Here is a 144,179-nt window from a genome sequence, read left to right as displayed (position 1 = left end):
AGGAGAGGTGTGGTCACTGCTTCCTGACCTGTGTGGACTACAATTAACTCTCTTCTACTCTGGAATTGTATCTTGAAGCCTTGTTCTTATGAGTATTCCTCATTGCCCTGGACTACAACCCAGAATCATGTATGGGCAATGCAATAAAATTGTGATGTCAGTGCCAGCAAAAAAATCCCTTTTAATCTCTTTGTGATCAGTTGTCTGACTCCTTTACCATCTGTGGGTTGAGAACTCCAGAAACTATGTTACCAATGCAGTCATTCCCAAGGCTTATTGCAAGCTTCCTAGGGCAGAGCTTGCACTGGACTGCACTCCATCCTCATCCCAGTGAGACAGCTCTTTTCTGCCAAACTTCTAAGTGGTCTTGGGCTGGAAAATTGCCTCACTCCATCCTTTTATTGGTTCTGCCACTTCAGAATTCATTTTGAAGTATTATTTTAACATTTTTTAGAGGGGAATTTGGAGGGGAATAGCTCAGGCTAGCCCCTGCTTTCACTCTGCCATCTTGGTTCTATCTACCTTAGAGTGGAGAATCCTAACTTCAAAATTCAAAGTGATCTTGAGAAATTTACCAAAAGTGAAATAAAGATTGAGATGAATTGTATTTGGGGGAGCATTACAATCTTTTGAAGAAGCTTATTGAATCCAATTCAACAAACATTCAATAAGCACTTGCTAGGAACAAGACCCCAGATTAGGCACAGGAGCATGAAATTAGAAAAATGAAATCAAGTAAAACAGTCCCAGTCCTCAAGGAGCTTATGTTTAACTGGAAGAATTCAGTAGGTAAATAAACAGATGAAAACAAAATAAATATAAATCTAGGGACCACTAGATGGTGAAATTGTTAAAGCATCAAGCCTATAGTCAGGAAAATTTGAGTTCAAATCCAGCCTCAGACACTTGTCAGTCACCCCTTATTTGCCTCAGTTTCTTCATCTACAAAACGAGCTGAAAAAGGAAATGGCAGACTCCTCTAATATCTTCGCTAAATGGGGTCCCTGAAAGTTGGACAGGATTGAAATGACTGAACAACAGAAAATATAGATTCAACACAAAATTTCAAGAGGGAAAGAATTCTGATAATTGTAGGGATCAAAAAGGCATTTGGAATTCAAAAATTGAAGAGAAAATATATTTCTGACATGAAGGATGAACTGCATAGGTTCAGGAGGCAATTTATCACATCTACAATTTAAGAAAGTTTAGCACAGGATGTTCCATCCCCTTAGATATTGGTAATTTTTTGTTTCATTCAGTAATACAGTGTTTCTTGTAAATGAAGGGAATCTATTAGTTATTCCTAGCAGCAAGATTTAGCAGAGAAGAATGGAAAGGTATGAACTAATAAGATCCCACACCTGAAATTTATTTAGATTGGATTATATCTCAAGGACAGCATCTCAATTCATTTTCCCTTTGGCTCCAGAGTTGGCTTTGGGAAATCTCAGAATATAGCTCAAATCTGCTTTATATTTATGTCTTGGCAAATCCAAATTTTAAAAGTCTTCTGATCCTTCAAAGTAACATTGGCTATCGAGAGGAAAATATCCTTCATTCTGCCTCATAGAAAATGATTTGTAGCATCACCCTGTGACTTGGACATTGCTTGAAAAGGAAATTAACCTAGAATTGTACATTTCAACATTTCAGTGAGTTCTGACTTTCATTCAGGGATTCATGGGTCCATTCTTGTGGTACTATCCTGAGGGCTTGTGGTTACCTTAGAAGGAAAATGCATTTGATTTTGTTAGGAAAAAAAATTAAAGACAAATCTCATTCTCCTCCCCTCCAACATACCTGTGAGTCCTACTTTTATCCTGAGGACATATACAGGCTTGCAACCTCATAGTATTACCTTGCGAATTTCGATTCCTACATGGAAGAAAAATAATTAAGGTTGCTAGAAAGAACTTTTCTCATTGTATCTGCACTATCCAATAAGTCATGAGAGTATAAAAGGGCAAAGACTGGGTTTTTTGTTGTTGTTGTTGACTTTACTCCCGTGTTTTAGGAGTCAGAAGTATGCTCCTCTTCTCCCCAAGAGTCAGTTTCTCCCTTCTCTCCTTAAATCGTCAGGTCCCAGAATTCTCAAACTTGGATTTCTGTAAAAGGTGGGGTTCATAAACTACCTCCACTTAGACCCATGGTTACCTTCTCCTAGAGCCACAGGGCTGAGAACATCTGCCACTTCCAGATGCTACTCTGCTTGGATTGAGGCTAGGCATATAAAGTCCAGAAATTCAGGATAGAGGAACTCTCTTCTCTCAGGCCCTATAGACAAGTGCAATGAGTCTATGTCAACCCCAAAGTAGCAATTAGTAGATTCCTGGCCTCTCCATCTAATTCATAGCCCCCATTTTTTTTTTTTTTGACTAGGTAAAATAGGTCATTTTTTGTCTTACTTATTTCTTACCTAGCCTGAATCAAGCTGAGACTTGTTAAAGACTTTAGCTTAAAAAAAGCCAAAGTCTCCCATTGTCTAGGACTATCTCCAGTTATCCTTATCTTTATCTGATCACCGGACCCAATGGCTCTGAAGGGGAAAGTGAAGCTAATGACTTTGGCCAGCCTCCCTCACTTCAATCCAATTCACTTGCATGTCATGGCTTCCCTCCCTGATGTCATGTCCTTTTCAATAACAAAGAATAACAACAACCCACATACTCTCAGCTCTGTGGTTCTCTGATCTGTCCTTCAAAAGGGGGGAAATGCAAAAAAAAAAAGGGGGGGGGTCGGGGGGCCGGAAATGGCAAAACTTTGCAAATCTGCTTCAGACACTCACTAATTGTCATGACTCTGGGCAAGTCATTTAACTTTATTTGTCTTAATCCACTGGAAAAGGAAATGGTAAACCATTATAGTATCTTTGCTAAGAAAACCCCATATGGGGTTACAAAAAGTCCAGCAAACCTGAATAACTAAATAATTTCCTGACTCCAGGCTAGTTACCTAACTGTTTCTTAACAGCTGAAGACAAAGGTCCTAAATTATATGCCATATGTAAAGGCTGAACTATCTCCTAGGAACCTCTACTGCCATCTTTTCCTGAGTCCCTTCTGCTTAAGTCACTTAGATACCTTCAAAAATTCTAGGAGATCAGACAAAACTCATTAGGGAACAAAAAACAATTGTGATTGAACCTTACCGACAGAACTGACTAGATGGCCTGGGATTCCCTCCAGCTTTAGATCTAGGATCTTATGATACTCTCTTCCCATGGCATTTATTCAACTTAGCTCAAGTGAACTGACAAATATATTAGCTTAACAGCATGGCAAATTTCAACCTCCCATTTGGATTCAAAAGTGAAGATTTATCACCCAAATTCTCAGCTTCCTAGGAAGGACTGACTGCTTCAGAGACTAAAATAATAATAATAATAAATAATGTGTTTATTAATGCATTAATATGTTTTAAGGGACTCTAGCTTATTTGTATTATCCTGATAATGGTATCCTAGAATTAACGATAACAGGTCATCTCTAACCAGGACTCTTTATAGATCTAATAGGTGCCAGACATGGAGTTTTGTAAGTATCACCTCCTTTGATCCTCACAACAACTCTAGGAGGTAAGTGCTATTATTATGCTCATTTTTACAGATGAGAAAACTGAGGCAGACATCAATTAAGTGACTTACCCACATCACAGAGCTAGTAAATGTCTGAGGTTGGATTTTAGTTCAGCTCTTTCTGACTCCAGGTCTAGAGCTGTGCTCATTGCAGTACCCAGCTGCCTGCTTTGGGCATCCAACATTATACAGGTCTAAATCCTTCAGTTATTTGCCCAAGTTGAAGTATTAAATCCTCTCCCAGGGGCCTTCTTCTTCTTCAGTGATGGATTTGATGACCTAATGGATCTCTTCCCTGTCTCACTCCTCTCTGCCTGTGACAGCATAATCAATATCTTAATGCTCAGAAACATGCTGAGAAAATTATGGGAAGAGGACTCAATCCTTTTGAAGAAAACTATTAGTTTGTTCCAAATATATGCTTGTAGTATCCTTAAAAAATAGATTCAAGACTAAAATGAAGCCTACTTTGCAGTAATGTGACTAAAATGCATGAATGAATTAGTCATAAATGGTCACTATAAAATCATAACATCTTGTGGTTAGACAGGGTTTTAGTAATTATGGAGAGCCACTCCTTCATCATAAAGATGAGGAAATTGTGGCCTTGGGGAAATATAAAAAATTATCCATTGGTGACCATCTATTTAATGGCAAAGCTGGGATTTGAATGCAGGTCTATCTATTTTCTAAGCTGCATAGCTTCTAGAGATGTATTTCAATATTGAAAAAGAATTAAAAATAAAAGAGTACCCCACATACTCAATTTGAAATGGAAAAGCATATTTTCTTTTAACAGGCATCAGTCAGGCATTTGGCAAGTCTTTATTAAGCACTTACTATTTGCCAAGCACTTTACTAAGCACCAGAGGCATTTTTAGAATATAGCCTGCTACAGTGGTTAGGTTAGTCAAAACCTCATTTTTATTGAAATAATAATGATAGTTTATAAGAGGCAGGATGGCTCTTTGAATAGAGAACCAGCCTTGAAAGCAGAAGGACCTAGTATCAAGTTTCTGATCAACATACTGGCTGTATGACCCTGGACTAGTCGGTCTCTATCTGCCTTAGTTTATCTGTAAAAGAGGAATGATAATAATAGCACTCACTTCTTGGGGTTGTTGTGAGAATAAAATGAAATAATATTTCTGTTGTACACGTAAAGAAAGAGTGTGAAGAAAAGTAAAGAAAGGCAGGAGTCTATCACATAATCAGCTCCCCTGGAGTAATTTTGTAGTCACTGGCTTCTGTTTGTACAAGCATGTAGGCGTTTCCTCCTTTTCCTTATCCCTGCTTATCAGTAGTCATACCTTATAAATATTTGTCATGCCTTGAAACCAGCAGGCCACAGAAAACTGGAGATATTTTCTTCCTGCTCCGTTCTTTTCTCCTTCTTTTGTCAAATAATCTGTAAATTTGATATTTCACATTTAGAATTGGAAAAGACCTCTTCCATCCCACCTTCCAGCCAAGTCAGGATACAGATTCCATAGAGATGTTCAAATTATGCTGCAATTGACCTTTCTAAAAAGCACAGGAAACAACACCCAGAAAGTGCATTCTGAAGATCAATGATATTTTACATTTAAAGGAACTAAAATACATTGGCTTGTGTTTATTCCCTCCCTTCTCCACCATCCCCCCCCAAAAAAAAAAAAAATCCATGTTCTAATTAATAAACTCTATTTGAGAGTCTTATATTTCCTTTCTCTAAATGGGAATTAGATCTATTTAATTGTCCAGGCCTGGCCCTCTCCTTCCACTTTCAAAGAATTCAATTTTGGGCAATCTTTCCCTTGCAAAGCCTTTTCTGAGTGCTTGCCAGTTTTGGATTAGTGTCTCCTTTGCAGAACCAGGGAAACTTCTAGACATTGCTTTGTATCCTTGATATTGTTAGTGAAAATACATCACAGGACTCTATGTTCTGTAAACTTTGCAATCCTTAATGTTAAGCAATAGCCAAAGCTTATTGACCATATGGGTGGCATGAAAGTAAGTGGGCAGACAGATCTTGCATTGGATTGAACATGTGACTTGAGAGAGGGACTCTTGTCTCAGTCTTGAACAGATGAGGGATGTCCTTTGACCTGACTACTACTCTCTGGTAGGGCCAGACTATACCAAAGGCCATTTGCTTAGTTGGCTAGTGGGATAAACCACTCTTATCTTAATGAAGGCGGGGCAGAGGCAAGAACTGAAAAACTTTCTTTCTTTCTTTCTTTTTAGATAGCTTTTTTCATGTCACTAAAATTTCCCCAGGTATATTTTCCCCAGTTCCTCTCCACAAAAATCATCTTATATAATAGAAAATAGTTAAAAAAAAATATTAGCAGAACTGATTAATGCATTGAAAAAAATCTGAAAATCTCTACAATGTACCACACCCATGGACCTCACCCCTAGGCAAAGAGCTTGGATGAGAGTTCCTTCTATATCTCTTAGTTGGAGCCATTTTTTTGGCTCCATTTGGAGCTATATTTTAGTGTCTTTGAGTGGGACATCTCAGTGTGCCTAAGCAATTATATACAGACTTTGGAAATTCATTTTATAAAACCCCAAAACTACCTTTAAAGTGTGTTTTCAAAGCCAATGGTAAAAATGTCTTTTTCTTCCTTTCTTTTTTCCACTTAGTCATCAGCAGCTATAATACAGCAAAGGGTGTCTGTGTAAGAAAGAACACTGCAGGAAGTATTTCTAAGTACATTTAATTTCTTTAGAAACAAAAACACTTTCTGAAATGCTTGTGCAGATGTGCTCTAAGACAAACCCAATCTGCTGCCATAATATTATTATTGGGTCAGATCCCTTCTTGTAAGTCTAGCAGTCCCAGTTTTCTAGCCAACAGTGTGCAGAGGGAATATGTCTTGGTGAGTCAGTCGTTCCCCAGCTATGTAATCCACAGTCTCTTTGTACCAACCCATGTGGTTAGCATTTAAATTCAAGTGTGCATCCTGTGTGAAAAGTTAATCGCACAGGATGATAGTTATTCAAGGTTAATATGTTTTGCTGTCTTAGTGTATTCCCCTGGACCTGCCATTTCATTAATATTCTACAGAGCATATGTCAATAAAGGTGTTTTTTTTTTTTTTAAACTCTTAATCATGCTAAACATAGCATTTAAAGTTACAGTTGTCATAGACTATCAATATAAAGAGTTACGGGCTATTCTCAAAATCAATCAACAAAAAACTACATTTTCCCCTAGCAATTCAAGAAGCATATATTAAGCCCCCCTGATGTGTTAAGCATTGTGCTGGTTGTTAGAGATACAAAGACAAAAACAAAGTCAGCCATTCCCCTTCATGAGCTGAGACTTTACTGAAAAGAGTCTTATTCTACTCTGAAAACATACATAAAGCAATTTTCTCTTATAAGTTGGGTTGGTTTTTTTTGGGATGCGGGGAATGGGATTGGGGTTAGTATTTTTAAAACTTTGTCAGAAGTTATTTAGTGCTAATAGCTTTTTATAGCTTTACTTATTTAAAAACAAGACTTTCAACTAGGGGAAAAATAAAATCCTGACAACCTCTCCTAGTCATTCTCTTGCACTCTATCACAAACACAGGAAATGGGGAGGTCTGATGAATTCCACAAAGCATGTATCAAAAATTCCTATGATTCTAGGTCATTAGGCCCAGCATCCCAGCATGACTGGTCATTTTTATTCCCACCCCTTTACTAATGAAATATTGATTATCCCACAGGCCAACTTGGCAAATGTCATTTGGGGTAAACTAATCCTATTAATGAGGAAAAACTAGGCCTTCTGTGTTGATTCAGAATTCATCAAGCAAAAGAGTTAGCATCTTTATATGAAAAATCAAAGATCTAGTAAATGGTGACCAGTGCTGGAAAGGGATCTAGGGGAGTTAGAAGGAGGGAGGGTAGGGAAAGTTCTCAGGGTCGAGAAAGCCTCTGTTAATATATTTGTAAAGCTGCTTCTGTTTCTATTAAATAGATTGAATTTTCTTTTGTTGCTCTCTCCCTTCTCTCACCTTGTTGTGGTGGAGGGGTTTGCATATCTTAAAACAGTTATGAGTTCTTCTGTGCAGGGGATTGGACAAATTATACCATCTGGTTGTTGTCCTTTTTTTTTTTTTTTTTTGAAGAGAACTAAAATGACATCACTGTTAATAGTCAAGTTATAGTGTGTCCTATTGAGGCTGATCAGACCGATGTTAACTCAGAATGCTCTACCACAGATGGGATGCAAATAGTCCATGTGAACATTTGGTATGGATTCTCTCAATTTGCACATCTTTGAACTACTTCAATTCTGCTTTACTCATAGAGCACAGCCTCTTCTCTGCTGGGTGATCCTGTGCCAGAGTCTCCCATGTCACATAATCAATTCCAAAGTTCTTTGGAAAGACTCCAAGAGAATCTGTATCCCTTCTTTTGACCATCATGTGAGTGCTTGCCCTGTGTGAGTTCTCTATAAAATAGTCTTTTTGGCAAGTGACGATTGGCATTCAAATAATGTGGCCAGCCCAGTGCAGTTGTGCTCTCTGCAGTAGAGTTGGAATGCTTGGCAGTTTAGTTTGAGAAGGGACCTCATTGTCTGGTACCTTACCTACCAGGTGATCTTCAGCATCTTCCTAAGACAAACAAATGTCCAAAGACACATGGACATTACTAGATAGACAATATTGTAACCAGGCTTATTATATACTTTACAGCCAAAGGTGGAGAAGGTCTATATTATCAGTTAAACAAGACCTGGAATTGAATGTAGTTCAGTTTATGAGCTTCTTATTGCAAAATTAAAACTTAAGTTGAAGAAATTTGAGAAAACCATTAGACCATATATAGTCTAAATAACATCCATCATGAATACGAAATAGAAGTGATGAGTAGATTAAAGGGATTAGATGTACAAGAGGCAACAAAAAACATTCCAAAGAAAAAAGAAGAGCAAGAAAGGAAAATGGCTGTCTGCTGAGGTTTACAAATAGCCGAGAAAAGGAAAGCAAAAGGGAAAGGAGAAAGATACGCTCAACTGAATGTGGAATTCCAGACACAAGTAAGGAGAGATAAAAAGGTTTTCTTAAGTGAATAATGACAAAAAGTACAAGAAAAAAATAGAATGAGAAAGACAAGAGATCTCTTCAAGAAAATTAGAGATATCAGTGGAATGTTTCAGAAAAAAAATGGGCATGATTAAAAGGAAAAAATGGTAGGGATTTAACAGAAGTAGAAGAGGCTAAGAAGAAGTAGCAAGAAAATACAGAAGAACTATATACAAGAAAAATCTTAACATCACTGACAACTAGTGTGGTTTCTGATCTAGAGCTAAAAATCCTGATGAAGTCAAGTGAGCCTTAGATAACAATTATATTATTATTAGATTATATAATTCTATTAAATTAGATAACAATAAGACCAGTGATGTGACAGAATTCCAGCTTAGCTATTTAAAATCCTAAAAGATGATAGTGTAAAAGTGATGCATTTAGTATGCCGGTATACCTTTCTCTGTCTCTCCCTCTTACTTCTTTTTTCTTTCTTCATTTCTTTATTTCTCTCTTCTTTCTTCATTTCCTTCCTTCCTCCTTTTCTCTCTTTTTTCTTCTTTCCTCCTTTTATTTCTCTTTTTTCCCTTTATTTCTCTCTGCCTTCCTTCTTCTGCTCTCTCTCTCTCTTTTTTCTTTAATTGGACTTAAGACCTGCATAATTTAGAATGTTAGAGTTCAGAGAAGACCTTAGAAATCTCTTTGTCTAACCTTTCATACCATATAGAACTACCTCTTCAACGCATTTCACAGGTGGTAGGTCATCTAGACTTTAGTTTTTTTCTTCTTCAAATTATCTTGTATTCTAGTTAACTCTGTATGTGTTATATCTTCTCAAAAGAATAGAAGCTCCTTTAGGGCAGGGAGCATTTTGATTTCGTCTTCCAAAAATTGTAAGATATTTACAATTTATAATTTCTAAATATAAGATACCATGCTCCATCCCAAACAGTTGTCCTAGATATCCTCTAGAATCTTTTCCAACTCAGAAATTTGATGACTATGATGTGGCTAATAGCTAATTGTCCACCTTCACCAAAAGCAAAAACAATGTTGAAAAATGAAGGTGTTATGTAAGATCCAATCATTAATTGAATGCTTATTTTTAGACTCTGAGATAAGAATTTTAAAAATACAACTAACTCTCATCTTTCTCTAGAAATTTTGATGTAAATATATATGAAGAAAGGAGAATTGATTAGATAACTTTCCAAGGTTTCTTCCTGTTATCTGATTCTATATATCTCTGTAATTTTAAATCAGCTCTCGGGACATTTTACTCGTGTCTAAAGATGTCTAAAGAACTTTTCCCCCTAGAGCAGCAACATTTTCTTTCTTTAATAACTCAAGTCTATAGTCACTAATGATTTCCTTCTTTAGCATAGAAAATGATTGAGTATTTTTGGTTTTCGTGTGTTTACATATTCTATGCAATCTGTTCTCAAGAAAATTTCACATTCAGCTTTGATTATTGTTGTCCATAAGCTTTAATTTCATTATATTTATATTCTTTCCTTTCTTAATCACCCAACTCAATGCATGAGTAATAGGTATTGAAAATACAAAAACAATTTGCATAGTTCCTGCCTTCCATACTCTTACTTTCCACCTGGGAGAGAATGACAAGATGTTAATATATAAATAAATGGAAGATAAGTGAAAGAAGGAGAGACTACTAATAGTTATGAGGCTCAAAGGAAACTAAGAAATCTAAAGAATCAAGGTGAGGATGGTGTAAGTCCTCATAGGAGCGAGCTTGTTATCTGTTATTTAGGAATCTGTTACCTACCCAGACAACCTATTCCATGTTTGAACAAGGAAATAGTCTCACCGATTTTACTGAGAGCAAGAGAAGCAACTTGCTCAGTGTCACACCAATAGTGAGAGAAGTAGGAATTGAACTGGGTCCTCAGAGAGCATCAGGCACTCTGAGTCTAAATCTATTGCTCTTTCCACTGTACTAAGCTGCAACTTTTGAACACAGTTCTCATGTTCCCTCCTGGATCTCCTCTTCTCTAGGCTAAATAACCCCAAGACCTTCCTGTGATCTTCATATGTCATAGATTCAAGGTCTTTTACCATCTTATTTGTCTGTCTCTGGATACTCTCCAGCTTATCAATGTTCTTCCTCAAATTGGTCTCCAGAACTGAATACAATCTTTTAAGATTTACTATTAACTTTCACAGTCCCCAAGGAGACAAATACAGCTGCATAGACTGACAATGCAAACATTTTTCTAAAAGCTTTTTATTTTCAAAACATATGCATATGAAATGTTATTTTCAACATTCACCCTTGCAAAACCTTGTGTTCCAATTTTTCTTCTCCTTCCTTTCCTCCATTCCTTCCCTTAGTTGGCACATAATCCAATATATGTTAAACATATGTAATTTTTCTACACATATTTCCACATTTATGAAGAAATCTCAGATTTTATCAAGAAAAATCAGAAAAAAGAGGAAGGATGAGAAAGAAAACAAAAAAGCAAACAAACAGCAACAAAAAAGTGAAAATACTATGTTGTGATCCACACTCAGTTCCCAGAGTCCTCTCTCTGGGTACAGATGGCACTCTCCATCATCAATCCATTAGATCTGACCTGAATCATCTCAATGCAAACATTTTTGTTCAAGACTTTAAAATGAAAGTGTCTTTTCTAGTCAGTTCTCTGGGCCTGGATTTCTTCATCTACAACATAAGGGATAAAGCTATATCCCTAATGTCCCCTTGCACTAATGTTCCATATTTAATACATTACCAAACTGTAACCTTTCCCTGCTTTGCTAAATAGCATTTCAGAGATTTGTACTGCTCCTTTCCTGATGACAAGCATATGCAGAGGCTGTCTCTTTGCATAACCAAACCTAACTGGAAGGTATGACCCCAATGTTCCACCTCAAATGTCAACTTGTGGGAGAAGGGCTGTGCTTCTGTGGGAGGATGACAAAAGGAGCCTCAGATGGGAATTGTACAGGAAAGTGAAGTCCTAAATTAGAAAAATGGCCTTAAGGGCACTGATAGCTATAAACAATGAGATTGAGCATTCTTTAAGATTTTTTTCTTTGTGTATGGAATAGAATTTGTTGATTTTTTTAAAAATTAAAATGGATTTTATTCTGTTTTTATATCATTTAGATATACCCTGTCCCAAAATGATTTCTTAAAATGACAATTTCAAAAGATTTATCAAAACTAATAAATGCATTAAAAATCTGATGTTATTTGCAATGTTCCATGCTCACGGATCCTGACCCCACCTCCCCTCAGTCTCTGCAAAGAAAAAAAGAATTGTCTTCTCATATTTCTTCTTTGGGAATGACTTAATTTTTATAATTTTACAATATTTATCTTCAGTTGCTTTTTCTGGCTCTGCTTACTTAACTTTGCATCAGTTTGTATAAGTCTTTCCATGCTTCTCTTTGTTCTTTACATTCATCATTTTTCACTGAATGTTACATTAAATTTCATTACAAAGTAATGTTACATTAAATTACATGGTCTACAATTTGTTTAGCCATTCCTCAATCATTTGACATTTACTTTGTTTTCAATTCTTTGTCATCACAAAAAGTACATCTATAAATGCTTTAGTATTTGGACCCTTCTTTTTGAGAATTACTACCTTGGACTTTATGGCTTCTTCTGGATCAAAGAAAATAAGCATTTTAATAAAATTATTTGCATAATTCTAAATTGCTTTCCACAATGTATGCCTGTCATTCCATAATCCCTCCAATAATGACTATTGCCATCTTTTTTCATTTTTGCAAATTTTCCAGGTGTGAGATGAAAAGTTAAGGTAATTTTGAGGTTGTTACATCTCCAAGATCATAGATTTTGTTATAGTTGGGATTTGAATCCAAGTTCTCAGACTTTGGATCAAATAGTCTTTTTTATCATTATTTCTCAATTTAATTATTGAGATCCAGTAAAGTACCGATTAGAGATTTTATATAGAAAGTCATCTTTCTTGGCTTTTTCCCTCTTTGAAATCTATGTTCAAATGAATGTTTCAAGCACAGCAAATCCTTCCTCTTATTTTCATTAACTATGTAGGAATCTTTAATAATGACTATGCATAAAGATTAAAAAAAGCTAATTTTGATTGCAAATACTACTTTTCAAAGATATCAAACATTCTGAAAATAATGGGAATAATGCTGGACTTGGAGTCAGGAACCTCTATGTTAAAATTCATTGATATTTACCAATTATGTCATCCATTTAACATTGCTGAGGCTCAAGGAACCTTTTTAGACTTCTCTACTAAATTATAAATGACTGGGAATAGCAGATCTCCTTGACATAATTAACTGTAGCAGGAACAAGTTTGTATGCAAACAATTCTCTATGTTCCTAATAAGGGGATCAAACTTTCTATGATATTTTTCAAATTACTTTCTTCCCTGCACTTCAAAAATTAAACCACACACACACACACACACACACACACACTTCATATATATATATATATACAGAGACAGAGGGAGAGGCAGAGAGAAAAAGATACAGAGAAACATATATATATATATATATAATATATATATATATATATATATATATGTACACACAGAGAGAGAGAGAGAGAGAGAGAGAGAGGAGACAGAGAAAGAGACAGAAAAGAAAGAGACAAGGAGATAGAGGCAGAGATAGAGACTGAGAGACATAGAGAAAGACAGAGAGACAGACCAACACACAGACACAGAGAGAGAATATAATGGAAAAAGTGATCGATTTGGAGTTGGAGAATGTGTGGGTTTGACTCCTGACACTGTCACAATCTCTGACTGAATGAATCATGTAGCCTCTTCAATCCTCAGTTCCCTCATTTGTAAGGCAGAAGGTTTAGAGTAAATGACTGAGGATTCCTTCTAGCTCCAAATCTCTGCCCATAAGTCCAAGCTTTAAAGGTGTTTGTGCTGAGGTTTGTTTGGCTGAGGAGACCACCTTCCTCCCCTCCACCAATCTCTCTCCTTTCCCCCACCTCTCCACTTTATGACTTTACATTTGACGTCCCACCAGGCTAATTAGGTCTAGACTGGGACTATCTCAGGGTTTGGTGCCCTCCAGGGTGGGCTGCTAGGGAAGAACTCAAATGGTACCATCTGTCTGCTTTGCCTTTCCTGCTGTCATTTAGGGCAGAGCTATAGTCTCCATGAAGCAGGGCTGCAAAAGAAAAATGTTTGGTGTGTAATTATTGCCTAAGATAGCATTGTGTGTTTTGGATGATGATTCCACTTTCACCAGGAATCACTGCCTGATTGCTGCATTGGACAATTAGGCCCGGAGGAATTACTTGGTACTGTATTCAGTTCACTCCCAGTTATATAACAAGTCACTACCTGGTTGACTGTGACAGGCAGGGAGGAATATAAAACGAAGGAAAGAGAATGTGTTTCCCAAAAGCTCTAGCCTAAAAAAAAAAAAAAAAAAATCCTAATTCTCCTTTGAATAGAATAGGTACAGCAGGGGTCTATCTTGCCTTTTAAAACTCTGGCAAGCTCCCTTTGATTTTTCTTTTCTGAGAACCAGACAAGATTTTCTTCTCAACTAGCCTATATCCTTTTTAAAAAGACGAAGATTTCATTCTCTTTTCAGTCATTGGAAATAATTTGAGTTCCATTTCAACTTGAATAGGACATTTTTCTCTTTGGTGCAGTTTCTTATTTACTCTGCTGTGTGCTCTCTCTATGATACCAAGGCTGTCACAGGAGGTATTTTGATTCCACAGTGTCTGCTTTCTGGCAGATGGTACCGAAATGGAAATACCCTACTGAATGAAGCTAGGAGGCCGGGTGTGGGGCTTCCTTGTTAGAATCCTTTGCTGATAACTACTGATGGAGCTTTAGAATTTCTCTCCTTTTAGCCTATATTTATTGAGCATCTTCTTTGTGCTTAATATGTGACAGGTATTATAGAGGATACAGAAGTTTATACACAATCTTGTTTTTTAATTTAGTTAGGGAGACAATATTGACCTGTGTGAAACAAGTTGAAAAGAATTAATTGAAGTCTCTTTGTTGTGGTTTCTCTCTGAACTCCGGAAGTGTCTCTCCAGTCCACTGATAACTTAAGTCCCAATTCAAACCCTGGATTCCAAAGAAGCAGCTAAAATTTTTGTTGAGCACCTATTCTGTGCCTACCTCTGTGTTAGGAGCTGAGGAGGATAGACATTTACATGCATCCTCATTTAAAATTTTCGCAGGGGATGTACATTGAATTAACATACATGAAAACTGACATACATGAAACAATATGAAAAACATTAGTTCAACCATTCAGTTAGATAGGAAGCAAATCTTTAGTTGATCCACAGCAGTGGAATAGGATTCTTATTTTTCTTATCTAGCATCAACTAGAGGAAAGTGGCTAATATACTACTTAGTATCATCATCTAGAATAAGAGATCTTAACTTAGGGTCTGTAAACGTTTTTAAAATTTTTTTTTGATAACTATATTTCAATGTCTTCAATTTCTTCTTAATTTTATGTATTTAAAAATTTCACTGTGAACATGAGTCCATAGGTTTTATCAGAATGGCCAGAAGGTATCCTGAGATTTAAAAAAAAAAAGATTAAAAATCCCTACTCTCAAATATAGGTTTCTTGAAGTATACAGTCACTATGTGTGCCACATACATCTTCTGAGTGAACATCTTCTTAAAGTCTGCAGTAACCACACTTTTGTTTCCAGGAAGTATGCACTGACTTTCTTCATTGTCCTTTTCTCCCCAACTTGTATTTTTTTTTTTTTCTTTTTTTGGTCTCACTGCTTCTTGTAAATTAAAAAAAAAAAAAAAAAAAAACCATCCTGGAAACAAAGTTAAAAATAATCAGATGAAAATGAAACTATTAAAAGAGTTAAAAAAAATTAAGTCATCAATCTATTTTTTTTTTTTTTGCAAAAACTTTATATGCTAAACCTTGAGATATTATTCACTATGTGAAATCTGCTATAGAGTTTAGAAATGAGCAGCTTGGACAAATTAATGATGCTAATGTTGCTTTTTTTGGTATTACCTGAGCTGTTCATAAAAATTAACATTGGTTTGTTGGCCAAGAGTCTAAAGAAGTCATGCTGTGGTTAGGAAAGAATGTTAATAAAAAGGGAAAATGCAGCCCACAGCCTTATTACTCTCATTCCATAGGTTGCTGGTGTTTATTGCCAACAGATGTATTATTATTATTATTATTATTATTATCAAGCTAACTGAAGCTAACTTTAGACATTATGAAGTCTGAAGTGAAGATTGATTAGAAGGTTACTGAGAGTGGAATATCTCTGTCTTCCAAAGCCCCAACTTCTGACTGTGATGGTATTGAGGGAAATTATACTTGATTCAAGGAAAGAGATAAAAGAAAGATATAGAGAAAGAAAGGTTTGTTATGAATTGAGCAAAGAAGGAAGTTTCAATGTTAAGGCAAAAGAAGGACCATTCATCTCCCCTCAATTTCAAACATGCAAGCTCATCAATGAGAATGATTCAGCTCACCAACACAGATGACACCCCCTTTCCTCTTTCCCCCTTCACCTTAATGAGTACTTTCCTTGAATTATGGCCCAAATAAATGTTTGGTCTTTTCTTTGATAATGAGCTTCTATGAATTAGGATCATTCTCGTTAAGAGTCTGAGGCTGGATCCTTAGCAAACATTGAAATTATTTGTAAAGTACTTAGGACAATGCCTGGCACACAGCAGATGCTTAATAAATGCTTGTTTCCTTCCTTCCAATTTAGTAAATGCTTACAGAGAGCTTGATGGGTGGAACCTGCTAGAGTTTTTGCTCCACTGGCTTATACTTCAAGAACTCAGAGTTCCCTTCATGACATGGTTTAGCATCCAAGGAAGACTTTAGAAAAAGTCCTCATTATTCCTTCCATTCCATGTTGGAAGAAAGGACTGGTGACTACCTAATAGCATAACTTCAGATGCTATTCTTACTCCCTTTGTTATATTTCCTTTCCCTGAAGTGAAATAACTTGCACTGAAAGCATGACACGAGAATTGTTCCTTTCAGTCAATGTGGGTGGGGTTAGCCCGGGATGAGCTGGCAACCAGTTTCCTAGGGCCTCAGCAAAGATCAGTCTGCTTCATTCTGCAATAAGGCGGACCCTATCGAGGAAGTGAAAACTTAGGAGACTTATTTAAATTTGTAGAGGTCTTAGACCTTTGCCATTAGAGGTCTGATTTCAAAGTCTGCCAGTTGCCTCACAAGCTGTTATTTTCAGCCATGCTTGTATGTGTTTAACAAAGGAGCTGATCAGCTGGGAGACAAACAGATTTTAAAGTTAAGCACCCAGGTTAATTAACATCCAATCCTGTGTCATTGAGGAAAAGTACTATCCCTCCTAATCAACTCCAGCTACAAGTTCTTAGGTTCTTTGTACTTCTAACATGTTCTCTTCTCATGGAAATCAGTTACAGAACACAATGTTGGAAGAGTCTTTAAATTTTTAATTTGAACATTTAAATGAAAAAGGATCTTCTCTATAGCAGGCCAGGCAAGAACTCATCCAGGTTTTGCTTGACTATGTCAAGTGAGATGGAACTTGAAACAGTCAGTTCCATTTTTTGGATTGCTCTAATTGGTAGGAAGTCTTTTCTTTCATCAATCCTAAATCTGCCCTTTAGCAGCTTCTACCCAATGTTCCCAAGTCTTTTCTCTGGAGTCAAAGCAAATAAACCCATTCCTCCCCTCATGAAACAGCCTTTCAAACACACAAATCACAAATCTAGTGCTATAAGGGACCTCAGAGGTCTTTTGGTCTGATCTCTTCATTTTATAGATGAGATCCTTGGGTCCAACAGGGGCTGAGTGTCTTTAAAGACAGCCATTAGTCTTTCCTTTGTTCCTTTTTTCTAAATTTCTTCAGTTCTTCAAATTATCTTCATGCGACATGGACTGAAGCCCCTTTACCATACTGGTTATTTTTCGATTGCTAGTGTCTTTCTAAAATGTGGTATCCATTTGGTATTGGCTTAGAAATAGATTAGTTGATCAGTGGAAAAGGTTAGGTTCACAAGACAGAATAGTCAACTATAGCAATCTAGTGTTTGACAAACCCAAAGATTCTAAATTTTGGGATAACATTTCATTATTTGATAAAAACTGCTGGGATAATTGGAAATTAGTATGGCAGAAATTAGGCAAGGACCCACACTTAACACCACATACCAAGATAAGATCAAAATGGGTCCATGACCTAGGCATAAAGAACAAGATTATAAATAAATTAGAGGAACATAGGATAGTTTATCTCTCAGACTTGTGGAGGAGAAAGAAATTTGTGACCAAAGATGAACTAGAGACCATTACCAATCACAAAACAGAAAATTTTGATTATATCAAATTAAAAAGCCTTTGTACAAACAGAACAAATGCAAACAAGATTAGTAGGGAAGCAACAAACTGGGAAAACATCTTTACAATTAAAGGTTCTGATAAAGGCCTCATTTCCAAAATATATAGAGAACTGACTCAAATTTATAAAAAATCAAGCCATTCTCCAATTGATAAATGGTCAAAGGATATGAACAGACAATTTTCAGATAAAGAAATTGAAACTATTACCACTCACATGAAAGAGTGTTCCAAATCACTATTGATCAGAGAAATGCAAATTAAGACAACTCTGAGATATCACTACACACCTGTCAGATTGGCTAAGATGACAGGAAAAAATAATGATGAATGTTGAGGGGATGCGGGAAAACTGGGACACTGATGCATTGTTGGTGGAGTTGTGAACGAATCCAGCCATTCTGGAGAGCAATCTGGAATTATGCCCAAAAAATTATCAAACTGTGCATACCCTTTGATCCAGCAGTGTTTCTATTGGGCTTATACCCCAAAGAGATACTAAAAAAGGGAAAGGGACCTGTATGTGCCAAAATGTTAGTAGCAGCCCTGTTTGTAGTGGCTAGAAACTGGAAAATGAATGGATGCCCATCAATTGGAGAATGGCTGGGTAAATTGTGGTATATGAATGTTATGGAATATTATTGCTCTGTAAGGAATGACCAGCAGGATGAATACAGAGAGGTCTGGCGAGACTTACATGAACTGATGCTAAGTGAGATGAGCAGAACCAGGAGATCATTATACACTTCGACAACGATATTGTATGAGGATGTATTCTGATGGAAGTGGCTTTCTCTGACAAAGAGACTTAACTGAGTTTCATTGGATAAATGATGGACAGAAACAGCTACACCCAAAGAAGGAATACTGGGAAATGAATGTGAACTATTTGATTTTTGATTTTCTTCCCGAGTTATTTTTACCTTCTGAATCCAATTCTCCCTGTGCAGCGGGAGAACTGTTCGGTTCTGCAAATATGTATTGTATCTAGGATATGCTGCAACATATTTAACATATATAGGACTGCTTGCCATCCTGGGGGGAGGGAGGGAGGGGAAAAAACGAAACATAAGTGATTGCAAGGGATAATGCTGTGTAAAAATTATCCTGGCATGGATTCTGTCAATACAAAGTTATTATTAAATAAAATTAAATTAAAAAAAAAATAAAATGTGGTATCCAGAACCAAACACAATAATCCAGGTGTATTCTGACCAAGGTAGCATATAGTAGGATTGCTGGATGCTATGTTGTTCTTAATTCAACCTAAGTTTGCATTAGCTTTCTGGGTTTCTGCATTACGCTGTTCACTTATGGTGAAATTTCCTTCAGCCATCTAGAATCCCAGATGTTCTGCTGTTGAGCCAGGCTTCTCTTTTCCTATAGTTGTGAAACTGAGCTTTTGAATCTATAGGTGACTGTATACTTTATTAAATTTCTCCTATTAGATTCAGCAAATGATTTTTCCATCCAATAATAGCTAGCATTTATATCACACTTTTAGATTTACAAAGTGCTTTACAAACATTAACTTATTTGATCCTCACAACAACACTCTGAGCCAGGTACTATTATTATATTCATTTTACAGATGAGGAAACCAAGGCAGAGGTGAAGTGATTTGCTCAGAGACATATAGGTAATGTTAAAATTGAGCTCTTTTTGAATCAAGAACAGTTTTCTATCCACTGCACCACCTACCTAGCTGCCTCCCCTTAAAGATCTTTGTGAATCTTAAATCTATCAACTGATGTGCTAGCTATGTCTCTCAAACTCCGTGTCATCAGAAAACCTGATAAGTCTGCCAAGTCACTGACAAAAACCAACCCTGGGGAGCTCTACAGGACATCTCCTTCCAAGGCACTATGGAACCACTGATTAGTCAGGTGTGAACAAACCTGACTGCACTATTGTCTGCTCTATATCTCTTCTTTCTCACAGTAGGGACGTGAGAAAATTTGTTAAATCATCTGCCAAAATGTAGCTTGCTGCTCTCTCCTGCATTCCCCTCACCTACCAATTGAGTTATCCTGTCAAAAGAAAAGAAAAAAGCAGATAAGGCTAGGCTGGAATGCATCCACTCCATATGGGGAGTCAATAGAGTATTCCCTTTGGGGTTAATGGAATAGACATTTGTCTTGAAATCAGTGAGTCACAAGCATCGATTAAGCACTTACTATGTGCCAAGCTCTGTGATAAGCACTGGGGGTACAAAGAAAGAGAAAAATAAAGTTTTAGTTCTCACATTATAATGGGAGTGACAACACATAAACATGCAAAATATAAACAGGGTAAATGGAAGGTAATCTCAAGAGTAGGGGAAGGAGAAATCCAGATAGACTGGAAAGGGTCTCATGGAGAAAGTGGATTTGAAGAAAATTGTGAAGGAAGCCTCTCAGGGGAGGCTGAGATGAGGGTGAGGAAGGAAGAGCATTTCAGCCATGGGAGCCACTACAGTGCAAAGATATGAAGTGGGGAGTGTCCTAGGGATCATGCTGGCACCTGGATGGTACCAAAACACTTTCCTTTCCCCCTCTTTGCCAGAAAAACAAACAAAAAGCCTCAAACACATGCTGTTTGCATAAATAGCTGTTTCCAGCTGATGCAAGCCCTAGTAGCTTGTCTTAAAGATTTACCATATTCTATGTAGTATCATGATCATTTGTGAAGACATCTACTCTCCTCCTTCAGGGTAAGCTCTTTGAAGGCAGGCACTTCGCCTCTCTGGAGTTTTGCACATAGAAGACATTTAGAAAAGTTTGTTGAATTGGGATATATATCTATATATCCAATATATATTGACTGATCTAGAGTTGGAGATATCTGTGTGCCAGTTACCTGAATAACTGAATAAACTCCATGAGGAGTTAAACCCCAAATAAACAAAAATTCTTCATTTCGACCCATTACAAATTTCTCTCTGACTCTGTCTTTGTCTCTATGCCTTCCTCCCTTCCTCCCTCTCCCTCCTCCTCCTCCTCCTCCTCCTCCTTCTTATTCTTCTCTCTCTCTCTCTTTCTCTCTCTCTCTCTCTCTCTCTCTCTCTCTCTCTCTCTCTCTCTCTCTCTCTCTCTCTCTCTGTCTCTGTCTCTATCTCAACTAAAGCTATCATTTTGATCATGAGGTGTAGTAAGGCATTTATTCCATCATTTCCACTGGGAGCCTGAGGCTTTAACTTCAGAGAACATTTATTAGGCACTTTTTTGTATGCAGAGCATTGTCCTGTGCTGGGTTGGTGGAAAGGCCCACTATGATTAAATAAGGCCCAGCCCCAGTTGTCATGGAGCTCCCAGTCTACAACTGGAGTACAAGATGAGAGCTATCTTTTAGCATTTGAAGGACTTCTTAGTGGAAGAAAAGCCCTTTTGCTTTGGTTGGCCCCAGGGACAGAGATTGGAGCAATTTGATGGGGGGAGGGGGAGAGATTGAGAGGGGAGGTAATTGCTGAAAGGCAGACTTTAGTTAATAAAAGAAATAATATCTTAACATTTACAGTTGCAGAAAAATGGAAAAGACTGCTTTGGGAGGTAATGAGTTTCTGATTCCTGGATGTATATAAGCAAAGGTTGGGTGTGAATTTTGTCAAGTAAATTGGAGAGGGGTTTCCTATTTAGAAATTCCTATTCTTTATTCAGGTGGGATGAGACAGCTGACCTCAGGTTCCTTTGAAATCTGAAATGCTATGACAGATGGCAAGTGCATAAAGAGGTGCAAACCGGATGCTTTGTGAGGTCTATCTGATTGATGGAGGACCAAGAAAGACTTCCAGGAAGATATTGCATTTGAGTCTGGCCTTAAAGGACCTGTAGGGTTACAACAGGTGGAGAATGTGCAAAATCATAAGGCACAGCATGACAAAAGGCATGAAAGAAGGAAATCATAGGCTAAGGTAAAGCTGAAAAGATAAAGTGGTTCCAATTTGTCAGGGGCCTCGATTGCCAGGTTGAGTTTAAACCATATGGTTTAAACCAGGAGCCAATAGTAAGCCAACGAGACATCAGATCTATGTTAGTAAAAGGGAGATTAATTTGACAGTAATTAAAAACCAGAGTAGTAGATGAGGAACATATGAAAAGGGGAAGAGAAGCAGCATTTAAATCGATTGCCAGGCACTGTGCTAAGAGCTTAGACAAGAAGTCAGGAAGATCAGGTAAGAGGCAGTGGCAGAGTTTTAGGTGGGTGGTACTGAGGGTGGCCTGTGGGAATGAAATGGAGGGGACAAGTGGGAGAGAGATTATAGACGTAAAAATGATAGAAGTTCTCACTGGTTAGGGTGAGTTTGTGGAAATCAGAGGTAACATAGATGACTGGTATATGCCACCATGTTTATAACCAAAAGATTTTGAGCAGGAAGAAAAATGGTGGGAAGTAAGGAGGGAGGTAGAAGGGGAGTGAGGAAGGAAAGATGGGAATGAAGGGAGGGAGATACAGAAAGAGGAAGAGAGAAAAGGGGGAAGAGAGGGAGGAAGAAAGGGAGTAAGAAAGGGAGGGAGGGAAGGAAAATAGGAGGGGAGAGAGGAGTAGAGAAAGAAAGGAGGAAAAGAGAGGGAGAAAGGAGGGAAGGAAAGAGGAAAGAAGAAAAAAAGAAGGGAGGGAGTGAAGGAGGAGAAAAGGGAGGGAGAGGGAAAAAGGAAGGAAGGGAGGGAAGGAAAGGAGGGAGGAAAAAAGGAAGGGAGAGGGAGTAAACAAGGAAAGAAGGGAGGGAGGGTTAGGAGGCATTTATGAACCATCAAGCTCAAAATCAATTAATTAATCAAGCTATTAAGCTCAAAATCAATCAATTGATTAATTACATAAGCTTGAAATAAATGATGGAGATTTTACTATGGGCCAGGGGGTAGCTGAGATGGCTGGCTGGATAAAGCATCGGGCCTGGAGTCAGGAAGCCCTGAGTTCAAATGCGACCTTAGACATTTACTAGCTGTTTGACCCTGGGCAAGTCATTTCACCTTGCTTGCCTCAGTTTCCCCATCTGTCAAATGAGCTGGAGAAGGAAACGGCAAACCAGCGCAGTATCTCTGCCAGGAGCACCCCCTCGTGGGGTCTGGGGAGTTGGACATTCCCGAACTACGGCAGGGTAAAAGGCTGGGCACGCACCGCCCGGCTGGACGGGGTCCTGCTGCCGTCTCCCTAGGTACGGTGGCGAGCCCCGTGCGCTCCAAGCCGCCCCAGGCTGGACGTTGTGCGAAGCATTCGCAGAGCAAAGGAGCCCAAGCCTGGGCACGCCCCCTCCTCGGTGCGCGCACGTTGCCTGCAGTGACTCCTCCCGTCCAGGCGAGGGCGCAGGCGGACACTTGGCCTGCGGCCGCCCCGGGGCGGGCCTCCTCTTGGCCGTTCCCCTTCCTTGTCTTTTCCCCTCAGGAGAAGTCGGGAAGGTGGTGGCGGCGGCGGCGGCTGTGGTGCCTGTGGTGGCGGCGGCGGTGGCGGCGGCTGTTGCGGGGACAGAGGCAGAACAGAGGCAGAGGCAGAGGCGAAGGCGGCGGCGGCGGCGCTCGGCGCTCGTTACGGATCGGCCGGTCTGGGTCGCCTAGCGAGGCCGCGCTCGGAGGCTGCAGCGGGGCGGCCCTAGGGCTGGGGCCGGGCCGAGCCGGGGTGCCTGAGCGCGGCGGCTGACGGGCGGCCGAGCGAGCGAGCGAGCGGGCGGGTGGTGCGCGGTGCGGGGTCCGGGCGCTGCGCCGCCCGGCTCCCTCCCCTCTTTCCCTCTCTCCGCGGCCATGGCGGCCAGTGCGAAGCGGAAGCAGGAGGAGAAGCACCTGAAGATGCTGCGGGAAATGACCGGCCTCGCGCACAACCGCAAGTGCTTCGACTGCGACCAGCGGGGCCCCACCTACGTTAACATGACCGTGGGCTCCTTCGTGTGCACGTCCTGCTCTGGCAGCCTGTGAGTGCCGGCGGGCTGGGGGGCGCGGGCCGGGGCGGGGGGAGGGGGAGAGGCACCTGCCGCCGCGGGGGGCCGGCACGGCGTGGGTGCACTTGACCCTCATCTTCCGCCTCAGACACCCTAGGGCGAAAGTTTTTGCGGCGAGCTTTGTGAGCTCGCGGGGAGTCTGGCCGGGCGTTGAGCTCCCATGGTCGCGTTTGGTGAAACTCGTGAAAAAGACCGGGCGGCGGCAACGGTCGGGCGACCCGTTTTCAGTTAGGAGATTGGCAGAAATTTTTAGGGCTATCGAAGCCGGGATCCGTATCGAAAACGAGACTCCTTAGGCACATCAGTTACTTTGGAGCCACAGAGTTGGCGAATGATTGCCAGAGACATGATCTCTTAAAAACCCTGGATTTGGCAAGATAAATATGGAGGCAAAAGATGCAATTCGTGCATGAAATGACCGATTTAGGGAAGGCTTGGTTAGAAACGCGGGGTCTCCCGCACCCCCACTCCATCCCACTCGCACTCCTTGGTCTTGAATCAGCCAAACAACTTAGATGGAAAAAAAAAAGCCTCTAGTTTTACCTTTTGGGAGGTTTGAGGAGGATTCATGATACTTTTGGTCCTATACGATAGAATTACAGCAGGATCGTGGGCTTGGATCTTGAATGATCAATGATCATTGAAATGGACCTCATTATCTGCTTCTTCCCCCTCTTTTGTGACCTACATGCAAGTCCGAAAGAGGTTAGGACTTGCCCCGAGGTTATATAGCACTAATTTTAAAGTCCTCGTGTCCCAGCTTTTAAATTTATTTGGCCACGTACAAAATCTTCGAAGTAAATATATCAAACTCTTAGAATGTATTTAAAGCGACTAAATTTGCCATTTTTTTTTGTTTATATAATAAACTTTTAAAAACAGCTATAGCAGAAAAAAACACATGTTTGGATCTTGTTACAATGATTAGAAATAATAGGATATAGAATAGAAATAATAGAAACCTTAATTATTCTCAAACTTCCCAGATTCCAGTTATTTCAAGAAAATACTCAAATAAGGAGATTGCAGTACAGTGAAAGAATTTAGTTATTACCTCCTCATGTTTGACTCTTAAATGGACTCGGGACTTCAATTTAAGGCTGTCATTCTTAGGTACTTGTATGAAATAATTGCAAAAAGGTAGTCCTCGAGGATAGTTTTATTATTGAAAAGAAAATGGAAATTTCAATATAATTTGAAATATTTAATATAGTTTTAATGAATGCTGTAATAAATTATGCAATTGAGAATAATGGCTTTCTGGAGTCGATTTCTGATCCTTAGGATAACCATAACTAATTCTTGCAGAATTGAAGAAAAAGTTTTTTTTTTTAAACTGTACAGTATAGCATTAACATTTAAAGTAAACTGAGCAAATTAGTTCATTATTGAGTTTGCTTAGAACCGGCTCCTTTTTGTAAAATGATCAGAGATAAATTTTTGCCCTTCCTGTTGACTTTTACTTTTTTTTTTTTTTTTTTTTTGCAAATGCTTATATATGGAAAACTGAATTCACAAGTAGCATAGATTTTTAACTGGAAAGGACCTTAGAGTCTGTCTTTGTCCACTTAACTCATTTTACAAGTAAAGAAATAGAACCTGAGAGCTGTTAAGTGACTTGACACATCTAATACGTGTCTCAGGAAGGAATTACACACACAGGTCTTGATTTCAAATCCATTTTTCTCCTATCTACCCTTGCCAAAGGATTTACCTCTGTTTGCCTCAGTTTCTTCACATCTGTAAAATGAAGATAATAATGCACCCATCTCCCAGGTTGTTCTGAGGATAAAATGTGATAATTATAAAGCACTTTGCAAACCATAAGTCATTAAGCATTACAAATGCTTCTTATTAGACATCTAAAATAGGTTTAAGGGACATGCTAGCCAACCAAAGACGGAGGTTTATATTTAGATATGTCTTTTTGCCTGAAGTTCAGATGGAGCTGCTTGTTGAATAAATGTAAGAATTTTAAGCATCTAGTTTTGACTGTGCAGCTGGAGCTAGAGAGGCATTCTCTTGTTGAGGCATTTCAGTGGTGACCAACTCTTCAAAGTCTTTGCGGTATTCTTGGAAGAGATTTTTTTTTTTTTTTTTTTGGCTGAAGAATTGGGGGTAAGTGACTTGCGCAGGGTCACACTGCTAGGAAGTGTTAAGTGTCTGAGGTAAGATTTGAACTCAGGTCCTCCTGACTTCAGGGCTGGTGCTCTATCCACTGTGCCACCTAGCTGCCCCAAGCATCTAATTTTAATGTTTATCTCACCATGTTTTTTTTTTCTTTTTTTTTTTAATTTTTATTTAATAATTACTTTATATTGACATCACCATGTTTATAAAACCTTAAAACATGCAGCAGAAATTATTTTTTCTACTTAGAGATATGTGCTACAAAGTGTAGTTCACAAATTTTAACTTTAATATCTCTTGCAAATTAAAAAAAAAATCAGCAATATGGCACAGTTTCTGCTAATATAAGAACACATGAACTAGTGTGAGCTAGAAATTTCCAGAGGAAATAAGCTAATGTAACTTTACAAATATAGGTTTTTTTTTTCTCTGTAGGTCAACTTCCAAAACCCATTATTTTTTTTTGCTACTTAAAATGTAATAGTGTTTAGTGTGAGAATTTTCAATTGAAACTGTTTTAAATACTGGTATTACTCCCATCTTCTTCCTTTGTACTTCTCATCTACTGAGCAGAGCTAGAGGAAGTAATGAAACTTTGCTGACTGGGTCTACTACAGATTTTTGTTAACTAAGCTCAACTGGTTTCTCACTGATATAGAGCTGTCCTTTATTCTCAGATCAGTTCAGGATCCCATTGACTAAGGTAGCTTGTAAAACTTTTCTCTTCCAGATCTCCCATATTGCCTCACCCCACTTTTCCCATTGATAACCTAGCTTTATACTATACTTTACACATATGAAAATAAAAAGTCCATTCTCAGTGAACGAACACTTCTTGCTAGTCTCAACATACATCTCCATTTGCTACCACCTTCTTTAGAAAACTGTCTTTTTTGTCATTCCCAGTGTCTCTATTTATAGATTAACAATAGTGAATAATTTTCTCTATTTATTTTAACACATTACTTTATGAATCATGTTGGGAGTGAAAAAGCAAAGCAAAAGGGAAAAAAACATGGGAGAGAGGAAAAAAAAACCAAAAGAGGAGTGAATATAGCATGTGCTGATTTACATTCAGTAAATCTTCAGTCTCCTTAGTTCTTTTTTTGGATGCAGTTGGCATTTTCTGTCAACTGTATTGGGATTGCTTTGGATCACTGAACCACTGAGAAGAATCAAGTCTTTTATAATTGATCATCGCACATTCTTGCTGTTAATGTATTCCTGGTTTTACTTGTTTCCCTCAACATCAGTTCTTGTAAATCTTACCAAACCTTTCAAAAATCAGCTTGTTCATTTTTTTCCTTAGAATAATAACATTCTGTTACCTTCATATACCACAACTTAGTTCAGCCATTCCCCAGCTGATGTGTATTTACTTATTTTCCAATTCTTTGCTACCGCAGAAAGAGCCATTATAAACATTTTTGCACATGTGGGTCTTTTTCTCACCCTTATGATTTCCTTGGAATACAGACCCAGTAATGGCACTGTTGGGTCAGAGGGTATGCACAGTGTGATAACCCTTTGGACATAGTTCTAGATTGTTCTTCAAAATGTTTGAATCACTTCACACCATTAGTGTCCCAGTTTTCTCACATCTCCAACATGTATCATTCTTTTCCTGTCATTTTAACCAATTTGAGAAATGTGAGGTGTTATCTCGGAGTTGTTTTAATTTGCATTTCTCAAATCTATAGTGATATAGAATATTTTTTCAATATTGAATAATTTTGAATCTTTTTTACTGGTTTCTTTTGTTGCTTATGAACATGCCCATGCTTCCTCCATTCTTCTTCTTTTTTTTTTTTTTTTGGCAAGGTACTCAGTTAAGTGCCAGGGTCACACAGCTAGTTAAGTGCCAAGTATCTGAGATTCTGAGATTGGATTTGAATTCAGGTCCTCCTGACTATCTGCTGAGCCACCTAACTGCCCTAACCTCATTTATTAAAAAAACTCACTAGATCTTCTCATCTTTTCTGATTATTATCTTATGTATCTTCTCTTCTCCAGCTAAGTTCCTTGATAAAGCTATGTATGCTGAATGCCTCCCTTTTTCCTCTTGTTCTCTAAACCTTCTTCAAGCTGGCTTCAGACATTATCATTGTTCTGAAGCTACTTTCTTCAACATTATTGATTGCCAGATCTAATTGTCTTTTCTCAATTCCAGTTCTTAACTTCTGCAGCATTTGATACTCTTGATCACTTCCTTCTAGTTCTGTCTTGATTGTCCAATTGCATCCCTGACTTCTACTTTTGAGCCTCTTCCTTGTATCTGACATAAATTCCCTTTCTCTGACTTGTCGTCTTCCTTTTTCCCTTTATACTATCTCATCATCTTCTGTTTATGCTAATGATTCCTAGATGTATATATTCAGCTTTAGTCTCTCTTCATTTTCAATTCAACTGCATTATCAGTTGCGGTTATGTTTTAATTTGAATGTCACTTTTGTACCTCAAACTCAACATGTCAAAAACGAGGATTCTTTTGTCATTATTAATGGTGTCACCATCCTTCCAGTTACTCAGGTTCACAACCTTTGCTTTAACTCTTACTCCTTATTCCATCTCGCAGGCATTTCTGTCTTTATATCTCCCACATCTTTTCTCCTCTTCTGTTCATACAACTACCACATTCCTCTTTTGCCCAAAAAAACCCTCCTGATTGGTCTTCCAGTTGCACTCAGTTTATCTTTTACAGTTACAAAAGTAGTTTTTTTAAAATCACCAATGTTACCCCCTTACTCAATAAAAGACTAGTGATGGTCCCTAGGATTGAATAGCATGCTTTGTCATACAAAGCTTGTTATAACCTAGCCCCTTCCTACCTTTCCAGTTTTCCCATTGCTTGTTCTTCACATTTTATCACAATCCAATTAGACTGGCCTATTTCCTATTCCTTGCACATGACATGTCCTCTGCATTCTCCAAACCTTTGACTTGCTATCTCTCATGCTTGGAATACATTCTTGTTGGGTCTCACTCTTGGAATCCCTGGTTCTTTTCAGGATTCAGCTCACACTGCCTTATATAGGAAACCTCCTGATCCTTGCCTTTCCCTCCACCTCCTTTTGCCTTCTCTGGGATTCATTCCATCTACTAAGGATTTTGGAGAGGTATTCATTTATATATATATGTAGTTTCCTCATTAGAATTAAGCTTCTTAGGGCAGAGACTGTTTTTTCTTTGTGTCACCAGCAATTTACATAGTATCTAGCGGGTAGTTATTAAATGCTTGATAAATGGTTGCCATTTGAAGAATTTACTGAGAAAAGCTAAATTGTTTGGGGGACTCTTAGGAAAAAAATCAATTTATGTTTTGCAGTAATAGAAAGAAATAGAAAGACCCCTTGGCACATTTTAGTAGAAAATGATTTGGGTTTAGGACTGGTAGTTGGGGAATTACCTGTGAACACATGGGCAATTCACTCAATCTCTTAATGCTCCAGTTAGATGAGATAAAAAGTAACATATACCCACTTACTCGCTGCCCCCCTCCCCCCATGTAAATGGTTACAAATTGAATAAAAAATGAATCAAGAAAAAATTGTTGTGTCAAGCATTAGGGATACAAATTTTAAGACAAAAAAATTATGTTTTTAGGGAGACCAAGGCCTGGGACGGAGGGGGAGATACTTATCATTGAGGTTTGTTTTAAGAGAGAGGGATTAAAATTTTATTTTTAGATACGATTCATTGATAGTAACAGTGTGACCTTGTTAGGTAAGTCAGTCAACTTCAATGAATAGAGTGTTCGGGCCTGGAATCAGGAAGACCCCGAGTTCAAATTTGACCTAAAATACTCAGTAGCTTTATGAACCTAGACAAGTCACTTTATTTCTACCTCAATTTTCTCTTTTGCAAAACAGGGATAACACCCCTATCTCTCAGGCATATTATATTATTGCTTATTCTTTTCCCTTCTGAATGTTCTAGGCCAGGACCTCATGGATTGTTCCTACTCATGACCCCTTTTTGCTTGAGAAATGGTCTGGAGTCTAAGCCCAAGTGTTGCTGGTAGTTTGTGCATATGCAGTGCAACGTGTGTTGGCTACCCATGCTACAGCGAAGTTACACAATGCAACATGGGCAAGCGCTTCTGAGAAGGCCTTGGATTCATTACCCATTTGATTTTGAATTAATTTTTGATCATTGGACTCAGAAAGCTTTTCTGTGGCATTTTTTGTAACCCCCACATTCAGTTATATGACCCCCATAAGATTGTGACTTACATTTTAAAAAGCTTTATTTTAGGCAATCTCTATAAGTTGCATACAGGGTGCTGTGCCTGCATTGATAGAAAGTGTTGGTTTCATCATTCAAATTGACTGAAAGAGAGAGACTATAAGTTCTCCCTGGGTGTATTGCTTATTTAAATAAGAAAAAAAAAAACTTATTTGATATAGCAAAATGTCACTCTGTCAGTCTGCTTTTTCCCATCTGCTTCCTTATAAATGTTAAGATCATTCCAGATTCCTTGAAAGTTAAAAAAGTAGAAATAGCCTTATTCTACAACCCTCTGATGACAAAGGGGAAGCCGATTGTTTGCCGAAGGTGTTTTGCTACAGTGATGCAGAATTTAAGGTGAGGGATTTTCTATGGATAGTGAGGTCCTCCAGATGTTTTATATGCTGATATTGCTGATTATATCAAGCAGATCATCTTGGAAAATATCTGTAACATCATATCGATAATTTCTTATGGACAATATTATTCCATTACATTTATGTATTACAGTTCTTTAGCCTATTCCCCAGTTTGCCCATCTTTTCTATGCCAATATTCTACCAGTGTGTGTGTGGCTGTAAGGTAATCAAAAATACTTATCATATCATAATTTATTAAAAATATCCCTTGCAAAGCAATGGAGAGGTGAGAAAACAGGCATTAGCATATTTTAACAAAAATAAAGAGCTTAAAGAAGAAAAAAAGAATAGAATGGCCTCCAGGAGTGTTTGATGGAAAAAGATGTTCTCACTTGGCCAAGACCCTAAGGTAACTAGAAAGTGAGGAAAGACTCTTTGCACATTAGTTGGACCCCTTGGTACATTTTGGTAGAAAATGATTTGGGTTTAGGACTGATAGTTGGGGAATTATCTGTGAACACATGGGCAATTCACTCAATCTCCTAATGCTCCAGTTAGATTAGATAAAAAGTAATATATACCCATTTACTCATGCCCCTCTCCCCCACCATGTAAATGGTTACAAATTGGATAAAAAAATGAATCAAGAAAAAAAAAGATTTGTTGTGTCAAGCACGGGGGATACAAATTTTAAGACAAAAAAAAAATTATGTTTTCAGGGAGACCAAGGCCTGGGTGGGGAGACATTTGAAAGCAGGTTATCTACATAAAAAATAATATAGGATAATACAGAATGAACAGGAGATAATCAATTGAAGGAATGCCTGGTCATTAGGAAGAAGAGGAAAGGTTTCTTTTTCTGAAAAACTATTTTTAATACATTCCTTTTGAATCATGTTGGGAGAGAAAAATCAGAACAAAAAGGAAAAATCATGGGAGAGGAGAAAAAAAAAGAAAAAAGAAGTGAACATAGCATGTATTGATATACATTCAATCTTAGTTCTTTTTCTGGATGCAGATGGCATTTTCTATCCAAAGTATTGGGATTGCTTTGGATCACTGAACCACTGAGAAGAAAGAAGCCTTTCATCACACATTCTTGCTATTACTATATACAAAGTATTCCTGGTTCTGCTTGTTTTGTTCAGCATCAGTTCATGTAAATCTTTCCAGGCCTTTCTAAAATCACCTTGTTCATTTTTACAGAACACTAATATTCCATTACCTACATAAACTACATCTTGTTCAGCCATTCCCCAGTTGATGTGCACCTACTTTGGGTATCCAATTCTTTGCTACCACAAAAAGAGCTGCTACAAACATTTTTACACATGGGGATTCTTTTCCCTCCTTGATTTTCTTGGGAATTTTTGCAGAATTTGATAGCACTTTGAATAGAAGGATAACAGGATGGAACTTTTCCTTAAGGAAGATCACTTTGGCAGCTCAGTGGATGTTAGAATGTAGTGGAGAGGACCTTAAAAAGCAGACAGACCTACCAGCAGGCTATTATAATACAATATATTATAATAATAAAGGCAATAAAATAATAAAAAATAATATAATAAAAATTATAATAATAAAAAATATTATAATAATAAAAATAAATAAATGTGATAAGGGCTTGTACTATACTGGTGGCAATGTCAGGGAAAAAGGAGGTGTTCAGAAGATGTTAGGAAGGGAAACTGATAGGGCTTGGCAACAAATCATATGTTGAATGGGACAGAAAGTGAAGACAACTCAGTTGCTACCATGGGAACTGGGAGAATGGGTATTGGGGATGCAAAGTCAAGCCGTCTTTACCCACAAGGAGCTCATGTTATTAGGTGTGATCCTGAAAAATCTTAGGTGGAAAATGATGCAGGAACTAGGGATTTAGAGGTAGAAGTGAGCTGAGAGGAATGGAGAACAGCCATATGATAGAAACATGATCTTATCTGTGAGGAGCAGCAAGTAAACCAGTATGGCTATATGCATAGAAAAAGAGGAAGGATTTCTATTTTTTAATTCCTGGAGGTAAGAAGATCATGAGAGTTTTTTGAATAGGGGGCTTTGATGGCTTTATGGAGTATGAATTGGAATGGGGAGAGACTTGAGGCATCCAGACCATTTAAAATGGCTGTTAACGATAGTCATAGAAAGAGGGTGATTCTGATTAGTGCCTGAGTTACACTGCTGGATATGAGTGGAAGAGGGGACCTATTCCAAAAGGTGTAGAGAGAGATAGAAGTTGAGATGAATGAAACTGAAGAACTGAGGATTACACTAACGTTAGAGAAGCTTGGGTGATTTGGAGCCTTGAATAGTAATAGGGAAATTTGGAAGAGGAGTGTGTTTCAGGGAAAAGAATTTGAAATATCCATGGAATGTCCCGTGTGAACTATCCAGGAGGCTTTTGGTGAAGAAACTGCTAGGATAGATTAGGGTTGATAAATAGATTTTGGTCATTCACAAGGATGGTATTTGAACTCATGGGATCCAATGAGGTTACCAAGAGAGGGAACAGAGAGAAAAGAGTAGAAGTCTTTGGACAAAACACTTTTGGCTTAGAACACTACCACTGTTAGTTGGCAAGACAGTAAACCAGCAGGTGATACTAAGGAGCAGTCATGTCCATAGAAAGAGAACTAGGAGGGAGCAATGCCGGGAAAATCCAGAAAGGAAAGAATATCTAGGAAAAGAAAGTGGTCAGCATCAAAGGCAGAGATTAAAAGATAGGAGGATGGAAATTTGCTTAGTAATTTTGGAGAGATTTACTGGGTTTTAAAGAAAAAATAATTTAACAATTAGTTAAATATTTTTAAAACATTGTTTTCAAGTTTTGAACAATTTTTTTCTCTCTCACCTCCCTTCAAAGAAAAACAACTCATAACAAGTATACATATAAACAAATTTTTGAAAAGTTGTATGTGAAGCACAAGATTAGAGGCTACAGAGGATACAAAAATGACTAAAAATTTACTGAAATAGTGAAGAGGTTTTCTCATCATGAGTCTGAAGTCAGCATTACAGGAGTGTTGTGCAAAATTCATGGGTGAGGAAATCAAAGAGTTGAAGAAACTCTTAGAAGGAGGCTTGAGATCCAACTTGCCTCATGGTGAGTGAGCATGTAAAGAAGTGAGCAGTGATTGAAGAGTTAAATATGCTTCTTTTTGAAAACAATCACCTACTAGATTGAAGGTATCTTGTAATCAGTAAAACCTTGGCTCCTACCTATTGTATATCGATTTAGTGATAATAGGCAAGTCACTGAAACTTTCAACCTCCCAGGAACCTTTCTAAACTATACATACAGATTACAGATAGATTGTGTTTATTAGACGGCATTCTTCTCCTCCCTTCCCCAAATCATAGGTCCAAACCAAAAGTAGATTGTTATTTCAAGGTAAATGCAATAAACAAAGAAATGTGAGCAATAATTTGCTATTAGATTGCGAACAGGTAGAATTGCCATACACTGTTACTTTACCCATCTTTAATAAGTTCAATGTCACTTCGAAAAGAGGTGTCTGGTGTCCCCCCAAAGTTTAAAAATAAGAATAGCTTCACGCAGTTTAACTTTTTAAAATCAGTAACTTCGATAAAAACATAATTAGTATATCTATCAGAATTTTAATGAACCCCCAAAGCTGGGAAAAATAGCAGAGACAAGCGTCAGAAATGGTTTGACAGTGGGATAAGCCGAAGGGCATCCAGTGAGTCAAACAGGGTAATGAAATTCCTAAATATCATACCTTCTAGGAGTGATTGAAGGAACCAAGCATTTTTCTCTTGGACAAAAGAAACATGGAGACATGAGAAGCAGTCTTTTGTTTCCCAAAGGTTGGCCTATGAAAGAGGGATTTACCTTGTTTTGGTTGTCCCCAGAACTTGGAGCTTTAGGTAGAATTTACATAAGAACAGATTTAGGCTTTCCATAAGGAAAACTTAATAATTAGAACTCTCCCAGAGTGTTTAATTAAGGAATATCTCCAACATGTTTATGGGAGACCGCTTGTGAAGAATTTTTGAGAAGATGTGGGCAATAGTTGAACAGAATGAAAATATTTGAATGGGTTCAGTTCATTTTAAATTCAACACACATTGTTTATCGAGATCTTTGGTTGGGAGTTATCCTCCTTGTTGAGATGACAAATATCTTGAATTGATAATGTCTTAATGCTCCTCATTTCTCCCCACAAAAAAAAAAGCCTGCCCTCTCCATGTGATTGAATGGCTCTTCTAGAACCTCCTTTAAGATGTCCAGGATATCTGTCTCATTTATCTCCATTGCTCAGGACTTCCTCTAGGGTGCTACTCCATTGATAACCTTGTTCTCCTCGTTACCACCCCTTCCCCCCCCAGTTTTCTTGTATATGTTGTTTTTCTACATTCAATTATAAATTCTTTTAGGGTAGGAACTGTTTTCCTCCTTATATTTGTATTCCTATTTTCTTTGCAAAGTGTTTGGCACATACTGAGTGCTTGGTGATTGAGTATTCAGCCTACTATATGAAATGCATTATATCAGGCCATTGAATAAGATATTTTAGAATAGGGATTCTTAGTCTTTTGGCAGTTGGTTATACCTTGTAAATGCGTTCCTTCTCAGAACAATGTTTTTTAAATGAAAGGAATGCTAAATTTCAATTAGAAATTGAAAATAAAATGTAATTTTTTTCCATCTAAATTCATACACAGATGCTAGGTAAAGAATGCCTTCAAGTAAAGGTCCCTGTCTTAGAAGGAATTTCAGGTCCCTTTCAGCATCCATATTTTGAATACTGAATTAATAAAAATATACATTGTTGGGAAGGGTAAACCATTATTTGAGTTTTTTTGGAAACAAAATAAAACTTTAATAGAAGTTTTATGTTAGATAAAGTGAATTTATGGGTAAACACTAGAAAATCTTAAAGCTCCATATATATATGTTAATATGCTTTTAATTTGAAAATGAGGTTGTTTATTACATAATTGCAGAAAAGGCAGCTCAGGGGATGGTAGTTAGAGAGCTCTCCTTGGAGCCAGTGTCAAGTTCAAGAAGTGCCTTCAGGATACATAACTGTTAAAAGAAAATTACGAGAATGCTTATAGTTTTCTTAGAATGTTTATACAACACAGTAAGTTATATTAACCTTTCTGGGTTTAATATCTTTTGCTATTTGTAAGAATTGTAATTATGTCTGTTTTGAAAAGTGACTATGCTTTTTAGTTCTGTTTTATCTGCCACTTTTAAGTCTCAATTTTAATTTCCTAAATACATGCAGTATCTTAGTATTTTTCCTTATACTTTAAAAGACTACTATTTTCAAATTTCATTTAAAGGAATATCCCATCTACTCTAGATTTCAGGTGTGTAATTTTTATAGATGCAATATTTATTATATTTAACATTGGTGTTGAATTCTCCATTGAAGGTCCTCCCTTGATGTTCATTTTAGTATGGAGATAATCCAGGCTTCTTGAATGTTATTCCAGAATAGAGCAAATACTCTGGCAGGCTATACTTTTGAGTACAGATTAAACCCTTTGAGTCCAATCTGAAATTATAGAATATGTCTTTTATCATAAGACCCACTGAGCATCTTTTTTTTTTTTTTTTTTTTTTTTGGATGAGGCAATTGAGGTTAAATGACTTACCCAGGGTCACACAGCTAGGACGTGTTAAGTGTTTGAGGCCATATTTGAACTCAAAGTCCTCCTGACTTCAAGGCTGGTGCTCTATCCACTGCACCACCTAGCTACCTCTCTTAGCATCATTTTTTGAAAGACTAACCGCCAGTTTGACTAGTGGATGTACATATACTAAGTCATAAGGGGGGGAGTATAGCAATCTGTGTTGAGCAGGGATTCCTCACATTGACAACGTAGATAGATATCTATATCTGTATATAGTATCTAGATTTAGTTTAAGCTGTAATATTGAATTGACTTCATTGTTTGTCCAGGTAGATATTATATCAGTCTTAAGAAAATAATAACCACACAGTTTAACTGCTGTTTAGTAAAGTTGTTTTTTGTTTGGGTTTTGACCAGTCTATTCCTTCATAGGACATAAGTAATAAATAAAACAAAACTGGAATAGGCCTTCTGTTCTACTTAGCATAGATTGTTATTTTGTTAGAGGGAAAAGGCTACTTATAAGATTGCTTTAGAAATACTTTAAAGTGAGGGGCAGCTAGATGGCATAGTGGATAGAGCTCTAGCCCTGTACTCGGGAAGACCTGAGTTCAAATTTGGTCTTAGTCCTAGCTGTGACCCTGGGCTAAGCCACTTGACCTCCAGTTGCTTTAGCACAAAATAAATAAACTATAAATAAATAAAGAGTAGACTACTACCATACAGAATGAATCACATTTGTTCTGTAATTGTACTTGAATAGTAGTTACTTAAACTGAAACTCTTAGGAATTTTTATGTGTCTTATGGCTCGGTATTAATTTTTTTTCATTCTATTAGTAGAAAACTTAAAGTTTTTTTTTAAATGAATTAATCAGCAGATAGTTTTAAAAATGTTTGCAAAAACGTAACTACTGATGTAACTGAGTAAAAGTAATTGCCTACTTTTTTTGTTCAGTATTTGTAACATATACATTGGGATCTAGAATTTAGGGTCTTGCTTAAACATTTGTAACTAAAAAAAAAAATAGTTTTCTTGCCCATCAGTTTTCACCTGATTATTGTGATTGATGTAATCCCAGTAAAAATGCTTTATATATAAGCACTTACTTTACATGATGGCAGATTGGACGTAGCAAAAAAGGGGGAAATGCTATGTACTTCCAGGAATACATATTCTTGATTGTTTATTGTAATTACCAAGGAGGAGTTTCTGATCTAATAATAAATATTAGTTAAGAAGAATAGTAGCTGAGTGATTTCTTTGGGTTGTTATTATTAAATGTGGACATAGATGTTAACACAGATGGAAAGATTGTTTTAAGGAACTGGAAATATTTACTTTGGAGAAGACAATAAGGGTGTGCATGAGACACACATATACATATACCCTCTTCCTCCACTCCCCACACCCTATGATGACTGCCTTCACACATTTAAAGGATTGTATTTAGAAGAGGAATTAGATGTCCTCTTGGTCCAAGAGGACAAGATTAGAAATGATGGGTAGAAGTTGCAAAATAAAAATTTTGGGTAACAGATTTAAGATTTAGAAACAGATTTAAGATTGATTTAAGAAAAAAACTTAACAGTGAAATGACCTGTTGGGGAGATAGCAAGTTCCCCTTTACTGGGCATATTCCCTGGATAAAATAATGTCTCCCAAGATACTTTGCTGAATAATATTAATACTTTGTGTTTATTATCTTTAAAAAAATTTAATAGTATTTTATTCAAAAACATGCAAAGATAATTTTCAGCATTTACTTTTGCAAAACCTTGTTTTCCAAATTTTTCTCCCTCTCCCCCTCATTCCTTCCTAAGATAACAGTCAGATATAGGTTAAACATGTGCAGTTCTTCTAAACATATTTCTATATTCAACATGCTGTACAAGAAAAAATCAGATCAAAAGGGGAAAAAAAATGAGAAAAAAACAAAAAAGGTGAAAATACCATGTTTTGATCATATACAGCCTTCATAATTCTCTCTCTGGAAGCAGATGGCTATTTCCATCCCAAGTCTATTGGAATTGCTCACCTGCCTCATTGTTAAAAGAGCCAAATCCATCACAGTTGATCATCACGTAATCTTATATAATGTTCTCTTAGTTCTGCTCACTTCATTTAGTGTCAATTTATATAAATCTATAAGTCTTTCCAGGCTTTTCTGAAATCAGTCTGCTCATCATTTTTTGTTAATCCATTGCATTCATACACCAAAACTTACTTAGCTGTTCCCTAGCTAATGGGCATCCACTCAATTTCCATTTCCTTACCACAATAAAAAGGGCTCTTAGAAACATTCTCCCCCCCCCCACACACACATTTAAGTCCTTTTAACTCTTTTTTGATCTTTTTGGGATACAGACCTGACAGAGACATTACTGGATCAAAGGGTGTGCACAGTTTGATAGCTCTTTGGGCATAGTTCCAAATTGCTCTTCCAAATAGTTGGATCAGTTCACAACTCTGCCTACAATGCATTTCAGTTTTCTCACATCCCCTCCAACATTTATCTACTTTTCCTGTCATTTTAGCCATTCTGAGAAGTGAGTAGATATCTTCTATTTATACAATGCTTTTAAACTTTGTCAGAGGTAAAGATAAATGGACTACATGTCATTTTATGTTCATAAAGACTCTGATTATCTTGTTCCTAATGAAGAGTTCTTTTACTCTGTTGTCTCTTATATGGTTTCCTGAATTATATAGATAATTCACAGAATTTTTATTCTTTGGAGACCATTATATCCTATGGGTCACTTGTCTACAGGAACACCTTGAGAATGTTGGCATTAAAAATTGTACTTCATTGAAGTTTTCTAATTGGTGATCCAACCACTTTCCTTTTTTGATTTCTGTGTATGATTTGTATAAATGGATTTCATTACTTTAAAAAAAAAAAGACTATGAGGATAAGTAGGACAGGTGCTGAAAATCAGAATCATAGGATTGTGATTTAAGGGAATATTCTCCAATACTCAAAGGATATATGATCTCATGATTTTATAAGCTCTCTCCAGTGATTCAGGGGTCCATTTAAAGTATCAGGGAATTTTCTCAATTTCTGCTGACATCTTGAGAGGATACTAGTGGAAAATCATACTTGTGTGTCATCCTTTCCTCTGAAACATCCATCTCTTCTTGTCGTACATTTTCATGATGACACCTTTCCTTTGAAATTCCTTATTACTTATGTGTTAAAGCCTGCTTATACCTACCATAAGCCTTTCCATCACTCTTTCTGTGATAATTCACAGAATTTTTATTCTTTGGAGACCATTATATCTTATGACTCACTTGTCCTACAGCATCACCCTGAGAATTAAAAATTGTACTTCATTGAAGTTTTCCTACTGGTAATCCAACCACTTTCCTTTTTCCTGTTTAATTCAAACATTTATGTCTATATTATCTATCCGTGTGTGTGTGTGTGTGTGTGTGTGTGTGTGTGTGTACCCATTGATGGATAAGTAGTAAATATTCTTCATCCAGTTGCTATTTTCTGTGAAGATAAGCCAAACTCTTTTGACTAATTTTTGAGATACTGAAGTGCTTTTGATAAAACCAGCACTTTTTGATAAATCCATTCATAGGCAGGAGCATTTGGATGATCAAACCAACTATACAGAATTATCCTTCAGTGTAGACTAGTTGATCTTCATCACAGTGAAGAACAAACATCTTTGGTTAGAATCTGTCATTGTTTTATGACTTGTCTGATGCGCTAATTCAAGAGTTATTGAGTATTTTATTTTTGTTATTGTCTTTCAGGGAATTTTGAATGATTTTGATGTATGGATGAAAGGAAACTTTTCTCAGGAAAGTTGGAGGGAGTTGTGAGAAAATCTTTTTTTCCATGCTGTGTTCCTTACTCCCTTTGTGATTGAGGCCTATTACCTCATCTATGAAATAAGAGGATTGATTGAATGGTTTCTTAAGGTAGTTTAAAAAAAATAATCTGAAAAATCCCAAGATTCTTGATTGAAATGAGAACCTGGTATTAGTATTAGTTGGAAAATTAAATATGAAAAATTGTTTCCCTCCATTTTTATAATTAAATTCAAAAAGTTTTGGTCCTGGTGTGAAGAGATTTCCTTCTGTTTGCAAAGAAAAAATCCTTTTTCAGGTTTTATTTAGGCCCAAATTTTAGCCAGCAAGACTGCAGACTCATCTAGCTATGTTCCAAAGGCTGGTCATAAGATGATTTTATTTTTTTCAGTTAAAAGAGTGGAAGGAAATGCTTTATTAAAGTGTGGAGATTTGATGTGCATTGGTGGAAGGAGGAATAATTTATGTTGATGAAATTATAGATACTCGAAATATTGAAGGAAAGAATTATTTATGAACCTTTCTCTCCTACATTTTAAGAATAGTTTGTAAGGGCAACTTCTGACTTAAAAAACCTCCTCACACATGGTTTATAAGAATTGGCTACACTTATTCCCAACCCTGTTCTAGAGAGAGGAGAAAGAATGACTATTTGCTATGGGAACCATTGTGTGGGGGAAAATCATTTTAAGAGAATGAATTATAATCTGAAGAATTAAAGAAGCAGGATGAATTTGTAGGTCCTGACCTTGGGGAAATCAGGTAAGGCTAGCTTTTGTTTTTTCAGTGGCACACTTGGTCTCTCTTTTTTTTCCCTCCCTTTTATTTCTGAATTTTTTCCATTCTTATTTCCCTGTGAGAAGTTTTACCAAGAAGAAGTTTATTTGGAACGATGGGAAATCTTTTTTAGGAAAGGCTTGTTGAGAAATTGGTACTTTGGTGTGAATTAGTTCAATTGGATTATTTCCCCCTTATGTTTACTTACTGCAAAGGATAAGAATTTTGAATGGGGGAGAAGTGGCAGATTATTTTGGAGGATAGAATACTTTGGGTTATTGGGCAGGCCTAGGTTGAGTAATAATGTTGAGAACAGTTTTTCAATAGAGAGCTCAGAAGGAGGGGAGTTAGATAGAAGATAGATAAATATGCCCATTCTGCACTTTGGAAAGTAAAAGACATTTCTCTTATTTCATATTCTTTTACTTTCCATTCTCCTATTCTCAAGATTCAGGTTAATATGATTATTATTACTGTAGATTTATTATGGTTGTCCTGTATGAGTACTTTTTTTTTTTGGAAAATATTGTATTCCCATAATATTTTCATTACCAGAATAAGCTCTATATGCAGTGGTTTGCTAGATTTTTAACAATCAGTTCTCTGCAAAAATATGTAGGAAACAATTTTAAGTTTAAATTGCACGTTGAGCATTTTCTCCAGCAATTTAAATCTAAACAGTAAATAACAGTGAATCAAGCTTTGATTTGTAGCACTTACTGAGTTCTCATGTGTAAATATGATCACTGAAAAATTTAACAGTTAGCTCATTTCAAGCATGTTCTTAGGACAGACACCCTTCCTTGTGTAATATTTTTGTAATTTTTACTTTTGTAAAAGATTTTTTGAAAACTTATGGATTTTGGGCACTTGCAAAATGTGAACAACCAATGATGAATCTTCTCTTTCTGAATTATATAAGAGATGGGTGTGGAGCAAGAGTTTAATTCTGTTATTAATGTCACATCCTAATAATTGATGTCTATTGATCTTTCCCTCTATTTTGTACTAATACGAGTATGTAAGAAAAAGAGGATAGAAGTATGGGAGGATTAGAGTTCTGACCACTTTCATGGTGGTAGGTGTTTACTGCTTTTTTTTCCTTTGGGAGTAGTGGGGGGATGGTCTAATTTTTTATTTCTTAAGCTGATGATGCTAAGAGGCTAAAGCTGCTAGGCTCTTTGGGAGTAAGAAGGCTTGCTTTGGTCTTCATGTTTATGCAAACTATAAATTTCATCAAATTGGTCTACTTCCAACTTTGATTTTAAAATGATCAAAGGTTGTTACCTTAGCTGAATTTTAAATCTTTTTTTTTTTTTTTTCCTGAGGCAATTAGAGCTAAGTGACTTGCCCAGGGTCACAGAGCTAGGAAGTGTTAAGTGTCTGAGACCAAATTTGAACTCAGGTCCTCCTTACTTCAGGGCTGGTATTCTATCCACTGTGCCTAGCTGTCCCGATCTTTCTAAAATCTTAATCATTAAGCTTTTAAATCATTCTAACATTCACAAGAATTGCCTGAGTCACTACTAAAATATTTTTTAGAACATATTTTTCTTTTTTTTAATTCTTTTAGTTAGTATAATTAAACTTGTCTGTATTATAGTCCTGTTTAATAGATTTAGGTGTTTGATAATGGGCATGTTCTACCTTATATAAATAATTTTTTTGAGCTAGAAAATATCCTTAGAAATTATTTTAATCTCATTTTTTTTACTCAAACAGTCTTTTAGAGTTGGAAATGCCTCTGAAATCTTATTACTAAATGAGTCAGTTTTTTGAGTTGGGAGGTGAGATAGTTGCACTACCAAGCTCAAGTTGATAGCTTTTTAATTTAAGATTGTTCAGAAAATTTTGGATTATGTAAATTAACTCTGTGACTACATAAAGTGATTTTAACTTAATTGGAGCTTGTTTTTATCCTTTACCAATGCATACAGCTATTGGGGGAGGAAGGGGAAGAGGGCACTAATGACAGACTAAATGTGCTTTGGAACCTGAATTGTAATGGGGCTGTCTCTAAACCTGACCTTCTCGTTAGAATAAGGAGGTTAAATTAGATTAAATGAGAAGGGACAGAGGTAAACAATTTATTACTTTATTAATTAAAATAATCTGTCTGCCTTCAGGCATTTGGGGGGAAAGGAATCATTTGTAAGCAGGACTCCAGACTATCCTCTCTCTCAGTCTGGTCTATTCTTTTCAAATGATTACTGTTTTCTCTGAGCTCTTCTTAGGAATCCTTCTAGACTCTTTCTGAGGACCTCATTTCTTTTCCCAGGTGTTAGGTGTAATACCTCCCATGCTGATGGGTTTGTGCATAATATTAAGACTCTTCAGCCCAGAAACCCATCCTTTACCCCACAGGTTGCTAGCCAGTCACATTAAAAGAGTGCTTGGACAAGGAACTGGGAACATGGTACCAGCAGACTTTGAATCAGAGGGACAAGCAGAATTGTGGGTCTGCCATGTATTGCATGACACAGTTACTTCATCTTAATTTTCTTGTACTAGGTAGTCTGTATGGCCTTTCTTCTCCGTAGAAGCCTTTCTTTTCCCATTAAAAAAGAGAGAAGGGTAGGTTTAGAGATAGATCAGGCTATAAGTGATGCTTTGGATTAGGTTGGGAGTTTGAGTAGCTTTCCAAATAATTTAGTTAATTGGCTTCCCAGTTGTGAATCTCTGGGGGTTTTATATGCTCTCAGGAGAGACTTGGCCATTTTCTTTTGTGCAGACCTGCTTTGTGTCACTTTCACTATTTTGGAAAAATTAGTGTACCACCACCACCTTCATTGGCATGGATGAATTGAACTGATTATTAATATATGCTCACCGGATTGGGAAAAATCAATTCCAGAACCTGAAATTGATAGATGTAATTTTGGAGTTATTTCAGAGGAGAATTTTGTATAGATTATTTCAGTATTCTTTTTAGCAGCTTTAATTTGTTTTGGATGAGATTTTCATAAATTTTGATATTGATAGCTTTAATTTTTTATGTGTAATACGCTTAATCCTGATTTGAAGGACTTTTGAAGACCATCTTGTAAAATAAATATTTAAGATATCTTGGGTATTTGGACATTTTAGAAGATCTTGATTTTTTTGTTAATTGTTCTTGAATGTTGATGTTAGCACAAATGATTTTAATTTTAAGTTCTAAATTTCTGAATCTTTAAAAATTTACATAAAAATAGTCATTTGTTAAAATACTCATAACAGTAAAATAACTGATGCTTTTTGTTGCTTCTGTAAACCATAAGCTTTATATTATTTTTTACTTTAAAAGATAAGCTTTGTCGTTTTAAAAAGCAGTGAAATGTAGCATTACTAAAGTAGTATAATGAGCTGGGCTTGGAGATTGGAACATCTGACTTTGAATATAGACTCAGATACTTATTAGCTGTGTTATCCTGGGCAAATCACTTTTCTGTTTACGTCAATTCCCTCATTTGTAAAATGAAGATATTACTAATACTTATCTCCCAGGGTTGTAAGGAGCAAATGAGGTAATGATTGTAAAGCATTGGCCTTGGTGTAGGGTGTATATAAATGTTAGCTGTTATCATCATCATCATTTATCATTAAAACAATTAGTACTAGCATTTTAGTTAAAGTTTCTAAATTACAGATTTCTGAAAGTCATTAAAAGATTGATGATATTCATTCCTCAACTTGCCTTGTATAGAGATTGTGAGAATTAATTTAAAGGAATTCTGATAAAATAATTATGTTAATTTAAGCATGAATGCTAAGATATTTAAAACCTATATAGTGTTTAAATTTATGAATATTTAGAAGTACATGGTATTTTGCCATGGTATGCCAAATTTATAACTGTAATATGTTGCACATAGTAGGCAATGTATGTATTTTAAAAATAAAACATTTAAACATATTTTATCTTTTAGGCGAGGTTTAAATCCACCACATAGGGTGAAGTCCATCTCTATGACAACATTCACACAACAGGAAATTGAATTTCTCCAAAAACATGGAAATGAGGTAAGTACTTTAAAAATTGGTTATTGTTATTTGGTTTAAATAAAATAAAAGTCACTTTATATAGAAAGTTCTTTTTTATTTAAAAATGATTTTAAAATTTGTTAGAAAGTACATTTGAGATCTTAGTTATGAACATTATACCTAAAACATTACAGGTGTTACATATGATATTTTAAATTTTATTTCCTAAAAAGACTTTTAAAGAGATTTTTCTTTTAGGGTACTTGTCTTCTTAGTTTTAAAAGCTAAAAACAGGAAGAGAAGAAACTTTATTTAGGCTTATACACTTTTTAAAACTATGGGTATAATTAAACTCTTAAAAGTTTTTTCTTAACTGCACGTTGGATGTTTTCTTTAAACCTATATTGAATTTGGTTTTATTGTTAATGGGCCTTACTAGAAACAACTGTGGTGAAGTGAGAGTAAGATTGATGATTATGAACTAAGAGTTTAGAATATGGGGAAAGTGTTGGTGGATCATTCTATTCTTTTTCACTCACCTTTAGATAGCTTTCTTAAAGCTCTTATATTCCTTTGCTTGTGGCATTGTGAGAGTGTTTGCATAGTCAGTAGTCATGTTGATGGTGAAACCATCTGAAGGGAAGCCTAACTTTGCTTTTGTTGGTGATCATTGGTTCTGAATATCCAAACTAGAACCAACTCCTGTCTCTCAGTAAGTTTTACTTACCTGGTTCAATATGTGAAATTTTTATTTTAGTGTAATTCTTAAAGCAGGGAAAGTAGCCATATAGATTAATGGGTCAGCTTTGGAATTGGGATGACCTCTGTTAAATCCCACTTATGTTAGAGGATAATGGCAGGCCTTTAAAAACTTTTGATAGTAGTCTTTCTCCAGTGCTTCCAAGATTTGCAAAATGCTATATATACATTCTTATTTGATGCTAGCTTTATGATCATGGGTATATGTCATTTAAAACCCTGAATACCCTTGGTTACTCCATCTTATAGGAGTTCTCTATCCTGAATAATCAATCATAGATGAGTACAAAATCAAAAAACTTCAATTTTTCACTGGTGTAACCCTTTACAAAATGAGTAGTTATTCACTAAGGGAGATGATCATAATCAGTGTATATGATAATGGCTTTAAGAATCAAAAAGGGGCCAGCTAGATGGCACAGTGGATAGAGCACCAGTAAGTTAGTGAGTTCAGATCTGGCTTCAGACACTTTAACATTTCCTAGCTGTGTGACCCTGGGCAAGTCACTTAACCCCAATTGCCTCAGCCAAAAAAAAAAAATCAAAATACTTTGTTTTTTATACTTTGTATAATTCAAGACTGCCTGTGATTTTTCAGCTCGTATTAGTAGAGCCTAGCATGATTTGCCATTTTTCCTCTTTGTCAACTTTGTCTCTAATAGATCCACACTATTTTGTTTTTTACTTTTTATTAACACAGTTATGCCACGTCAATTAGCTTCAGTGTATTTTTAAGTGCTTCTGATTTTGGTTGCTATGTTTCCATTTATTATATTGTCACTTCTTGTTATCATTCTCCACACATGTTAAATTCAGAGTAGCTATATCACACTAATCATTGCTTTAATGATGGTAGATTGTTTCATGATTTTGGGGAGATTGGCTTTTTATTTAGTGTTGCATTTTCATAGTTGAATGTCAAATCAATAGCTACATGGTATTGGATATATTACTGAACTTGGAATTAGGAAAATCAGATATTGTTTCAGATATGGACAGCTGTGTGGCCCTCCATAAATCACATAACTTCTTTCAGTCTCAGTTTCCTCATCTGTAAAATAGGGAAAATAACTTAATTTTCTTTTTCAACATAAACTCTAAAGTTGGGATTTCATTTCCATACTGTCCTATATTCATTCTTGAATCCCTTTCCCCCTTGGTCTGATGCTACTCTTCTCTGGCTAGTCTTTTTTTGGTTCCTCACTCATGACAGTGTCTTCTGTTACTATGCCTAGAGTGAACTTTTATCCTTACCTCTTCTTTATAAATACCCCCTGTTGCTTTAAGATGTAGCTTCTGCATGAAGCTCTTCTTGATTCTTTTGATTATTCAATTGCTAGAGCTTTTGCCTCCCAAATTTCTGTCTTGTAGTTTAAAAATTTGTATATGGATATCTGGGGAATGATAGGGGGGTTTGGAGGTGCTTCTATACATCCTCATATCTGCATTCATATTTATATATACTTTTGTGTGTATATTAGCTTTATTTTTTTTCATATGTACTTCTCTATCCCATTAAGACTTATGCTTTTTTTTTTAAATAGAAAAAATATGTAGGATGTTGGATTGCAACTCATTTTGAGAATTTGTTATCCTATTCTTGTGTGTGAAAATGACATTACTGATTTAGTATCAGTAGGAAGGGCATTTACTTGGAATTATTTTTAGAGCAATGTTCATAGGTTTGTACTAATTTAAATATACTCTTTAATTGTGATAAGAAATTTTTTTTTGTACTGATGTGATGGTAATTTTCAGAATCTGTTTTGTTTTTTTTTCTGAGATGTTTGATGAATTTTGAGATTCACATTTACAATTAGAGAAATTATATATTTGAGGATGAAGAGGTAAAGTTCTCCTTGACATAATTTCAGTATCCTTCCCATTGTTAATGGAAGAGCTAAAAAAAAGTTGTCTTTGACACTAAAAAAAGTAGAATTAGTGACCTTGGAAAAACAGATTTTTGGAGTTAAATGTTTAATTTGATAGACATTGAATGAAATATAGTGATATGTAGACAGATGTGGTATATATGTAATTGAGAAATAAAATTTATAGTTAGATTACCTAAATTTGTAACTCATTGCCTATATAAGACATTTATAAGGATATGTATAAGGTTTATAAGATTCAAGATATTCAAGTTATACTTGTTGGCTTTATTAATAAAAGAACTTTGAGACAAAGGTCTTTATATATTTAGGAAATAGAAAACTCATAAAAGTATATATATGTGTGTGTGTGTGTGTGTTTCTTTTTATCCTTTCTTTAGAACTGGCGAGGTATTTTAGAAATTCTCTAGTTCATAAACCTATATATGAGAAAAAAAGACATTTTAAAGGCAGAATTAGGACTTAACTTCATTGCAGCCTTTTTCTATGTGGTACATCCTGGCCTCCCATATGTATATTTATGAATATAAATATGCATGCCTCTTTAAGCAAACACTAACAACTTATTGTGTCATATACACAGTATTGTCATATGGAATCCATAGGGTCCTATCCAACAATGGGCTTACCATTTCATTGGAGAAATGAGATTTAAAACTTAATATAGAAAGTTCAATAACAGTATGAGATAGTGTGTGTTAAGTTGAAAATACTTGATCTAAATTATATTTCTTTTCCATGATTTTGTGATGACTATTTTCCCATGCTTGAAATACACTTCTTCCTCTTCTGTTTCTTAGAATCCTTATCTACTTTCAAGATTGAATATGTGTCACTTCTAGTGGACTCTTCCCTATCTCACTAATTATAACATCTCCTATTTCAAATTACATTCAATTTCTGTAACTATATAATGTTGTAGTTCCCCTTTCTTCATTAGAATGTAAGTTACTTGAGGATAGGGATTTTTTTTTCAACTTTGTATTTCAAACCTCCATCATAATAACTTAATAACTTGCTCATAGTTGATGCTTAGACTGGTTTTTGAAAATTGGTTGAGATTTGAATAGAAAAGAAGACATTGTAAGGGAATTGAGCATTTGACATCTTTCAGTGATGATTAAAAGCTGTCATTTTGCCTGGAGAAACTGGTTCGTGTAGGGCTCAATGGGATGGATAGCATATTGGAATAAAGTGATGGGCAGTTAAGTGATAGTTATATTTTAGCAAGATGTGTCTGTCTTGTCTGTCTGTCTGTCTGTCTCTTTTTTTCCTGCTGAGGCATTTGGGATTAAGTGACTTGCCCTAGCTATTAACACAGCTAGGAAGTGTTAAGTATTTAAGGCCAGATTTGAATTCAGGTTTTCCTGACTTAAGGGCTTGTGCTCTATCCACTACACCTCCTAGCTGCTCCAAGATAAATCTCTTAATAGTATTTTTTTTTGGGATAAATTGAAAAGACCTAGAGATTTGAGAGAGCTTGGGGACCAAGAAAGGTTATTATAATTAGGCATGAACTAAAAAATACTTTGATTAGGTTAGTGATTTGGGAAATGGGAAAGAATGGATGATGCTAAAGTATTACAAAGGAAGAATGATGGAACTGATTAAGAATGGGAAAAAGAAAAAATAAGGTAAAAGGGGAGAAATCATGAGCATTGAGTTTTGGGTGTTACCTTAATTTCTTTTTCTTTTTTTTTTTTTGTTAGACACAATAGAAATATACGTTAAATGCAAAATATGTTTACATATTTATACAATTATCCATGCCACACAAGAAAAAAAGAAAAGTAAAATAAAATGCAAGCAAACAACAACAAAAAGAGTGAAAATGCTATCCTGTGAACCACACTCAGTTCCCATAGTCCTCTCTCTGGGTGTAGATGGCTCTCTTCTTCAGAAGATCATTGGAACTAGCCTGAATCATCCCATTGTTGAAGAGAGCCATGTCCATCATTAATTGATCATCATATAATTTTCTTGTTGCCATGTATAATGATATTCTGGTTCTGCTCATTTTACTTAGCATCAGTACATGTAAGTCTCTCTAGGTCTCTCTGAAATCATCCTGTTGGTCATTTCTTTTTCTTTTTTTTCTTTTTAAAATTATTATAGTTTTTAATTGACAAAACATACATAGATAATTTTTTAACATTGATCCTTGCAAACAACTTTTCCCCTCCTCCCTTCCATCCCCTCCCCTAGATGGCGGGCAGTCCCATACATGTTAAACGTGTTAAAGTATATGTTAAATACAATATATGTGTACATATTTATACAGTTCTCTCCTTACGCAAGAAAAATTGGAATTAGAAAGTAAAAATAACATGGGAAGAAAAACAAAAATGTAAGCAAACAACAACAGGAAGAGTGGAAATGCTGTGTTGTGGTCCACACTCATTTCCCAGTATTCTTTTGCTGGTTATAATTGGTTCTGTTCATCACTGCTCAATTGGAACTGAATTGAATCCTCTCATTGCCAAAGATAGCCACTTACATCAGAATTGATCCTCACGTAGTATTGTTGTTGAGTGTATAATGATCTTCTGATTCTACTCATTTTATTTAGCATCAGTTCATGTAAGTCTCTCCAGGCCTCTCTGAAATCATCTTGTTGGTCATTTCTTACAGAACAATAATATTCTATAACATTAATAGACCATAATTTATTCAGCCATTCTCTAACTGATGGGCACCCACACAATTTCCAGTTTCTTGCCACTATCAAAAGGGCTACCATAAACATTTTTGCATATGTGAATCCCTTTCCCTCCTTTAAGATCTCTTTGGGATATAAGCCCAGTAGAAACATTGCTGGATCAAAGGATAAGCACAGTTTGATAACTTTCTGAATATAGTTCCAGATTGCTCTCCAAAATAGTTGGATCTATTCACAGTTCCACCAATAATGTATTAGTGTCCCACTTTTTCCCACATCCCCTGCAACATTCGTCATTATTTTTTCCTGTCATCTTGAGCCAATTTGAGAGGTGTTGTAGTGTTACCTTAATTTCTTAAGATATTCTTCCTCTTACATTGGGAGATATTTCCTTGGGATAAAGAAAAAAAATTGAATGGGCATGGGAAGAAAAGTGTAGCTTTTCACCAAAATAAAAGGAATCCGTATTATCAGCCTTTCACTTATATACAAAATATTCCACATCGACTACTACTATAGAGGGAGAGAGGTATATTTTCTTAATAATACTAAGTATCTGATGTGTGCAAGACACTATTAACAACTTGGAATACAAATATGAAAAAGACTGTCCCTAATCGAATGGGGGAAGATAAACATACAAAAGAAAGCTGAAAAGATGTAGTGGGAATGGAGTGAAGAAAGTACTGGACAGTGAAGAAGTTCAAAGAATTTCTCAAAGAAATGAAAGCTGGATATGGGAAATGGCTGGCTTGGGCATCTTCTTTAAATGGAGGCTTTGGAACTCCTCAGTCATCTCAAACTAGAGGGGAAGACAGGGTATTGATTCTGGTTAACACCAAATCTGATTTCATCTTATAGGATAATGAGGTGTTTCCTTTTGGTGATAAAACTTTGGTCCTCATTATTTATTATATTATTTGAGAAAGAAAACCTGATTCTTCTTAGAATATTTTACATTATATAAATCTTACCCTTTTTAGAAGTCTTTAAAACTTATTCATTTATTATGTCTTATAGTGCAGTAATAATCCTTTATATCCATATAGCTTGGCTTTTTTGTAGCCGTCCCTTTATTTTAGTAAGCTAAATTGAATCCTCTAAAATGTTTGATTTGTTAGTTTGAATTCAGTGTATTATGTTGCTCTAGTATAAATTTTTCTCTTTGGGAGAAAGACTGTTTTCATAATTCCTTCCCCACTCCCCATCACCCTTTACTAAAAGGTTCAGTTCATGTTTTAGACCAGCTCATTGAAAATCCCATGATTAGCCAGTGATGAAGTTTGTTTGTTTTTTGTTTTGTTGTTGTTGTTATTGTTTTTGCTTTGTTCCAATCAGCTCTTTATGTTAACTATAGGCAAATACTTAAGGGAGAGGGGAACATTCATTTCATTTAATAATCAGGAGTGAATTTCATTGTATTGAGATCAGAAATTTATGGCATAGGATTTCAGAGGCAATGTGATATGACTTCACTGAAGTTATATTTAACATTTTGAAAAGTTAGGGTATTCACGCTATCTATCTATCTGTTTGTTCATTCATTCATTTAATGAATTTCTTTCACTATAGTAATTCTTTGATACCCTAATTTTGAGATGAAAGTCAGAAAGTGTTTTTCGTAAATAGTTTTATAATTTTTTCCCCCCTGTTTTACAGTATTAGCTCCAGATATAGTGAACTTTAAGAACTTATTCTCAGGTTTCATAGCCAGATGCAGAGTGGTACAATTCCCTAAAAGACTTCTTTTTGCTATAACTTGGTTTTTTCATTAGGCATCTGTTGCAGAGAACTATTGTAGCATGAAATGGGGTATACTTTGTTCTCTCTAAGATCATTAGGTAGATCTGTACGTTAAGAGGGGAGAAGTATACTGACAGTAGAAGCTTCCTTACTGGATATTTTATTAACCAGTGAAATCTCAAGTCTGGACCAAAAAAAGCAAACAGTCACTTGGCAATTTATATTATATTCATTTTCTCCCATGTGCTGCTTTCCTACTTAGACATCTTTAATCCTAAAGTATTCTTTATAATTCCTCTATACTTTGTGCTTCAAAGTGGTATTTTTCAGGATACAAGACCAGAGAATCTAGGATAATGGCAGGAAAAAGTATGTAAAATTATCAAAGAAATCAATATTTATGAGAATAGACTAAAGAGAGTCTTTTGTCTATAAAGATTAAAGCTGAAATTAAAGAGGATTTGATTAAACTAGTCTTGGACTTTGATGATCAAACCCTCAAATTTAGGGTGAGTGTTTACCTTTGAAAATTTAGGGCATTAAATTTAAAATAACAACAAAAAAAAGGTACTACCCTTATATGGTGGGTAATGAATTTGTCTAATATCGTAACTTCTTCCAGGTAGAAACTCCAAATGTATTCAAAGTTTAAAATCTGTGGAGAGAAGCTAATCTTTAAAATAGAGGTTCATAATCTGTGTTCTGAAAATATTTGAAAAAATATTTTGATAACTGAATTTCAACATAGTTGCTTTTATTTTTATTTTCTGTATACTTTATTTTAGTTATTTACAAACATCATTCTGAGAAAAGGTCCATAGGCTTTGCCTGACTGCCTGGCCCATGATATAGGAAAGATTAATAATTTATGTATTTATAAAGGTTACTGAATGCTGGAGTGAAATGGATCAGTGACTCAAGCCAATATAATTCCCATGTTCCTATAAAAGCCATGCATACAGATTGGGTGTGTAATCACAAGAACATAGATTTAGAGTGAGAAAGAACCCTAATTTTACAGTTGGAGCAACTAAAATAAGCAAGATCCAAAGAAATAGAGAGATCTGTTCAGGGTCACAATGGCATACTGACAGAGAAAAGAGCTACTCTGCCTCAGTAAGTAGTATTGCTTCTTATTAGCGATTCTAAAGCAAAAGTTGGTTCATTTGTCAAATATATGTTTGTTTTCTCTTCTTCTTTTTGCTTTTTGCTTTTGCTGTGGCAGTTGGGGTTAAGTGACTTGCCCATGGTCACACAACCAGGAATTGTTAAGTGTCTGAGGCTGGATTTGAACTCAGGTCCTCTTGACTTGAGGGCTGGTGCTCTACCCACTGAGCCATCTCCTCCCTTTCCTGTCAAATATATGTTAATAATAAATATGGCTAATAAAGAATTATTTTGTGCTAGACATTCAGCTAAATCATATGATTTGGCTTTTTAAAAAACCAGTTTCTGATTTGCTGTGTCAGCATTCTTTCTTTTTTCAATCTTAATTTATCATGAGATCATAAAATCCTTGGTAAAAAAAAAATATAAGGGACCCCAGAGACCTAATCAACCTTCTCATCTTTAAAATGAATTGGGATTTTATTTCTTTACCACACAGCCAATAAATAAGCATCAGAAGCAGAATTTGAACCCACATCTTTTTTTTTTTTCTTCTCCACTACACAAGATTTTGAAGACATTGTCTTCTCTTGATTATCATCTGTATACTGTCTTTGTCTTGTGTCCCTCTTCTCTGTACAAGCTCACTTGATGACTTTATATCAGTTTCCATGGGTTAAGTTGTTAGCGTTTTATCAGCTCAGCTATATATACCAAGACCTTCCCTTAAACTGTGTTCTCACATCTCCAGTTTTGCCTCATGGCATTTAACTTCATCATATCCAAAACAAAACTCATTATTTAATCTTTCCCTACAAAACTCATCCCTCCTGGACTTTTCTTTGTTATTGTTGAGACAGCATCAGATTTGCAGCTTTTTTCATCTACTCCTCACCCTCATGCCATATAGCCTATAATTTTCCAAATCTTGTTATTCTACCACCACAATATCTTTCCTACCCCCTTTTCACCTTAGTTCAGGCCTTCACCATTAGCTCTTGCCTCAATTGCTTGTAACATTGTCTCCTTATTGTTCCAAGATTGAAAAACTTCACATATCACTCCTCCTCCCATCTCTCAGCCTTTGCACTGTTAGGCCCTCATGCCTGGAATGTCCTCTTTTATTTCTATATCTCAGAGTACAATGTTTCCTTTAAAACTCAAGTGGTACCTTTTGGATTAATGTCTCATACTCAAATTGAAGAGACTGCTAAACCATATATAAAGATCTCTGCAACTGCATCTTGAAAACCATATTTTAACCTAATGCATTTATTTATTTTGTTAAAGATTTTCCAATTACATTTTAATTTTGTTTACCTTTTTGCTTGACCCTTCTTTTCTAGGTGGAACAAACCTTTCTTGATCCTGTGACTTGCTAGAACTACCTTTTCCATCACTTTGTTTTGTTGCTAATTTGTATATGTATGAATAAATGTTTGTTTTCATAGAGTGCAAGGCAGGCAGCCTTAACAAGAATTTTAAAGTAATGAGCATTGAGGGGATGGGAAGGCAGGTGCTGTGAAGGGTATAAATATAATTGGTAAGAGATTCTTTGCTCTCAAGTAACTTAAATTGGAATGGGGGCAGGACACATGAAAGGGAGTTGAGAAATGAGGATGGGAAGGAGGCTGGCATAGGCAGAGAGGGGACTGAAAATTGGGAGTCTGGGGGCCCCTTTATAAAATTGAAGTTCTAAGAAGAACTTGGAAGGATAATCCTATGTAAGTAGGCCATGATGGTGGGAGAAGCCCTGTCACACTGAAGGAAGTTCTGGATAAACTGGCAGTAGAGGGAGTAGTGTTTTGATAGGAAAAAACCAATCTCTGCCCTCAAAGAACCCCCAGTCTCTTGGAGCTTATTAACAATTATGTACAAAAAAAATATAAATTGGAGATAACCAACATAGGAAAGAACCTGGCATGTGGAGGATTCAGAAAGACTTCTTATAGAAGGTGGGGTTTTAGCTTTGACTAAGTCAGGAAATGGAGATAATGGAGGGTGGGGGAGCAAAACTGTTCCATGGCACACAATAAGTATTTGACTGTGGTTTTATTGATATTAAGCCCATCTATCTTCCTAAATATTCCTATTTCATTGAAGAGCACCACCATTCTTTCACATTATTCAGATTCGCTGCCTCCTTATGATCTTGAGACTGGCACTGTGTGCTTATCTAATATAATGTAGTTAAATAGTATTAAGTCTTAAGTTTCACACTCAAAAAAGTAACTTGGCAAGTGCAAGATGAGTGCAATGGCTAGACAAGAGGAAGAAACAGATGCTGGGATTTATAGAATTGCAAGCTCAGTAATTTAGTATTAGGATGTCTCAGTCAGTAATTAAGTAGCATTTTTATAGCACTTTATAAAGTTTGCAATGGTTTTTCCATTGCTATGTTATGTGATAAAGATAATTTGTTAAAAAAAAAAGTGAATGTTATTTTGTTATGCATTTGTTTCTCTTGCATTTGACTCTTCATGACCCCATTTGAGGTTTTCTTTTCTTTTTTTTCTTTTTTTTTTTAATTTTTTTTTTAATTTTTTATTTAATGATTACTTTATAATGACAACATTATTCCTTGCACTCGTTTCTTTTCCGATTTTTTTTTCCCCCTCCCTCCCTCCACCCCCTCCCCTAGAAGGCAAGCAGTCCTTTATATGTTGGATATGTTGCAGTATATCCTAGATACAATATATGTTTGCAGAACCGAACAGTTCTCTTGTTGCATAGGGAGAATTGGATTCAGAAGGTATAAATAACCCGGGAAGAAAAACAAAAATGCAGATAGTTCACATTTGTTTCCCAGAGTTCGTTCTTTGGGTGTAGCTGCTTATGTCCGTCATTTATCAATTGAAACTTAGGTCTCTTTGTCAAAGAAATCCACTTCCATCAAAATATGTCCTCATACAATATCGTCGAAGTGTATAATGATCTCCTGGTTCTGCTCATTTCACTTAGCATCAGTTCATGTAAGTCTCGCCAGTCCTCTCTGTATTCATCCTGCTGGTCATTTCTTACAGAACAATAATATTCCATAACAGAGGTTTTCTTGGTAAAGATACTAGAATGGTTTGCCATTTCCTCCCCCAGCTCATTTTACAGTTGAGGAAACTGAGGCAAACAAGGTTAACTGACTTACCTAGGATCATATAGTCAATAAGTATCTGAAGCTAGAATTGAACTTGGGTCTTTGTGCCTTCACTTTGGTCTACTATGCTACCTGCCTGCCCTCAAATATAGGCTGCATTAATAGAGTGAATAATATCAGAACAAAGGAAGTGGTAATTTGGCTGGATCAGATCATAATTATACTATTATGTTCAGTTCTGAGTGCAATTTTTATGAAAAACAGTGATAACTAAAGGGATCAGGATGGTGAGAAGACTTTTACTATATTCCATAGATATTATAACATGTTTATTATGTATATTTCATTACATATATGTATACTATGCATAATATACAGATATTATAAAGATATATATATATACATATATATGTATATGTGCATATACATATATATGTGTGTGTGTATATATACACACATATATTATCCTGGAGAAATGAAGATTTGGGCATATCTAGAGTTCTGGAGGTGGAAACAGATCTGTATTCAATTAATACTTTATGAAGTGCTTGGCATGGTGCTAGTGTAAAATGCTGGGAATACAAAGAAAACCTTAAGAGGAGCTTACTATCTAGACAATCATTAGTTAGATTCTTACTGGTTATGTGACCATAAACAAGTCATTTAACTTTCAAGAACTTAATTGCACTAATTTATTTCTCAAGGCTTTTGTGTGTTGCAAAATTAAGTTACTATATAAATATGCCTTAATGTTAAGGATATTGGTTCTGGAATCTTGAGACTCTTGGCTCAGATAGTGTCTCTAAGACCTTTGAACAGTTTCCACAAGCTCTCTTAGCCTCAGTTTCTTCATTTGAAAAATGAAGGTTTAAGCTAGATGATTTCTAAGGTCTTCTCCATTTGTAAATCTGTGACAGTGGAAAATGAACTAAATTTGTTTCTCTCAGTCATTCTTCATTCTTCCCCTAGTTCCCCTCAATTCAAGTGTCTCCCCTGGGAATAGTGGGAAATTTTAGAGAGCTATATTAGGCTAGATGAAAGAAAAGGGGAAAAAATGAAGTGAACTTTTTGGAGGTAGCTAGATGACTATTAGAAGTCTCCAAATAAATGCTACAGTAGTTCAAATTAGTGTTAATTTTTAGAAAATAAATTTAACAGGTAATAGTTGGAGGAGATAGTCTATGATTTCTTTTGAAAACTTTTGGCCTCAGTCTAAAGGATGGAGATGAGAAGACAGAAAAAAGGCCTGTCAGGGTGATAATTAAGCATTGTGTGGAAGAATAAACAAGGGTTTAAATTTGGACAATTTTGGTACCAGATCAAACGAGATACTGACTTGACAGCTGATTGATTGCATGAGATAAAGGGAAAGAGTCATAGAGGTTGGAGGGACCAAAAGAATTGGTTTGATGATCTGTAGAATGAAAGAAATTGTGAGACTGATAGATTTGAGATGAATTTGAGGCAATGGCAGACCATCTCAGATGAACATGTGCAACAGACAATTAGAAACTAATAATTAAAACTCAGGGAGCAGATAATTAATGGTCCTGAGATTAGTCTTCTGCAGGGAACACAGATGATTTTTATATTACCCATTTAAAAAATACAGTGTAGAACCTTGTATTATTATTTCATTTTATATGTGTTTTATGTTTTACCTTGGCAATAAGGTGTGATTTATAAAGTCTGGGATAGGGACATCTAGAAGTCCATCAATACACACTAGACCAGGGGTCCTCAAACTACAGCCCCCGGGGCCAGATGCGGCAGCTGAGGATGTTTAATCAACCCTCATCCAGAGCTATGAAGTTTCTTTATTTAAAGGCCCACAAAACAAAGTTTTTGTTTTTACTATAGTCCGGCCCTCCAACAATCTGAGGGGCAGTGAACTGGTCTCCTATTTTAAAAGTTTGAGGACCCCTGCAGACCTTCAGTATTTGTCTTTATTTTTTAAAAAAATATTTCCCAATTATATATAAAAATATTTAACATTAATTTCTAAAAATTTTAAGTTTAGGGGCAACTAGGTAGTGAAGTACCTGCCCTGAAATCAGGTCAAATCCAGCCTTAGACACTTAAACTTAGTAGCACTTACTAGTTTTGTGAACTTGACCAGGTCACTTAACCCCAATTACCTTGCAAAACAATAAATAAAAACTACAAAAAAATTAGAGTTTCAAATTCATTCCCTTCCTTATAAGCTTTTCCCTACTTTTTGAAAAGGCAAACAATTATAAATGTGAAATCATGCAAAATATATTTCCATTTTAGCCTTGTTGCAAAAGAAAATACAATGTAAAACCACGCAAAATAAAAGCTTCAATTTGTATTCAGAGTTCATCACTTCTCCCTCTGGAGGTAGATGGCATTTTTCATTATTCATTCATTGGAGTTGTTTTTGGATTAATCTCTTGAGTCTTCACCATTAAGATTTTGCATTTACAGTTTACATTGTTTTCCTGGTTCTGCTCACATTACTTTGCATTATTTCATACAAGTCTTCCCAGGTTTTTCTAAAATTATCCTGCTTGTTATTATCTATAACACAATAGTTTTCCATAATTATATGCCACAAATTGTTTAGCTATTCTCTATTCTCCAATTGATGGGCATCCCAGAGATTTCCAGTTCTTTGCAACCATGAAAAGAGCTGGTGTAAAATTTTTGTAAATCTCTTTGATAGCCCCACAAACAGCATTACAAGTCTTACCTTGCTGTACCAGGAACTTTGGGCCCTCTCTGCGTTCTCACAGAATGCCGAACTAACTTCAAAATATAGCTCAAGTTCCACTTTTTACAAGACTATTTTGCGTCTTTCTCAGTTTTTCTCTTCCCAGTACTTAGTGCACTACTGGCCTGGTCTTTAATCAGGTGTTTGAGAAATGCTTGTTTAATGAATGAGAGATGATCGAACCAGGACTCTCCTAGCCTCTCCAAAAAGAATAAAGTATAAATGAGAGCATAAACAGATAAACTATTAATGAAGACACACATTCTATAATAACAACTCTGTTTGTTTAGCATCCCTAGGCAGTGCTTTCTTGTTATAACTATGTCACCCTTGGGAAGTTCTCTAACCTCTCTGAGCCTCAGTTTCCTAGGGGGCATAATTGAACCTACCTCATAGGAGTATTGTAAGGCTAAAATGAGATAATTTAGCTAAAATAACTTTGCAAAACTTGAAGTCTATATAAATGTGAGCTATTATGGTCTATTCTTTTCCCCTAACTATGGTTAAGATAGTCTTGTTTAATTATAAGGGATTGTATGTGTGACAAGCTTAATAAGCTAAGGTTATCATCAGTTTCTACAAACAGTATAATTTTCTTTTAGTTTATAAACAGAATTAAAGAGTAGGAAAGGAAAGGAAAATAAAGAGCACAATTTTATCACAATCTGCAACATGTACTATTTTATGCCTTGAGCACACATAGTAGTTCTAGCAGGCATTCAGAGCACAAATCAGTAGCTTATTGTTTCTTCTTAGAGAATGATCTGTGTATTCTTTCTGGATACTGGCAATTATTTTTTGTTGTAGCAGTATCCAAAATTTTGCATTGCTTATGTATGATAATTATTGTTTATATTTTAAAGAGAGAGGTAGGATAATCCAACAGATAGAAACTAAGTATTGGAATCAAGAAGATCTGTTAGAATCAAGTTCTGACACTTATTATCTCTGTGACTGCTTATGGGGCAAGTCAACTAACTTTATGGTAACCAATTTACTTTCCAAGAGTTAAGCATTTGGAAGATCAGTAGGCTTCTTTCCCTAATGAAATCTTGGATCCAGACAATAGGATTATTTAGAAGGTAATCATTAGGTAGAATCTCATTAAATCTTGTTATGCTAAGGTTAGTTTTGAAATAGTTTAACATAATATCAGTCTTTCATGTGTATTTCAAATACTGGGTTCTTTATTATCCATAACATTTTATTACTCATTCAATCATGTGATTGTCTCCAAAATTCATAACTTTTATTCTTCATCCCAGCATGATCAATCAACAATTATTTGTGATGTTCCTACTTTGTGTCAATACTGTGTTAGGCTCTGGAGATATAATAACTTGCACTTTACAGGGAGTCAAAGAGTATGTATACAAATATGCAGAATAAGTATATAGAGTTTTTAAAATGAGGTAATTAGACATAAAGTCGATGAGACACTAGTAGTTGGGGATTATTAGGAAAAGTATAGAACATGGGTCTGTAAACCTGGCGTTTATGTGAATTTATTTTAAAACTTGTTTTTGAAAATTATGTTTCAATATAATTGGCTTCCTTTGTTATTTTGTATTTTATGCATTTGAAAACGTTATGCTGAGTAGCTCATAGGCTTCACTAGATTGCTGGAGAGAAGTCTATGACAAAAAAATTTAAGAATCCCTCACACATGGAGGTTTATATTAGAAGCAAGAGAAAGAATCTGAGATGATGATGGAGTGAATTCGAGAAATGAGGTGATACTACACACATCAGATTGGCTAAGATGACAGGAAAAGATAATGACAAATGTTGGAGGGGATATGGAAAAACTGGGACACTGATGTATTGTTGGTGGAGTTGTGAGCAGATCCAATCATTCTGGAGACTAATTTGGAACTGCGCTCAAAAAATTATCAAACTGTACATACCCTTTGGTTGCAGTATTACTACTGGGCTTATATCCCAAGGAGATCTTAAAGAAGGGAAAGGGACCTGTATATGCAAGAATGTTTGTGGCAACCCTTTTCATAGTGGCTAGAAACTGGAAGTTGAATGGATGCCCACCAATTGGAGAATGGCTGAATAAATTGTGGTATATAAATACTATGGAATATTATTGTTCTATAAGAAATGATCAACTGGATGATTTTAGAGAGGCTTGGAGAGACTTGCATAAACTGATGCTAAGTGAAATGAACAGAACCAAGAGATCATTATACACTTCAACAACAATTCTATATGAAGTTGAATTCTGATGGAAGTGGCTATCTTCAACAATGAGAGGATCCAAATCAGTTCCAATTGATCAAGTGATGAACAGAACCATCTACACCCAGTGAAAGAATACTGGGAAATTAGTGTGGACCACAACATAGCATTTCCACTCTTTCTGTTATTGCATTTTTGTTTTTCTTCCCAGCTTATTTTACCTTCTTTCTATATCCGATTTTTCTTGTGTGTAAAAATATGTATACATATATTGTATTTAACATATACTTTAACATTTTTAATATGTATGGGAACTGCCTGCCATCTAGAGGAGGGGGTGGAGGGAAGGAGGGGAAAAGTTGGAACACAAGTTTTTGCAAGGGTCAATGTCGAAAAATTACCCATGCATATGTTTTGTCAATAAAAAGCTATTAAAAAAAAAAAAAGGCTCATTTGGCCAGACCAGGGAATGCAGGAAGGGGGAGTGAGGTATAATAATCCAGCAAAGGTAGGTTGAAGCCAAGTTATAAAAGCCAAGCAGAGAAAATGGATATCATAGGCAATAGGAAGCCACTGTAGTTTATTTTTATTATGTTTATCCTAGTAATTATGGGTGTACCTTTTAAATATTTTGTTACATTAAAAAGAAAAAAAGCTGTTTGCATAACTAAAAGTATTTTTAAAAATTTATCATGGTGAAGAGAATATAATAGTTTTTCATAGATTCATTTTAATGTTGTGGCCAAGTTGAATTCAAGAAAAAAATAATTGCAATCTTCATGATGACTGAAAATTGCATGTACCTAGTAAATCAGATAGTTGATTGGATTCTTACATAATATCACTAAGAGGCTCTTAAAGTTTTTTTTTTTTTTTTTGAATATTCTACAAGATAATCTGAATTCTTCTTGATTTAAGCTATTATCTCATCTTTCAGCTTCTGTTTGACAATATCCTAAGTCCCTGGTCATTGTAGTGAAGGCTTTGGAAGACTTCATTCTCAATACCATATATCACTTTGACCATAATTGCCAACATGGTCACAATCAAGATCAGTAAGGCTTAATTCATAGTCTCGGTTGTGCATCTTTGAAGTTTGACCACTTTACAGGCACTTAGAATCAGTTAACCTACTTATGAATTTCCTTTCACTTCTCTGTCATTGTCATTTCCCTTTTATGGATTCATCTCCATGTGGAAAATAACCTGCCACATTCACTCTACTTCATACAATTTCTCTTTAAGTTCCCATATTTTTCTAGGTCCCAACCATGGGAGCTGGTTGAGTAAAGGGTGAGTTTTTCAGAGAAAAGATAATGAAATCCAATAGAATTGCATTCACTTCCAATCACAGTTTTTTAGCAGGCTGCTTGATTTCCAGGTGATATCCACTAGATTGGAAATGATAATTGGGGTAGAGTCTGTTCTATACAATATAGGTAATAATAAATTTTTGAAGACATTCACATTCCTTTTTTTCTGGTGAACCTCTCTAGTAATTATCAAATAATTAACAAAGACAAAGTCATCAATAAAACTCTTAAGTATGCTGATGGCACTGGCCATACTGATTTGTCCAGTGCCCTTAATAGTAATCTTATTTTTCATTTTTTTCTCCAGTTCTTTAAGGGCTAATACATCCTTTTCTGAAAATGATATGATCAATTTTTCTAGCACCGTGTTCTAGAAGGGCCAATTGCTTGTGATACAATTTGTCTCAAATAGAAGATTACATATGTGTCCTTCTCTTCTTGTGTCCTAGCCATGAGAACCACAGTAGTCAAGATCTGTGCTTAAAAGAAAAATATTGTTAGCTATGTTGCAGAGTAAGATGTGGAGACAGATGAAATCAACAAACATTTATTTGATTCCTACTATATACCAAGCACTGTGCGAAGTGCTAGAGATAGAAAGAAAACTCACAATTTTTGCTGCTCTCAAGGAGCTCATTCTCATTGGGGAGACAAAGTGCAAACAATAGTATATTTATAAACTCTACAATAAGGTAAATTGGAAATAATCTCAAAGGAAAGGCACTGGGCTAGGTAGGTGATAGGGGAAGGCTTATTGCAAAATTTAAACTGGAACTGGAAGGAAGTGCAGGAAGTAAGGATGAGAAAGAAGAGCATTATAGGTGTAGAGACTGTGAATAATATCCAGTCAAAAGATGAGAAACAGAAAAGAGGCCAGTATCACTTGGTTACAAACTATGTGGAGGTGAGAAAGGTTTAAGAAGACTAGAAAGGTAGGAACAGACCAAGTTGTGAAATGTTTTCAAGGATTTTATAATTGATCGAGAGTTAATAGGAGACCCATTGGAATTGATTGAGTAGGGAGATGATATGATCATATTTCTTTTTTAGTAAAATTGTTTTGACAGATGAGTGAAGATGGATTGGGGGGGGGGTGCACTACTTAAGGGAAGGATGGCAACCAGAAAGCTATTTCAAAAGTTTAGTATTGGCAGGAAAGGATGTGAGTGATGAGGGTCTTTAGTGAGGCAGTGTCTGAGAATAGGGAGCAGAAGACATGGCAGAAGTTTGGATGTGAAGAGTTACAAATGATACCTGGATTTTGAGTCTGGGTGACTGGGAATGATCCCCAGAAAAAGGTACTTGTAACTATGATAGAGAAGCTTAGAAGAGTGAAACTTTTTGCTGAAACATATTGTTTCTAAATATTCAATAAGCAGTTTGAGATAGTAGACTTGAGGTTGAGGGAGAGATTAGAGTTGGATAGATAAATAGATCTGAGAATAGTCTAATAATTGAATCCACTGTTATTAGATTGTATAGTGGGAGAATCTAAGCTAGCTAAGCAGATGCTAGGACAGCTTCTACATGGTTAATTGGGTAATTGGATGATGATTCAGCAAAGGAGACTTGAGAAGGAAGGAGAGCACTAGGAAAGAGCCATTTCCTGAACCACCCAGAGAGGGTGAAAGTACTTAAGGAAAAGAGTGAACAATAGTGTCAAGGGCTCCAGAGAGGTCAAGAAGGGACAAGATTGAGCAAAAACCATTAGTTTTGGCAATGAAAGGGGTCACTAGTGAAGAAAACAATTTCAATTGATGATATTGGCAGCCATTTTACCTAGGATTAGAAGAGAGTGAGAGAAGAGGATATAAATGGAGTTCTTAAGATTAGCCAAAAAGGGTAGGGAAGGTTAGGGTACTATAGCTAGTTAAGGATGGATATGCCAAATGAGAATTTTTGCTTATTTGTTTTTAAGTTAGGAGGAGACAGTCCCTGTCCATGATAGCAAGTAGATCTAATGATTGAATCCACTGATTTAGAATTTTGCAGAACAGACTGAAAAAGTTGGAGGTATGTGTATCATGTTAGAAGGACACATAGGTAGGGGGTGAGGAGAATGGGGATGAAAGAATGGGTTGTTGGGGAGGGTGTTGGATATCAATAACTTCTAGGGAGCTGGTGATAGACATAGGGAGAGTAGCCAGTTGCGGCAGTTTGCTGACATAGGAATACTAGTGGGTAGCATATGAATTGTAATCATAATCTCTGTGGCAGTTTGGTTGCTTGGTGAAGGGCCATGAACATAAGGCTTCTGTTGCTTCTATTGCAGCTTTTCTGTCCTGGGGACATGAGGGATGGAGAGAACTGTGGTGGTGGTGTCTTCACAGGGACTGCCACAGCCCCATCCTGATCCATCATTCCAGGACTTCTTCAGATTATCACTCTTGTTCTGGCTTCACTTTTGTCCCTTAACAGTCTTGCAATTTTTTCATTGATTCCCTATAGCATTCAGGCTTTCTCAAACTCCAGCCCTGAATTTTTCACTTGTCTCCTCTTCTCATGATAATGCATCTGAAGAAAGGCATTCAAATATTTTGGCTTGGTGTACTCTGTTTTCTAATCTTGCCTAGTTCTCTATAAGACAATCTTTTTTGTTCCTCTTCAATAGATCCTCTCTAGTATTCTCTACTTAGCTTGTTAAATATTTTTCTCTCTCTCTTCAAGCCTTGTCTTGTAAGTCACCAAGAAAATAAAAGCCATTCACTTTGAACTCCTGCTTTCCTAGACTTTATTTCTAAACTTTTCTCTCCTTGAGTCACTGATTTAAAAAATAGCAATTTTAAAAATTGCTCTTCTCTTTGCCAAGATCAACAATATCCTCTCCTATCTTTACTAGATTTACTAGGTTACTCTCCCAATGAATCCCTTCTCTCTAAATTTCAGTATTTCCTTTCTCCTAGCTCATTCTCTATTGTTTGTCTCTATTTCCCCATCTCTTCTTCCATCATTCAAAATCCATGTCACATCATACATTAAGCAGTTTTTTCTCTCTTCAAGTGACATCCTTAAAAACATTGTGTTTGCTTGATGCCTTTATTTCCTTTTCTCTTCTAAGCAAGCCATGGTGCAGTATGACTTCTAACCTCATCATTACACTGAGACTTTTCTCTCCTATATATCAGTGATTTCTTAATTGCCAGATCCGATGGGCTTTTTTCAAAATCTTCATCCTTCTTTATCTCTCTTATTTGGTTTTAAAAATATTTTTGGAGCATTTCCAGGAATTCTTTTTTGGGATCTGAGACCAATTCACATTTTTCTTTGTGGCTTTGGGATGTAGTAGTTTTGACCTTTTTGTTTTCTGAGTTTGTGTTTTGATCTTCCCTGTCACCATAATTATATGATCAGCTTCTCCTTCTCCTTTTCCTCTTCTCCTTCTCCTTCCTTTTTTTGTAGTACACTCATTTTCCAGCTCTTTCTTGATTTTTAACTTGATAATTACTTAGCTTCTGCTATGAATCTATGAAAGTTTTCTTATGCTTCTGAGGTGGAATTGTCCAAAGCTTCAGTTTTTTTGTGCAGCTGTTTTCAAATCTAGTTCTGGATTTCTGTAGGTTTTCAGTTTTTTCAAGATGGGTAGTATGATCTAGGGAGAAGAATGTTTACTGCTTTTCTGGCCTGTAAATTGGTTTATGAGTAACCATAAGCACTCTTTTCTTCCTGGAACTGTGAGCAGAGTCCCCATTCCTCTGTCACAACAATTTCTGGTTTGCTGATTTACCTCCTCACGTAGGATTGAGACCCAGGACTGTGACCTGGACTCCACATATGAGTAGTGCATCAGAGTCCTGTATCCAATAGCAGTAAAGATATTTCTTTTTTTTTTTTTTAATAACTTTTTATTGATAGAACTCATGCCAGGGTAATTTTTTACAGCATTATCCCTTGCATTCACTTCTGTTCCGATCCCCCCCCCCCCTCCCTCCACCCTCTCCCCCAGTCCTTTACATGTTGAATAGGAGTAAAGATATTTCTGCAACCTCTTTACTCTTCGTAGCTTGAGAACTCCAGAAACTACTGCAGCCCCCAAGACCTACTGCCAAGGTGTTTGCTTATGCTAGACTGCACTATGCTCTCACCCCAGTATGACAGATCTTTCCTGCTGAGTTATCTTGGGATGGAAAATTGTCTTATCCTGATCTTTGTGAGTTCTGCCACTCCAAAATTCTTTTGGAGGCATTTTAAAGTTGTTTTGAGAGGAATTTTTTACAATTTACTTTTAAAAAATCTGATCTTTTTCTCTATAAAAATCATCATTTCCAAATCTATCTTTCCTCCCTCCTCCCCCCTCCCCCCATTCATTGTAACAAGGTTTTTCTCCCAAACTGCTCCAAATTCCTTTAAATAATGACTAGACAAACTTTAGAGTGGAAAACCAGCTGAAGACAATTTGGAAGAAATTTTAGAGGGAAAAAGGTCTGTGGGAACCCAGAGAACAATTCTAATTCAGGAAATGCCAGCCCCAACCCTGGCCCCAGCCCCAGCCTTGACCCTGACCCTGGCCCCAGCCCGGACCTCATGCTAGTAAAGTGGAAATCAGTCTAGGGATCTCTGAATCAATAATCAGTACTGGTAGTTTCTAGTCCTCTCAGTCCAGAGATACCAAAGATGACTTGGAAAGTCAATAAGAAAGGTGTGTGGAATTAGAGTGGGAGCCTAGTGAGCCTTCCCAGTATAGCCTCTGTCCTAACCCCAGCCCTGATCCTGCTTCAGCAAAGTAGGACTTCTAAATCAGCTGGCACTACTGGTGTCTCCCAGACCTCTCAGCCCAGAGAGTCAACAGGTCTGTAGCAATAGGGTGGTAAGTCAGAGCACATTCCCAGTGTAGCCCATGCCAGCACAATCCCATTCTCAGTGCCACCTAAGCAGGACTTTGTTACTTTAGGAAAATATCTTACAATGACAGGGAGGTGGGGACACTCCAAAAGCTCTAGGGGAAGAAAAGAGCTTATGGTCAAGTCCCTAGAAGGAGCTCTGAAAAACTCCTGAAGCTTGGGACAGTGCACCCTTCACCCTGGAAACAGAGCCCTAGTTTAACAAAGAGACAAAAGCTGAGTACTATGTAGGAAAATAAGCAAACAACAAAAAAGTTACTGTGCTGACAAGGAAGATCAAAACATACATTGAAAAGACGATAACAAAGTCAAAGCTCCTACATCCAAAGCTTCCAATAAAAAAAGAGAAATAAGAATTTGTCTCAAAATATGAAAAAGTTTAAAAGGGATTTTGAAAATCAAGCTAGAGATGCCATGGGGGGGGGGGAGGGGTGGGAGGAAGGAGGAGAAAATTTGGAACACAAAGTTTTGTAAGGGTCAGTGTTGAAAAATTATTCATGTATAGGTTTTGAAAATAAAAAAAGCTTTAATTAAAAAAGAAAAAGAAAAGAAAAAAGAATCATACAGCTTCAAAAAAAAAAAAGGAAAGGAAATCAAGTTAGATAAAGGCAAAATTAGGAAAAGACTTGAGAGTGGTACAAAAGGGAAATACAAAAAAGCTAATGAGGAGAGAATGCCTTAAAAAACAAATTGGCCAAATAGAAAGGTGGTACGCAAAGCTCACTAAGGAAAATTCCTTAAAAATTTGAATTGAGCAAATGGAAATTAATGACTTCATAAGAAATCAAGATACAATAAAGCAAAATGAAAAAATTGGGAAAAAATTCGAAAAATATCATTGGAAAAACAATTGACCTGGAAAACAGATTCAGGAGAGATAATTTAAAAATTATTGGTCTACCTGAAAGTCATGATCAAAAAAAGACCCTGTACATCATCTTTCAAGTAATTATCGAGGAAAACTGTCCTAATATTCCAGAATCAAAGGGTAAAACAGAAATTGAAAGAATCCACCACCTGATCCCAAAATGAAAACTCCCAGGAATTTTATAGCTAAATTCTGGAACTCCTGAGTCAAGGAAAAAATACTGCAAACGTTCAGAAAGAAACAATTATAGTAGAGCCACAGTAAGGGTAATACAATATTTAGCAGCTTCTACATTAAAGGACCCAGAGGGCTTGGAATATGATATTCTTGTGGAGCTAGGATTGCAACCAAGAATCACCTATGCAATAAAACTGAGTATAATCCTTCAGAGGAAAAGTTGGTCATTCAGTGAAATAGAGCATTTTTAAGCATTTGATGAAAATAGCAGAACTGAATGAAAAATTTGATTTTCAAAGGCAGTACTCTGGAGAAGTATAAGAAAATAATTAGGAAAATATTATAAGGTACTTAAGGTTTTATCTGTTTACATTCCTACATGGGATGGTGGTACTTGTAACTTATTACAACTTTCATTATTATGACAGAAACTAACTAACTAAATAAATATATGTATGTATGTATACACACACACACACACAGAAGACACAGATGTGAGTTGAATTTGAAGGGATAATATTTTTAAAACGATGAAATTAAGGGGTGGGAGGAATGTATTGGGATAAAGAGAATTGTGTAAATTATCTGCCATTAAAAAAAAAAAAAAGAAAAAGTTTTTGTAGTGGAGGGGAAGAAAGGGAGGAGAGAAAGCAAATGAATGAAGCCTACCCTCATCAGATTTGGCTTAGAGGAAATGGCACACACTCTCTCTCTAGGTATAGAAATGTATATCTAACCATGCAGGAAATAGGAGGGACATGGGATACAGGAAGTGGGGAAAAGGGTGATAAAAGAGAGGGCATATTGGAAGATGGAGGGATCAGTAGCGAAATACTTTTGAGGAGGGACAGGATGAAAAGAGAAAGAATAAATATAGGGAAACAGTTAGCCATAGTAATTGTAAAAAGAATTTTCAATTAAGTTTCTTTGATAAGACAGTCAAATTACAAAAAAAAAAAAAAAAAAGCCATGTCCCAATTGATGAATGATCAAAAGATAGGATCTGTGCCAATTCATGCATATCCTTTGACCTGACAAGAATACCAAGAGGTTTTTTTAAATGACCTATATGTATCAAAAGATATTTATAGCAGATCTTAGGGCAAAAAGAAAATTAGAAATTGTGGGGATACACATCAGTTGGAATGACTCAATAAAGTGACATGTTTTCGTGATGGAACATTACTTTTCTATGAGGAATGAAGATGATGAAGAGGATGCTCTTAAGGGGGAAAAAAAAAAACACCTGGAAAATCCTCAGTGAACTCAAACAAAGGGAAATACTGTATACAATGTAATAGCAATATTCTGGGATAGCCGGCTATAAATGACTTTGCTATTCTCAGTAGTACAATGATCCACGACTACTCTGAAGGACTTACAATGGAAAATCTTATCTATATCCAGAAACGGAACTGTGTATGTCTGAATATAGAGATTGAAGCGTATTCATTTTCTCTCTCTCTCGTCAATTTTATTTTTCTTGGGAGGTGTATGTTTTTTTTTTTTTCCCAATTAAGATTCTTTCACAGCATGACTTTTTTTTTTTTAATAACTTTTTATTGACAGAATCCATACCAGGGTAATTTTTTACAACATTATCCCTTGCACTCACTTCTGTTCCAGTTTTTCCCCTCTCTCCCTCCACCCCCTCCCCCAGATGGCAAGCAGTCCTTTACATGTTAAATAGGTTACAGTATATTCTAGATATAATATATGTGTGCAGAACTGAACAGTTCTCTTGTTGCACAGGAAGAGTTGGATTCAGAAGGTATAAATATAAATAACCCGGGAAGAAAAACAAAAATGCAAGCAGTTTATATTCATTTCCCAGTGTTCTTTCTTTGGGTGTAGCTGCTTCTGTCCATCCTTGATCAACTGAAACTGAATTAGCTCTCTTTATTGAAGAGATCCACTTCCATCAGAATACATCCTCATACAGTATTGTTGTTGAGGTATATAATGATTCTATCTCCTGGTCCTGCTCATTTCACTAAGTATCAGTTCACACAGCATGACTTTTATGGAAATGCTTTGCATTATTTCACATGTGATTTCTTAATTGGGAATGGGGATAAGGAAAAGAACTTGGAACTCAAAAATTTTAAAACCAAATGTGAAAATTGTTTTCATTGTAACTGGTGAAAAATATTAAATTAAAAGAAAAACAGCTATCGAGTATTCCCCTCCTTCCAAAAGTCTTTTCTTCTTTTAAGTAAACACCACTTCCTTCATATGATGTATATTCCTTCATCATCTTGATTGCTTTCTGCTAATTATTCTCTAATTCAATCATAAGATCACTTTATTATCTTTCCTAAAATGTACCCAGAAACTGAATTTAATACTCTAGGCATGCATTTTGACCAGGGAATAATGCAGTGGATAGTAACTCTTTAATCTTGGAAACTTCAAGAGTGTAGGGGACATCTTATTTATTTATAATGAGTATATTCATGCTCCTAGTGGGATTTTAAAAATAATACTAGTTTTTTTGGTATGCATTATTCTGTAAATAGAACATTTAATTGATGTAAGCAGAGAAGTTTTAGTAAAATATTGGATTTGTAGTGGTGGATTATCATTAATGATGATGAAAAAAAGGTTAGATTTGATATCCATAAGGTGTCTCTTATATAAAGGGTCTAATTGTTTTAGGATTATTTGCATTTAGAACATGTATTTTTAATAACTAAATAAAACTAATTTATAATGTTACCTAAAAGCAGGTTTAGAGATAAAACATAAGCATTGTTAGAAATAAAATTTTAAAATAGTGTAAATGATTCTTTAGCTAAAATCTCATAAATTCTTTTCTTGCAGATGTTTGGATGATTTTATACTACATGTCTAGGTGGTTGTTTTTTAAACTATATCTAGATTGAGGTGTTTGTTAGTTTTGTTGTTGTTGTTTCAAGCTTTAATTGGAAAAAAATGGGACAAACTCAAAGACTTATTTTTTTCCTATACTTTTGCTGTTTTCTTTTTGACCATATTTCATTTTATTTTTGACATGTTTGAGATTATAACTGAAGTGCTTAGGAACCACTCTATATTTTTGCTCTGTGTACTTAATTTTCCTTTGAAAATTGAGAATTTACCAGAATGCTTTAATTAAATCTGTTTTAATGCCTCCCAGAATCTTTCTACTTTGTGTTGCTGTATTTGAGGGAAAAATAGCTCAAGTCCTGTTATTCCTTACCCATTGCTTTTTAAAGTCTTAAGGGCAGTAATTTTTGTTCATGTTCTCCTTGTAATGAAGAGGTAAGAAAGGGACCTGGGTAAGAATCCTGGTACTAGTGTTTTCTGAATAATTTATTGCGTTGATTATGCATTTATTTTTATGAACTTTTAATTATATTTAAGATTTTATAAATTTTATAGTAACAGTTAACATTAAAATTACATCAATGTTTCTTTCAAAGTAGTCTTCAGAGTTGTATTGGGATTAAAGTGTGTTGGGGTATGATTTTGTATCTAAAGATACAAAGATAAAATGACACATTACTAAGATTAGAAAATAAGTGCAATTATGAGGTCCATGCTCCCATGACATTTACAAAAGGGGAAATTAGTTCTAGTTTAGGAGGGAGGGAGGGAGGGAAGAGAATGGTTTTGGGTAATCAAGGAGTGGTGGCATGATAGTTGGATCTTGAAAGGTGGCATTTCAGTAGAAAGAATTTGGGTTGAAGTTGGGGAGATTTTATTGGAGACTGGTGAGCAAAAGGCTATTCCATATGGGGGAAAGGGAGACAATATGAAAGGTAGTCTAGTTTGATTGGAAACAACAGATTGGTAAAATAAAATTGGAAAAGTAGATTTGAATAAGATACGTAATAAAAAAGATTAAGAACCTTGGAACACCCACATTTCAGGTTAGGAAAAATAGCTTTTGGTAAAACAGGAAACAGAATCTTGAAAGAAAAGGGGGGAGAGGGATTATCATTTTTTAAGCTCCTGATAGGTGCCAGGCAGTGTTCCAAGGTCTTCCCCTCATTTGATGGATGTCATAGAAGGCAAGGGTAGAGAATCTCAAGGAGGGATTGCTTGTTATACTGCAGACTTCAAGGAAAATGAAAATAGAAACAAAAAGTCCACTGCTTCTCTATGACTGTCCTGGGGAGAGCAAAGAAATAAGAACCTAAAATTAGTGATGACTAAGAAATCAAAGTAAAGAACAAGTATGACAACATTGAGAAGAAGGGGAATTTACAAGATTTGACCACTGATTGTGGATGTGGAAAGTAAAAATGGGAAGAGAACATCAAAGAGGCACCTGAATGTGTGTCTGGGGCGGGGGGGTGTCATTAATTTTAGAATTAAGTAAAAGAGATGACTCAAGTGTTGTCTGTGTACTTGGGGGAGGATTTTAGTGTCAATAAAAGTGAATGTTAGTTATGGGAGATGATAGGAATGAATAAAATATTAATTGATACTATCTGCTTTGAGAATACAGAAACAAAAAGCAAAGGTAGTTTCTGACCTACAGAAACTTATTTTCTCATTTAAATAGAAGCTATTTTTGGTTGGGGGTTTGTTGCTGGAGAAAAGTAGGTTTAGATGGGGAGAGTTTATCGATGGTTAATTTGCCATTTTCTGATATAGTGGGACAGTGAAGATTGGGGCAAAAGTGATTTAGTAGATTATTGTGGAGGTGGTTTAAAGTATTGGGTATTGGGTTTAGGATACTACCATTTGGAAAAGTCTATTAAGTAGGTACAAATAGGGGGTTGATCTGAGAGAAATTGGGCATCTTTACTACAACATCTAATTATAATGAACAAATGGTAAGACAGTATTAAAGGAAAAAAAAACCTAAAGATGAGATGATCCTGAATATTTAAAAGAACTTTCAATTGACTATTTGGATGAGCTTTATATGGTGTGAGAAAGGAAAGATATTGACATTAATTTTTCCCTGTTTTCTGAAGATATATTATTATTAATATAAAAAAGTGAGGCCAAAAGAGCCCCCAAACTGTTGTGGCCAGTAAACAGTTGTCTCCTTGCCATCTTGAGGGATGATAGCTAAGGACAACTGATTTAGGATATAATCTCATTTGTAAAACATAAGAAAAGGATAGGGCAAGATGAGCAGTATCACCTTTGAAAAGAAAAAAAGCTGTGGAAGCTTGGCATAAAATCCATATAAGCCACATCCCAAGAATGTTCATTAAAGAAACTAACAAAAAGGGACAATGCATAAAATGAAAAAAAAACATCATCACTTCTCTATAAATTTTTATCATCAATGACAGAAGAATCGCTATACATGTATCATAACACTTCAGGCCTACGAGTGCTAACTATTAGGAAGATTGGCCAGAAGTCCAGACAAAGTCACATCCTTGGAGGAAAGCCATGCTAAAATAACAAAATTTTAAAAAAGATTTGAGAGATTATTGAAAAAGGGGGAAAGGATCAGAGGTGATAAACTGCTTTCTGCCCCAGAAAAGCAATTACCAATTTGTATATTCATTTTCTTGATCATTTTTATAAAAAAAATTTTTTTATAAAACTTTTGTGAAAATTAACTTTATTCATTTTGAATTTAGTGACTGGTTTTTACAAATTGCTGACCGTATCTTCATAGTCATAAAATTGACTATAAAGTGCATGAAATACATCATTGCATAAGAAACTCCTTGTTAGGAAAGAGAGTTTTATAGTGGCATTTTACTTCATAGGTTATTTGCTAGGTATTTACTTATGCACAGCACTATGTAAAAAAGTAATGAAAAGTACTTTTGGAATATGTTGCCTGGTGTTTGGTGTGGAAGTGCTTATGCAGTAGAGTGGAGTCCTTTTGAGAAAAAGCAAAAATTGACTTATTCAAGTCTAAGGACCTAGAGGCACAGGGGGATGATGAAGATGATAGAAGTGGACATAATAAAATAATCTAGGAAATAAGTCAAATGCTTCTTTTTAAAACATTTTTATTAAAGCTTTTTATTTACAAAGCATATGCATGGATAATTTTCCCGACATTGACCCTTGCATAACCTTTTGTTGCAAATTTTCCCCTCCTGCTCCCTACCTCCTCTTGAGCTGGCAGGTAGTGCAATACATGTTAAATATGTTGAAATACATGTTGGATCCAATATATGTATACATATTTATACATTTATCTTGTGGCATAAGAAAAATCAGATCAAGAATGTAGAAAAAGAAAAACTGAGAAAGAAAACAAAATGCAAGAAAATACAACAAATGCTTTTTAAAAAAATAAACAATAAAAAATTAATACAGCAGGATCTTGTATTCTCTGTATTGTGAAATTCTACTTGTGCCCTTTTCATATTTTTTTCAAGCTATTATTGAAAAGTATTTAGTTAAATATGGCATTACATACATTACCAAATTCTAATCTTTCCTATCCACATTCTCTATTATTTATTTAATAAAAAAATAATGTTTTTCTGGTCTTATCTAGCCGTTTGGAACAGAAGCTAATTGTCTACTCAGCCAAGTCAGAAGGCTTAGGATCTCATCCCATCTCTGTTATTAACTGGTAGTTTCATCATGGCCATATTTAACTTAACCTCTCATTCTTCAGTTTATGTATATTTACAAAGAAGTTTGTATTATTTGAGCTTCTGACGTCTCATGTGATTCTAGTAATTTGTTAGCTTGGTGCTTCATAAATATTTGTTAATTGAGAGTTTGAAGTTAGAATCATAGAACTTTAAAGCTGGAAGGGATCTTGAAAACATTTGACCTAATGTCTTTGTGCACAGTAACGTATTATTGTCCCTATTTTATAGAGGAAGATTATGAGACCTAGATTTTTAAATAAAATTTTTATTGGTGGATATATAATCTCACCAAAATGCCCTCTGATATTTCTCCTTCTCCTAGAGGGCCATCCCATATAAAACAAATAATAGTTTTGAGGACAAACAATAATCAGGAAAAAAACCTGATCAGCACAGTGGAAAAAGTCTTAAAACATGTCCAATAAATCATACTTTTTGGTGTTTCATTTCCTCAAAGGAATGGATTATTTATATTGCTTCTTAAAGCTTTTTTTTTTTTTTTTTTTTTTTTTTTTTTTTTGGTGATTTGGAGCATTCACTATTTTTTTGGTGGTGTTTTTTTTTTTTTTTTAATTTTGTTTACAATGTATATTCATGGTTATCTTTACTGGTTTCCAGTTCTTAGCTATCAAAAAAATGCTTCTAAAATGCTTCTTTATATTCAGTATAACTGCATATAAAGATTTTCTTGTCACTGATTACAGTGGTGAATTATCTTGGTCAAAGGACCTGAACATTTTAATCACTTTATTTTCATAAATTCAAATTATTTTCTAAAATGCTTACAGCTTTGGTGTGTGGCTCCATCAATTATCACATTAGTATTCTTGTCTTCCCATAATACCTCTAATGTGGACTATTCATATCTTTTGGTATCTTTATCAATTTGTAGAGTATAAGATGAAACCTCACAGTTGTTTCAGTATACATTTCTCTATTAAAATGTTGGGAACCTTCTTTCATGTCATTGCATTGCATGCATTGAGAACTATCCTTTGGCCACTTTTCTACTGAGAAGTGACTTTTACTGTGTATGTCTTGTATGTGTGTGTACATATGTTATATAAAACATTTGTTATTCCCTATATAAAATTTTAACAATAAAAACACTGTACTTTTCTTGTCTTTCTTTTTACAGGTGTGTAAACAAATTTGGCTAGGATTGTTTGATGATAGATCTTCAGCAATTCCAGACTTTAGGGATCCACAAAAAGTGAAAGAGTTTCTACAAGAAAAATATGAAAAGAAAAGATGGTAAGTGACTATTACTTTACTAAATTCAAATGATACATGATTTCTTCAGAGTGAGTTCTTGTTATTGTATCCAAATAGATGGTTTCATGAGATGCTCTGGGTTAGTCTTTTTTTTTTTTTTTTTTTTAATTTTATTTTATTTAATAATAACTTTGTATTGACAGAATCCATGCCAGGATAATTTTTACACGACATTATCCCTTGCAATCACTTATGTTTCGTTTTTTCCCCTCCCTCCCTCCTCCCCCCCCCCCAGATGGCAAGCAGTCCTATATATGTTAAATATGTTGCAGTATATCCTAGATACAATACATATTTGCAGAACCGAACAGTTCTCCCGCTGCACAGGGAGAATTGGATTCAGAAGGTAAAAATAACTTGGGAAGAAAATCAAAAATGCAAATAGTTCACATTCATTTCTCTGGGTTAGTCTTTTGATGAACTCTTCTGACCTAGACCTTGAGAATAAATAAAGCTTCAAATCCATTACTGGATTCAGACTTGAAACTTTTCAATTTGGATAGGATAGTCAAGATTTTGAGCCTCATTTATATCACCTACAAGGTTATCTTGATGCCATGGTAAAGGCATCAAAATAGAACTTTAGAGTTTTACAAATTAAAGTCATTTTGAATTATAAAAAATTGTTAGGTAAGTATTTTAAAAGAAATGTAATTGTTTTACTTTTCTCCAAAGATAGTAGTATGGTCCTTGTCAGTTGTTGGAGTAGGTGACTACTATATTTCTATAGATTCTTTGCTCTTCAAGTCTAGAACTTACTTTTTTGGGCCTAGCCAAAGGAATAGTTTCTTCCTCATAGCTTTAGATTAACTGCCTCCTTTCTGGATCTATCTTTCAGTTATCTTTTGCTGCATATACTCTTCCCTACTCTAGTGTTCCCCATTCATCTTAGGGTTGTTGGTATGTTTCAAAGATCATCTAGTCCAATTCATTGTTGGAGAAGGAATCATTGCTTTACTATCCCCAATAAGTGGTCATTGAGGCTCATTTTGAAGACTTCCAAAGATGGGGAGCTCATTATCCCAGAAACTGTTTGAAACAAGATAAAAAACAATTCTGAAAATACCCATTATTTGTCTCTTAAAAGGGAATCTGTGAGCCATCTTTTCATTTTGCTGTAACTCCTCTGCTTCATGACTTTTATAAAAATAAAGTAAAGATGGGTATAATTCAGTTTTTCCCCAGGATCAAGGGTGGCAGTTACAAACTGATTTCAGTTTGATAAAGGAAAGCATTATCTAAAAATCAGAACAGGGTAAATAACAAAGACAACAAACATTTCAAAGGAAAACTTACATTGCAGTGCTCATAAGTATTTACAAAAAGGACCACCATTAAGAAAGAACAAAGGAAAATGGACAAAAAACAGACTTAAGAGAATTAACAAATTACTGTCATTTTTTAAAAGATGTTTAGTAGATAAAGCTCAATTGCTACATTAAGGAAACTAAAAATCTTAGGAACTGCTTGAGCCAACAAACATTTGTTTTCCTTACCAAGGACACCACAAGTTTAGTATGTAAACTCATTTATTAAATCTTATGGAAGAAAATACTGAAAGATTATGAGGAGTTTTGCCTCTTTAAACATTGTGAAGCAGTAGAAGGATATAGAGAAAGGGAGAGAAGAAAAGAAGAGAAAGAAGAAAGAAAGGAAAGAAAAAGAGAAAAGAAGAAAAGGAAAGGAAAAAAATGAAATAAGCTGCGTTGTCCAACTAGAAGTGGACGATTAGGTCCCCAGTGGGGCAGCTCCTTTTGCTTGTCCTTTATTCCTGAAAAGGACTATGGCATTAGGAAGTTAAAGCCATACCTGGTAAGTAAATTGGATTTCATGAGGGAGCACCGTGCAACCTCACCAGGTTCACTCTCTCCTCTGGAGTTATCTTAGTCCAGTGGCAAGATATACATGCCAAATGAAAGTAGCATTCCTCTAATGTTCCTGTTGTGCTGATTTCTTTAATATACATATACAAATGTTCAATCCAAGGTGAGTTCCAAAATCAATCAACAGAATACAATTCAATTATCCACAAAGGAAAAATCAAGTAGATGAAGAATATATATTGTGATACATACAATGAGATGGATAACACACAGAATTAGTCTTTCAGCACATATATGTCAGGCAGACATTACTCCCGGGCAGTGAACTGGATCTAAAATTGAACTCCTAAGAAGACTCTGGCTCTACTTTATTATAGTTGATTAGAGTCATTAACTTGACCAAAGACACAATCCTATGGAATTGTGTGCTACTTCATGGAACCCCTTGAAGAAGGAAGGAGGTCTAGTGACCCAAAGGTATATAAACAAAAAATTACCATGATTTTGATTGGGCGGATTGCCTGAACTTCAAACTCAGTGATTGATATAGAAGGGAAACTTGAAAGTGTCAATGGGGAAATAGAAATATTCCAATTCCTTGCCTCTTAGACAGTGGATAATGAGTAAAGGTCAAATGAATGTAGCTCTAAAGGTTGTTATATGATGTTTTGAATTATGGCAGCCAAGGCTAGGAAAAGAATTAAGGTATCCTCCACATTCACCTTCAGATTTTAGGCCCTCTCTTCTCTCCCCAAACCACTTCATTTAGTAATCTCATCAGTTCCTATTTATTTAATTACTATCTCTATTCTGATGAGTCATAGGACTGCTTCTGCCTCCAATTCTCTGACTTCCAATCTTACATCTCTGCCCTCACACATTTCAGTCTGGATATTCAGTTGAAGTCTTAAAACTTAGCTTATTCACCAGGGTGGGTGGAGCCTTAGGAGGGAGAAAGAGATCGGCGAGGTATTCAAATGATGTAGCAAACTTGAACTCTATGGCCTTGACTACTGCATAGTAATGGGTGGGAGAGATAAGGAAGAAACCAGGATGCCTTTTAGGTTGTGAGCCTGAGGATGGTGGGAGGATGGCTTTGCCTTCAAAAGTAAGATAGGTGTTTGGGGGGGATGAATTCATTATTCATTATCTCTTAACTTTCCTTTTATTTTTGAGAGTAGCAACTTCCTCATCACCAATCCTGATTGTGGGTGTTTATGTTCTATTAGCAAAGTGTTTTATTTATGTTAGATATCTCCCTCTAGTCAGAGATCAAAACCACTGACTAACTGCCTGTTTTTGTAAGGCACACTAAGAATATTTTTTTCATTTTTATGTGATTTGGGGAAAAATAAAAAAATATTTCATGATACATGAAAATATATTTTTATTGAAATAGTCATGCTCATTTGTGTTTCTAAAGTCAATTCTACAAGTATTCACAAATTCACAAATAACATCAAGTTGCTTTTATATATAGTTTATGTGCTATCAAAAGTTAAAATAAGGAATGAGATCTGTATTCCCAATACAAAGTTGTGGTAGATACATTTTCAGAGCTCAAATTACAATACTGTTTTTCCTAACTTCACAAGTACTAACAATTTTTATATTTCAAAATCTAACTATGCAATTAAGAAGCTCCTTTATCTAACTTCCAATTAAGTGATTACTCTGCAGTCGCATGATTCTACTAAAAAGAAAATATCAGGAGAAGAATCTAGTAGAATACCTCCTAAAATGATAAATATGTTAAATATTTACTCTTTATTAAGATGCTGATACTGGGATACAGAATCAAAAATAAAATAATCAAGGAACCTAGATTCCATTGGGTGCTACTACATGTGCTGCTTGTTATTCAATTGATTCACTTGTATTCAGCTCTTCTTGACCCCTTTGGGGTTTTCTTGGCAAAGATACTGGAATGGTATGTTCTTCTCCACCTCATTTTACAGATGGGCAAACTGAGGCAAACAGGAGCTAAATGACTTGCCCAGGGGCATAGAGCTCATGTCTGAGGCCAGATTTGAATGCAGGAAGAGTAGGCTGTCTATCCACTGTGCCACCTAACTGCCCCATTACTTGTGGATTTGTAGAGAAATAAAAATATATAAGCTTTTCTCCAGTTTTAAGTTAGAACTCTATGAAGACTTTTGGAACACCCTGCAGAAGTCTTGGAGGATTTGTCAGCTACTAGGAACATCAGGAAGTGATAATTAAGACTTGAAGAAAATTAGGAATTAGTAATTAGGTTAGAGAGTGGAGAGGAGTGAATTCCAGACAAAAGATTGGCCTTGCAGTTACAGAGTTTGAAAATGGAGCTTACTCTGTGAAGAAATCTAATAGGACTCCCATTTGTGTCTTAGTACTCATTTGCCATGTGATTAGGTTAGCTCCATCATTATTGGCATCATTCTCATACATAGTGGAAAAATGCCTTGGAATCAAAACACTAAGGTCCAGATTCTGCTTCAGATGTAACCCTACGTCGTTTAATCCATTTGTGCCTGAATTTCCTCTTCTGTAAAAGGTTGGAATCTGGCCTTTAGAATTCCTTTTCAGGAGTCAATCTATGATTCTGTTGTTGGTACTTACTATGTGTTTTTTCATTGCCTGCTACTCCATCTCCAGTTGTGAGTTCCTGAAGATTGTGGAAATGATGTCTCAAAATAACATCAACAGGGAATGTTGCTTTTAAAAACAGGGGATTTTGTGTCAGAGATGCTGTAGTTTCCCAATTGCAATTTAGTTGCTCATCCAGTAATTTCTCTCCAAAGGATGCACACAGACACATGCATGGTTGTGCTTGTGCATATGCACACATACACATATACGCGTGACTATGTTTGGCCAGTAACCATGAATCTTATTGCAGAAGCTGTATATTATATTGTGACTCAGTACAATCTGCAGTATTCTATGTACATGAAAAATTTCATTGTAGGAAATCTGTATTGGTGAAAACTTTTTTACAAGTGTATAAATTTTTTTTTTTTTGCTTGATTTTAATACGAGTACCCATTGAACATAATTATGTTTGGAGTGCGTGTGTGTGTGTGTGTGTGTGTGTGTGTGTTTATCTTTATATATGAACTTACTTTGCACTATTTTCTACAGTTCTCCTAATTAGTCATTTTTTAACCTGACAAATATTCCTATCCTTCTTCCCTTTTCCTCCTTTTCTCCCTTCTCCACCCCTCTATCTTCCTTCTTTTCTCCCCTTGTCTTTTTCCCTTCCCCCTTCCTCATAAAGTGCTTCCTCTTGGCTTCTTATAAGAAATATTTCTGATATGCAGGCAGTCTGCTCAGCTTGGCTCTTGCTCAGCTTGAATCATCATCCTGTCTTCTTTCTCCAGTATTGACTCATGTCTTGTTTCTTCTCAAGACCTAGGAACTCTTAGCATAATGAGAAATGAAGCCACACCTTCCAATCTTTCTCACCAAAACAGGAACATTTTCTTGTTAACCCATCAGCTCCAATCCTCCTCACAATTCATGTGCTGCTCCCAAGCCATATTTCCCGTGTGCATGTATGTGCTTGTGTTATAACATATATATGGAAGACGATTTTCTTAGATTTAATTTTGAAACAATTTTTAGGCTTGTTTTGGGGTGACCTGTTTTACAAGTATCTTTTTATTAAAAAAAAAACAAACTTCAAGAACAAAACAAGTCTCTTAAATAGTTTGAGTATTTTCTTTTTATTTCTTATTCCTTAACTTTATTTTCTAACACACTTTTTGCTTTCCTCTGCCACCTGTATATTAAAATCTCTGAATCTAAATATGTATATTGACTTGGTTTGGTTGATAGAATTTATGATTAGTTACAAAATAATTTGACATTTCACAATCATGTATCATATCATTGCAAGCCGATTTCAGTAATCTTAAAGAATTAGAAGAAATTTTACATTAAAGATTTATCACACCACAGAAGGAAATTTCATTAATACACATTGGAAATATTTTTAACAAGATTTTTCAATGCATTTGGCTTTCTAGTTTTCTATATATATATATATATATATATATATATATATATATGTACATGTTATTTAGCTACATCCATATACTTTTGAAGGAATGCTGGTTTGATCAAAAAAGGTTACTTTAAAAAAAAGTAAAACTTTGATAAGTTTACTTCTTGTATTTTAGTATTTGTATAATCCTTAGCATTATTTAATCCAATTATGTAGAAACAACATTTCTTTGACTTTTAAACTTAAAAGATTGTGTCAATTCTAATACTTGATGTTTTATTTAGGTATGTTCCTCCTGAACAAGCAAAAGTTGTAGCATCTGTCCATGCATCTATATCTGGGTCTTCTGCTAGTAGTACAAGCAGCACACCTGAGGTCAAACCACTTAAATCGCTTTTAGGAGAGACAGCACCAGCCCTACACTTGAATAAGGGCACACCCAGCCAAGTGAGTAGTTTTTTTTTTTTTTTTTTTTTTTTTTTTTTTATGATTTATGCTTTAAGGTAGAATAAATACCACAATGGGAAATGTTTGAAACACCATTGTTTTTCTTATTGTTGTTAATTAAATGGTTACTAATGCTCACAGTATAATGTCCTAAGGTTCAATTACACAGTGTATATACATAGTTAGAATTGAGGGTCATCAAATGTAGATGTTTTTAACCTTTTGTCCTTAAGTATAGGAGATAAATATTTTTATTCAGTTGCCTCCAAAAGCTGTAAAAACATAGTACAACTTTTGTGTAGCTATATTAATTTTATTGTAAAAGAAACTTCAAAATATTAAATGTTTTGTGGCCATTAATGACTATTTTAGTTGGTTAAAATTGGTTAAATCATACTTTTGCAAGATACTTCTTGATTTTCTGAAATTAAAAAAAAAGTGACCTTTTATATTTAGGCAATGTATTTGAGGTTTAGTATATAGTCTTAAGATTCTTATCTAAATCTATATATTTTTTTCCAAATCTGTCTACCAGTTTTCAAGAATTTTAATAGGCTAGGAGAAAAGGGTTCCAAGGGAAATATGTAATAAATGGCATGAATGAAACATAGGCATTATTCGCAATTTATATATGAGCACACTGAGACTTAGGTTATTTGGTTGATTTACCCAAGTAATTTTTCCGGGTCTATTTCAGGGTCAGAATTTTATGTTTCTAAATCATGGGGCTATTTTTATACTCCTCCCCACCCACCCCCAATGCATCTTGGATTGAATGGGTTTGGTTTTGTTATTTCTAGTAATCACAAAGGTCTGTCTAATATTATATTATAATCCTTTCATAAGATCATAGAATTTAGAATAGGGAATCTGGAATATCTAGTTTGAAATTTTTATTGATGAGAAAACTGAGGTCCAGGGAGGGGAAAGACCTTTTTCAGTGTTTGAGCAAACTCTAAGTCTGACATGCTGCCCACTTAAGCTGTGGGCTAAAGGTGACAAGAAAGGTGAAAGACATTACCTATGTTTCATAAATTCACAGTCCAACATGGGAGACAAAGAGGATGCACACAGGACACGTGGGAAGTGTTCAATGGGGAGACAGTATTGGAAAGGTTTCTTGAAGGGTGGATTTTAGCTGACTCTTGGAGATGAGGAGGGGGAGAATCAGAGGCCAGTGGGACAGCCAGTGAAAGAACATGAATTTGGGAAGTAGGGAGAAATTTTTGTGAGGAACATCCAGTGTTGTCTGAGGTGGGAGAAGCAATTCATGAAGGACTTGGAAAGCCAGATGATTTTATGGAATAGGGAATTATGTGGTCATATCTAACTTAGCTTTAGAAAGATTAATTTGACAACTGAATAGAAAATAGACTGTAGTGGGGAGAGGCTTAAGGCAGGCAGAACCTCCAGCAGGCTATGGTCATAGTCCATACCTGAAGAGATGAGTCTGCACTGGTGTGTCTGTGTCATAGATAAAAAGGGAATCTCTACAAAAGATATTAGAGAGGATAAGGAGTTGAGGACGATAAATTCACTTTGGGGCATGTTGAGTTTAAGACAAGCAGGTTGCAATGTGTAATAAATAGCTGGAGATTCAAGACTGCTAATCAGGAGAAATGTTAGGGCTGGCTAAGTAGATTTGAGAATTGTCATCCTAGAACTCATAATTGCATCTTTGGGAGCTGAAAGTAAAATCAAATGGTGGGAAGAGGATCCAGAACAGAATCTTGAGGAACACTTGTGTGAATGTAGCCTGACCTAAGATCTAGTAAAGGAGATTATAGAATAATCTGGGAAAGTGCAGGATTTACTGAGAGGAATTGTTTTTATTAAAGTACTGTCTCAGTTCTTCAGTATAATCAAGAATGGGCTTGATGTGCTATTGATTTTGATCATTAAAAATTCCAGGATTTTTGTGGAATGAAGAAACTTTTCTTCCTTGTGGCCTTGTATCAGTTTTTTGCTGATTTAGTGTTGTATAAACTGAAAGGTAGAATTTTTATTTATAACTTATAGGTGATTCTGAAGTCTCTTCAAATTCTGAGATTCTCTTATGATGTAGAAATTTGGTATGGCTTCAGTTCATGATAGAAACCAGAGTTATCTATCAGCACATTGCCTTTACAACCTTACAGTAGAATAGGACAGTTTCCAACTTGTATTGTTGGAAAATAACGAACTTTAAAAAAAAATTTTTTTCAAAAAAATTTCAAAAAATTAATTCAAACTCTGACAAAAGAGTATTTTGAGTCTATGTTCCTCCCTTGGCACCACCCTCCCCGTCTCCCCCCCGCTCACAGCTCTGGAGAGGGGAAAAAAGTCTTCAGTATCATCCTTTTTTCTTATGATAGAATGTCCACAGAGATTATCTTTTGCATAGTATGGTCCTGACTAAAATGCAGTCTTGTAGTATGGACTTACAATGTCGTGCTATAATAATGAAGTCAGAAGGCTTTAGTTTTGACTTTGCCATTCTTTAGTTGTGACAATTTGGGTAACTCAGTATCTGTAGCTTGTTTTAATCATCTGTCATGTATTCTGTCAATGTGCTATAAGTCAGTCCATACTATGGCAAGTTTTACAATTCATTCAAATTTTGCTGTTTGACAGATTCTTTTTGACTATTATTTGTATGAAAGAGTGATTAAAACAAAAAATCTACTTGCAATTACTTGGTCTTAAACCTTAAATTTTGTGGATTAGAGATAATAATCGTATCTAAAAATTTTGTTAGAGCAATTTGGAGATGATATTTTTCTTTATAGCTGGTATATTTCTGTAGTCCCCTGTTGTAGTTCGCGCTCAAGGACAGCAGCAGCAAGAAAAGAAGCAATTTGACCTCTTGAGTGACCTTGGCTCAGACATCTTTGCTGCTCCAGCTCCACAGTCAACTGCTACAGCAAATTTTGCTAACTTTGCACATTTCAATAGTCATACAGGTAAGCTTTTTGTTTGATAGCTGCCTCAAATATATAATGTGTTAAGAAGTGTTCTTTCTGGACATATATTTTCTTTTTTTAAAATTTAACTTAATTTTTAATTATTATAGCTTTTTATTTACAAGATATATGCATAAGTAATTTTTCAGCATTGACAGTTGCAAATCCTTTTGTTCCAACTTTTTCCCTCCTTCCCCCAGATGGCAGGTTGACCAATACGTGTTAAATATGTTAAAGTATAAGTTAAATACATATATGTATACATGGACATATATTTTTCAATACAAATAATTCACTGATTTTAATACATTTAAGTTTGTTGTGTTATGTTAGTCATTCCAGTTCAGGTTTTAGTTTATCAGTTTCATCAAACAAATCATCACTAAAATTTGCATTATCCATTTTAAAGGAAATTTTAAAGTAGTTGAAATGTAAAGAAGTTCTTTTTGTATATTTTAACTATTGTTGATATTGGACTATTTTGTGGAAGGACTTTGATGAATAGAAGGTTACTAAAGAATTAAAGGGATTTAATTTGAGATTGAAAATTAGGCAAAAATTTTCCTTTAGTAATGAATGTTAAAATCAAAGACAAAAGTGAATCTTTAAAAATTATTTTTTAAAACTTTAATAGCTTTTTATTTACAAGTTATATGCATGGGTAATTTTACAGCATTGACAATTGTCAAACCTTTTGTTCCAATTTTTCCCCTCCTTCCCCCCACTCCCTCCCCTAGATGGTAGGATGACCAATACATGTTAAATATAATTATTAGAGTATAAATTAAATACAAAATAGGTATATATGTCCAAACCATTATTTTGCTGTACAAAAAGAATCAGACTGCGAAATATTGTACAGTTAGCCTGTGAAGGAAATCAAAAATGCAAGCAGGCAAAAATAAAGGGATTGGGATTTCGATGTAATAGTTCTTAGTCATCTCTCAGAGTTCTTTCGCTGGGTGTAGCTGGTTTGTTCATTACTGCTCCATTAGAACTGATTTGGTTCATCTCACTGCTGAAGATGGCTAGGTCCATCAGAATTGATTCATCATATAGTATTGTTGTTGAAATATATAATGATCTCCTGGGATTTCACTTGGCATCAGTTTGTGTAAGTCTGTCCAGGCCTTTCTGAAATCATCCTGTTGGTTGTTTCTTTCTTTCTTTTTTTTTTTTTTTTTTTAATAATTTTTAATTGACAGAACCCATCCCAGGGTAATTTTTTACAACATTATCCCTTGCATTCACTTTTGTTCCGATTTTTCCTCTCCCTCCCTCCACCCCCTCTCCCAGATGGCAAGCAGTCCTATACATGTTAAATAGGTTATAGTATATCCTAGATACAATATATGTGTGCAGAACTGAACAGTTCTCTTCTTGCACAGGAAGAGTTGGATTCAGAAGGTATAAATATAAATAACCCGGGAAGAAAAACAAAAATGCAGTTTATATTCATTTCCCAGTGTTCTTTCTTCAAAAATGCAAGCAGTTTATATTCATTTCCCAGTGTTCTTTCTTTGGGTGTAGCTGCTTCTGTCCATCTTTGCTCTGAATTTGATCTGAATTTGAAACTGAATTAGCTCTCTTTATCGAAGAGATCCACTTCCATCAGAATACATCCTCAAACAGTATCATTGTTGAGGTATATAATGATCTCCTGGTTCTGTTCATTTCACTTAGCATCAGTTCATGTAAGTCTCGCCAGTCCTCTCTGTATTCATCCTGCTGGTCATTTCTTACAGAACAATAATATTCCCCTTAACGTTCATATACCACAATTTACTCAACCATTCTCCAATTGATGGGCATCCATTCATTTTCCACTTTCTAGCCACTACAAACAGGGCTGCCACAAACATTCTTGCACATATAGGTCCCTTTCCCTTCTTTAAGATCTCTTTGGGATATAAGCCCAGTAGTAACACTGCTGGGTCAAAGGGTATGCACAGTTTGATAACTTTTTGATCACAGTTCCAAATTGCTCTCCAGAATGGCTGGATGTATTCACAATTCCACCAACAAAAATTTTTTATTTTGAAAATCTAGATAATAGATTTATTTTTTGGTGTATGGTAATCTTTTTAGATTCTGGGCTCCAATACCATATATTGGGCTAAAGAAGACCTTGTCTAGCCCTAAGGTCTTTTTATTTAGTGAATTGTTTTTAGTTTAGTCTCCACATCACCTTTCCTATATATACTGTCATTTAAACTATTCTTAAATTTCTCTAGGTCTATTCATGTATTGGAAACTTTCAGAAATTAATGTATTGTTTGAGCTAAGTTTGCCTTTTAGTGTAGGTATTATGAATTTACATAATCTAGATTTTCCTTTTTCTTTCAAATGTCAAGGTAACAGGCTATTTAAATAACACGACACTTTTTTTAGGCTAGATCAAGCAGCTTACATTAGTACTATTTAAATATTGTATTAGATAATGAGGAAGGAAACAAATTAATCAGATAGGGAGAGATAACTCCATCACCATTTCAAAAAGTACGTTCTTTCAAATTTATGTGGTCAATTGGCCTTAAGAGATATTAAACCAATGGAGAAGCACCAGTAGAAAAAAAAGCTTTTTGTTATCATACTGTGATTTGAGGGCCAACTCAGAATCTGTACTTTTTTTTCTTTATTTCCTGTTCATGAATAGGGGCATTGGCCAGAACTCATTCTTGCTCCTTTGTCTTTTAATGTCATAATTTTGAGGCTAAAAGAAAAAGGAGCCTGTATCATATACAACATGATTTATATGAGTTTTGTAAATTAGTGATTTCCAAATTTTGTTTTGTTTTTATTTTCACACTAATTCTGTGAGATGAGCTACTTGAATTTTTGGGATAAGGACATTCTCATCTGAATTGAGATCTGTTATTAGAAGTTCTGAAGTAATTTTGTTTTTGTTGATATAATTTCTGAACATCAAAAAAGCCAGAAGAATTTTGTTTGTTACTTCCAGATTTCCCAAGAGTGTACTAGTTTTCTTTTTAACCAGAATGTATACCTCTTGTTCCTACCTGTTAAATGAGACTAGTGCTTTGTTACCTTGTGTATGCAGCTGTTGACAATTGAAAGTATGTTTATAACTTAAAACCTGAACAGGAAGTTTGTCTTCCTTTTCATAATATATAATATTTTATGCTGAATTAAATTCAGTTTTCAACTTTATTTGGATTTAATCTGTAGTCATTTTTTCAGTGTTTCTCTGTTTATCATCATAACAGTTCAATAGCAGATTTCTAAAATCATTCAACCAAGAAGCATTTATAAGTAGCATATTATTTAGTAGCACCTATGTGCCAGGCATGTTTTGGTCTTTTTTTTTTTAATGGTAAATTGAAATAAGTGTTCATAGACATCAGGGTAACAATTATTTCATACATTTCAAATTTCTTTATATTTTTGAGCAAGTATTTTGAACATGAATCACTTTGAACAAGTGATTAGAATTTCAGTTAGCATTTAACATTATTGATCTCTTTAAATGTAAAACATCCTTTAAGGAGAGTCAAATACTGAATTTCTTGTGGGTACACATTTTAGGTTTTTAGGGCCTTTTTCTATAGAAGCAAAAACAACTTTTGAAAGAAAATGTAATGTCTGCATGTATCTATAAGGGTACAGTATTGCCACCATTATTTGTAAAGCAGAGAGTTTCCATGGAATGCATAAATTCTGTATCTTAAGAGTGAATTGTCATTTAAGTCTTTTTTTTTTTCCCCCTTTACCTAATCCATTTAAAAGTTAACTTGAATGTTAAATGATAAATATGTATTTGTGGATACACACATATACACACATATGTGTTAATAGTATATTAAATAATATATTTTACAAATAATAAGAAATGACCCAAGAGTCCCTTGGGCCTTGGGCCATTAGCATGCTGTAGTTTTGCTCAGAAATAATTTGCTTTATATTAAATTCTAAATCTGAGTCATTATGAGTCAATCTTCCTTTTTAGAAGTCCTTGCAAGTAATATGAGCTAATTTTATGTTTTATATTTTGGATAGAACAGATGAAGTTACTGTTGAACGACAAAGCTCTCATCACCAGTTTTTCCAGTTTTTTTGTTTGTTTGCTTATTTGATCATGTCATAAATAGATTGATGACCTAGTAAATGGATTAAAATTAGAATTGTCCACAACAATGTTTATATAAATGTACTTTCCTGCAGAAAACGTGGATTTCTTTTTGAGATAAGTTACTTTATTAGTTTAAGTCTCAGTATCCTTTGTTGTACTGCTAACATTTAAAAAACTTTCATTAATCTTAATCTGAGTGATTTAACATTTTAGGTTTTTTTGTTAATATCTAACAAAACTCCTATCTTTGAATTTGTCACTCCCACTTCTACTCCTATAAAGCAACTACTTGCAACAAAAAAAAAAAAGAAAAGAAAAAAGAGCTCATCAGAGTCAACATATTCTACATAATGTCTATAAGTAGATGCAATATTTAATATCTGTAGGCCTTCGTTTCTGCAGCTAATGGGGAGATGCGACTTTTCTTGACTTCTTTCTGGAGCTAAGCTTATAGCAGACCATTTTTTTATAGTCAGGGAGAACGCACGATTTGACTCTTGAGTATTAAGAAGAAAACAATTCACGACTCCATCAACAACGTATTGTTTAGTTCTTTGGACTCTTTCCTCCTAACAGTCTTGTGAATTCAGTAGTATAACCAACCCTTTATTTTCCATATATAGATAAGAAAACTGAGACTCAGATTGAGTGATTTTTGCCAGAGTCATAATAGCTGGGAAATGTCAGGCAGAATTCAACCATTGGTCTTTTTCTACTCTTTCCAACTAGTCAGAAAGGAAGTTGACCATAGTCTAGTGTATATAGTTTATAGTCTATATACAGAGAATTTCATAATTGGATATGGCCTGAAAGAACACTGAATGCAGGGATTCTTAATTTGGGTTCATTATCTTACTTTTTAAAAGTATTGTAATCACTGTTAAATTGTTTCCTTTATAATCCTCTGTATTTTATTGTATAAATTTAAAGATGTGGTTGTAAAAAGGAAGTTTCATAAGACTGCCAGAGGTGTCAGTGATAACACAAAAAAGAGGTAAAGAATCTTTTATCACTCGAAACTTTGGATTTTATTTTAAGCAGTCCAATCTTTATTGAGAATATAGTTCCAGCTTTAAATTGAGAACTAAATTACATTCTCCTTATTTTCATAGGAAACTATATTAGAGGTTTGTAATGATACTTATCAAGTTACACTAATAAATGAAAGATAAGTGCTAGTTTTATTTATCATTATTATTTTTTATTTCTATGTTCTGAAAGAACTGCCTCCTATTCTTTTTACCATGAATGTTCTTGTCTAAATTCTACAGTTGGAGCATTTTCTCTCCTCAAGGAACTTATATTCTATTGGCAGATAAAATATGAATAAAAGCAAGGAAGCATTGAAGGATAGAAGGAGGTTGGAAGCATTTATTAAACATTTACATATATATATATATGCCAATATTGTGCTATATTATGACTGTAGATACAAATAGAAAAGTAAGTTTGTTCCGCCTCTTAGGGAGTTTTAAAAAGTCAGGCTTCAGGACCAAAAGAACACATGTGTATAGAGATGCAAAAACAAAAGAAGTTGAGGTGAGAGAGGACACTGACAATTGGGGGGAATTGGAAAAACATTTTTGTATAGGAAGATGCACTGAAAGGACAGTACCAATTCTCAGAGATGCTATTAAGAATGGATTGTGTTGTGCAAAGGGATAGAAAGAAGAAATTGAATAGAGTCTGGTTTTGAAAGTGCAAGGTATTGTATTAAGTGTGGAAGATAAAAAGAGGCAAAAGTTGTATATTCTATTGAGAGGTTATATATAGATGACTTGTAAGGTAAATGCAGAGTAATTGGAAGGCAATCTGAGAGGAAGGCATCAGCAACTCAGGAGACCTAGCAGCCTTTATAAGATGAGATTTCATTGGAGTTTAGAAGAAAGCTAGGAAATTCATTATGTAAAACATTCCATAATTTGGAGCTAGTCAGTGCAGAGGCCCAGACAGAATATAGCATGTCATATTGCATGAATTGCAAGTAGGCCAGTATATATAGTATCAAATGATTTATGGTAAGGAATAAAGTGAAAGACTGTTTAAAAATATAAGCAGAGTATTGTAGTAACTCTTTTCCATTGTAATTCCAAAGGTTGAAAAGAGAGATAAGGCCTAACCAAAAAAAAACCAGATGTAGGTTAAAAAAGTTCTTCCTCCAAGAAATTGCTCTTTAACCCCCCCCCCCCCCCCCCCTTTTAAAGAGCATATTTAAGAATGGGATTTCTCTTAGTGTCCTCTTCTGCACCACATAGGACACCTGCATCTGCTCTACTCTATGACCACTTCTTGTTCTCTCTTACATGCTTTCATTGGAGGAAGATTGCTTAATTAAAAAAAAAAAATTTAAATAGATGCTTTAAAATTTCTGCTCTTTAATTTTTAAATATTACTATCCCTTAGTCTAATAATTGTTTGAAGTTGAAAGCAATCAGAATTTATATAATTGGGATGACTATCACTGAAGTGTGACTATCTTGCTGATTTTTTGTTATTTTAATTTCTTCATACTTTTTTGTTTTTTTAAATAAAAATAAGACAAAAAATACTTTATGTAATGAATCCACTAAGTTAATTCATACTGTATAATTAGGCTAACATAGCAATATTGTATCTTCATGTTTGCTTTGTCATTACATTTGATCATATATAACCTCAGAGTTTCATATAATTTGCCATATCAATTTGCACAAAGCATGTATGTCCCTTATTCACAAGGTTTAACATCACAAGAAATTTGTTGTTAGAATTTCTTGGGGCAAAGTTGCATAAATTGGTTTCAGTAAAAACTGAGTTGAAAATTTTAGAATTAGTTGATGCTATAGCTTAGTAATTAATTTTATAATGTAATTTAAATTGTGGTTCACACAAAGGTTTTCCCAAATATTCATTTGTCATCTGTTTCCTTTTGTTTTCTCTTTTCCATATTCATTAACATGTCTTGTTCCTTGCCATTTACAGCTCAGAATTCTGCAAATGCAGATTTTGCAAACTTTGATGCATTTGGACAGTCTAGTGGTTCGAGTAATTTTGGAGGTTTCCCCACAGCAAGTCACTCTCCTTTTCAGCCCCAACCTACAGGTAGAGCTATATAGCATTATGCTTAACTATTTGTGTTTTTGTTTCAAATAAAAAAATCTTTCTAGATGTAAATATTTTAAAAAATTATTCTTAAGTTCATTTTATGTAATTACCTAACACAATCCTCATTACGTAGCTCTGGGGAAACCTAAAATGAATAGTTTTTTTTTTTTTTTCCTACGCTTTTATAAATCATAATCCATAACATTGTCTCCCACTTTTCTTTCCTACACATTAAGGCTATGAAAAGTTTATTCTGACCTATTAAAGCTTTCATGTAAAAGGGTTTTTTGAATTGTGTTTTATTGTTTATTAATTTTGGTTAATCTCATGTCTGTAAGGAAAATTAAATGATTTCTTTTTGACACCATAACAAATTTAATTATTCAACTCCAAAATCTTAGAAAACAAAAGATTTTCATTGACTCCTTAGTTGTAAAAGACTTTGTGTGTAGGAACTATGGTATTTAAAGTCTTAATTCATTTCTCAAATTCTTATTTTTAAAAATTCATTTAACAATTGCTATTTGCCTAAATCTTTGGCTTGTTACTTTCCTTTCAACTTTGTGCATTGTGTTAAAACATTTTCTTTTAATTTTATTTTTTCCATTCTCCTTCCCTTCCTTTACAAAATTCACTCCAAATTATTTCTGGCCATCCAGCATTTAGAATGCTTTCATCCAGCTGCAGTTATGGGGAATTTACTTCAGCTTTTCCTCTCCAGGCTTTCCACAGTAAGTCCTAACATCATGTAGGAAGTCTAGCTTGTGTTTTGTGCTATATTTCTTTAATATTTCATTTATTTTTACTTTTCAATTCATTGCTCAGTTCATCTTTTAAAATTTTCACATTCTAAATTTTATTCAGCTCATTCCTATATTGCTAAATTCAGTTGGGGAAACAATAAGATGTTTTTTGAGAACCAAATAAAATTTATTTTGGTAGAAGTTTTATAAATCAGCCCTTTGAGATAAATAGTTATATAATTTAAACATTATCTTTATTATTTCATTGCTGGAGAAAACATATTCAGAAAATAAATTTATTTGGGGTTATGAATTTAGAGCTGAGAAGTTAATCAAAAGCCAAGTCCAACTCCTGTTGATCTTATAGATGAGGAAATTGAGGCCCATAGAAGTTTTAAGTGCCTTATAAAAGAGTAGGTACCAGAGATTGGATTGTCCGAGACCTAAAAAATTTCATAGCTGGCAGGAGCTAGACATCAGGTCGGACTAAACGAAGAGCTGTCTTATTTCAACTGATGCCCCCTTTAATTTCTTGCCTAAGCATGCTCTTGCTGCAGTTTCCTTATGATGTCCTGCCATCTTTTCTGCTCCAGATTTGCCAGAAGAGAGAACTTTCCTTGTACTTCTTTTTCTCTAGCAGTCTGAAAGTGATACAGAATTTTTATCTTCGGGGAGTTAAACATTTTTTATACTAAACCCTGTAGAGAAACATAAGTTCTGTGATTGCATTAGTGTAGGGAGTTCTGAAGGAGAATGTCCTACTAAAGCAAATAAACACCTTTCTGCAGCTTAAGAGAATTATTTGGAGATTGACATTTTCAGTGGTCATACAGCCATTAATGTAAGTGTTGGCATATGAAACCTTCAGACCAGTTTTCTATCTCTTTGCCTCAGGAAAAAAACAAAAGACTGACTAAAATAATTTGAAAGGCAAAGGCATGATTCTGTGGGCCAAGAGCCAAGAAATCAAGTCTTATTCTTATTTCTCTTTCTCTCTCACGATTTCCTTTATTCCAGATATTTTCCTTGAAGGCAGTTGTTCCAGGTTTCTCTAGTTTTCTGTCTTTAGATGTCTCCATCTAAAGTTGGCCTGTTATGTCCGTATCTATGGTTATGGGAACCCCATTGTTTCTACAGGCTTCTTTAGGTTCTTGCCACCTCCAATGCCTTCCTACTGATTCACTTTTCTCCCTCTCCCCCGAGTCATTCCTCCTTCCTCCCATTTTCCCCTTGTGGACTTTATTCAGTCTAGTTTATCTGGCCTTAAATCTATTGGAGTTCTGTATATACTTTAGGCTCCCTAGAAAAGAAGAGACCTTTCTTGAACTTTCCTTTTAAGATTTGTCTTCCTTGAGTTTTACTGTTTCTGTTATTACCTTTGCAATTGTTGCTTTTATTAGAAATCTCCATGGCTTTGGAAAGAGACCAATAATTTTTCTTTGCCCCTTTGTCTTCTTTATTTTTTTTTCCCTCCTTTTCCTTTCCGCTCCTTTTTTTTCCTTCCTCTACTCTTTCCTTTTCTGTTAATCTCCTCCCATTCTCTTTTTTACTTTGTCTCTTCCTTTCTCCTCCTTTCCTGCTTAACTTTCTGTTAGTGCTTTTCACCATTTCCCTTCTCTCCCATTTTCTTCTTTTCCTTTCCCTCCTCCCTTTTCTTTCCATTGGATTCTGGAATTTCTGCTTTTGGTTGACTCATTGAAGCATAATTTATTAAGCACATGGTGATTGCTTCTGCTCCTTTTTGGGCTAAGTTAACTACTCAACCCCATTGTTGGTTGACTGGTATTTGGACTCCCTCTAAAGATCATATAGTTCTGGAACCATATGGTCTAAGCCTCAGTGTTTCTAAGATTCCATGTTGTTTATTGTCATAACTTGGCTGTTCTCCACCTTGCAGACTGCTTCATCTAAATTGATAGACATCAATTTAAATTGCTAAAGTTCCCACTAACTACTGTTTCTGGGATTCATTGGTCCATTTACTGGCCTTATTATAAAACAGAGAATTTTCTATTAATGATGTAGCTGCTTGCCTTACTCACCTCCCTGTGTATTGTGATTAATTCTCATATAATCTTCTCATAGATTCTATCTTCTTTTTCAGAAAGAAAAATAACTAACTACAGCAAATAACATTTTAAAAATATCCTCAAACTATCATCAAGTCACAACTGTCAGTAATTTGTTTCAGAATTTCTAATTTGTTGATAATGTTTTAATAAATTTTTTTCCTGAAAGAAAAATTCTTTCCTCCCTTTTTAGAAGTATTGGCTTGGTACCCAAATATTTTGCTTTCTTGTTTTTAAGCTGATTGACTGGATATTGTTCTTGACTCAACTAAACTGTGTCAGAATGATTTGCATTCTAAGGATGAATGGAGTATATAAGACTTAGAAATGTACTGTCAAATGCCCAGACCTTTGACAGTTCAGTAATTTAGACCTTTATTAAGGGTTTGCTTTGAATTTCTATGGATCGATATGAAAATTCTTCTCAGTGCATATATGATGTGTGTGTGTGTGTGTGTGTGTGTGTGTGTGTGTGTGTGTGTGTGTAATTTTTTTTTTTTATTGGGAAGTGATATCATTGTCAAGGGCAGACGTTCTCAAACTTTTTGGTTTCAGGACCCCTTTATAATATTAAAAATTATTGAGGATCTTTCAGGGGGCACTTATGTGGGCTATAGTTAGTGAAATTTTCATATTAGAAACGAAAGTGTCTTGACATTATTTTGAAAATAGTTTTGACTTTTTTTGGACCCCTGATTTATCTAAGGTCCACGACTAGTATGTTTTAGAGGTAGAACTTGAACTTATTGAGGCCAGCTTTCTTTGCATTGTGACTTGCTGACGTGTGTGTGTGTGTGTGTGTGTGTGTGTGTGTATTCACATGTGTGTGCTTGTATGCCTGTATTTGTACATCTATAATGTATATACATATATGAATATGCACACATACTTGTGTGTGTTGTATATGCATAAGTGATAGTGGTAATATACAAATTACATACAAATACATAGATATAAAGTGAGTGTGTGTGTGTGTGTGTGTGTGTGTGTGTGTGTGTGTGTGTGTAGAAGGAGCTCTCCCCCGTGAGCATATTTTCTTCTCAGTGTGTTGTATACATTAGAATAATTACATGAAATTTAACATTAGTACAAATCTAGGGACTCTGAACTTCTAAACCAAATAATTTTTCATTTTTTGTTTAATAGACTAAGTATTTGTTTGAACCGTGCCTCCATGAAGTTTACAGAAAACTTTAAATAGCATATTTTATCTCTTTTCCAAATATTTTATTTGACAACTAAAAAATAATGTATGTTTAGCACAATTGGTATATAGAAAGGTCTTTCATGAATAAGGTAACTGCTTAGGTAACACATTAATTTTGATAACTAGGAAAATGAAAAGCTAGAGTAGAAGTATGTACCTTTCATTTTACAAACACCCTGAAAAATAAAATATAAAAGTCATCTTAAGGCTGAAAATCATTTCTACTTAGGAAACTTGAACTTTAAGGATGTAGGTTTACATTCAAATAAAGCAATTGTATTGTCATATCTAAGACTATTGAGGTTAGACTATATAAAATATAAGTATTTTTATTTCATTACAGGTGGAAGTGTGGGATCAGTAAATGCTAATTTTGCCCATTTTGATAACTTCCCTAAATCCTCCAGTGCTGATTTTGGAGCCTTCAATTCTTCCCAGAGTCATCAAACTGCAACAGCCATCAATAAAGCTGTAACGAAAAAAGCTAATCTTCAGACAACTGACAAATATGCGGCACTTGCTAATTTAGACAATATCTTCAGTACTGGGCAAGGTACTAAGGCTAAAGAAAATTTCCCCAAGTTCTTGTGTGTTGTAAATGCAAATACATTCATTAAATTTGAGAATAATACCTTTCTTGGTTTTGAAAAAGCAAAGTTTACCTTGCTAAGAATATTGAGATAATTTTGAAAAGTAATCTCATTTCAAACAAGAAGGAAGACATTTTAAATTTTAATAATTAAGACTTCTATGGGAATTAAACACAATTCATTTAGTACCATTAGTCATTTTTCACAACTACAGTGTCTAAGATGTTATCTTTACACACATTTAACTAAATGGGGGGAGGAGGGAACAAACACCCAGAGAGTCATAATTGGGGAAACCCAGGGCTTGAGACTTTAGCTAAATAGTGTTCATATTGATGTTCTCTTAATTGTTTTCATGGCTTTGTCAGAGGCACTATAGTAACCATGAATAGAATTGAAGCAATCAAATGAATGTCATTAAAGTACAAGCTGTACAGAGTCTCTTGGTACTAAAGTGTAAATAAATCATGTTTCCAAATTCCCATGTCAGAAAGTAGATCTGATCATATTTAAGTAGTGGATGGCAATGGCATAATTGATGGAAGACATTAGCATCTGGAAAACTCAAGAGATGATATTCTGAGACAGATTTTACCACCAATACATTAGTCTGAAGAATATTTTAATTATGTCTCTAAATCTGTCTAATTCATATCTAAACTTGTTTATGATTTACTAGCATTAACTAGTAAAACAATGTTAAACTTTCTGGTCTTCAGGGTTTTTTTTTTTTTTTTTTTTTTTTTTTTTTTGCACATTTCAAAACGTTTGTAGCATAGTTTTATATTATGAAAACTGAAAATTGGCTAAAATATCCATTATATTTTTTAAAATCTTAATTTAAAGGAAAACTTATAATTAAACATAGAATTATGAAGAGATGACATTTTATAGTACCTATTCTTTACTCGGATGGTATTCTGGAAGCTATTTAAAAATCTTACACAGTCATTTCTCCATGTACTGGAATTCTATTCTCTTCAAGTAATTTGCAAAGTTATCCTTATTTAATATTGATCCTGAAGAAGAAAGAATAGCTGCTGTGTAATTTCTTGAAAGCCCTTTGGTCATACCTTTTCAACAGACATCAACAATTAAGTCTTCTTTAAATGTTATTAACCTTAGTCAAAAATCTCTTGGCTGAAGAAAAAGTTAATTATAAGCCATTTGTTTATAAACCTGGGATTTTAAAAGACATTGCCATCGGGGATTAAGCAATTCCATCAAATTCTGACCAAAAATGCCTCCAACCTGTTTTGTTTCTAAAGATTTAAACAGAAAACCTGTAGTGTTGTTTCTTTTACAGATGTCATCTCAAGAAGAAAGCAGTTTCTGATGTAATAATTGCATTTAGTGAGCTGATCAAACCTTAACATTCATGATGGGTTTTTTTTTTTTTTGTTGTTGTTGTTGTTGTTTTAAATAATTTTAAAAGAATTCTGCAATATTACTCAACTTCAGTTAGTCTTATGGACAGAAATTTTCTAATGGGAATATATCTCAAGCATTGTAGATTAGAAGATGAAATGGAGCATCTATTCCAATATTCCCTTCATTTCCCAGTTGAGGAAAATGAAGTCTAAAGACCATTAAGTGATTATAGGTACTAAATGACAGAGTTGGACAAAGCTTCTAGTTCCAAATGCATTTCTTTTTCCATTACAAAATGGAAGTCAATAACAAAATACATAATTAACAAAACTTTGCTTTATACTTAATGTTTTAGGAATTCACCCACCCAAGGAAGTGTTTTTGTGTATGTATACCATAGGTATCCATATAGTATATACATATATGTGTATATGTGTGTGAGTGTGTGTATGTGTGTGTGTGTGTTTATGTACACGCACATGGGAACAAAGACACAAATCGTATAGTTTCTTACAAGAATCAGCCTTAGAAGAGAATTTCTGAAGTAAATATATAAATTTGTTGATGACATGCTATTTATAGAATTGCTTTTACATTTCTTAGTTTTAATTGCATAATTCCAAATTTTCCAAGCTAATGTGTATACTGATCTACCACTCCTGCTTTATCGTTAAGGTCATACTGTGTAATAGTAGTTTCATTTTTTTGTAACATTTATGTTTAACTGATTCCCATTATTTTATTCATTCCCAATAATTTTTTCCTTCAAAATCTATATGCAAAAACAGTTTTTAAGTACTATTTATTGGCACATGAAAAAAGTTTCTTTGATATAATAATTGCAGCTAACTTTTACGTCAATATTTTTAAAAGAAATTTTTAAAATTTTAGGTGGTGACCAAGGAAGTGGCTTCGGCACAGTAGTTAAAGCTTCAACAGGTGCTGCTGTTTCAACGCCAAGTCAGTCAAGTATATCGTCAGACAAGTACGCAGCTCTAGCAGAATTAGACAGTGTTTTCAGCTCAACAGCAACCTCTAGCAATGCATATACTTCTACCAGTAATGTTAGCAGGTACTTTTTCTGTTTCAAAATTATATTTTAACTCTACATTAGAACCTTTTGCCTCATTGAAACTGTGAGGGCAAATAAATTTGCCAAGCGAGGGAGCACAGGGACAGAAGAGGAATAACATGTCAGAGTTGGGGAAAGGGTAGGGAACTACGGCCAGGGTAGTTAGAGAAGCGAGGGGTTATTAGGATGAAAATAAACTTTTAGATTCAGCAATGACAGTCATTCATTAGTGGCTTTTAAGAGAACAATTTGAATAAGTAGTCTTGCTGTCAGAAATCCATATGCAAGATATTGAGGGAGAGAAGGGTATGTGTGGACAACGAAGAAATGGAAACTTTCAGGTATGGGCAACTTTTTCAAAAAATATTAGGAATAAAGAGTCAAAGGTAAGGATATTTTGGAGAGAGCTGAAGAAATGTATTACCTGATTGAAAGGAGCTAATGATTAGTAAGAAATTTAAGATGCAGGAGAAAGGAGATGAGTGATGAAGTAACATGCTGGAGAGGAGGCAAGATAAATGGATAATATTGGTTGGAGTGAGTAGAAAGAGAGAATGCTGCTGCTGCTGAGGTTTGCGGAATGGAGGAGGTGAGCTTATTGGCCTCTTTATATCTTTCTAATGTTTGTGTCTGTTTAAAACTTAAATAACAAATAGGAAAAATAAAAAAAGATAGAAGAAAAAGCTGTCATATCCACAGGAGAACATGAAAGTATTTGAAAATTAGTAGCCTTAAATTTCCATTTCAGAAAAGTTTTTTTTTTTTAAATTTGATTTCCTCATAGGTTATCCTTTGTTCTGCGCTGTGTACCTTTTTTACCTTTAAGTAGGCTAAAGTTAAGCACAGATTCACACACACACACACACACACACACACACACACACACACACACACACACAAAACTATTAATATGGCTGTCATATAGATTTCTCTCTTTTGATTGAATCTTTTAAAACTATTACTTTGAGATCAGTGATTACTACATCTACTTAAAAAAAAAATTCTGTTCTTGCTTATTGTTAATGTGTATTTCTTGTTTTCTAACGCTGCTTACTCTTCTACTTTACTTCTACGTACTAGCTTGCCTTGCTATTACTTAAAACTCCCTCTTCCCCAATCTCATTCTCATTAATCTGTACACTTTATCCCATTCCTATTAATCTACACACTGGTTTACCCTGCCTTAGCCTATTTACTTCCCCTTTTATTTCTTTATAGATTTTGGAGGATGCTATACCCTTCTAGGTATATATGTGTGTATTGTTAACTGTTTAACCCATTCCTGATATGAGTAGGATTTCAGAACTTCCTCCCCATCTAATTCCTCTGTGAAGGAATTGCTCTCACACCTCATGTATAGCACAATTGATATTTTTACCTTTTCTTATATACTTTTTCTTTTTAGGATCACATCATACTCAGAATCCAATCTCTCTTTTGGGCTGCCCAATAACTAATGACAATCTTAGAATATGGTTTACATTTCCACACATACAATATAAACAATTTGTCCTTATTGAGTTCCTTGAAATTAGTCTTTGTTGGCCTGGGTTACTTGATAAATGTGTGTAGGATATGAAGATTAAAAGGAGGAGAGGAAAGTTCAATATAGTCATTGTTGGGAACAAAAGTAAAGCATTAATAAGGGTGAAATTAACACTTATCAGACAATAGTAAAAACCCATTGAACTTAATATATCATGAATTTGTAGTGTTTGAAATTGGCTCAATTTTGAGACTTTATCCAGCTAATGTTTAACATCCCCAAAATAGGAAAGAAGCCATATTGAAGCGATGGGGATTTGAGCACTAGAAGTGGCAGAGGTCAGTTAGAAGGAGCAAAAGATTTTTAAGTATTTATTAGTGAATCAATTAAGTGGTAGTTCGTGTAAGTGAGACTGCGTATGAAATGGCAAAAAAAAAGTAGAGGACAGTAACTAGGAGAATAGCAATGAGCCATGGAATTTAAGATGTTTGTACCTTTACTTACTCTCTAATTTAACCTCACATTAAATCTAGAATAAGAAAGGTGTACAAGGACCTGAATTTGGAGAATGAATTTCCCAGTTCTCAGTCTGGGAGGTATCCAATATGGTAGAGGGAGGAAAGGGTTTGGGTTCTTGACTTCAAGGACTTGTGTATCAGCTTAATCATTGATATTGCTAATATTGTCCTGATAGTAGGTAGTAAGTTATGCCTAGCACAAATTCTGATATTTTAGCAATAAAAATCTCATAATTTTTCCTTTCACTTTGTCCATGTATCTAGTATGTACATGGCACTGCTAAATAATGGAATGCAAGAAAAAATGAAAATATCCTTAGAGAATTCATGGGTTACAGATAAGTAAATACAAGGTAACTTAAGGGAGTTACCAGTAATAATCTGAGGAATAGATTACAGAATTCAACTTGAGGTTTTTCTGTAAGCAAGCCATTATGGAGAAGAGGAGGTCTTTTTTTTTTTTTTATTATTATTATTATCCCAAGTTGTCTTTTTTTTTTTTTCCTCATTTCTTGCATTGAGAAAAAAGTGAAAGTAAAATCAGTTTACTTGGATTCTCTTGAATTTAAAAAAAAAAGACTAAGATGGGAGGACAGTTCATATTAGTGACTTATGTTCTAGCATTATTTATAGGTTCATTTCTTCTGTTAACATAAGCTGTGTTAAGTATAATAGAGTTGGTTTCCTTGACTATCACCTTTCATAATTAAAATCTTACAGATTTTTGAAACTTTTTTTTTAAACTGGGCAATTTTGACTTTTTAAATATTTATTTTCAGCAATGTTTTTGGAACAGTACCAGTGGGTGCTGCTACACAGACACAACCTCCTTCTTCAAGTGTGCCTGCTCCATTTGGAGGTAACATAAAGTATTAGGTTTATGTTTCTTATACATTTTCCCATTTCTGACATACCGCACAAATAAATGTGTAGAAGAATGCATTTAAAAATGTTTGTTAGAGACTCTTGTATGTAATCAAAAATGTTTATTTAATGAGCCAAGGTATAGTTTTCTCTGAACAAAACTGTTGATTATATAGTAAATATATAAAATATTTTTGTGGAAAAGGAATGATTATTTTTTTGGATATCATATTTTTCTTTTTAGCTACACCTTCCACAAATCCATTTGTTGCTGCTCCTGGTCCTTCTGTGGCATCATCTACAAACCCTTTCCAGACCAATACCAGAGGAGCAACAGGTAAGAGAAATGCTATCCTTATGTATTTGTTGATGTTCTTTGGGGAGATGTTAGTAGCTTGTATTTATACAGTATTGTAAGGTTTGCAAAGCACTTGGGAATATTATTTTTAGGTAGGAGATAGTTGTTATTTTTATCCCCATTTTACAGATGAGAAGCAGAGACAGACCAGGTTATAAAGTAAGTGTTTGAGTTGAGTTGTTAACTCAGGTCTTCCTTACTTTGGACCCAAGGTGCTTTTAAAAAGAGGTACCAAGGAAATTTACTCTTAATGGAAAACTAATGGAGCAAAAATTGATTTGTCTTTCAAGTTACATTTTGAAATATATTTAAACTCTTTATTATGGATTTTATCAGGAAATCATGTAACATGATAATGTTAATAATTCATAATAATGCATAATCCAGGCCACTTTTAAGATTTGTTAATTTGAGAATGCTTAACTGAAAAATGTTAATGTATGATGCACTTTTTGCCTTTAAAAAAAAACACTTCCCACTCTTTTTCCCTCTTGATCCTTTTTAGTTTGTACTACATATGGTACTTTCTCATTTATGTCATCTTAGCTGTTCACCAAAACCATTGCAGCATCTCGAGCGCTGCCTGCACAGGTCATATGGGATGAAGAGTGTCTGCTGTTTCTTCTGTCTTTCATTTTTGTGTTTCTCTGTCATTAAATTCTTTATTTTTTAAAAAATTTTTTTTTATTATAGCTATTTACAAGACATATGCATGGGTAATTATTCAGCATGGACAATTGCACAATCTTTTGTTCCAATTTTTCCCCTTCTTCCCCCCATCCCCTCCCCTAGATGGCAGGTAGACCAATAATGTCAAATATGTCATTAAATTTTTACTATCAACCAAACAAGACCCTAATGTTAAATTTTATTAGATTTAAAATATTGTCACTTGATTACCCTCTTTACTAGCAAACCTTTGTGTTTGTGTTTGAGAAGATTTAATTTAGTAGGAATGTTGAGTGGTTGATGTTAACATTAAGCTGAAGTTTTGACTTTATACTGTTTTTTTTTTCCTTCAAAATTTCTTTGGTGAGTAGTTTTGTTATTTTATTCATATAAAAATGTCATCAGAAAAAATACTGTGATATTTACTTCAGTTATAGTCTGGCAGCTGATCATTATTAATACCAATTTAATAGTATCTCATTAAGTGTCAGGTCTGCAGCATAAATCTGCTCCTCTGAAACTTACCCACTACATTCCATTACTTTTTCAACTGTATCTTTTTTATTTTTCATGTCAACATGTGCAGTTATATTTCTTAATTAAGGTTCATCTTTTATTGTCAATTAATTTAGTCAAATTTAACATTAAGATAGTGGTATGTGTTTGTCAATAATTATATAGTATATAATACATAAATATATACATATTATATATATATAAACATATATTGTCAATAAACATTTAAGTGCTTGCTATGTGCCAGGAACCGTTCTAAGCTGCATATATGAAATAAAAAGAGAAAGGTGAGTCAAGGCTTGAGTTTATAGTCTATTGGAAGAAAAAGAAATTGAAAATCAGAGGGGAAGGGAGTAGAGAGGAGAAGGTGCCAGGTGGGGATATAGTAGAAGAATCCAAAAGTTGGGCACAGGAGAAAATTAGGTTTTTTATTTAAATATAATCATACAGCACAGATGCATATATTATATCAATACCCATGCATAAAAAATTTATACGGACTATTGGAGATGAAGGAAAAGAAAGGTCAAGTTATAAAACATTTTACAAATTTTGCCGCCTACTTAAATAAAAAGTTGAAATCCTCATGGTTAAAGTAATAATTTTAGTTATTCACATAGTAATAGTCTTTAGTGCTGTAGAGTATTTCTTTTTTGGGGGGGGGGGTGTTTAAAGTGACTTGCATAGTTAGGTAGTGTTAAGTAAGTGTCTGAGACCAGATTTGAACTCAGGTCATCCTGACTTCAGGGTTGGTGCTCTATCCACTGTGCCACCTAGCTACCCTCCTGTAGAGTATTTTCTAAAAGAGGTGATAAGTACATATGATCGTAAAACTATAAATGCAAATTAATACTCAATTTTACTTCTTTGTTTTCATGGAATCCATATTCTTGACTTTTTTCCCTGCTTGGACAATTTTTTTCAGTTTATAACTCATGTAATCATTTCAAGTTAATGTACTAAGTTCAAATTTTAACTGCATTACTTGTATAAAGGATGTGTTTTTTTTTTTTTTTTTTAGCAGTCACAGAGTTTCAGGCGGAGTGTTTTGGGAATGTGACAGACATTTTTGTGTGTGGCTTATTTAACATGTATAATATAACATTCTCTTCCTCCTTCCCCTCCAACTCCTCAGGGTACATAATTTCAATGATAGGAATAAATTGTCCTATGTAAACATTAGGCTCTAACTAGTAGTTGTTTTCTTATTAGAATGGTATTTATCACATCTAATTAACTGCTTATTGAAACTGCTAATTATATTTCTGCAGTTTGGGCTTATAACTGAAAAATAACACTGGTTTTCTGGATTTTTTTTCCTACCCTGCTTATATTTATCATCAAGTTAGCAGAAAGCCTTTTTTTTCTTTGTAGCAATGAAGGATTTTCACCTTTTAAAAAGGCATCTATTCACAATTAGCCCTTTTATAAAATAGAAGTAATGTGATTTGGTAAATGACTGTCCATACATAAATTTAAAATTTTTGACACTGTCTGGTCTCTTTATGGCTCTCCCTAAGGCCTGTCAGGAACAGTGCATTCTCACGTCTTTCCTCATGCTCATTTTGGTAGGTGGCCCCCGCTGATGACATAGGCTACATGTGGCTCAGTGTTTCCTTGCTTGTTAAAGCTTCTTGCTGGTTTCTAGTTCTATGCATGTGGAAATTTGAGTAGGTTTCTTCCATGTTTTAAATGGAGTGGGCATGGATGTTTAGCATAGGTTCAAATTATGACTTATAATAAAGTGTGATTTTAAAAAAAGCATTATTTGGAGCATTATTGCTTACTTCCATGGTCACATTAGTCTGTACTTATAGCTTCTTTAGTGTCTTTCTTGAAGTTTCTGTTTTAGTAGCTTGAGTGACACCTTTTGGATGTAGCAAACCATTGCACTCTATTATCTCAGTGAATTTCATTTGTCTATGTCTTGACTTTTGGTTTGCAGTGCTTTCTCAAGAAGTATTTGTCAGAGTTATGTCAATGAATTGTTTCTTAAAAAGCCCTTTTTATTGCATTCCTTTTTCTTTTAAATTCAGATGCTTCTAAAACGATTTCATCCTGTTCCCCCCTTTTTAATAATTTGTAAAGAGATGTGATGGGGGAAAAATGTTACATTCTAAAATAAATTAGGGCAAATTATATTTTGCCAAATTTTGGCAAAATCTACAAAATGCTTTCAGGTGCTCTGAGAAATACAGCGTATATTGTATATTGTTATCATTACTGTGCTTTAAATTGAATGGTCCAGTTGATAAAGAGTCTGAGTAAAAAGAAATTGGCTTTTTATTAATACAGTTTCAGTAGAATTCATTGTGTGAATACTGTTTTTCTGAATTTAAAGTGTTGTCACTAGTTTTTTAATTCTATTCAGATATTTTTTTCCAGTATACATGGAATGAGAAGGTTCTCCCTGGATTGTTCAACAACAATAAAGCATATAAATTTTTTTTCCTGTTACTTCATTCATTAGCTTAGCAACATGATGTTTTTCTTCACACTATTAAACATGAATTGCATGTTGTTTTGGCTTGAGCTTTATGAATTTATTTGTCAGAATATAAATGTATACATATATTAAGTTTCAAGAATGTGTTTTTGTTAAGGTTGTTTCTAGTGATTGCTCTGTTAATTTTATCCAGGAAAATGTTTTGGTAACGAAAGGATATAGATTGTTAAGAACTGTTCAAAACACAATGCTCCAAATTCATTGAAAAAAAGAATACTATGTTTTATTTAAGTTCATGTCAGTACATTTCTGGTTAAGTGCATTTTTGCTGAGATGCTGACTATTGGTAGAAGGAGTAAAAATCCTTTTTTTTTCCAGCATAGTATTTCTTTGGATGTCTAATGGCAATTATTTTCCCTCTACAAGCGGCAACATTTGGGACAGCATCCATGAGTATGCCTACAGGATTTGGAACGCCTGCCTCCTACAGTCTTCCGACTAGCTTTAGTGGCAGTTTCCAGCAGCCTGCTTTCCCAGCCCAAGCAGCTTTTCCTCAACAAACAGCTTTCTCTCAGCAACCCAATGGTAAGATGACTCATGGGTAGCTAGATTTTTTTTTTTTTAAGAAATCACTTTGAGAGAGAAAATAAAAAAGATTGAGAGGAAGAGGGAGAGATTGAGAGAGTTTATACTTAAAAGAATTTGTGATTTCATTTTATGAATGCTTTTCTTTACTGGGTAGTTTATTTATGAAGAGTATTTGCCATGTGGTAAGCAATTTACTAGAAGTTTAGGATGCAAAGCAATAAATTAAATAATCTCTATTCTCAAATAACTTTCATTCTCTTAAGAAAAAACACACACTACATATATACATGAATATATATATATATTCATGTATATATGTAGATGCAGTAGATAATACAAAATGAAAAAAAAGGGAAGAGAAAAAAGGGGAGTGGCACCCCTATGAATCAGGCACTGTACTAGTGTTACAAATATTTTTTAATTTGATAAGGTAGTAGGCTAGGAAGAGAACTAGTAATTAGAAAGGACTTTATGTAGAAGTGGTGCTTGAACTGCTCGTGAAAGAATGAGGGTGTCTGTGAAGCACAAGTGTGGTGGGAATGTACTCCAAACCTGGGGGACAGTTGGCATCAGAGGACAGGTAATACAAGGGAGTGTGAGGGACAGAGAGAACTCTGATTTGGCTGGATCATAGCGTAAGGGAAAATATAAGATGAAACGACTGTAGTTAAAAACCAGAGTGTATCAGCATCTGTGTTATCACCTGTAAATTAAAATTTAATTATCTAATACTATTATGCTTGCGTTTTAAAACATAATTTGATAGCATAATAAGTTAGAATTTTTCTCTGACAATAGAAGTAAATTGTAAGATAATCTGGTACAATATAAACTCCTAGAGGGCAGAGAATGTCTCACTTTTGTACTTGGATCCCTGCTGCCTGATACCTAATGCATGCTCTTTGTTTGAAAGAATTTTCTGAAGATTGGTTATCAAAGATATTTTGGTGGTTGAGACAATCTGGGGAGATCTCGAGTTTGAGAGTTGTTTTTAAGACATGAGAGGAAGTTTTACACCTGAAATTTGAAGAAGAATCTCAAGTTTACAAAAATCTTTACTTGTTGAACTCTCTACTGCTAACGTTGGAATTTCTATGTAGTTGATTAAGAGACTATGTAAGCATAGAGGCATATTTTCATATATGTATGGATTATAATTTGATGGGTCTGTGTTTAATAAGGTGCAGGCTTTGCAGCATTTGGACAAAGCAAACCAGTGGTGACCCCTTTTGGTCAAGTGGCAGCTGCTGGAGTATCTAGTAATCCTTTTATGGTAAGTGAGTTTAACTGCTTAACTTTGTAGTTTTACATAACTGAACACATTAGTACTTATGGATTTAACTTCAATTGCATGTTTCTGAAGGATGGTAATTTTCGGTTGGTAAGCCAGCAAATAGAACTTACAGCCATGACCAAGCAGTTCATACTGAAGTCATCTTGCTCCATTCTCTTCTGAAATAGGACAGGCTACACTTCAGAGAAAAAAAGGCTTCCTTCTCCTATTCTACTGAAGCTGTCATTATAGTACTTTAATGTGTAATATTTTATTTGTGTTGATTTTTGCCTTCTGTTCATTTTTAGGCTGGTGCACCAACAGGACAGTTTCCTACAGGAAGTTCATCAACCAACCCTTTCTTATAGCCTTAGAGACACTTTACTGGAACGGACTTTTATTGTGGTCACCTAACATCTCTCCGCCTCTTGCACTGTTGTCTCGTTTCACTGATGTAGCTTTAAACACAAGAGAAGTCTTTTAAAAACCTGCATTGTGTATTAAACACCAGGTAAAATGTGCAAAACAGAGGGCTCTGGCAACATCTTTTAATATGTGAATTGGCAGAAAAGGTAGCGGTATCATGTATAGTAAAATTGGCTAATAAGTTATTGCAGATACCACGTTCATTATGCTGCAGTACTGTACATATTTTTTTTCTTAGAAATTAGCTATTTGTGCATATCAGTATTTGTAACTTTAACACATTGTTATGTGAGAAATGTTACTGGAGAAATAGATCAGCCACTTTAAGGTGCTGTCATATCTCTTGGAATGAATGAACTAAATCATTTTATCCATTGCTACTGGAAGTTTTGAAGTCAAGATTGGAAGGTTTTGTTCATTCTTCAGGTTTTTTTTTTCCTTTCCTAAAGAGCTCTTCTATTTATACATGCCTAAGTTCTTTAAAATGTAGAGGGATACCTGTCTGCATAATAAAGCTGATCATGTTTTGCTACAGTTTGCAGGTGAAAAAAAATAAATATTAGAAAATATGCTATTGTTTCTGTGTTCTTGCTGCAATGCCTTTACCAAAGTGGCCTTAAATATGAATAGATAAATGGGAACATCTAGAATTAAGTTTTTAAAAGATTTCTCGTGGCTAACCTTTATGATAAAAATTTATACCAATTATAGGAAAGCCATGTGGAAAATTTATTTAAAAAACAAAACAAAACAATTATAACAGTTATATTGAGGAATGTCAGTGGTAAAGCATTTATATGCAGCTGGTCAAAATCACTTAATTCTGGTTTCTTGATTATATGTTAGCAATTTGTTTTAAAAATTGCATGTATATGTAGTTATCCAAACCTTATTAGTATTTAATCATGAAACGTAAGAAGGAAGAATAGAGCCTATTTCAATATTTTTCTTTTTTAAGAATTTTCTCTGAATGTATTTGAAATATACATCATCTGTTTGAAATAATTACACTTTCATTTAAGCAAATTAGATAAGTATTGTCAGAAGGAAAATTTTTTTATGTTCAGTATCTGGAGCAAGAAAAACAGAATGCCCAACAGCTGACCAGTATGCAGAATACCTTGTTAAAGGAAAGCCAGTGATGATAATGTTTATTGAGTACTTAATATTAACATTCAAATAAATACTTATTAGATAATATATAGTAATGCCTCACTCATCTGGAAGTCACTTATAACATTTCAGTTATCTTGTACATTAGCTGAGAACCTTGGAATAAATAATTATACCTCTTAGCACCACTATTGTTATCATAATGTCCATGTACTAAATTTCATGCACTTAACTCATAGGAGGAGAACTCAGGTCAACAGAAAGAACATTTACTCTTTATTTTATATGCAGCAGTTCTATATGTGGTTCTCTTACTTCCTAGTCCACAACAGATTAGAAGTTGCAGAGTTGAGTATTTAGAGAGCGGGGTTTCTTAACTTTTTTTTGTATCATAAATCCCTTTGCCAATCTGAAAAAGCTTAAGTCCTCTTTAGAATAACATTTTAAAATATGTAATATAAAGTATATAGGAATATAAAAGAAACTAATTAAATTGAAAGATTAAAATAAAACATCCAGGATCATAGACTCTATGCTATGGATCTTTGCTATAGGTAAAAGGGTCACTATTTGCATAGTCACATTGACAGCAGTTACAGTGATTTTCATGGTGAGGTTTGAGGAAAAAAGTCCAAAAATCATCTTCAAGAACTAAGAAAGCATGGCATTCCAGACCCTCTTTTTCCCCAGTCCTTCCCCTCAGAAATATCACTGCCATTGTTGATAAGGATGGCTCTGTGTTTTCAGAGAATTAAATTATATTTAGTAAAGTGTTGAACATCAGGGCAAGATAATACATTTAATACATTTTAAAATTATTTCTCCTAAAAATAGTTTTAAAATTTAAATTTGTCATTTAAAATGGTAAATAGGTAAATAAATTGCCTAGAAAAATTACTTAGGTAAAACAAGTTCTTCCCTAAAGATATATATAAATGTAACTTCTTGTAGGATTTTAAAATATATATGTTCAACCAGTATCTGCCTATCTTGATTGATGTCTGGTTTATCTTGACAGTTTTACTATGCAAGCTGGCTTGTATGCAGGGACATTTCCTAACTTTCCTTTTAAAGCAACGTATTTTATCTTTTCACAGTATTGATTGTAGTACTGTGTGATATGCACATCTGGTCCATCTATATCAGTTTATATATCAGATGAATTCTACATGTTGAAAGAACTATTTAATCTCTTTTCCATTTAGGGAAAAGGTCCTAGCAAATATTTTTGGTTTCAAAAGTTTGTATATTGGGTTTCAAATAACCTAGCGTATATATCCTGAAGAACCAAAACTGTTACTAAAAAGATTTTAAAGACTAAAATTTTTACTCATCAAGTGGTTTTTTTTTTTTAATTCAATCTCTTGTGGACTATTTTGAAATATTAACTACAAATTTTAAATTAATGATTTTTTTTTTAATGAAGAGCTATTTTGGGAGTTTTGTTCTTATATAAAATTATATTTTACCATTACTCAAAATTACATAATTTCTGTGAGAAGTCAGTAAACAACAGCTTTGTAGTGAGAAAGCTCAGGATCATGATGGGTGTTTGGAGAAAGTAAAGCTTTAAAAGAAATAGAAACTGTCAAGATTCTATTTCTTCCCTCAGCTACATTCCTATAGGATTCTTTCCTATATCAGTGTAAACCTCTATTGCATCAATGCAAAAAGTTTTTGGTTCTGCCTTCAGTAAAAAATAAGAGACCAATTTTTCCTTTCTGTTTTAACAGTGGTTTGTGTATTTGAATTACATTGCAATATCTTAATACCTTAGTCTTAAGTAATTTGTTAAGTTCTGTTCTTTCATCATTGTAGGTACCCCCTTTTTTGATGTGTTATTTTTATTGCCTTAATCCATGACTTTATGATTTACCATTGTTGAAAAACTCATCATCATAAAGGGAGAGGTCAGTAACCATTATGCTCTCGGCAGTGAACCTAGATTACAAGTGCAGTTTCTCATTGAGTTCTTAGTTGAAGCCTTTTAACTCTGCTGAACTTGCCAGAACATGAGCTCAGCTGAACCTTGGGTAAACATTGTTACCCCTAAAGCTTTGGGGAAGAATTTCTCTGGGGATATTTGAAATTCATTCCAAAAATGGAATTGAATGATTTGTTAAAACTTATGTTGTTCATTTTTATAATTTCTTAGCACTAATTTTGATAGGTAAGAGAAACATTTTAGGGTTATATACATTTATTGAAAGGGAAAGAGGAAATACTGATAACACTCAGTTGTTGAAAAACCTGGCTAATAGAATTAAAGGTGTGTTTACTATGTGGAAAAAAAGATTGTTGTGATATGTATTTTTCCATGACATATGTTACTCATGTTGTTGGTTGTCTTTTTGATCCTACATGTTCATCATTTTTGAAGCCATGCAATTTCAAGCACATTAGTTCAGGACTAATGGTGTCTGAAGAGCTACATTTTTTGCTTTTGGAAAGTAAAAAGACTTTTTAAACCTGTTGCCTAACCTAGGCAAGCCCTGGTCCAAATTACGGCAAATTAGCCACTGATCTGTGTCCTTTGTGAAGCACGTACTTCTAAAATATGCTTTTAAATTGAATATAAGACATAGAGGAGAGGAGAGTAGGGTGGGAAGGGTATGTGTCAAGGAATGTGAAGTGTTTCTGGGACACTTTGTGCCAAAAAACCATTTATTTAGTTGTAGTTTTCGGCTGAATCCCTTTTGACTTTTATGATCTCCAAAACATGCTAAATTCTGAGAAGTATAGGACTCTAGAAATGTATGTACATGCACTCATATACCACAAACCAGTTATTAGCAAAAAGCCTTCCTCATTTTCTCTATTTTGTTGTCAGGTTTCAGATTCAACTTCAAGGTTTACTTTTTTAAAAAATGGATTTGTAAATGTGTTGAATTTTGCTAAGAGTGTGTTGTCAGTTAACTATTTTGCAATGTTTTCCTCTAACAAGACACTGCTGTTTTAAGTTATGTGTCATCTAATGTAAATGGGAAACAATTTCAAATAAATTAATTTATTAATAATGTCTCTGCATAGTATGGTAGAGTGGCTTACCTCTGCCTTTTTTATTTTCACACTGTCATGATCAGTTATCTTAATTATAATTTGACAGGGTTCCCCTCCTCCCCCTGGGACTTTTTGCTTCATCTGAGGATTTCATATGTTTGAACTTTATGACTTCACTTCTTTCGGTGGTGGGAATGGCTGGTTTTACAGAATTTGTTTCCTGTCTCAAAAGTTCCCCTTCAGCTTTGAGTTATTATAAATTTAGAGTTGAATGAGACCTTAGAGGTCCATCATTTCATGCAAGGCTCTGAGGCCCAGCATACAGTGACTTGTCTAAATCTGAGAGCCTTAACCCTTTTCGCATTATAAATACCATGCTCTTTTCTTTTGACCACCTTTTATTAGTTATGGGGCAGGATAGGAATTGCAGTTTTCTCATGTAATGAATTATTTAAAGTTCTATCAATTCACCTTTCACATGGTCTAGTGTTTTTTGTTTTTTTCTTTTTGTCTCCATGAACTCTCTGCCTCAACTCTACTACTTGGATCTGCTCTTTGTATTCCTATTCTCCTCTCAGTCTCTCTGCATGGCATTGTTGCATTAGTTTTCCTAAGACATCAATTTTTTTAAAAAAAGACTTAAAAATCACTTCACTCTTTTATGAAGAAATCTTAAAAATCTTCCTGTTGCCTAAATGATAAAAATCAAGGCCCTTGTAATCTATCATTCATTTTCTTGCCTAATCTCCCTGTAGGAACTATCCCTCTGGCCAAGCTGACTGTCCTACTGTTCTTCAGAGCATCCTTTTACTCACTTGCCTCCATTTTTGATAATTGTACTTAAATAATTCTTTAATGTCTAGATTAACTAATGTTTACAACTATTATCTAATTTTATCTCACAACTCTTCTGAGAGCTAGGTGCTATTATTTCCCCTATCTTGTGGCTTAGCTTAAAGGTACTGCCCAGGGTCATACAGATCACACAATTGATAATTGGTATGAGCCTGAGGTTGAATTTGAACCCTGGGCCCCCCACTTGGCTCACCTTGAATACTTTTCCATTCCCTCTTTGACTATTGAAATCTTATCAGGACTCCAGCCCTCCAAAAAGGGCATTTTCTGAGCCCTGGAGCAGTGCTTCCTCTTGGTTTTTCTAGCCCTTGCTTTGTCCTTATGTTCCCAATGCCTTGAACTAGGCACATAGTTGGCCCTTCATAAAATGCTTATTTGAACACTGTGTAAAACCATAAGCAAAGGCAGAGAGAAAGAGAGAGAGAGAGAAAGAGAGAAAGGAGAGAGAGAATCTGGTTCTAATCAAAAGGAAGTGTATTTGGGGGGGGGGGGGAAGACAGTATACACAAGGAAGAGCTTGAGTTCAAAATGGAACGTTGGCATCCAACCACAAGGCAAACAAGTACTGCCTTGGCAGTGACATTTAAGGTGGAATTTTAAGAGGTTAAGCAAGGAAAATGTGTATTTTGGATGCTAAGAAGAAACGGGTGTTTTTGTTGCACTGATCTTTGATCCTGTTTGCATTTGAGATAATGTGGGCAAAGGCTGCAGAGATACAGTAGGATGAGAGGGCAGATAAGCCACTGCCTTCTTGGTTTTGCATTAGAAGCATGATCCAGGTCAAAAGCAGCATCAATAGTAGGAGCAATCATCCCGGCCTGCAAGCACAAGGCTTGTCTTTCCACCCCAGTTCTGCTATTATATCCTAGAACTGTGCTCTTAGAATAAATCACTTCTCCTCCTTGCTTTTCCTCAGTTTCTTCATCTGTACATTGAGAAGGCTTGGTTGGAGAGTTGTTCTGGGCCCTTCAGGAAGTGATTGAAGGAGGCAAAGGTGGGAAGTGAAGAACCCAGTGGGGAATAAAAACCTGGGGCAAGAACCATAGAGTCTGTCTTGTTTGATAGTTTAATTCTTCCAGTGCTTTGCAGGGGGCCTGCACAAAGCACAACAGTGATGTCAGATTCAGAGGAAGAGGGTCACTAATCTGTACGTGAGGATCCCTGTGGGCTGCACTGACCTAGTTTAAAATAAAATGTCATGTTTATCTGTGTTGTATTTTTATTTGTTTTGTTACATATTTCCCAATTCCATTTTAATCTGTTTCATACCGACAGATAGGATGTTTGACATCTCTTTGGTACATAGTATCAACGAGGGAGGAATCTAAATGGGTTACTTGGTTGCTATATGAAATTTTCTCCTACCTGATACAAATCAGCTAAGTATAGGTTAATTATGCAGCAATCCTTTTTAAGGCACAAGACAAAAATGTCTACCCTAAATCTGGGAATGATTTCAAGGATACCCAGGATTCTCATGGGGTTTTGGAGCAGGAATAGAGGCATTGTGGTTGTCTATTGCTGCAAGTCTTAGAGCTTGAAATATTCCCAGAATTACTCCATTTAAAGCTATCAGTTTAAGGGACACTTACTCAACAACCCTCAATTTTGCATTTATGTGTACCATATGATAATCCTCTCTGTATGTGTTATCCTTATTTTAAATGAACTTTTTAGGAAACCAAGATTCATAGATATTATTTACTAAAATTCATAGTAAATCATATCACAAAATTTTGGAATTGGTAAGGCTCTCAGCAGTCATCTAATCATAACCTGAAAAAGAATTCTCATTACAACAAATTTATTAAGTCTGCTTGAGGACTCACTTGGTAGAGCATTACTATCTTATGAGTCAGCCCATTCCACATTAATTTTTAACATTTTAAACCTTTGCTCATTGCTTTTACAATGCTTCCATTAGAATAGGCCAAATCTGTGTTCCAAATATTTAAGTATTGTTATGGTTTACCCAAGATTTTTCTTGAAGAAAAACCCACATTCCTTCAAAAAGTAGTATAGATTCAAAAGTCTATCACAGACTGGTAACCCTTCTCTGGGCACTCTTCAATTTGTCAGTCTTTCCCAAATTGGTTCCTGGATCTGGGTACATAACTCCAGATATGGTCTGAGCAGAATGTTTCCCCATTCTTGGGAGCAAAGTCAGTGAAACTTTAAATTGCTTTAGCTTTTTTTTTTTTGGGGGGGGGGGGAGTTGATTGTTTTTTGTTTTTAAAATTCCTAATATATTGTTGACTGAACTAACAATGTACAAAACATTACACAACTTTTTCTTAGGTCAATTATTATCTAGCCCTATCTGTAATCTTGCATTTATGAAATTAATTTAAAAATTCCGACTCATCCAGTGTGAGTCTTACTTTGTGTCATTTATAAACTTGAAAGGCAAGCCATCTGTACCTTTATTCATATCATTTTTTAAAACATTCAATAGCATCAACCCAAGTACAAATCCCTTGAACGCTCCAATGAAGACCTACCATCAAACCATTTGATCAACAGAAAAGTTATCCTAGGGATGGCTATTTCTCTTAATCTGGCTATTCAGCTAGTTCTGAATCCTTATAATATTATTTTAAAGTCCTTCCATCTTAACTCCACAAAAAATGAGATTTTTATCAAAGGCTTTGCTAAAAATCTAGGTAAACCATCAGTGCCAATTTAGTAACCCTGTAAGAATAATCAGTGATGTTAATCTAGCATATTCCTCATGAAGACATGCAGGCTCTTTGTGATCCTTGTCACCTCAGTTTTTATAACTACTAGCTTTATTTTCAAAATTTATGCAAAGAATTTTCACCATTCACCTTTGCAAAACCTTGTGTTCGAAATTTTTTCTTCCTCCCTTCTTACTCTCTCCCCTAGACAGCAAATAATTAAACATGCAATTTTTCTATACATATTTCTACAATTATCATGCTGCACAAGAAAAGAGATGAAAAAGAGAGCAAAAGAAAATAAAAAGCAAGCAAAACCAACAAAAAAAGTGAAAATATTATATTGTGATCCACATTAAGTCCCCAAAGTCCTGTTTCTAGATGTAGGTGGTTCTCTCCATCACAAGTCTATTAGAATTGGCCTGACTCACTTAATTGTTGAAAAGAGCCCTATAAATTGCATCAGAATTGATCATCACATAATATCATTAACTGTGTATAATGATCTTCTGGTTCTACTCACTTCACTTAGCATCAGTTCATGTAATTCTCTCCAGGCCTCTTTGAAATTATTTTGCTGATTGTAACTTACTCAGCCATTCTCCAACTGATGGGCATCTACTCAGTTTCCAGTTCCTTGCCAGTATAAAAAGGGGTGCTATGAACATTTTTGCACATGTGAGTCCCTTTCCCACCCTTATGATCTCTTTGGGATATAAACCCAGTAAAGACACTGCTGGATCAAAGGGTATGCATAGTTTGAAAACCCTTTGAGCATTGTTCTAAATTGCTCTCTAGAATGGTTGAATAAGTATACAACTCCACCTGCAATGCATTAGTGTCCAATATTCATCATTGTCTTTCCTGTCATCTTAACCAATCTGAGAGGTGTGTAGTAATATTTCAGAGTTGTCTTAACTTGAATTTCTCTAATCAGTAGTGATTTATAGTATTTTTTCATATGACTGGGAATGATTTTAATTTCTTCATCTGAAAATTGTTCGTATCCTTTGACCATATGATATCTAATTTATTTAAGTTTCTTTGCCAGAGAGATGTGTGTAACAAAAATGTATAATTGTTTTGCACTCTCTGGAAAATTTGACGTGGATTAGGAACAAATGCTCCTTCCCTAGGCACAGTTCAGTTACTTGAAAATGTTAAAGGACAGACTACAAAATGATCTTAGCATCCTTTTTAAAAAATGGCTTAGACTGCAATAGGAGCTTTTGCTGTATTTTGATCAACAAGAGCTGCAAAACCAGCCAATTCCATGAGGCACAATTACCACTAAAAGAGGTTTGTAAATGGAGAATGTTAAATGATAATTGAAATTTGTGGAAACTAACCTTTAATTCTTTTAAAGTGTTTTGGGAAGATTTTGCTTTGAGTGGTTCTGATTTAGTAGAAGGAATTAAATGTATATATGATGGGAAGAGATGACTCAAATTTTTTTTTTTTTCCTTATGAGTTGATTGGTTGAAGCTAAAAGTCATTTTGACTTTGGGATTGAGGATAAGGTTGTGGGGATTTGAAGTTGCTCATTCACATGAATGATAGCTACAGCCAAGAAACATCTCTTAATAGGTTATGTATTCTGCTAAGGATTATCACGAAAAGATGAATTTCCAATTTCAACTAAAGAGAGAAACAGAGACGTCTTGCAGCTATGTATGCTGATCTGTATTGATTTTGCAATAGTTTTTGAATAGTTTTATGTTTTCAATAGTTTTATGAAAAAAGTAGTCTACTACCTGATGCAGCCAAGTGTCATGGTGAATAGAACATGGGTGGAACTCAGGAAGACCTGAATTCAAATCCACCCTCAGATACGTACTAGCTTTGTGACTCTGGGCAAGTCACTTAACCTATTTGCCTCAGGTTCCTCATCTGAAAAATAGATACAATAATAGCACCTAACTCCCAGTGTTGTTCTGAGGATCATATGAGATAATAATTATACTGTGTTTAGTACAGTATCTGGCACATAGTAAGCTCTATATGAAGATCATCTGATCGTGATGATGATGCATTCAATAAGTATTGCTTTATTTTTTATTAGACTAATCAGTATAAGTAATCTCAAGATAATGTAAAGACACTGCTTATTTAAGCCTGGTTTTCAAAATTCAAATGATTATTTGAAGAAATTAATCTTCTCATTTAGTTTTTATAAAATTGTGCCAACTCTAGATAGCTAAATTGTGGTCATAGCAGATTCAGATTTAAGATATTTTTTTAAGGAATACCCTTGCCTGGGATGTATTTCCTTTGAAATTTACTACGTTCTATGTAAAGTTTTCATTTTGTCTAATTTATGCAACTGGGTTAAAATCCAACTTATGCAGATTAAAATGCTATCTATTTTTAATATCATTTTTGAAAGTACATATGTGCCTACCTCACAGGGTTGTTGTGAGGATTTGTTAACACCGGAATGTTTGCTTTGCTTTTGAGCTTTAAAGCAGAAAAGTGATATGAGAATACAATATTATTTTAAGAGATTAAAATACTATATAATATTTGTATCTGAGCTGATTTTCTTTTTGACCCTATTTAGAAATTTTAAACACATAATTTTTACTTATCATCTAAATCATTATTAGATTTTCACAATATCCTTCCCTTACATGTTTAATGGGCATTCCTGCTCTTAAAATGACAAACAAATATTATGGAAGAAAAGATGTTTAAACTGTTTTATTTTTCTGACATTGATATGTCATGTGAAAACAAAAGTCTGAGAAGGTCTAATTTTAGAATCTAGTAATTCATGAACACTGACCTATCTGTCACGATGTTACATAATTATTGGGAAAATCATAACTTTAAGGTTATTATTGGGATGAGTAGCAAACAAGTTTAATTAAAAATTAAATTGAGTTTGAAAAGCTCATTAACCAACTTGACTTGAAAAAGAATATAAATCACTTGGGATGTAGATGAAAGTTAGCTTTTGATACTCAGGAACAAAACATGTTCATTTAAACAAATTATTATGCTGTTCTGACTTTACGCAGTTATTGATGGCCACAACTATGTCTACTGATAACTCTTCCATTTTTGTCATGTGCCTTTATATGAACCCTTTCTATTCACTTCAAGTTAATTCTATTTGTAAATGTCTTTATTCTTCAGTACACATACATGCATACACAGACACACACACACACACACAATATCACAAAGGAATCCACTATTTGAAAAATAAGACACTTGCAAAAGATTTAGAGCAGTAGCCATTGAGCCTTTCAAAATCTAATTGACATGACAGGACAAGTTCAGGTAAGTTAATTATATATCTTGAAAAGTCTGAGAAATTGGAATAATTTAAAATAATTTTCCTAAAGAAAAAAATTTTTTTCCTATGCTTTTATTATATTAGCGTATAGAAATGCTTTGGTTGTTTGGGGGGGGGGGGATGAAAAAGTCAACACTTATCTTTACCACTGAAATATTATACTCAGGTCTGATATTAGGCTTATTTAAATAAAGTTTCTCACTGATCTCTATTGCAGAGGGAGTTTAGTTCATATTTGACTCCTTCTTCCATACATTCCTGATAACTAAAATTGATCTTCTACCATCGTTAACACTTATTATAGAAAACAGTTTAACCTAAAGACTTCACGGTTTGCTCATGCTTCAAAGGCCTTCCATGGGCTTTATTCTCTTAATCTAACTTAATCAACTTCTTGAAAGCTTTTCAAGGAGATGTAAGAATAGGAAAATTTGAGGTAACTACTCTGGAAGCATTGGTTCAAATGGTTTGGGTGGGAGGGCCAAGATTTTCTTACATGTGTTTAGCATCATCAGTCATTGAAATGATTTACTTCCTGGAAAGGTTCCAATTTGAACTCATAAGCAATACTTGCCCAACTAGTTGATGGAAAGACCTCAAAAACATCCCTCCAAGCCAAGAAGAAAGAATAAAATAATTAAATAGAAATTTAGTTTTTTAAAAACAGCCATCCCAAGTGCTACTCTTCTAATAAGCAGCTGTGTGCTATCCCTGAGAGATTTTCATTGTCAACCATTACAGAGCCCCCACTGAGTACAGAGCTCTGTACCAGGTGTTGAATGAGAAACTACAGTGTTTAATCAAGTAGAACTCTTTGGAACCGCTCAGCTACATGCTGTGTGTAATAGGCAACATCCTTGTCCCATGTGTGGTAGATACAAAATGGCAGCAAGTTCTTTCTTACTTACAAAATAGTTTTGTACAGGATAGTCTTTAAGAATAATTAAAGAAACTTTTCAAAGTAATATACAGTTTTGAAATTGAAGTTTCCATCTGTTTACATTGGATAAGCAATACCTTTGACTGGCTTTGCTGAGTGATAATGAATTAAGATGCCAAATAGGCTTAGCTGGTTTTCACTGATGTTTTAGTAGTCCTTTGTAAAGTTTATGTAGCTATACATTTACAACTAAATTGGCTTTTTTTCTCCCTCTCTGTTTTTGTTTTATATACAAGTTAATATTTTCCTTTTTAAAAAGTACCATTTATTTCCAAGCCTTCATGATTATATTCTAATGCAGCTGAGTGAATACCCCAGGATCAATTGATTTTATTTTTCTTATATCTCCATGATGGTCACTTAGATCATTAGAAAAGAATTGAGCCTCTTTTATATTACTTTAACAGAGTAACCATTTTCCTTCTGACCCATGGAGACTTGCTGTCATAGAAAGAGCATTGGACTGGGATCACTGAAGTTTACTTTTTAAGAATACTTAGTTCTCATTCAAGTGACATGGTATTTCTAAGATGAAAGAACTTAAAAATATAAACAGTTTTGATTAGTTATTAGATCCCATCACAATAAGATAAAGTAGATGTTGCTCTGGAGGCAGAGGACATGTACAGTCCTGTTTTTTATCTGTGTAACCTTAAGGTATTTTACCTCAGTTTCCCCATCTGTAAAATGAGGGAGTTGAACTCTATCTTTGATGTTCCTGCCAGCTCTGTGAAGTGGAGAGACATCAGGGACTTCGAACTAAAATTGTTGTGAATGCTTTCTAGAGGAAATATTTGTTGCTTTATTATATTGGAATACTAATGAGATTCCAACTCAAAATTATGTAATATCAAATTTCACTCTACCTACCATTATACCATTTTGCATAGCTATTAAAGCTCTGCGCTCTATTTACCTTCAATAAGACTTAGAAGGAAAAATAGCATCAAGTAAAACAAAGTAAGCATAAGTAAAAGCATAAAACAATAAAGAACTAACGAGAACTAGAAGTAAGGGATACTTTTCCTAATTTATAGCAAAACCTCTGTTATTTGTTAATGGTTTATTGCTTTAAATGCCCAAACTTTAAAAATTTAATGGAAATTTCAAAATTTTTTGTCTTTTTGTCTCTTGGAGGTACAGTTAAGCATTGCCATTTTAACACCACTTTTTTTTCCTGCCAGTGCCCTCTCCCAAGGGCACTCTCCCAAGTTTTTTTGTCTTTAACAACTTTGAACAGATTTGTATTTTTTATTCTTTAAACAGTATATTTATCTTTATTCTCTATGTGGTAAATTATCTTTAAACTATAAACTCTTTGTGAGTTGGGCTCGTAAAGTATTTAATGTAGTGCCTGGAACATAGTAATCACTATAAATATTACTAGAATTATTTTCTTGATGATTCTTGGTCACAGAATCCAGTAAGATACGGAAGAGACCATCTAATTCTGCTCAACCTCAAAAGGATTCATTTCTACAAAACAGCCAGTAAGTAATTTTTGCTTGAAGATGACAGGAACCACATAATATCCCTCCAAGACAACCCATTCTATATAGAAGTTTTGATATCACACCAAATTTTATCATTTTGCAATATCCACAGTGAATTCCTAGTTTTACTCTCTTGTGCCAAGCAAAACAAGATCATTCCCTTTACCATGTGGTAGCCCTTTTCAAATAGTTGACAGTGGTTATCAAATATCAGTAAGTTATGTTTTCCAGTCTAAATATTCTCATTTTCTTAAACTGATCCTCAGACGGCATAAACTCGGGTTATAACATTCTTCCAAAACTATGGCACCAAGAATTGGATACAAGACAGCAGGGGTCATCTGAGTAGAGCAGAGTTAAATGGAACCATTACTAAGTCCGCACAAAGCGGCCAAAAATCACATTAGCCTTGACTAGAGTAGGACAGTAGTTCTCTGACTCACCTTCCCTTCTCCTGACATAGCTTTCTTCCCCTTCCTCCCCTACCACGTTCTTTTAGTCCCAACTTTTTTGTTGGAGCTCCAAACTTTCCCCTCCTTACCCTTAAAACCGATTGGCATCTGCTTCCTGGCCCATGTGTGAGCCTTCCATGTGGTCCAAGGCCTCCCGACTTAGTGGATGCCAGAGACCACAAGAGTTACTATTCCCTGATAATTGACTAGCCAGATGTGTTTCTGGAAACAAGGGGAGTTCCCATCCACCATCCAGAGCAGCCAAGTGTGGTTGGATCCTTGTCAGATATCCTTGCTTTGTTAGGGCAAAGGAAATCTCCATTGTTAAATAATCCATGATTTGTGCCTCATTTCTCTCTCCCTTCTTCAACCTATCTTTTTCACCTACCTGCTATATATCTGATGAAGTCACTCCTCTGCTCAATAACCTTCAATGGCTCCCTCTCGAGGATCAAGTACAACACCCCCTGCTGGACATACCAAGCCATCAACACTATGACTTAAGGTTACTTTTGCTGGCTTTTTGTATGTTACTCCTTTTCACATATACTGCATTTCATTCATGTTGGCTAAATTGCTGTTCCTAGAAGTCAGCATTCTGTCTTTGTCCTTATGCATTGGCTGTCTTATAAACTTGCAATGTACTCTCCCTTCCATGTTGTATCTTAAAATCCCTTCAAGTTTTGGCCTGTTGTGATCTCTTTAGTTATTGGGATTTTCTATTTTTCAGATTATGAATCTGCCTATTAACTAAACTTCCTATTTGAATCTAAGTTCCTTGAGAACATGTAAGGTTCTATTTCAATTCAACAAGCATTTATTAAGTGTCTACCACATGCCAGACATGTTAGATCTAGGGATGATATTGAGTCATTTTGTGACCCCATTTGGGGTTGACAAAGATAGTGGAGCAAACCCTTTTTCTTCCATAGCTTAATTTTTAGTTGAGGAACTGAGGCAAACTTGGTTAAGTGACTTGTCCGGGCTCTTACGCCAATAAGTGGTATAAGGCTGGGTTTACAAATAAGAAAAAAAGGAAATCCCTGTCCTCAAGGAGTTTGCAGTCTGAAAGGGGAAGATTGGGAAAGTGTCTTAAGACTAGACACAAAGTGGAGTTAGAAAGCAGGGCTGGGAAGAACGGAGTATCTTGTTCTTTGGAGCTGAAACCAAGCAGAGTAGTTAATGAATGGGAAATGAAATGAGCTACAAAGTCCGGCCAAATGCTGCTTCATTTAAAGAAAAGCTTTGGGAGGCAGTTAGTGTTCCACATTCTCAGATCAGAGGAGGGAGGTTGGAAGGAGACATGTTAGCTCAGTGGTCTAGAGATTCAGAATGATCAGCCCAATGCTTTGTGTACAATAGGTTCTTAATTGATGCATAGTGGATTAGACTTGTATGCTGCTGTTTCCTTCCAGTTTGTTAGCTATCCCTCTTAGATTTATATCTATATATAGATTTATATAAATGCCATCGAGGACTTTCAAGTCATAGACCAAGTGGAAGATTAGGCATTCCTTCTCTCTTCCCCCTGGAACTCAAAAACTTAATTCTCTTTCAGATAAAATTCAATTTTCAGCCAAAAATAGAAGACAAAAAAGATCAACAAAGTAATAGCCATATAAATTAACAATAAAGCATGCTAATGTTATGATTTTCATTCAGTATACCTTCTGGGCCAGCTTCCAGACTTCTGTAGGGTATTTTGGAGGGAGAAGATTTTTCTGCTGTTGCAGAGATTCTTCCAGTTCACCCAACTGCTCTTTCCCCATCATGCTGTGGCAGCAGTCAGTGAGGAAACATGTATTAAGTGTCTATTATATGCCTAGCACTGTGCAAAGCACACAAATTTTACCCATCCAGTGATGAAAAGGGAGATGTATTGGGAAAGATCTTCACTTCCCTTGGTCTGCAGCAACCCCTAGCTTACAAAAGTTCAAAGAGGCAGAAACTGCTTAAAAGTGTTTACCCCATTCTTTCTTAACCCTGAAAAAAAAAATGAAAGATGATCATTCAGTCTGGAGAATTGAGGAAACTGGGGCAGGGAACACATGCTTGTACCAGATCTGTGTCTCTAGCAGCTATTTTAATAGGATTGGTAAAAAACACTTTCTCTAATATGGAAATAGAATAGGGTTAGGGTCCTGTCTTATAGGAATACTCTATCAAAGTGAGAGGATTGACAAGAATATAAGGAGATAAAGCTAAGCCGTAGATTCCAAGAGAAAGAAACCATCATTAAAAATTTTGAGCTCAGACAGATAAATGGAGATAATACTAAAATTAGAACAGAAGATAGATTTTTTTTAGTATTTAAAAATTACTTTTATTTCTAGCACTTTGGTAATGTGCTTTACAAATAGTATTAATAATATAGTCTTTTACATATTTTGTGGCCCATTAAAGTGTTTTTCTTCTCAATTACATTTCATTTTTCTAATTAGGTGTATAAAATTTTGAGTTACAAATTTTTTTTTTCCATTCTCAAGAGAGCAAATAATCTGACACAGAGTATACATTTGAAGATGTCATAAATGGTGAGTTGGACAAAGAGAAACTAAAGAATTGATCCCCGAGGCAACCAGGGAGAAGGCACTGATAGAAATCCACCAGTCAAAAACCAAGTTATATCAAACCCCAAGACCTACCTCTACAGGAATCTCTAGCAGTCTCATAACTATTCGGGGGTGCTAAATCCCTTTCAGGATTTAGCCTGTCAGCTAAGGATATGCCCCAACCTCTTGGGATGCTCCCTTTCTATTGGGTAAATTCTGAGTTTCACTGATGAACTTGTCTTTCTATGGTCTCCCACTCTATTTCAGAGTTACCATTCCCGGTTTCTACTCTTATCTTTTCATTTTGTCTGTACACTCTTCTCTAAATAAATCTACCATTTGCCAAAGAGAATGGCCACTGTGAATTCTTCATATGACCAAACTCAACTTTTGGTGCCTACCATCACCTGGTGTCTACATCACCCACATAATTTTGTACTATTTTGTACATAATTTTGTAATTTTTGGTGCTGAATCCACATCACATGTACAGTAATTTTAAACATTTCCATATTTGCCATATTAAAAAAAAGCAAATTAAAAAAAGGTGCAAAATATAGTATGCTTTGATCCGCATTCAGTCTCCATAGTTCTCTCCCTGGATGCAGATGGCATTGTCCATCCCAAGTCTATTGGAATTGTCTTGAATCACCACATTGTGACGAAAAGCTGTGTCTATCGTGGTTGATGTTCTCCTAGTTCTGCTCACTTAGCACAGAGGATAGATATTAAAGCGTCCAAAAGATTACACAGAGCTCTAAATGCATATTCCACAACCAAAAAATTGAAGCAATACCCTATGGATTCCCAAGAGCATGGAATTTTGGCAGAATATTTTGATGACTTGCATGCAAGAAGATGTATAAAAGATACTACTTAGGAAATCAAAACTAGAGTTTGGTTGATCATATAGTAGAAATGAGAATGGAAAAGCAATTTGAGTATTACATTGGAACTCTCACAGAAGGGCTCTGCTACAATAGTAGATCTAGGGAAGATTTATGGAAAAAAAAAAAAAAAGAATTGGTACATTAGTTCATAGATCTCAATTGTGTCCTAAAGAGCAATGGTTTTTTCATACTAGAAAGAAACTTTGTAGGCACTAATAGCACATAGCAGCAAAAGTCCCCAAAGTTCAGCAGGTGGTAACAGGAAAGCTTGGTTTTCATAAGATCACCCAGAAACACCCTGCAGAGATATTGCAAGGGAGAGGAGAGATTTAATGTCTGGCAAAGATTGCATATCGAGATTATACACTTGGTAATGTGGTATCTATGGATGAGTGAATCCCACATAAGCATGGGGAAATCTCTTTGCCATGGGGTTTGGTTAAGTGTTTTTTGTTTTGAAATAGGGAGTTTTTTTGGCTGATAAAAGTAAATATGCCAATAGAGGCTCGAGAGCTATAAGTTTGTGTGGGTGCTAAATAAATCACAGTGGCATTGGACTGGGTTAACTTTCTTATTAATAACAGGAAGTCAGAAAATTTGGGGTAATGTGCAAACCACCAGAAAATAATCATTTGGTTAGTTTTAATTAAGCCAACCACTGTTAGCTTAAATGAAATTCTGTTTCTCTCAAATACAGTTAACTAATAAATTTTCAAGAAGTGTCACCCAGAAAGTGACAGATTATTTTCCAATGCTTTATTCATTTCCCAGAATCCTCTGGTTTCTTGGAATCTTTCCAAGGCCAAAATTTTTAGCTAAGTAATTCTTACCCTCAGGGTTTGTAAAAGTGATGGGGGGTGGGGTTAGTTTGACTTTTTGCAGCTAAGAAGGAAAAAAATGTGACAATACATTGCAAAGAGAACTTTTCTCCTTTAGCTTTACATATTGACAAGTGAATATTTTTTTGTTTTTATCTCATTTGAACAATTTTTTTAAGGACCTACTACCTGTGTTTTCCCGATAATAAGACACTGTCTTATTATTTTTTTGGACAGAAAAACACCAGAGGGCTTATTTTCAGGGGAGGGCTTTAATATGAACATTGACAGCAATTTTAATAAACAGGTAAATGTGAACAAAAAAAAGTACCTTTATTCAATAATGATCATGTCATAATAATAATAATAATGATCGGTGCATATAGAGGGTACTGTAATGTAGCGTGTAGCACAGGGGATCACCTTCACTACAGTAGCAATCTCAATAGGGCTTATTTTGGGGGGAGGACTTATTTTAGAGGAATCTTACACAGTAAGGGAAGGGCTTATTATCAGAGAAACATGGTATCTCTGTGGAATGCCTTGTGGATTGAAACAGTCCTGTCCCCGGGAACTTACATTCTACTGGGGAGATTTAGCATTTAAAGAATAAAGCTTTATTTTAATTTCTCTGACCCATTAAAGTATATATTAGATAGATGATAGAAAATTTTGCTTAATGTTTATTTTTCAATAGATGTTGGCATTTCTTCCTGTCTTTTTTTTTTTTTTTTAATAAGACAGCTAAGGAATATGGAAAAACGTTTATGAAATGATTCAACTACTGTCATTTTTTAGAATTAAACCACAGTAAATCAAACTTTATTTGGAAACTATTAACACATTTATTAAATAGTCATGAACTTCTGGTAAAGGATGAAATATCTTGGAATTCCCGTTAGCAAATTCTAGGTGAATATTATAGTTTAGGTTTTACTTTTAAAAGTATGCAGACAAATTCTGCCTTCAGAGTACATTTTTTCTTGGAGAATATAGAATAATTTTCTTTTGGGGGAAAAGATGGAAAAATTTCAATAAAATTGAGACAGAGAAGACAGAGCAAGATTATTTTTAAGTAGCTGATTTTAGCCTCAGAAGAGGCTACTTGCAAATGACCATGTCTAATGACTAGACTTGAACAAAGAATTCTTTAAGTTTACTATGGCATAACTCCTCCTCATTGTGTATGTGTGCATGAATGTACAAGTACATAATATATTATTTAATTTTCCATTGCTACTATTATAATACTCTTTATCCCACAAAATCTAATAGCTCTACCAGTATAATATCAAACAGTGCCATTAGACTTAGGGGGCTTTTGAGTTTTAAGTACAAATATAAAAAGTCAACATCCAACTGCATTTTCTCAAATTGAAACTAAAATCTCTCTAGATTGCTTTTCGATACCTTGATCAGTTTAGCCTTGGTCACAATGAGTATAGATCTTACATATTCTCTCAAGAAAATTTTCATGTCCTTACTCAAGCACATTTTGATGGGATTTAATCCTAGAAAGAACTGTTTGTATTCATTATCTATGTTTTCTCTTCTCCCACTTATCCTTCAAGCCTTTGTGAACTGTCTTCCAACCTCATTACCTCTCTCCAAAATTATCGATCTCTTAATTGCAAAATCTGGTGGGCTTTTCTCAGTTCAAATTCTTCTCAACTACTTTAATGTATTTGACACTGGTAATCATTCTGTCCAGCTGTATGCTTTCTCCTTTCTGGGTTTTTGGGACACCACCTTCTCCCTGTTTAATGTGATGACCATCTGTGATTCCAAAAGACCAACAATCAAACATATAATTCATCTCCTCCAAAAAAGATGATAGACTTTATGAGCAGAGACATCTTTATTATTATATACAGACAATGAGGAAATTCATTTTGCTTGATTATATATCTTTGCTACAATAATTTTTTTCCCCACTATCCCTCCCCACCTGCCCTCACAACAGATGGGAGAGAGAATTTCTCTCTAGAAAAAAAAAATTTTAATAGAGGAAACAGCTTGCTAAAGGTGAAGAAGATGCTATAGATGATGAATGATGTAGGCACTTTTAGATGCAATCACTATAGTGTATGTTCTGTTTAATTGTTTTACTTTCCAAGGGGAGAGTTCTTTCAGAGTGGGAGAAATCTGTATATGTTTGTAATAATAATGAAAAAAAGAACACTTCAAAAAAGACTTTTTAAAAGGTTATCAATAAAAATAGCTTAAGAAAAAAGAACAAAAAAGAGCAGAGCTTCCCCTTGACAGGACTGTGGTCCAGCCGTCAAGGTGGACCTGTTGGGGCCAGGAGCTGTTCAAGGAGGTAAGATTTTCCTTCATCTCTCCCTTTCTGCTTTTCTCTCTCTGATTTATAACTTTTATTTGAGCGCTAATGTGAACCTTTGCGTTCCATTACATACGGTACGTACGGTCCATGTACCATTTAAAAAAATTTACCATTAAGACACTAGAGTGGTTTGCCATTTCCTTCTCATTTTACAGATGAGAAAACTGAGGCAAACTGGATTAATTGACTTGCTCTGGGTCATACAGTTTCAAAGACCAGATGAATCTTTCTGACTCCAGGCTTAGAGTCCAGGGAGCCACTTGTTCTTCCTTCATTTCAGAGAACCAGTGACAGCACTTACTGATGTCTTCACTTCTTCGTGAATTGGGTTTAAGTGAGGCAGATTTGCAGAATGTCATCAGCCTAACTTTTTGTTCCAGAGTCATCCAAGTCCAGTGGTAAGACAAAAGTCAGAATGAGTTGCAGTGGCCTGAGATGCAATGGATGACCTTGTTCTTTAATATCTGGCCACGTTCTAGGCATTCCACAGTGCCTGCTTCAGCTGCCAGCATGGCCCTTGGAACAAATTGCTCCCATTCTGTGGGGAGAAATATTCATATGCTTGAGGTGGGCATTCCCTGAAGTCACTGATGGGTTTGCTTCTCAGTTACTCGCAACTTGGCCATTGTTAGGGTGGTCTTAATGGGATATGGCTTCTGCTGACCAAGCAACTATGGGGTCATGGTTCCTATCATCAGGCAAGAAAAATAGGATCACAATTCCTCAGTCTTTTTGTTTCTTTCTTTTATTCTCTTGCTCTTCTATAACTCCATTATTTCATTGTGTGCAATACATTGACATTCTCTTTAATTGTGTCTTTCTATTTATTTCAATAAAATGTACCAAATAACCGTAAAAAACAGTTTCTGTGCATCTTTTGCTCAACCAAAAGGGTGTTTTATTCTCTGTAATGTCAGCCAAGTAAACTTAAAAACCTTTTTGTCAGTGAGCTTTTTTCTAATGCCAGACTCTTCTTTTCAAAGCTGATTTTTATCTTGGTGGATTATGATATATTCAGGAGAAATAAATAACTCCTTGCCTTGCTTGTAGCTCTTCTCATGGCAGTCTGGTTTGGCTTTATTCTCTCGCTTCTTGTTTCTATACAGTCTTTGTGAGTTTTTCAGTATCTAATTATTACCTGTGCTTAGGTCCAAGCAGCCTGAATAGTTGAGGATGGTACTTGTAATTCCTTTTGTCCCTTTCTTCACAGCAATGGGGGTGTAATAGCAGAGGGATCTATTCAAAAATGAAAACTGAACTTTTATAAGAAAATGTTTACTCCATGGAGCTGACATTTCTTTTTTTCTGACCCCACTTAGAATAATGTAGCTTTCTGTTGAGTCAAAAGGTCTTATGCCTGATTTGGACCTTTTGCTGTCTTGTTTTTTTGGCAGGGACACCTAGATCTATCTGTCTGTGAAAAATCTCAGGGCTTTGCCAACTCATTACTCAGACATCCCTCCTTGTAGGAAGTGATGGATAGGATATTTCTGGGCCACTTTAAAGTAGCGGTAATGAATGCTCTTTAGTCCTCTGAATTTGCTCAGTTTGTATGTGATTAAAGAAAAAAAGCTAGAGCATTGGGCCTGAAGTCAGGAAGATTCCTCATGAGTTCAAATATGTCTTCAGATACTTAACTGTATGACCAAGTATGTATGGCAAGTTATTTAACCCTATCTGCCTCAGTTTTTTCACCTATAAAAATGAGCTGGAGAAAGAAATGAAAAATCACTTCACTTTTCTGCCAAGAAAAACCACAAATGAGGTCATGAAGAATTGGACATGACTGAAAATGATTTGATAATAAAAAGACAAAGGTAAACTAGAGGTGGTAGATAGTAGTAACTGTCCACATGATTTTTAGTCTCTTCCCTAGCCACAAACTGCAGTGTGATGGGGTGGAAGGATTATTAACCCTACTTTCTGTATAAACTAGGATTAATAATACTTGTGTAAAATGGAATTAATAATATTTGCCTATTTGCTTCACAGATTTACAAAGAAAAATATGCTATATATCTTAAAGTATTGCATAAATCTGAGTTGTTATTACCACAAAAGAGAATGATTAGGACACATCCGTCACAACTATTAGAGATGCAGCTCCAAGTTGATTGTCTGCTGATGGTTAGTCATAGAATTTAGACATCTGGAAAGATTCTAGAGATATTCGAATCGATTTTTTCATATTATACAGATGAGGAAACTGAGGCTCATTCTCAATTGATCCCATAGGCTCCTGTTTTACCCAATCAAAGTTCATTGCTGTCTATATGAGTCCAAAGACAGAAAATAAAATCACTTCTACGGCTTTTCTTCAAGTTCAATCACATTTACCTTTACCTTCCATGAGGTTAAGGAACAGAAAAAATAAATGTCTAGATAGACATTTTCATATTTGACTTTTCATCTTATTAATACTGGGACTGTCTTGTGAATTCTTTGCAAAATGGTCTTTTCTTGGTAAAGACAGAAGAAAGAAAGCATTCATTCTTTACCCTTTTTTGGTTACCATTTTCCTACAGGATTAGGGAGTAGAGGAGGAAGGAGAAGGAGATACCATTTCCTTTCATTTCCTTATTTTTTTCTTTCATTTCCATATTTATTAAATATATTTCCCTAGACAACTATCCAATATATTTAAGTTAGAGGAGTAGAAGAGAAGGGGAAGAAGAAAGAGATAACATTTCCTTATTTATTAAATATATTTCTCTAGACAACTATTCAGTATATTTCCTGTTGGCTGAGGAGTTTAGATATAATGTATGTTTTTCCTCTCTCAAAGCTTTATAATTATGTTATTTATTATATGTGTATATACATAATAAATACATAATTATGATTATAAACTTATAACTCTCAAAGTTTTATAAGAAGCAAACCTTTCCATATAAGAAAGAAACCTTTCTAAATCTATTAGGAAGTAGTTTTTAATTATATACAATGTTGGGTAATATTTGATACTGTTACAGAGTACAAGAAATATCAGTAAAGAACTGTTGAATTCTTTCAATTGCTAACTGATATTGGATTCTTTCTTCATTATTTTATGTTTCATTAGTGTGGGAATTTCTTTACCAATATAGTTTACAACCCCTCTAATACTGAATTCCTGATCTTTGAGATTTGCTGCTGTTAAAAAATTTGCCATTGTCCTCAGCCTAGTGATGAGCCTCTGAGAAGTCAGGCTGGTCATGAGACCAGAGAACGAGGCTATCATCAGGCTATTTTGTGACCACTTGTGGTCTTGTTCTATTGGTACTTTTAGATGAAATACTTTTGAAAAACCTTAGTGGGAGTTTATGTAATGTTTTTGAAGAATATTTTAATGTTACATATTTATGTCTCTTGTATCTCTTTTCTAGATTTAGGAAACGATATGTCATCTGCCTTTTTATCTTACTATATGTAAGGCATTGTGTTAAATTATAGGATATAGCATGTAAAGGGTAAAGAAAACAATGCATGACCTATTTCCTCTAGAAATCCATCCTAGTGGCCTATTCTTATTGAAATTTTCCAGTCATGTTTTGTCCTTAAAAACATTCCTAGGATGTTCAACCCTAGGTAGGATGAGCATATTTATTTTATATTTAATGCACTTTATATTTATATTTATATTTATGTACTTTATATTTAATGAGATATGAGACCCAACAGATGATGACTGTATCATATTTATACACACACACACATAAACACACAACTGTATGTGATGTTTAGGTTGTCTTATGGGCCAATAGATGGATTTGGAATGGTCAATAAACATTTATCAAGTAACTTCTATGTACCAAGTGATACAGAGAAAGACAAAACTAGTCCCTGACTCAAGGAGCTTACATTCTAATAAAGGAGACAACATGCAAACAACTTGGTGCAGACAAAATAATTTGAAGATAATCTAAGATGGAAGGCATCTAGTTATGGAGAATCTACTCATTTTTAAGGCAGCTCATTCTATTTTGGGCTATCTCTAATTGTCTATAAATTTCTCTTTAAATTAAATCTAAATATTATTATGTGCCAGAACTTGAAACAAGGTGCTAAGTGGAATTGAGGAGACAATCTAGTTTAGCACTGATTTAATCCTATAACAAATAATGGTTTCCTAGTGATATAATGATTGGTTTATACTCAGTGTAGAGTATATAAGCTAAGAACCTCAGCCAGGATTGATTCCGGGAGATTCAGAAGCCAGAGAAGGCAGGTGGGAGCTCAAGCTCTCCGAACCAAGAAGAGAGATAGGCCTCTAAAAAAGCTAACCTGGCCCTAGGAAAGGAGACAAGATTTTGAAGGAGATAATAAAGGATTTGGACTTTAACACCTGGCTGCACTTGTGGTGATTACTAAACTAAAACGAAGCCTTCTCCCAGAGACCCCAAGGAAACCGAACCAAAAGAGAACAACTCAAAATAAAATTTTTCTCTGAAATTCTATTGCTCTTAATTCTGTCCTTTGGAACCAAACAAATATGTTTAGTTCTTTTTCAACATGACAATCTTTCAAATATTTGAAGATAGAGAACATGTTTCCTATCTTTTATTTTGTCTAGGCTAAATATCCAGAGATTCTTTCATTTGTCCTCATATGTTATAAATTCAAAGCCCTTTCCTTTCTTAGTCATCTTTCTCTGGACCTAGGCCAGATTAACAAAACTTTCCAAAAACGTGACACCTAGAATTGATCTCAGAGTTTGAAGATTTGTGTTCATTAACTCTGCACAGACCCCTGAGGACATAAATAGCATATGCTAACAATGCAAATATTTGTTATCAAGTCTTTATAATACAAGTGATCTCACAGGTTCAAGTGAAATTGATGTCTTCATTATTTTCTTAAAATGCCATTATACTATAAAACAGTGAAATACGACCAGCTAAGGGTTTGTAGTACCAAATTTAATTTAAATGAACTTGACTATGATGGAACTACATTTAGAGTACATATTTGGTTCTTTGCCCTAGTTAATTCAGAAGTCTTTATTTTTTTTTTAATTATTTCTTTCACTTTAAAGTACTTGATTCAAAGTACCTAGGGTTTTTGACAAAGAGATACAAGATGGAATGCATTTAATTGGAATATGAATTGTTAATACTTATTGCCCTTGGACAAAGGCATACCAAGTAGGACATATATCAGAAGCAGAAAAGATGCAAGTCTTTGGATAGAGTGGCTTGAAATAAGGATAAGAAGAACAAAAGCAGCAGCAGAAATTTATGCATCACTTTCAAGTTTACATTGTATTTTACATAGATTTTCTTAGTTGTTCCTTAAAGCAACATTATGATATGGGTACAATAAGTATTTTAATTTCTATTTTAGACATAAGGAGATTAATTCTCAGAGCAATGAAGTAATTTAGTTAAGTTTCTCAGGTAGAATTTTAACCTACATTTTCCAAGCAAGTCCAGCAAACTATCTATACCAACAAACTACCTCATGACAGATAAAAAGGAAAGGATCAATGTCAAAGAAAAATTTTCTCTGACATAAGTATATAGATTCAATCTTCAATAGCATACTTATATAAGCATATGGTATGGACCAGTCCCCAAAGCTTTTCGAGGCAGTGTCATGCAGTGGGATCGAGTTTAGGGTTAGGAACCAGAGGACCTGAGTTCAGACCATGAATGTCACTACCTATATGACTTCAAGTAAGATGTTTAACCTCTCTGGTCCTTAATTTCTTCATCTGTAAAATAAAAAGAGTTGGTCTCGATGACTTTTAAGGTTTCTTCCAATTTTAAATCTGTATATGAGCCTAAGACTTTGCCTTTGGCTCAGTATCACATTGAAAAAGACATTTTTGGTATGAATTATAGAAGTCATCTGGGATTTGATAGTTTGGGAAAAATTTTTTTTTTCCTGAGGCAATTGGGGTTAAGTGATTTGCCCAGGGTCGCACATCTAGAAAATGTTAAGTGTCTGATATCAGATTTGAACTCGGGTCCTCCTGGCTTCAAGGCTGGTGCTGCATCACCTAGCTTCTCCAGGGAAATTTCTTCATCCCATCCTTGATATGTGCCCCAGGAAGACAGTAGACCTTGATCTAAAGATAGCTACATACCAGAGAAGGTGTAGATGTTCATTCTTAGTTTTTGATAAGGACCAATGATCTCATGAGATAGTGTTTTATACATGTGGATGAATTTAAGTGAGAAGGAGTTGCACACAGTCAGCCTCATTCTCTCTTCCAGAGCCATCTAAGTCCATTGGTAAAACAAAAATCAAGATAGCTGGTGATGGCCTAGGATGTAGTAGATGACTTTGGAGGCGTCAATATCTGACCATGCTCTATGTACTCCATCGTACCTGCTTCAGCCTCTTTCTTGGCTGTTGGAACAAATTGTTCTCATCCACTCATTCCACTGAAGGAAGTGTTTATCTTTTTGCAGTAGACATCCCTCTAACTCCCTGATGGGTTTAAGCCTGTCAGTGACCCTCAATCTGCTTTAGCTCATCTGCTGAAATGGCTTGACTGGAGTGTGGCTGCTGTGTAGGCTACTTGGGTAAAGAAAGACACTAAAGGTAGATGAGCAACACTGAAAAAGGCTCAGCAAGACTTCACACCAGAGGTGCTAGTCTTCCCTAAACACCCTAAATATTCCAGAGAAAGTGTACAAGTTCAATACCTTGCCCTTTGGACTAGAGAATTTGTCCACTACTTTTTTGAAGATTGGCTATCAAAGTGGGTTAGGAGATTTATCCCAGAGTCCTAACAATGTATTTCTGACATTGTAGATAGTTTTGTAAGTTGAGAAAATCTTGAGTTGGAGACAGAAAAATCTAAGGTAGAATTGTTTCATTGTTTGCTGGCAATGCTTGGCAAGTTATTCTATTTTTAGGTTTGGGTGTCCTCATCTGTAAAGTGTGGAAATCAGACTAAATGATTCCTAAGATCCCCTATAGCTTGAAAAATCTAGGATTCTTTGATGGGCTATTATTAAGCCAATCTAGCAATTAATAAATAATCATTTATTAAGCACCTACTATGCACAAGCTCTATGTGAGGTGCTGAAAATAAAGAGTAAAAAGTGAAAGATTTAAAGTGTGGAGGACCATCTGTAATGCTTCAAGTGGGTAGGTATTCATGGCAATCCATAAAGCTGGTTTTACAGGAAAACTTAGGAATGCCAATGTAGACTTCCAGAAGGCAAATATTAGGGACATACTGTGGAAAATGGGCATATAACCCACTTGAAGGATAAAGCAGAAGCTATTTAGGGCTTAGTCAGTTTCCCTTAACTAAAATGCAGGCTGAGTCATTTGGAAGAATGTTAAAGGTCAATTTCACTCCTATTTATGGGATTTTTGAGCCATATTCATAATCATCATGAACCAAATAACTACTCAATGTCTTTGTGTAGTATAAAAATCAGGGGTTTTGAAGAACTACAAACTGAATATAAAAGAATCATATGAAATTTGAAAGCTGTGGTCTGATAACTCCTCCAATGGGAAGATTTTCTCTCAACATGGAGCAATCTTTTATTGGTAAAAGCAATGAAAATATCCTCTCAAGATCTGTGCCTGTCAGGTTCCTGTTCCCGAGTAGGAGTTCATCATCCAACCCCTTATGTTTTCTTTTCACAATGTCTCATAAAATTCCAGGACATTCCAGGACCTTGGAGGATTCTAGTCCAACCTGTACTTAATTAGGAATCCCTCCGATAAAATTCCTGATAAGTGATCAGCCAATTTACCCTTAAATATACCCAGTGTTGGGGTACTATCTTCCTGAATCAGTCTTATCTCCCTTTTGGACAGTTCTAAGTGTTAAAAAATTTGTCTTTCTGTAACTTGTACCCATTACTTATGCCTTTCTTCTTTGGACCCAAGTAGAGCCAGTATCAGCTTTCTTTAAATACTTGAGGGGCACTAGCACATTCTGATCTGGTCTTCTCAAATCTAGGCTAAATATCCTGGGTTAATTAAAATTTATAGTGCTGAGTTCCCTTATCAAGTCCTCCACTTTTAGCTACATTTGAACTTGTCAGTGTCTGTGGTGTCCAGAACTAAACATGATATTGTAGATATGGTCTGCAAAGGAAGAGTACAGTGGGTTATTCTGATATTATTCTTGCTTATTCTGAATATTATATTTTTATTAGGCAGCTTATTAGACAACCTAGTATCATATTAATGTTTTTGTTTTATTGTGTCATGCTATTAACTAATATTAAATTTCAAGTCTATTAGAATGCCCATGTCTTTTTTTTTGATCACATGAGATATTGTTTAGCTATGTCTCTTTTTTTCATGTGGACAAGTAATGTCTTGAGACCAAATATAGGACTTTGCATTTATCCTTATTAATTTTTATATTAGTTTTAAACCATCATTCTAATATTCCAGACATTTTGGATCCCAGTTATGTCATCCGGCATATTAATTCTCCCAACTTGCTTCACAAGTTCCATAAATTTGCTTTATGGCTTCATTTAAGTTATTGATAAAACATTTTGGCACAACTGGATTGATCATCTGTTTTTTTACCTTTCATTACATCTAATAGCATACAGGGGGCATGCAATGAGCACTTACTGAATTGGTAGATTTTTTTTGGGGGTGGGTGGGAAGGGAGAGACTGAGAATGTTCCAGTATTGATGCACTCTCAAGCTCCTTTCCTAGATCCACCATCCCAATTATTCATTTTATTTCTCTCCCTTTCTCATCCCAAATCCTAGAAACAAAACACATGAGTTGATATTTGCTGTTTGCTTGCTTTCCACACTTTTCACCCTTTGGCTTCTATTTTCATCACTTTATTGAGATTGCTTTCTCTAAAGTTACCAATAACCTCAGCTATCAAATTTCAGCTCTCATACCTCTCAATCTATCTCTTGTTTTTAACTTTTTCTTCTTCTCTATTCTCTTTTCTCTGGGTTTTCAGGATACTGCTTGCCTGGTTTCCTTCCTCCCTACTACTACATCTTTTCTGTTCCCTTTGCTGGTTCATGATTCATATCACACTCTGTAATAGTGGGTGTTTCACAAGGTTCTGTTGTGTCCCACCCCCACTCCTCTCTACGCTCTATTTTGGTGACCTCATTACCTCCCATGGGTTTAATGATCATCACCATGCTGATGACTCACAGATCTTCCTATCTCCCCTGAGCTTTAAGCCCACACCAAGTGCTAATTAGGCATTTCAAACTTTATATCCCAGAGACATAGCAAACTCAGTGTATACAAAAGAGAACTTGTAATCTTTCTCCCAAACACACCACTCTTGCAAATTTTTTATTTCTCTCCAATACAATGATCATCCCCGTCTTCTAGCTTCATATCCTTGGTATTATCCCTGACATCTTTTCCTTACCGAACAATAAATCAGTTGACAAATCTTATCATTTTTAAATCTAAGATATCTTTTGTATTTGATTCTATTTATTCACACAGCTATCATCTAAGTCAGGTCCTGTTCATCTTATTATTATTATTGCCATGTGCTTATATTATTAATGCTATGGTCATTCTGCTTCATATCTCTTTCCCCTCTAATCCATTCTCCATATTACTGCCAAAGAGATGTTTTATTAGTGTAGCTCTGATCATGTCACTCCTCTACACACTGGCTCCCAATTGCCTTGAGAACTAAATATAAATACTACTGTTCAGTATTAAAGCTTTTCATAATCCTGCCCAAAGCATTTTTTCCCCCTTATTGGATATTACTTCTTGTTCTGTGTTTTTTTTTTTTTTGCTCTAACCAAACTGACTTGCTTGTTTTTCCCACTTAACATTGCCAGCTCCCATCTCTGAATTTTTGCACTGACTGTTCTCCATTTCTAGAATTCATTCCCACCTCACTTCTATCTCCCAGGATCCTTCTTTTTCAAGACATGTCCCAAGAACTATATTCTATTGCTAGTGCCTGCCTTCTCAAATCTAACTCAAATTTTATATCTAACTACTTTTATTTATCTGTATTTATTTTCTTTTGTTCATTCTATATATGTTTTTATAAGAACATGCTGTTTCCACCCATTAGAAAATGTTCCTTGTAGGGATTATTTCATTTATTATATTTTCATATTTGATTTATTGTATTTGTATTCCCAGAGCTTAGCAAAATGCCTTCATATATATGTAATTGATTTAATGATTACTTCTGTAGATACCATTTGTCCACACATGAACCACCAGACGTGGATAGTGAACTTAGACTGACTTTCTTTGTATCCCCTGTGCTCAGTACAGTACCTGGTACATACTAAGCACTTAATAAATGCTTATTGACTAACATGTCTTAGTGAGATGCTATATTACCTATATATCAGATTTTATGGTTTATGTCAGATTGGCAAAAGACCCCTTCCAACACCAAGGAGAGTCACACAATTACATCATCTCAGAATTGGAGACTACTTTGGATTCCATTGATTCCAGTTCATGACTGACCAAGAATTCCCTCTATAACATCCCCAGTAATTGTTTGTTCAGATTTTGTATGAAAGGTCCATTGAAAATTAAGTTGCTATTTTCGGAGACAACCCATTTCACTTTAAATGATTCTGTTCAGCAGATTTTTTCCTAGACCAGACTTCAATTTTCCCCCCAACAGTTTTGCCTCTTTTGCCACCTCTCTTGCAGTCTCTACTAGTGTCCTCTGGAGTTAAAACTTATAACCTGTCTTCCATGTGACAGATATTCAGGGATTTACTGTTTCAGTTGACTCATTGACCTGCATGATTTGTCATTTTTCCCTATGACCAATAATGTCCTATCTTTTTGTGCCCCATCTTCATTCTGGTTAATGAAGGTACAAGCATTCAAGATGAACAGTAACTCTAATTTTAGGTCATCAATAATTGGCAAATGGCTTCCACAATATATTCTCACAAGGGTAGTCACCAAGGTTGTTGAATCTGGAGAAGAGCAGGCTTTGTGGGAATTTTGCAGCTATCTTCAAATCCTTGAAAGGCTGTCATGTGGAAGATAGATTAGACTTAGTATGTTTGACCCTTGAGATCTGTTCTTAGGCAGATCTAAGAGGAATGGTTTCTAAATGGAAGCTGCCAAGATGACTATTTAGCCTGGATGCTAGGAGCACTTCTATCCCAAATGGAATGGGCTACTTTGGTTGAAGATGATGAGTTTCTTCTTCCTGGATTCTTCAGGTAGAGGTTGAGTAATCATTTCTAACATGAAATGAAATTCTTTTTAAGTTATAAGGTAGAATAAGATTGGCTGGGGTTCTTTTTCAGCTCTAAAATTCGAGAGAAATGAACGGTTTCTTTCTCTGGGGCTTTGGCAAGTTTTTTGGAGGTAAAGCCAAAACTTCAACATCAAATAATTCTAGAGCTATATTTCCCTATCCAAGTCTACCATAGCTTGGGAATGCATCCAACTTTGCTAATGTGGACCACTCTTCTGTAGCCTTGCCAGAGTGTCTCTGAGAGATTCAAAAGGTAGGAAATAGAGGCCAGGGAGAAGGAAGGAATTGATGAAAAAAGGGCTTTTCTCCATTTACTGCAGTGTCACCTTCTGGGAGTGAAGGAGTTCTTCAACTTGTAGAAGGTGAGGGAGAAGAGAACAGAGGAAAGGGAAAGGGGGAGAGAAGGAGGAAAGAGAAGACAGAGACAAAAAGGGAGAGAGAAAGAGAGAGAGAGGGAGACAGAAATATAAAGGGAAAGAGGGAGGAGAAAAAGAAAAGACAGAAGGTGACAGATAGAGGCAGAAATATTGAGAAAGACAAAAACAGAGGTAGAAAAAGAGACAAAAAGACAAAAGCAGAGACAGATATAGAGTAAAAGAGGTGTCAAAAGAAAGAGAGGGAGAGAAAAGAAACAGAAAAGAGAGAGAGGGAGTGAAACAGAAATATGAAGAGGCAGAAAGAGTTGGAGATAGGCACACATAGGGAAAGACAGACAGAGAGAATCAGACAGACACACACATATATACATAGAGACAAAGAAAGACATAGACTACAGAGAGACAGAAGACAGACACAGAAAGAGAGACAAAGCAGATATAGACATACAGATAGAGACAGTGAGAGAGACACAGACACACATACATACAGACTGAGAGACACAGATGGAAAGACAGAGAAACACACACATATACACTGCTCCCCAACCATATGATAGGCTAGTGAAGAATATCCACATTTACTCCAGAATCAGGCTGCTTCCATCTTAGATGGCATGCTAAAATTTACATAATCTGACCAACTACATACTCTTTGATGACTTTTTTTTTTTTTTGGCTGAGGCAATTGGGGTTAAGTGACTTGCCCAGGGTCACACAACTAGGAAGTGTTAAGTGTTTGATGTCATATTTGAACTCAGGTCCTCCTGACTTCAAGGGTGGAGCTCTATCCACTGCACCACCTAGCAGACCCCTCTTCAATAGCTTCTTTAGATTTCTTTATGAAAGAGGCAGGAATTAGTAACATTTTTCCTTCTTTCTTTAGTCCAGGATAATCAGGATGGCAGAAGAAAACTATATTTTGTCTTCTATTTTGGCAGAACCAAGTAAATAATTGAAAAAGACAACCCTTTCATCGGTGTACTTATAAGGATTGTCCCAGCATTCCTTCTTCTCTGAAACTCCCCTGTACATTGCATTCATTTATTCATTCAACAAGGATTCATTAAGCATTTATTATTGACATGACATCAGCATACTATATCAAAGCACTGATATCAGTAATATACCTCTTCTGGGAATATTAGTATTCACATGGCCTCAGTTCTGCCTCTGAAGAAACTGTCTACAATAAAGGATGCCAGGAAGTTAATGTTCTCTTGGGATTTGTAGGAACATAGGGACATGGTTTTGTATCAACTCCAGACTCAGGGAAATTTATCTGACCAGCAAAAAAGTCATTCGCTAATATTTTGTATGAGAAGTTATCATCTGAACCCATGAATAAAATGAGAAAATTGTCTTATATTATTGGGATTTCTATTGTTAAAGTGTAAGTCTTGTTTACTAGAAAACTACTTAGCAAGCTTGATAAATTGAAATCTACATTTTTTGCACCTCACATTCCTGCATTCTGTCTCTCATAGAAAGAAACAGATCATAAGTAAAGATAGGAAGAATTTAGCATCGAGCATTGGAGTGTAATAGAAATCTTGTATCTGGGTCAAAAAAAGCTATATTTGATTTTAATTCTTAACATTTATTGTTAAATTGTTACAATTTAATTGTTATTAATAGACATTAAAAAAATCTGTACTCAAAGAACTATGAAGTCTGAATAAAGGTTGAAATATACTAACTTCATTTATTGTTGTTGTTTTTTTGGTTTTGCTTTTCCCCTTTTGTTCTGATTCCTCTTTCACAACTAATAACTAATATGGAAATAATGTTTAACGTGATTGGACATGTATAACCTAAAAAAAAGAGAGGAGGGGGAAAAGGGGGGGGAAGGGGAAAGAGAGAGAGGAAAGAGAGACAGAGAGAGAAAGGGAGAAAGAGAAATTTGTGTATCAGTTTTTCCATGTACATTTCTAATATTTACATGCATTTTAAGATTTACAAAATAATTTCTAAATATTATCTTCCTTTTATACTTATAACAACTCTGAGAAATTTCTATTATTTTGTCCATTTTGCAGATGAGGAAACTGAGGCAAGCAGAAGGTTAAGTAGATTTGCCCAGGATCATATAACTATTTGGTGTTTGAGGTTGATTTTGAACTCAGATTTTCCTGATTCCAGGGCCAGCACTCTATCTACTGTATCATTTAACTGACTATAAAAATATGAATAATAATACATACTACTTACCTCACAGAGTAATTGTGAGGAAAAATACTTAGTAAATGTCAATGATTGCTATTATTTGAAAAGAACAACATGTAGTTAGTTGAGTCAGGCAAGATTCAAGCAATTCCCTCCTTTTATATTACTTTATATTATAATATAAAAAGGTGTTTATAACATTGACATCAAGCAAGTGCAAGTTTCTAGTCTTTTGGATTATCAAAGAAATATTTGGTTTTGTTCAAGATGGCTTTGCGATTTGTGAGGATTTTTGGATTCTAATTGTTTAATGATGGAAATTAATACATGATATATGGTGGATAGTGTGGATATATGGATATAAGCAGGGTCCTCAAACTTTTTAAATAGGGGGCCAGTTCACTGTCCCTCAGACTGTTGGAGGGCCGGACTATAGTAAAAACAAAAAACTTTGTTTTGTGGGCCTTTAAATAAAGAAACTTCATAGCCCTGGGTGAGGGGGATAATCGTCCTCAGCTGCCGCATCTGGCCTGCGGGCAGTAGTTTGAGGACCCCTGGATAGGCTATCTCTCAGGCTAGTTCAATTAAGCAAGCTTTTACTATATATCTTGTGTGTGTGTAGCAATACTATGCTAGGGAGTGAATATTCAGAGAGAAAATGAAAAGCCCCCTGGGAATCACATTCTCTTGGGATGGGAGGGGGTGACAGAGAAGCACAAAGGGCATCCTTTGAGAAGGGAGAAGGAACCAGAGTGATCAGGACAATTTTTTTCTAAAGGGTGACTGAGAGAAAACCAAAGATTCTAAGAGTCAGATGAAGTGAGACTGAATTCCAGACATGTGGTGCAGTCTTTGTGTAGGAACAAGGCTAGATGATGGAATAGAGGCTTCAAAGGACACAGAATAGACCAGTTTAACTAGAATATAAAATGCATCTATTGTAGCGGAAGTGAAATGAGCCCAGAAAAGAATCCTAAAGCCAGATTATGAAGGGCTTTAAATTCCAAGCTAAAGATTTTGTATTTAAAGAAGGGAGCTGCTTTAGCAGGAGAGTGACATGGTTACATGTGCTTTAGGAAGATTATTTTGGTGACTATGTGGAGAAGGAATTGGAAAGGGGAGAAACTCAAGAAACTGATTAGGAAGCTATGGTAATAGAGGTAAGGAGTGAGAAAGGTTTGAACATCTTAATGATGGCTTCATGAATGGAAAGAAGAGGGTAGAGTGAGAGATTTGATGGAGTCTTGTCACTTGATTGGTTTTTGAAGATAAAAGAGAGTGTAAATATGGTTAAATTAGAAATATGATACTGTTCTTAGCAGAAAGAGGGAACGCCCCATTCCTCAATGAGTCTGGATAATGGAATACTTACTGTAGGTTTAAATATAAACGCCAAAGTCCTTTGAGATCTTTGATGAAAAATAATAGCTGATAATACATTAACACCATCCCTTCCAACAACTCCAGACTGCTCAGTTCTTGGCTAATGAGATTCCAAGATAAGATAGTCTCTCCAGTATTAATGGAAGAATTGAAAAAAATA

General features: G+C 35.1%; 1 protein-coding gene across 6 annotated transcripts; it reads left to right on the top strand.

The window, feature by feature from the left end:
• The first annotated feature begins 23,319 nt into the window (after positions 1–23,319).
• Positions 23,320–109,067, top strand: AGFG1 (ArfGAP with FG repeats 1). 6 transcript variants are annotated; one of them, XM_051983387.1, is made up of 15 exons: positions 23,320–23,834; positions 44,698–44,791; positions 75,795–75,910; positions 82,024–82,186; positions 84,972–85,128; positions 92,180–92,299; positions 92,962–93,033; positions 96,665–96,874; positions 99,174–99,354; positions 102,138–102,217; positions 102,467–102,559; positions 105,286–105,333; positions 106,638–106,796; positions 107,981–108,072; positions 108,381–109,067. In XM_051983387.1, exons 1-15 carry the CDS (start codon positions 23,668–23,670, stop codon positions 108,438–108,440), a joined length of 1,812 nt encoding a protein of 603 aa, XP_051839347.1. In that variant the 5' UTR covers positions 23,320–23,667; the 3' UTR covers positions 108,441–109,067. The 6 variants fall into 6 exon arrangements, with proteins under 6 accessions (XP_051839347.1, XP_051839352.1, XP_051839350.1 ...); XM_051983390.1 differs by lacking the exon at positions 92,962–93,033 and having other exon boundaries at positions 23,322–23,834; XM_051983389.1 differs by lacking the exon at positions 105,286–105,333 and having other exon boundaries at positions 23,322–23,834.
• Positions 109,068–144,179: the final 35,112 nt, after the last annotated feature.

This window comes from Antechinus flavipes, chromosome 3 (genome assembly GCF_016432865.1).
Source record: "Antechinus flavipes isolate AdamAnt ecotype Samford, QLD, Australia chromosome 3, AdamAnt_v2, whole genome shotgun sequence".
In the NCBI taxonomy this organism is placed as follows: domain Eukaryota; kingdom Metazoa; phylum Chordata; class Mammalia; order Dasyuromorphia; family Dasyuridae; genus Antechinus; species Antechinus flavipes.
The sequence above is the reverse complement of the archived record's forward strand: the minus strand, read 5'-3'. Positions and strand labels throughout refer to the sequence as shown.

What these genes read in the sequence shown, in the direction of transcription:
- AGFG1 (XM_051983387.1), top strand. Translation starts at nt 23,668, where the DNA reads ATGGCGGCCAGTGCGAAGCGGAAGCAGGAGGAGAAGCACCTGAAGATG. An exon ending in ACGTCCTGCTCTGGCAGCCT is followed by an intron (nt 23,835 to 44,697) that starts GTGAGTGCCGGC and finishes TTTATCTTTTAG; the next exon opens with GCGAGGTTTAAATCCACCAC. An exon ending in AAATATGAAAAGAAAAGATG is followed by an intron (nt 75,911 to 82,023) that starts GTAAGTGACTAT and finishes TGTTTTATTTAG; the next exon opens with GTATGTTCCTCCTGAACAAG.